The sequence below is a fragment of the Haliotis cracherodii genome, unplaced genomic scaffold, assembly GCF_022045235.1.
Source record: "Haliotis cracherodii isolate W230 unplaced genomic scaffold, xgHalCrac1.p SCAF_14, whole genome shotgun sequence".
Classification (NCBI taxonomy): domain Eukaryota; kingdom Metazoa; phylum Mollusca; class Gastropoda; order Lepetellida; family Haliotidae; genus Haliotis; species Haliotis cracherodii.
The window spans coordinates 36,106,925-36,228,446 of record NW_027266269.1 but is presented as its reverse complement, the minus strand read 5'-3'; the positions used below and the strand labels follow the sequence as shown (position 1 = coordinate 36,228,446).

The 121,522-nt window shown below is 43.4% G+C and overlaps 2 protein-coding genes across 2 annotated transcripts; both read right to left on the bottom strand.

Annotated features, from left to right (window-relative positions):
* Window positions 1–480: 480 nt before the first annotated feature.
* Window positions 481–74,522, bottom strand: LOC139461220 (selenocysteine insertion sequence-binding protein 2-like). Its single transcript, XM_071242828.1, has 17 exons — window positions 74,373–74,522; window positions 67,589–67,764; window positions 63,223–63,287; window positions 62,389–62,708; window positions 59,478–59,631; window positions 57,438–58,186; window positions 32,321–32,420; window positions 23,293–23,609; window positions 21,132–21,197; window positions 19,070–19,168; window positions 18,011–18,093; window positions 16,875–16,927; window positions 16,540–16,744; window positions 15,728–15,833; window positions 13,979–14,093; window positions 8,206–8,360; window positions 481–3,094 (listed from the first exon to the last, which is right to left on the bottom strand). The coding sequence occupies exons 1-17, from the start codon at window positions 74,394–74,396 to the stop codon at window positions 2,072–2,074; spliced, it is 3,810 nt and encodes a 1,269-aa protein (XP_071098929.1). The 5' UTR covers window positions 74,397–74,522; the 3' UTR covers window positions 481–2,071.
* Window positions 74,523–101,282: 26,760 nt separating this feature from the next.
* LOC139460789 (putative ankyrin repeat protein RF_0381) lies at window positions 101,283–117,096 on the bottom strand. The gene is made up of 22 exons (XM_071242263.1): window positions 116,946–117,096; window positions 116,655–116,680; window positions 114,659–114,707; window positions 114,010–114,044; window positions 113,595–113,643; window positions 113,421–113,455; window positions 112,615–112,663; window positions 112,368–112,405; window positions 112,155–112,203; window positions 111,528–111,562; window positions 110,822–110,870; window positions 110,595–110,629; window positions 110,201–110,228; window positions 109,828–109,862; window positions 108,061–108,115; window positions 107,816–107,856; window positions 107,219–107,279; window positions 106,645–106,670; window positions 106,322–106,394; window positions 103,270–103,353; window positions 101,890–102,515; window positions 101,283–101,688 (listed from the first exon to the last, which is right to left on the bottom strand). The coding sequence occupies exons 1-22, from the start codon at window positions 117,094–117,096 to the stop codon at window positions 101,314–101,316; spliced, it is 2,004 nt and encodes a 667-aa protein (XP_071098364.1). The 3' UTR covers window positions 101,283–101,313.
* Window positions 117,097–121,522: the final 4,426 nt, after the last annotated feature.

The window sequence follows — 121,522 nt, the reverse complement described above, 5'->3', positions numbered from 1 at the left end:
CAATTTCAATTTTATCTTTTGTAAACTTTGATACAGCCGTAAAGTCATACAGCCGTAAAGTCATACAGCCGTAAAGTCATACAGCATGGCACTACAGTCGTAAAGTCATACAGCCGTAAAGTCATAAAGCATGGCACTACAGTCGTAAAGTCATACAGTCATAAAGTCATACATCATGGCCATACAGCCGTAAAGTCATACAGCATGGCACTACAGTCGTAAAGTCATACAGCCGTAAAGTCATACAGCATGGCACTACAGTCGTCAAGTTATACAGTCGTAAAGTCATACAGTCGTAAAGTCATACAGCATGGCACTACAGCCGTAAAGTCATACAGTCGTAAAGTCATACAGCATGGCACTACAGTCGTAAAGTCATACAGCCATAAAGTCATACAGCATGGCACTACAGTCGTAAAGTCATACAGCCATAAAGTCATACATCATGGCCATACAGCCGTAAAGTCATACAGCATGGCACTACAGTCGTAAAGTCATACAGCCGTAAAGTCATACAGCATGGCACTACAGTCGTAAAGTCATACAGCAATAAGGTCACACAGCCTGAAAAGTTATACAACCATAAAGTCATACAACCATAAAGTCATACAGCATGGCACTACAGTCGTAAAGTCACACAGTCGTAAAGTCACACAGCCATAAAGTCAAAAAGTCGTAAAGTAATACAGCATGGCACTACAGTCGTAAAGTCATACAGTTGTAAAGTCATACAGCAATAAGGTCATACAGCCGTAAAGTCATACAACCATAAAGTCATACAGCATGGCACTACAGTCGTAAAGTCACACAGTCGTAAAGTCACACAGCCATAAAGTCAAAAAGTCGTAAAGTAATACAGCATGGCACTACAGTCGTAAAGTCATACAGTTGTAAAGTCATACAGCAATAAGGTCATACAGCCGTAAAGTCATACAACCATAAAGTCATACAGCATGGCACTACAGTCGTAAAGTCATACAACCATAAAGTCACACAGCCATAAAGTCACAAAGTCGTAAAGTCATACAGCATGGCACTACAGTCGTAAAGTCACAGTCGTAAAGTCATACAGTTGTAAAGTCATACAGCCGTAAAGTCATACATCCGTAAAGCCATACAGCCGTAAAATCATACAGCCATAATGCCATACAGAGGTAAAGTCATACAGCCGTAAAGTCATACAGCCGTAAAGTCGTACAGCCGTAAAGCCTTACAGCCGTAAAGTCATACAGTCGTAAAGTCATACAGCCGTAAAGTCATACATCTGTTAAGTCATACATCTGTTAAGCCATACAGCCGTAAATTCATACAGCCGTAAAGTCATACATCCGTAAAGCCATACAGCCGTAAAGTCATACAGCCGTAAAGCCATACAGCAGGGCCATACGTGGATGATGCGAGGATCTCAATGATGCCTTCAAATAGATTCCAACAATAAATACGCAGCCCTTCCCACCACAACAAAACTACAGGTTGCCAGGTAACACCAACAATGAACAGTGAACAAACTCCAAGATTGTCGATATGATCATGATTATTATAACCATGGTGATATGATGATTGTTGTTATAAAATTAAGAAGTGCCATTGGCTTCAGGAAGCAGCACACAGACAAATCACACACGCAATTCAATATAAAACACACTGGGGAGTGTCCGCATGGCAGGCAACGTTCAAACAATGACCCCAGTCGTGAGGGCGACACTACACCACATATGAGGGATGAGGAGGGAACCCACTTCATCAGCCTCAGAAACAATTTGTCAGAATTATATGACAGAAGACAATGTGACACAGATTGTTCATATTTAGGATTTGAGACCACTATCATCAGATCCAGGAAAGGCAAAGGGACACAACTCTGCAAGACAAGTTGCCTCACATGTCAAGGTTATAATATTAATTCCAATGACTGCTCTTCTGAATTTATCCCCAACTATGAAATTTAAGAATCATGACAAATTCTCTCCAAAAAAATCAAAATCAACAAGGTGTGTTTGTTTGAGTGTTGTATGCCGACAAAGACACTCTATGGTATATACAAGGGTTATTGCATGGGCAGCATTGCCTCCTAGAGGTCAACTTCACCAGACTCACTGATTGGTTTTAGAGGTTGACCTTTGACATAACCTTGACTCTCAGATTCATTTTCTGACTCGGTGACACTCCCACTGTGGACGGTGTCGATATCTGAGTTCTCCTCCATGCCGGAGAGGTTTGTGTTGGATTCATCCACCCAGTTCTGTATTCGGTCATTGTCACTGAGCTTCATGCGGGTCTGGCCGGGCACGGGACTCTCGCACGGCTTCGTCACGTCGGACTTGCATCTGTCCATCCCTATCATGTCTGTCATGATCGTTGAGCTACCGTCTCCGAGCGTCCGTGACGAGTGGGTTGACATCACCTCGCTTCTATCCAATGTGCGCCCAGAATGTTGAGAGAGAATTTCAGCACTGAGATCAAAGTTTCCTGTGTGGATTGAGTCGATGTGTGGCAGCTCTTCCACCGTGTCTGATGCATGCTGGGAACTTGCTGTGTCATCACTTTCTGAATATTCGTCCTCTTCCTCTTCCTCATCATCATCCTCGGAATCATCCCCATCCTCAGTTTCATTTTCAGCCTCGCTTTCACCCGGACCAGCCTCTCTATCATCCTGAACTGGACTCTTCTCCTCATTGGCTGATGAGGGAACCTTGACCGGGACCTCCGAACAGTCTTCAGTGTCAGCCTCGTTCCCGTCATCGATCTCATCCACCGGCGACTGAAAACTTGGGGAAACTTTCACTTCATTATGAAGGCCATTTCCTACAATAAGATAACTGCTTTTAGGGACGTCCTTAACAATTTCATAACCCTTGCTGTCTGTCTCGGGCTCAGAGTGGGGGTAGTTCTCGGAGATTGGTTCGGAAAGGATGCTGCTGGTGAAGGACATGACGCTGCATCCGGACGGGGTCCGAGAGTGTCCCATGTGGGCGTAGATGTGGGTGGTGCCCCGGTGGGGGTTGTCCTCCATCTCCTTCTCAATGCACAGGACCATCTCATTGTACGCCTGCCGCGCCTTCTCCGTGTAGTCCATCAGCTTGTTGAACGTCTCCTGAAACACCAGGGAAGAAAAGAGTGAGTGAGTGAGTGAGTGAGTAAGTGAGTTTGGTTTTACGCCGCTTTTTGCAATATTCCAGCAATATCACGGTGGGGGACACCAGAAATGGGCTTTACACATTGTACCCATGTCGGGAATCGAACCCAAGTCTCCAGCGTGACGAGCGAACGCTTTAACCACTCTACACTCTACACAGCAAATGCCTGTGCCTTAGATGACTTGGCAGCCAGCGATAGAAACTGGCACTAGTCCTATAGGCCTTGCCATCCTGACCAATAGTTAAGGTATGATAAGGACGAGTAGAATTTTGCCATTTTTAAGGGTTTAGCTATATGTTATCATTATAGTGAGTGAGTGGGTGAGTTGGGTTTAACGCCACTTTTAACAGTATTCCAGTTATATCGTGGCGTGTCTGCTTAATGAGGGAGGAAAGCCCCAAGTGATGCAGTTCTCAGACGTTTACCACTTCGGTGAAACCCACGAGCAGGGGTATGGTGCTGACAAACCTAGACACATAATCGGGGGGTGGGGGGAACCAGGATTCGAACCCACAATCATAGGTTTCTGGCGTGCCCAAGAGACTGAACTCTGCACAGCGAATCGCGGCACCTTAGACAACAGGGCCACCTGGGCCACCCGTGCCCCCTTGTTATCATTATAAGCACTAGAGGACGAGAACAGTTATTATCCCCAGCAGCCTGTGCCGTGAGTGAGTTACGTGATGCTATACATCATGGAATTAATGATAAATAACTAATAAATAGTGTCGACCCCTGACCTAAAATGCATCATAAAATTAATGCGAGTAACCATGGTAACCCTATCTTTGAAACATAAAATCTAATCAGCAAATGATAACATCAAGACTGCAGACTGCCATCAGTTGGAATCTGTGGCAACGACTGGATGAACTTGTGTCAACAGACTGACCACACTGGATGAACTTGTGTCAACAGACTGACCGCACTGGATGAACTTGTGTCAACAGACTGACCTCACTGGATAAACTTGTGTCAACAGACTGACCACACTGGATGAACTTGTGTCAACAGACTGACCACACCGGACGTGGTGCAGGGTAAGAGACACTATCTATATCTGGTGCTCAGTTACATTGTTTATATCTAAACTCAAATAGCCAAATCAAAAAAGTGCTCAGCAAACCACTAACCAAACCAAAAATTCTCCATCCATCAAAAAAAATCAAAAGAATAATCACTAAACTCCAAACAGGACACACCAACCTAAATAACCACCTAAAAAAAATAAAAAAAGACACTACACGTAACTGCCCACACTGCAAACAACCAGAAACCCCAGAACACGCACTCATGCACTGCACACACTACCTAACACATCGAACCGCATTACAAACCACCCTTAATCTAAACAAGGCTCTCACTCTAGAAGCAATACTAAACCCACAATATATACTAGAAAACTTCAAGGCCTTAGGCGTATTCTTAATAAAAACGGAACTAATAAAACGCATCTAAAAACACAATAACCTACCAAATCAAAATCAAATAAACAAACAAACATCCACCATACCCAGGTCCCTTAGTTCTCCTCCCCAACCCCATCGGCATCTATTCCAAATCTCAAAATTCCCAAATTCTATATAAGCAACCCCTAAAGTCCCCTCTTGGGTTGCACAGACCACTTTTGCCCCTTTCGGAAACACATTAAATGGCCTGGCCGGGCCCGTGTGCGAAATACGCATCAGTCGGAAAGCGCAAGTTAAATCTCCAAAGTAAGTTAGTAAGTAAGTATTGTTTAGTGTTTTCTTTGTTCCTGTGAACCAGACAAATCCAATACGTTGAGATGAAAATACATAACTATATTAATGAGTGCGAGGGACACTTGCAAGTTTCACATTAATTTCATGCTCGCAATAATTTCCTGATTTAAAGTTCGTGCATTTACAGGTTGTATTCACATGGAACTGGGTGTTTGTTTGTTTAATATTTAATCAATATGAGGACAGCCGGTAAATAGCAGAACTTGTACCAGACAATCCAGTGATTGGTATTGTCAGCAATGATCCACACTTTCGGGGTGCGATGCAGACAATCCAGTGATTGATATTGTCATCCTTGTTAAAAAGGGCTAGGTCACTTGATGTGAAACACTTGCTATTTGATGAGGAAAGGCAAATAATCTCTGTATTTTCATTGATCAAAAGGGTATTTGAAATAATCTTCAACACCAAGGCTCTTTCCATTGCTACGTTCAATGATGAAGGGGAGGTAACTCCTATATAAGGTGTTCAGTTTAGGTTCCAACAAGATTACCTCCTTCTTTGATAGGCATTTAGACGTTGGAGTACTAAGTAAGGATAAGAATTTATGCATGAACAACTTCTTTATTACAATTAAGAGCGACGTTTCGGTGTAGGTGCTAACACCTTTATCAGGCAAGTGATAGATATAGTGTGGTAGACAAGCATATATACAAGTAGGAGGCAATGTTTACACAGTAGAGTAGATATTGTTATACTGGAGTGGAGAGGCCTGTTTTGTACACACAAGGGTAGCGATAGACAGATAGACAGATAGACAGTACAGTAGAGTAGATATTGTTGTACTGGAGTGGAGAGGCCTGTTTTGTAGACACAAGGGTAGTGATAGACAGATAGACAGTACAGTAGAGTAGATATTGTTGTACTGGAGTGGAGAGGCCTGTTTTGTAGACACAAGGGTAGTGATAGACAGATAGACAGATAGACAGTACAGTAGAGTAGATGTTGTTATACTGGAGTGGAGAGGCCTGTTTTGTAGACACAAGGGTAGTGATAGACAGATAGACAGTACAGTAGAGTAGAGATTGTTGTACTGGAGTGGAGAGGCCCGTTTTGTACACACAAGGGTAGTGATAGACAGATAGACAGATAGACAGTACAGTAGAGTAGATATTGTTGTACTGGAGTGGAGAGGCCTGTTTTGTAGACACAAGGGTAGTGATAGACAGATAGACAGATAGACAGTACAGTAGAGTAGATATTGTTGTACTGGAGTGGAGAGGCCTGTTTTGTAGACACAAGGGTAGTGATAGACAGATAGACAGATAGACAGTACAGTAGAGTAGATATTGTTGTACTGGAGTGGAGAGGCCTGTTTTGTAGACACAAGGGTAGTGATAGACAGATAGACAGATAGACAGTACAGTAGATATTGTTATACTGGAGTGGAGAGGCCTGTTTTGTAGACACAAGGGTAGTGATAGACAGATAGACAGATAGACAGTACAGTAGAGTAGATATTGTTATACTGGAGTGGAGAGGCCTGTTTTGTAGACACAAGGGTAGTGATAGACAGATAGACAGATAGACAGTACAGTAGAGTAGATATTGTTATACTGGAGTGGAGAGGCCTGTTTTGTAGACACAAGGGTAGTGATAGACAGATAGACAGATAGACAGTACAGTAGAGTAGATGTTGTTATACTGGAGTGGAGAGGCCTGTTTTGTAGACACAAGGGTAGTGATAGACAGATAGACAGTACAGTAGAGTAGAGATTGTTGTACTGGAGTGGAGAGGCCTGTTTTGTAGACACAAGGGTAGTGATAGACAGATAGACAGTACAGTAGAGTAGAGATTGTTGTACTGGAGTGGAGAGGCCTGTTTTGTTTACACAAGGGTAGTGATAGACAGATAGACAGATAGACAGTACAGTAGAGCAGATATTGTTGTACTGGAGTGGAGAGGCCTGTTTTGTATACACAAGGGTAATGATAGACAGATAGACAGATAGACAGATAGACAGTACAGTAGAGTAGATATTGTTATACTGGAGGGAAGAGGCCTGTTTTGTAGACACAAGGGTAGTGATAGACAGATAGACAGATAGACAGTACAGTAGAGTAGATATTGTTGTACTGGAGTGGAGAGGCCTGTTTTGTAGACACAAGGGTAGTGATAGACAGATAGACAGATAGACAGTACAGTAGAGTAGATATTGTTGTACTGGAGTGGAGAGGCCTGTTTTGTAGACACAAGGGTAGTGATAGACAGATAGACAGTACAGTAGAGTAGATATTGTTGTACTGGAGTGGAGAGGCCTGTTTTGTAGACACAAGGGTAGTGATAGACAGATAGACAGATAGACAGTACAGTAGAGCAGATATTGTTGTACTGGAGTGGAGAGGCCTGTTTTGTATACACAAGGGTAGTGATAGACAGATAGACAGATAGACAGTACAGTAGAGCAGATATTGTTATACTGGAGTGGAGAGGCCTGTTTTGTACACACAAGGGTAGTGATAGACAGATAGACAGTACAGTAGAGTAGATATTGTTGTTCTGGAGTGGAGAGGCCTGTTTTGTAGACACAAGGGTAGTGATAGACAGATAGACAGATAGACAGTACAGTAGAGCAGATATTGTTGTACTGGAGTGGAGAGGCCTGTTTTGTATACACAAGGGTAGTGATAGACAAATAGACAGATAGACAGTACAGTAGAGTAGATATTGTTATACTGGAGTGGAGAGGCCTGTTTTGTAGACACAAGGGTAGTGATAGACAGATAGACAGTACAGTAGAGTAGATATTGTTGTACTGGAGTGGAGAGGCCTGTTTTGTAGACACAAGGGTAGTGATGACAATCATCTTAATTGTGATAAAGGAGTTGTTCATCCATGAATTGTTATCCTTACTAAGATTACCTCCCTTCACTTGGATACCTCAACCCAATACATATGGTGTTTTAAACAATCGGTTTCCCCAGCAACTATTGTCTTTTCTCTTCTCCCTATCCCAATATTGTATTTTTAGCTGAACATACGATTTTCGCAAGATTGTTGCTGATGTCCTATATTTCCTCCATTTCTTGAAGTGTTAGTCTGTCTACAGACCCAGATACAAATATACCAAATACAGCCCTTGCAAGTCTATAATGTTTGGCAAAATGACAATTTGTTTCAGAGACTAGATGTTAGTCTAATGAAGTGTAGAAGTTATGGACTAATAACATTTATAGGACAAGTAAAGATCTTAGACAGCGTGGTTACACTTAGATGGAATTTTCATCTCAACCCATCATCGAGAATATATATATACTGTTGCCCAATCTAACTCTGCAGTAGAAGACAAGGGAGGTAACTCACCTCACAGCCGTCATAGTTGAACACTCCCGCACAGCTGACGGGGACCAGCTTGGCACAGGCGCGGCCCAGGGCGCGGCGACCCAGGGCGAACACGAAGGGGATGTTCTGATCCTGACACATGTTGAGGATGTTGTTGAGGGCATCGTCCAGACCTCCTGCAGCACGGACAGTTCAACGTCATTTACAGTGTCACACACATATATATATTGTGTATGTGTTGTATAACGTGAGTCAGATGTGTATATGTGTGTTATACTCCTCGTCAGATGTGTATATGTGTAATACGTGTGTCATATGTGTTATATCATGTGTGTCATATGGGTATATAGGTAAATGTTAGATTGCGTCTGTCAGATGTGTATATATGTAATGAAACCTGTGTCAGATGTGTATATATGTAATGAAACGTATGTCAGATGTGTATATATGTAATGAAACCTGTGTCAGATGTGTATATATGTAATGAAACATGTGTCAGATGTATATAATGACACATGTGTCAGATGTGTATATATGTAATGAAACGTGTGTCAGATGTGTATATATGTAATGAAACCTGTGTCAGATGTGTATATATGTAATGAAACATGTGTCAGATGTGTATATATGTAATGAAACATGTGTCAGATGTGTATATGGGTCATTCTCAAAAAATGTCAGAATTTCAACTAAGCAAAAACATCAAAATTGTCTTTTGTAAAATTCCTTTTTTATTGACTCAGTACACAAAGTAACTTCTGAATAATAATGTTAAGCAAAATGACACCTTAATAATCAATGATGTCCTAATTATGATAATTAATTAACACTGAATAGGAAAAATATGTCTGTCCTGTTACCATTTTAACAATTATATTTTCTGTAACAATATTTTTCAAAGTTCAACACAAATCATGTCAGTTCTTGTTTTTAAATGTATTGTTTAATATTTCAATGAGTACAATTAAAAAGAGATTGGATACATTATTTTATGGACAGATTTGTCCAGCATTTGAGTCAAATGAAAACATTTGAATTCATTCAAATCCAATATGACAAACATACCCTGATTATTGCATCTTATATTTGACACATATACTTCATTAGATGATATATGTTTGAATTCAAATATGTTCTTCTGAAAAATAAAAATAAATAATCAGTATATTTCTATTTTAAGTGCTGGTAACAGGACAGACAACGTAGTAACAGGACAGACAACTGGCTTTGATTACAGATAACTATAATATTCAGGAGTTTCAAGATTTTGAAATATCTGACAAATACGAAAAAAGTATGTGCAATTGATTACACCTGAACATATAAGGTGTAATTAACTGAATATTCTTGTATGTAATCTGAACTATAGAAACCGGTCGGTAACAGGACGGACAATTGAAAGTAACAGGACGGACAAACTTATGTTTGCAGTCAACTATCCTGTTCAGAAGTTCAAAGTTTAGAACTCTGACAAATAAGAAAATGTTTTGCTTAATTCATGTGTTTAACAGTATCTGATCATATGGATGTTATTAACTGAATGTTCTTCTATGTAATCTGAATGTAGGATACTGGTAGGTAACAGCACAGACGGAAGTAACGCCAAAGACAATAACTTTTGCATTTTGGGTTAATCCCTAGAATTACAAAGAATTTAAATTGATTTAAACTTACACAAAATAGTCATGTGACAGTTTTTGTCATGAAGCAGCAACACAATAACCAACTTTATATATGTCAAACATCAACATAATCTGGAGAAAAAAAACTTGTCAGAAGATTTCCTTTTGAAGCTGTATTCTTTTGCAATTGTATTCGCAAATACTCAAATAAACGGTCTGAAAAGGTGAATTATAGTTTCCTTAAAAGTACAATTCACTTGTATCTATGATTATTTGATTAGTGCCAGAATTAAATGGTGCCTTTCATTCACCCAGAAACCACAGGTTGTTTATTGTTTCTGTTTTATCATATCTGTAATAGCTTCCCAGTAAATGTTTTCAACACTGAAGTGGGAAGCAGTGCCTTCAATCTCCTTTCGTTCAGGAATGATGGTAATAATGTCCTCGTGCTTGTACCAGCATTTGTCCAGCAGGAGTCTTGGCCAAAAGAATCATTTTTGATCCTATTTTTTTGCCAGGCTTGTGCATGCATTCCACATATATATCATAGGTAGAAACATCTATGTATCCAGGATATGGAAAACCATCATATAACACAACCACACATTTTCCAAGACACTCTTCTGTATCATCTGGAACGGATAGTAAAATGTCACTCTCACTTTTCTCAACCTCACCCTTCTCCACCACACCACCTGTCTTCTCCACACTTTTCTCAACCTCACCCTTCTCCACCACACCACCTGTCCTCTCCACACTTTTCTCAACCTCACCCTTCTCCACCACACCACCTGTCCTCTCCACACTTTTCACAACCTCACCCTTCTCCACCACACCACCTGTCCTCTCCACACTTTTCTCAACCTCACCCTTCTCCACCACACCACCTGTCCTCTCCACACTTTTCACAACCTCACCCTTCTCCACCACACCACCTGTCCTCTCCACCTTTTTCTCAACCTCACCCTTCTCCACCACACCACCTGTCTTCTCCACCCTTCTGTTGTTTTTTCATCAGATAACTATCTTCAACAAAGTAGTCTATTTTTTTATGTATATATGTTTTCTTCTAAACTGTGATAAATTTGAAAACATATCTCTTAATGTTTCATAAAATTAGAATATTTAGTGATTGGATAAGAAACGTTAGATAAAGATGACCAAATGTCTGTGCTGTTACTTTTAAGTCTTAACCAATTTTTTTTATTTAGCTTAGAAGATTTGTTCAGCCATAGCCTCTTGAATGCCTGTGTTATTTCAAAAGAATTATTTGTGTTAATATGGTAATTATATTATTGATTGGTTATACTAGGAAAGACAGTTTAAGGTGATGATAAGTCTGTGCTGTTACCACGGAATGTCTGGGCTGTTACTTTTTCATCAGATAACTATCTTCAACAAAGTAGTCTATTTTTTATGTATATGTTTTCTTCTAAACTGCGATAAATTTCAAAACATATGTCTTAATGTTTCATAAAATTTGAATATTGAGTGATTGGACAAGAATAGTTAGATAAAGCTGACCAAATGTCTGTGCTGTTACCAATATTTGTCTCTGCTGTTACTTTTAAGTCTTGAGCAACTTGTTTTTATTCAGCTTGAAAGATTTGTACAACTATAGCCTTTTGAATGTCTGTGTTATTTCAAAAGGAATTATTTGAGTTATTATGGTAATTATATTATTGATTGGTTAAACAAGGAAAGACAGTTTAAGATGATGATAAGTCTGTGCTGTTACCACGGAATGTCTGTCCTGTTACATGTTTGAAGGTAACAGCACAGACAGTAACAGCATAGACAAATTGACATTAATTACAGGCTTTTTTAATGAGACCTCCCATGAAATGTTGAGACCACATGGCATTGTGAACAGTTCATATTTTCTAATATTCTGAAAAAATGGTTTTAGAAAAAAATATTTGTTTTGGCAAAAATGAGCAGTAACAGCACAGACATAAGAAAAGAGTATTCATGATAGGAATAAACTTCCCTGTCAAGCAGAATTATCCAAGGTCTTCTCTCACTTGAAGGACACTGCTGCCATGATAGTACAGGAAGTAAGCTGTATTTCTGTTATTTTGAATTATGGGAATCTTGAAGGATTATTTATTTTTCAGTTTTGATCCATCTTGGTAACAGGACAGACACTTTTTTATGTACAAGTGTTTCTTACCAAAAACCAATATAAATAAAAGAGTGTATCTTCAAAAGATAATTTTATATCATGAGTTAGAAAGGTATTGTACAATATATAAACATTATTTACATAATATTTTTTATTTTTAGCAACATTAAACAATGTTGATGTGCAAACATAGGGTTACGGACACACCCTTCAGCTCAATTTAACCGCAATTAAGCAGTTTTAAATAAAATAAAATACCTAATGAGAAATACTAAAACTTAACTTTCAGACACCATGGTATGTTCTACAAAAAACACTTGTGTTTAAACATATCTAAAATAAATATTTTAATTGTTATTCAACTCGGACTAAAAAACTCACTTTTTTTGAGAATGACCCATATATGTAATGACACATGTGTCAGATGTATATATATGTAATGAAACATGTGTCAGATGTATATATATGTAATGACACATGTGTCAGATGTATATATATATGTAATGACACGTGTCAGATGTGTATATATGTAAGGAAACGTGTGTCAGATGTGTATATATGTAATGAAACCTGTGTCAGATGTGTATATATGTAATGAAACGTGTCAGATGTATATATATGTAATGAAACATGTGTCAGATGTATATATATATGTAATGACACATGTGTCAGATGTGTATATATGTAATGAAACGTGTGTCAGATGTATATATATGTAATGACACGTGTCAGATGTATATATATGTAATGACACATGTGTCAGATGTATATATATATGTAATGACACATGTGTCAGATGTGTATATATGTAATGAAACGTGTGTCAGATGTGTATATATGTAATGAAACATGTGTCAGATGTATACATATGTAATGACACATGTGTCAGATGTATATATATGTAATGACACATGTGTCAGATGTGTATATAAGTAATGACACATGTGTCAGATGTGTATATATGTAAAAAAATGGGTCAGATGTGTTAATGTTATACAACGTGTCATATATGTGTATTTATGTATTGTTCAACATGAATATATGTAATATAACATGTCCGATGTGTATATATGTGTTATGTCATATGTATATATGTAATACATGGTGTGAGATGTGAATGTGCTTGTATAGGGGACGGACATGCATGAAAGGATGCCACTTGGTGAGACTGGGGCACTGGCTTCCCGAGACACTGAGGACAAATAACCTGAGGCTGGTTCAACAACTTGTCTGCTGGTGTGAAACCAGTGAAAAGTCAGACACCCAATATGTACAGAAATATAGGATCCCATTTGACAGATACATCACAATGCCGTTGATCTGCATCCGAGAACTCGGACTTGTGGACTGTGGACTTGTGTTTAAACTAGACTGATGTGATGATGCTACCTTTAGATCTGCATCCGAGAACTCCATCACGGAACCCTAACATGGAACAAAACGGTGGACTTGTGTTTAAACTAGACTGATGTGATGACGCTACCTTTAGATCTGCATCCGAGAACTCCATCACGGAACCCTAACATGGAACAAAACGGTGGACTTGTGTTTAAACTAGACTGATGTGATGACGCTACCTTTAGATCTGCATCCGAGAACTCCATCACGGAACCCTAACATGGAACAAAACGGTGGACTTGTGTTTAAACTAGACTGATGTGATGACGCTACCTTTAGATCTGCATCCGAGAACTCCATCACGGAACCCTAACATGGAACAAAACGGTGGACTTGTGTTTAAACTAGACTGATGTGATGACGCTACCTTTAGATCTGCATCCGAGAACTCCATCACGGAACCCTAACATGGAACAAAACGGTGGACTTGTGTTTAAACTAGACTGATGTGATGATGCTACCTTTAGATCTGCATCCGAGAACTCCATCACGGAACCCTAACATGGAACAAAACGGTGGACTTGTGTTTAAACTAGACTGATGTGATGACGCTACCTTTAGATCTGCATCCGAGAACTCCATCACGGAACCCTAACATGGAACAAAACGGTGGACTTGTGTTTAAACTAGACTGATGTGATGACGCTACCTTTAGACTGGATCTTCTCCAAGTTGGGCGAGATGATGACGCACTTGATCTTCTTTAGCTTCAGGTGCTTCGTCACCTCTCGCAGCCCCAGCACCAGCCTCCGCCGCACCTTCGCCTACAACATCAACACCAACGTTAAACTAAACATATATAATTACAAAACAAGAAACCAGTGGTTACTGTTTTTACCAAAACGAGAATATTTCAAAACTTGGAAATATGATGAAGCTGCAAGGACCCCTGGTGGTGATGGTAACCGTGGTTACGCCTGGGATCATTTGCATGCCAGGATCCAACGAGAAGGATGAAATGTATAGTGTGAGAGAGGAAATTTCTTAAAAATATATTTTATGAGCAAAAGCAAGATACTTTATGAAATAGGCTGCAATAAAAACTGTAACTGTGACGACAGTATTTATTACCAAATTAAATTTCTGGTATAAGGGTGTGAACGAATACAACATTCAAGCTGTTTATTGACTATAGACTGTTCTCGCAAGGAAAAAATCTAGCAATACTACTGCTGTCTACTGCTGTACCCCAGGTCAGTCTACTGATGTTCCCCAGGTCTGTCTACTGCTGTACCCCAGGTCTGTCTACTGCTGTACCCCAGGTCTGTCTACTGCTGTTCCCCAGGTCTGTCTACTGCTGTACCCCAGGTCTGTCTACTGCTGTACCCCAGGTCTGTCTACTGCTGTCTACTGCTGTTCCCCAGGTCAGTCTACTGCTGTACCCCAGGTCTGTCTACTGATGTTCCCCAGATCAGTCTACTGATGTTCCCCAGGTCTGTCTACTGATGTTCCCCAGGTCAGTCTACTGCTGTACCCCAGGTCTGTCTACTGATGTTCCCCAGGTCTGTCTACTGCTGTACCCCAGGTCAGTCTACTGCTGTACCCCAGGTCAGTCTACTGCTGTACCCCAGGTCTGTCTACTTACCCCAGGTCTGTCTACTGCTGTCTACTGCTGTACCCAAGGTCAGTCTACTGCTGTCTACTGCTGTACCCCAGGTCAGTCTACTGCTGTACCCCAGGTCTGTCTACTGCTGTTCCCCAGGTCAGTCTACTGCTGTTCCCCAGGTCTGTCTACTGCTGTCTACTGCTGTACCCCAGGTCAGTCTACTGATGTACCCCAGGTCTGTCTACTGCTGTACCCCAGGTCTGTCTACTGCTGTACCCCAGGTCAGTCTACTGCTGTACCCCAGGTCTGTCTACTGCTGTACCCCAGGTCTGTCTACTGCTGTACCCCAGGTCAGTCTACTGCTGTACCCCAGGTCTGTCTACTGCTGTACCCCAGGTCTGTCTACTGATGTTCCCCAGGTCTGTCTACTGCTGTACCCCAGGTCTGTCTACTGCTGTACCCCAGGTCAGTCTACTGCTGTACCCCAGGTCAGTCTACTATTGTACCCCAGGTCTGTCTACTACTGTACCCCAGGTCTGTCTACTGCTGTACCCCAGGTCTGTCTACTGCTGTACCCCAGGTCTGTCTACTGCTGTACCCCAGGTCTGTCTACTGATGTTCCCCAGGTCTGTCTACTGCTGTACCCCAGGTCTGTCTACTGCTGTACCCCAGGTCAGTCTACTACTGTACCCCAGGTCTGTCTACTGCTGTACCCCAGGTCTGTCTACTGCTGTACCCCAGGTCTGTCTACTGCTGATCCCCAGGTCTGTCTACTGATGTTTCCCAGGTCTGTCTACTGCTGTACCCCAGGTCAGTCTACTGCTGTACCCCAGGTCTGTCTACTGCTCTTGCCTTGACAGGGTCCTTGTGGAACATGCGGTCCTGGAATCGGACCAGGTCCTGGAGGAACTCTGTGCAGCACATGTCGATGTCCTTGTCCAGGACCTGGTTGCAGTATCTACAACAGGAGGCCATGGTCAGCAAGTAGTATCTCCTTATGCTCTGTACCTGTGATTTGGTTAAAGAGTTATTTCCCTTTGGGATTAAACAGATTTACTCTGAACCTGCAAGTGCGACACTTCACTCTCGATCTGCAACTGTGTTATAGAGTTATCTCCCCTTGGACAGTGTGGCGACTTACTCTCTGAACCTGCGACTGTGTTATAGAGTTATCTCCCCCTGGACAGTGTGGCAACTTACTCTCTCAACCTGCGACTGTGTTACAGAGTTATCTGCCCTTGGACAGTGTGGCAACTTACTCTCTCAACCTGTGACTGTGTTATAGAGTTATCTCCCCCTGGACAGTGTGGCGACTGACTCTCCGAACCTGTGACTGTGTTATCTCCCCTTGGACAGTTTGGCAACTTACTCTCTGAACCTGCGACTGTGTTATAGAGTTATCTCCCCTTGGACAGTGTGGCGACTTACTCTCTGAACCTGCGACTGTGTTATAGAGTTATCTCCCCTTGGACAGTGTGGCGACTTACTTTCTGAACCTGCGACTGTGTTATAGAGTTATCTCCCCTTGGACAGTGTGGTGACTTACTCTCTGAACCTGCGACTGTGTTATAGAGTTATCTCCCCTTGGACAGTGTGACGACTTACTCTCTGAACCTGCGACTGTGTTATAGAGTTATCTGCCCTTGGACAGTGTGGCAACTTACTCTCTGAACCTGCGACTGTGTATTTTCATCATGGCCTTGAGGTCCTTGCTGTGTCCGGTGATAGGGCTGTTGACGCCAGAGCTGAGGGGGCTGGCCCCGGGGGACAGGGGGCTCATGGAGATCGGTGACGTTTGGCTGATGGGGGACAGGTCGGCACTGGTTGATGCACCGTTCCCCAGCTCCATCGAACTCTTGGAACTCAAACCTGTTAAATGAAGTGGAATAAGACACTACCAGCACAGGCTGCTGACACCCGAGTCCACCCCGAGAACCAACAGCGGACTCTCTCTCACTCTCACTCACTCTCTCACTCTACAGTTCCTGGCCCCACTTACCGTCTTGAGACAGGTCACTCTCCGCATTGACGACACCGATACCAACGGGAGGCCTGGTGAGGGAACAAAGAGAAGCATATAGTCTATACCAAACATATAATATCAAACACACTCAAACACAACATAAGAAACACACACACACACAAAACAGCAAACACACAACAACAACACAATACAGCGGACACACAACAGCAAACACAGACACAACATCAAACACAGACACAACATCAAACACACACAAAACAGCAAACACAACAGCAAACACACACACAACAGCAAACACAGACACAACAGCAAACATACAAGAGCGGATACACACACAACAGCAAACACAGACACAACAGCAGACACACACAAAACAGCAAACACACAACAGCAAACACAGGCACAACAGCAAACACAGACCTAACAGCAAACATACAACAGCGGATACACACAAAACAGCAAACAAAGACACAACAGCAAACACAGACACACACAAAACAGCAAACACAACAGCAAACACAGACACAACAGCAAACACAGACACAACAGCAAACACAGACAAAGCAGCAAACATACAACAGCGGATACACACAAAACAGCAAACAGACACAACAGCAAACACACAAAACAGCAAACACACAACAGCAAACACAGACACAACAGCAAACACAGACACAGCAGCAAACATACAACAGCGGATACACACAAAACAGCAAACACAGACACAACAGCAAACACAGACACACACAAAACAGCAAACACACAAACAACAGCAAACACACAGACAACAGCAAACACACAGACAACAGCAAACACACAGACAACAGCAAACAGCAAACACACAGACAACAGCAAACACACAGACAACAGCAAACACACAGACAACAGCAAACATACAACAGCAAACACACAACAGCGGACACACAACAGTTGACACAACAGTTGACACAACAGCGGACACACAACAGCAAACACAACAGCGGACACACAACAGCGGATTTACACCATCACACATACAACAGTACACACACAAAAACAGTACACATTATTATAAAGCTACATATTAGGCTCAACAATAACCAAAATGTAACAAATTGTTTGTACAAATTGTTTGCATCGTGTGAGCCGTCCATCCATCTACCCCATCTTACTCTGCTATATGGAGCCCTGTGGGGTCGTTGTCATCGTCCAGCAGACGCATCTTCTTCTTCTGCTCCCGTTCCTTCAGGATAACCTATGGCACAAAGGTCAACACCAACATAGAGTAAGGACAAAGTTGGAAGAATGCCAACATTGAGTAAGGACAAAATTTGAAGAACGCCAACATTGAGTAAAGACAAAGTTGAAAGAACGCCAACATTGAGTAAGGTCAAGGCTGAAAAAATGCCAACATTGAGTAAGGTCAAAGTTACAAGAACCAACATTAAATAAGGCCAATGTTACAAGAACGCCAACATTGAGTTTGGTCAACTTTACAAGAATGATAACATTGAGTAAGGTCAAGGCTGGAAGAACGCCAACATTAAGAAAAGTCAAAGTTACACAAATGCCAACATTGAGTAAGGTCAACTTTACATGAACACCAACATTGTGTAAGGTCAAGGTTACAAGAATACCAACGGTGTGTTGGTGAAGTAAAAGGAAAGTCAACTTGGATGGAAGCCAGAAACATAAGTGGTCATCTGGCTTCATCACATTATTTCACGGTGTTTCAAGTCACATTCAGCGATATTCCAGCTATATCATCAAGACTGGACCAGACTATCTAGTGATTGAAATTGACAAAACAATTCATGTCTTTTGGGTACCCAATAAACCAATTCACTGAGTCGAACCACACGATTCAACCGGTTACCTCTTGCGACCAGCACAGGTTGTTGGGGACCGAGCCTAACTACATGATTCAACTGGTTGACTCTTGGGACCAACATGGATTGTTGGGGACCGGGCCTAACTACATTATTCAACTGGTTGACTCTTGGGACCAACATGGGTTGTTGGGGACTGGGCCTAACTACACGATTCAACTGGTTGCCTCTTGGGACCAGCACAGGTTGTTGGGGACCGGGCCTAACTACACGATTCAACTGGTTGCCTCTTGGGACCAGCACAGGTTGTTGGGGTCCGAGCCTAACTACACGATTCAACTGGTTGCCTCTTGCAACTGACCGGGAACCTCAAGGGGGTTTCACTGTGAATACAATCCATACCTTCTTCAAGGGACTTGGTTTCTTGGGCTTTGCATTTTCTCTCTCTTTTCCTCGTTTGGCCGGTGCTGATGAATCCAGTAAATTGGCTGACACTTTGGTCTGACAGGAAGCAGAAAATTTACACTGAAAACATAGTTTGATTTTTTCTTGTTTCTTCAACCTGCAGGTTTTCATTTTTTGAAGTATTCTACTGTCATAAATAAAAGTATGGCAGTAACGATCCTCAAGGTGCTAAAACAGTCAGAAATAAAAGTATGGCAGTAACAATCCTCAAGGTGCTAAAACAGTCATAAATGAAAGTATAGCAGTAATGATTGCTTGGTGCTAAAACAGTCATAAATAAAAGTATAGCAGTAACAATCCTCAAGGTGCTAAAACAGTCATGAATAAAAGTATGGCAGTAACGATCCTCAAGGTGCTAAAACAGTCAGAAATAAAAGTATGGCAGTAACAATCCTCAAGGTGCTAAAACAGTCAGAAATAAAAGTATGGCAGTAACGATCCTCAAGGTGCTAAAACTGTCATAAATAAAAGTATGGCAGTAACAATCCTCAAGGTGCTAAAACAGTCAGAAATAAAAGTATGGCAGTAACAATCCTCAAGGTGCTAAAACTGTCATGAATAAAAGTATGGCAGTAACAATCCTCCAGATGCTAAAACTGTCATAAATAAAAGTATGGCAGTAACGATCCTCAAGGTGCTAAAACTGTCATGAATAAAAGTATGGCAGTAACAATCCTCCAGATGCTAAAACTGTCATAAATAAAAGTATGGCAGTAACGATCCTCAAGGTGCTAAAACTGTCATGAATAAAAGTATGGCAGTAACAATCCTCAAGGTGCTAAAACTGTCAGAAATAAAAGTATAGCAGTAACAATCCTCAAGGCGCTAAAACTGTCAGAAATAAAAGTATGGCAGTAACAATCCTCAAGGTGCTAAAACTGTCATAAATAAAAGTATGGCAGTAACAATCCTCAAGGTGCTAAAACTGTCATAAATAAAAGTATGGCAGTAACGGTTGTCTTGGTGCTAGCACTGTCATAAATAAAAGTATGGCAGTAACGGTTGTCTTGGTGCTAGCACTGTCATAAACAAAAGTGTGGCAGTAACGGTCTTCTTAGTGCTACGCATGTCGGAAGTCAATGTTAAAGTAGGGCAGCAATGATGGTCTTGGCTATGACTGATGCAAATCATTGCTAAAGTATGGAGTACAGTGCCATGAATGTCATAGATATAAGTATAGCAGTAACGATTGTCTTGGTGATAAAACTGTCATAAATAAAAGTATGGCAGTAACGGTTGTCTTGGTGCTAGCACTGTCATAAATAAAAGTATGGCAGTAATGGTTGTCTTGGTGCTAAAACTGTCATAAATAAAAGTGTGTCAGTAACGGTTGTCTTGGTGCTAAAACTGTCATAAATAAAAGTATGGCAGTAACGGTTGTCTTGGTGCTAGCACTGTCATAAATAAAAGTATGGCAGTAACGGTTGTCTTGGTGCTAGCACTGTCATAAATAAAAGTATGGCAGTAACGGTTGTCTTGGTGCTAAAACTGTCATAAATAAAAGTATGGCAGTAACGGTTGTCTTGGTGCTAAAACTGTCATAAATAAAAGTATGGCAGTAACGGTTGTCTTGGTGCTAAAACTGTCATAAATAAAAGTATGGCAGTAACGGTTGTCTTGGTGCTAGCACTGTCATAAATAAAAGTGTGGCAGTAACGGTTGTCTTGGTGCTAGCACTGTCATAAATAAAAGTATGGCAGTAACGGTTGTCTTGGTGCTAAAACTGTCATAAATAAAAGTGTGGCAGTAACGGTTGTCTTGGTGCTAAAACTGTCATAAATAAAAGTATGGCAGCAACGGTTGTCTTGGTGCTAGCACTGTCATAAATAAAAGTATGGCAGTAACGGTTGTCTTGGTGCTAGCACTGTCATAAATAAAAGTATGACAGTAACGGTTGTCTTGGTGCTAGCACTGTCATTAATTAAAGTATGCCAGTAACGGTTGTCTTGGTGCTAAGATCACTTTGTGGAAGGGCCCTGGACTCTCCACCTCTTCTCACCAATTTCTCCTCTTTCCTCCGCGCGGGGCTCTTCCTCCCGTCCTCCTGAGACACCTCCTTCTTCTTCTGAAACGTACAACATCAGAAGTTAGCGCCGTGCTCTAAGCTGTGGCCACTATTGTTTTAGTTGCTGGGTAACAGATTGTTGTTGAACACGGCAGTATTCCAGCTGGTCCACAACCATCTCCGGACATACACAAACTAGTGCTTCATATTGGAGTGAGTGAGTACGGTTTTACGCCGCTTTTAGCAATATCCAGCAACATCACGGCGGGGGGGACCAGAAATAGGCTTCACACATTGTACCCATGTTGGGAATCGAACCCAGGTCTTTGGCGTGACTAGCGAACGCTTTAACCACTAGGTTTCCCGACCGCCCGTCTTCATATTGGAAGAGTGGTGGGACGATACAGTGATGCATGACTGGATCGTGATATTTTACTTCCCGATACAAGTATTGATCGCAGACGCACACTCAGTAGAAAATATCGATTCACATCTTAAATGTTTACCTTATAACTGTTACATGACAAATATGGCTTACACACCACAGATAAGAGCACATACAAGAATCGTGATACGAGTGAGCGCTTTAACCACTAGGTTACCCCACTGGCCCTCATCAACACGAGGTACACACAGCATGTCAGTAGGAACTCTGAATCACAACATGATATGAATAGAATCTCGTAACAGCGACCAAAGCACCAGCTACAAGCATGGCTGAACACAAGGACATGGCCAATAATGGATGCACCCTCTGCATTTAAATTTTCAGTTTGCTATCAAAGAAATGGTATGCAAATTGTGTTGATCAGTTATGTTTTGCAGCGGAAATGTATCAAACACTCATCATGTTGCATCAGTGATCAGGAAACACTGTTACACATGCTACTTGGCAGAAACTCACATGTCCCCATCTTGATCAGGAGGGTTAGTGTACAAAACACATCCTGCTTTGCAGAAACCATGTGCTTTCCATGAGTGAGTGAGTGAGTGAGTGAGTGAGTGAGTGAGTGAGTGAGCGAGCGAGCGAGCGAGTGGGTGGGTGGGTTTAACATCTCTTTTAACAGTATTCAGACACGGCGTGTCAGGTTAATGTAGGAGGAATGCCCGAAGTGATGCAGGTCTAAGACGGTTACCACTTCGGTGAAACCCACGAGCACGGGTATGGTGCTGACAAACCTAGAAACATAATCGGGGCGAACCAGGAATTAAACCCACAATCATAGGTTTCTGGCGTGCCCAAGGGACGCAACTCTGCACAGCAAATCACGGCGCCTTAGACGACTGGGGCCACCCGTGAAGACCTTGTTAATGATTGGGACATGGGAGTTTCTGATAGTTAGTTAGACATTTCAGTTTGGACAGTTAAAGATGTGTCTCGGGATTCCCTCACATCAAGAGTACTCCTTACAACACAGTGCCACTACAGGGCATTATTCAAAATTATAGACATATTATATTGCCATAACAGGGTGATACTATAGCATACAATAACTGAATGTAAGCATTGTTGCAGTTTATTGTGCAACATGCACTGCCAAATGTAAGGGAACAGTAGTGTGTGCATATTATACATATACACATGTACATTTATGGGCTGAATTTTCATTATTATTTTTTTGTCATAATTTTGGATATTCCTCAATCATGTCAATATCAGTCAGTACCGTATTCGACGTTATAAGCGCCCCGCTCTAATAAGCGCCCACAGCGATATTTGCTAACATATTGGATAGTGAACAATCCCAATGAGCACCCCTTCCGATTCATCAATGTTCACCAGACTTATTCATTCGTGTATAATACGCACTTGTGTGATACATGCAACCTTAATCATGGGCAATTAAATTCTAGAAAAATATATCTGTCGTCCATAAACATTTCAGGCTGTCATAATAAACCACGAAATTTATCTTTCAACTCTGTTTTTTTTCACCAAAATAACATTCTAATAAGAGACCCCTATTTCTAATTTTGAGAGCGCCCTGGGCTCTTATTAAGTCGAATATGGTATGTATCATGATATCACGAGACCTTTGGGGAAACCCGGCTCTACACGAGCCATCAAACAGAGGCAGCCTGTGATCCAGGTCAGAAATAATTAGAAATGAAAAGCTCGTGTGATTAATCTTGCGTAGTGTGCCACGCCCCTCACCTCCAGAGCCGTGATCATGGCTCCGATATCAAATGCAATTGGCTGCTTCGACTTCTTCCCGCCTCCTCCTCCGCCATCTTTCTTGGCCTCCTGGACCACAGCTGACTCTGAGATTATTCCCCCTTGTTTGGAACTCTTCTGTGACTTGCCGGAGCTCCCCTCCTGACTTCCAGCAAGGCCCTGTTTGGGTTTGAGACTCAACTCTTTCAGCATCTGCTGCTCCAGGCTGATCTCGGCCAACTCCACCTCCGCCGCCTTGTTGGCAAGCTCTCGCCGTTTCCGCCGTTTCCGGGCACTTTTTGATTCCTGTTTTGAGTCTGAAAGAATAATTGACACATTGAGTGAGGTTGGTTGGTTGGTTGGTTGGTTTGTTGTTTAATGCCACACTCATCAATATTTCAGCGGTCTGTAAATTATCGGGTCTGGACCAGACAATCCAGAGATTGATATCATGAGCATCGATCTCTGCCATTGGGATACGATGACATGCATCAAGCAGGGACACAGAGAGGATGAGGGTGGACTTGTGTACTGGTCACCACTCTGAGTAGCCATCATTTCGGTGGCCAAGTGCGACTTAAATCTATGACAATCTTGGCAACCTAAATGTAATGATGATTGGTGACAATATCTGTTTGAGATATCTGTTGCTCCCTAAAGACGAAGGTTCCTAAATATTTATTTCAGGAGCTTCTTGGCTGAGCGAAACGGTTCAGGATCATTAAAAATTCGGTGTTTTTTTCTGTAGTGAGGCTAGGCACACAATTTCATAAAAACATCCCAAAAAGATTCCTAACTTTTTTTGTTCAGTAGATACTAAACCAATGAGTAGATATAACATCAGAAACATAGTTTCACATCTTTGGTTATTTTCAAACTTGTAAGGAAGTATACCCAAGGCAACATCGTCATGAATTGGAGCCTTATTACAGTGAGTTGGGTTGGGCACCGCACTGATCGGCATTTCAGTTGTCTCATGGTATGTCGTCATGAGGAGGGAGTGAGTGAGTGAGTGAGTTGGGTTTAACGTGGCTTTTAACATTATTCCAGTTATATCACGGCGTGTCAGTTTAATGTGGGAGGAAAGCCCGAAGTGATGCAGGTCTCAGACGTTTACCCAAGAGCACGGGCATTGTGCTGACAAACCTAGAAACATAACCGGGGCGAGCTGGGATTCAAACCCACAATCATAGGTTTCTTGGACGACTGGGCCACTCATGCCCCCCCATGAGGAGGGAAGAGAACGACTGTCGTGATGCTAAATACACTGCTAAATTACTTGAAATTCTGTTTCATTAAAACTATCATGTTGTTGATATAGTAAGAATCTAAGGGAGAAGTTGGTTGATTTTCCGTTAGTTTGCAATCTAGAACCAATCTGATTATTAAAACAACAAAGTAAATTCCTCTGGAAAACATGGTCAGTTGTAAACCTTTTCAAAATGAAATATGATGGTATTCCCAAAGACATAAACAAAGGTATAAACGGTGCTACATTTGGGGTTTCAAAATTTCAAGATTCTTGTAATGGCTGCGTCCACATTGGTGGCAGCGACGTTACCGAGAGTGAAACGAAGGTGTCACACGCTGGGGGGAGCTGAGGCATGCAGGTGCATCTGTCAAGTGGGTTTTTGATAACTTAGGGTTTATCTAGACTTGCTCAGAGGCTGCTATTCGGCCCCTAGTTTGCAGCAAATGTTTGTGATTTATAATCCTAAATCATTTGTTTTAAATTTCAGAGAGATATTGTAGGACAGGAACCACAGTTCTCTAGGCAAGAGGACACTGTGAACATGATGCTATTAACCTCCAGGGGTTGTAAATCAATGTATTGTTTTGTTCCTTTTTTAGTTGTTTAACACCGCACTCAGCAATATTCCAGCTGTATGACGGTAGTCGGTAAGAAAATCGAGACTGGACCAGACATCCAGTGACTGACAACATGAGCATCGATCTACGCAATTGAGATACGATAACATGCATCAACCAAGTCAGCGAGTCTGACCACCTGATCCAGTTAGTTGCTTCTAAAAATGAGTTGCTGAAGACGTATTCTACCCCAGTTCTTCACGGGTCAGTTGTGTTGTGGGCCTCGTATCGGGATACAATACTGTATCAGCATGTTGTTACACCACTAATAATGTTATAAAAATGGACAAAATCAAATATTAGCTTTTTCATCAAAATTATTTTTAAAATGTGAAGCAGTAAGCATCTCACATTTTATATTTCCCATCTGCTGTTACAGGATTCACATGAATAGTTGTTAGAACTAGAATGGCCTGTACCCTCATCTAAACATAGCAATGACTTTAACTGTCATGAACTTATGGTCAATGAGAGCCGGGCTGCTAGTGAAATAGCTGGACATGGAAATGTAATAAGTAGTTGATTGTGCGTACAATGAGTCACAGACCAGGTAGACTAGCCTTGCTCCAAGGCTGTACTGAAAGAAAAGTCCATGGATGTGTAGTAATTCTATGCTCCTGATAGGCAAGTGTAGACATGTGGACAGTACAGGGGAATCCAGTCTCTTATAGGGAAAACTTGTGCTTATTTACATCATCTAAAAAATTATGATTTAAACTAATAATTATTGCTGAGAGACCTGAGCAAGTCTACAGGCAGACGTGTGTCGCTATGACAGCCACCCTCTGCTTCTCACAGCAGTTGCCATCACAAAGAGACTCGGTGTTCATGGCTGTGGTGAAATATTAATGCTGAGCCTGGTGACAGTCAGCTCCCTCACCTGTGTGTCACAATATCCATCATGGAACAGTGTTACGAAACAAAAAATCACAGTTGCAGTTTAATGGTCGACTTATTTGTAAAACAAGTAGCTAGTCTAACTCACATCACTGTAACAACCAACAAGGGAAGAAATACCCACAGACAAGGCGCTGTACCTCTAACTCTGAGCACATTCTCGGAAGGGCTGTCAATTAGGGATTCTCAGAACTGCTTCTAACTGGGGGTATATTCTGTTCTAATCAAACCAATCTCTTCTTGTGGAAGTAATGTGACATTCTGACCTAGAAGCATGTAAAGCCTGGCCTCTCCATGGGAACCTCTCGGTTCATTCATGTCGACTCCTACTGGGGCAGCCACACCTCCCAGGCCAACCTTCTTGTGTATCAGCTAGCATACCCACCATAGCAGCATATATATACACACCATAGCAGCATATATATACACACCATAGCAGCATATATACACACCATAACAGCATATATACACACCATAACGACATGCATGGATCGGTTGCCTGTGATATGTAACAATGGGGTGGACTTCCAAACACAAGGGTGCTATACAACGTGTAATACTTAAACACACTGGTGTTATATATGTTGAAAAGACCTGTGTTGATATTACACGTTGCCAGGTCAGTGTCTGATACAGTGCAATAGTGTTACAACGGACTGGTCTTCCGTTTGTCCTAACCCAACATAACCCTGGCCAGGTCAGTGTCTGCTACAGTGCTACAGTCTTACAGTGTTGTTCATGGCCCCTCATTACCCTGGCGGCCTAGTGCGAACATCCCAACACACCTAGCTCCACACACAGTATTGATTGTCTAGGACACAGATGTATACCCCAACACACCTAGCTCCACACACAGTATTGATTGTCTAGGGCATGGATGTATACCCCAACACACCTAGCTCCACACACAGTATTGATTGTCTAGGACATAGATGTATACCCCAACACACCTAGCTCCACACACAGTATTGTCTAGGACATAGATGTATACCCCAAAACACCTGGCTCCACACACAGTAAAGATTGTCTAGGAAATAGATGTATACCCCAACATACCTGGCTCCACACACAGTATTGATTGTCTAGGACATAGATGTATACCCCAACACACCTAGCTCCACACACAGTATTGTCTAGGACATAGATGTATACCCCAAAACACCTGGCTCCACACACAGTAAAGATTGTCTAGGAAATAGATGTATACCCCAACACACCTGGCTCCACACACAGTATTGATTGTCTAGGACATAGATGTATACCCCAACACATCTAGCTCCACACACAGTATTGATTGTCTAGGACATAGATGTATACCCCAACACATCTAGCTCCACACACAGTATTGATTGTCTAGGACATAGATGTATACCCCAACACACCTAGCTCCACACACAGTATTGATTGTCTAGGACATAGATGTATACCCCAACACATCTAGCTCCACACACAGTATTGATTGTCTAGGACATAGATGTATACCTTTATCAGCTGTAGATCACAGCAGTATTAATTCAACTGATCAATAAATCTTAGCAGGTGAGATGTGCTAGTCTGCCAAAGTCTCCCTGATTCTGAGCAAGGCTTGTTTGTGTATAAATGACACGTCAGGGATCAGTGTAGACCAACATTTAGTCTTTGAAATCTTATATTACACAATACCCTTCTCGACTCGAAGATTAAACAAATAATTTTCCCCGATGCTGATTTAATAGAGCTAGCTAGAACTGGCTAGACTTGCTTTTGTATACAAATGGAGATTGTTTTTTTTCATAAAATGAATATATTCAACTGTCATGGTGCAGGACTGGGATGAGAGAGACAGACACCAGGAAGCGATGTCTGCACGGAGAACAGATCACAAAGTCACATGACCCATAAAAGCAATAAACTATTTAGGCCGTGTGTCCCTGCATGCATGGTGGCTTGTACAAGTCCGGGGTGTAAGGCCAGCCCACTGCATCGTGGATGCTCTCAGCCAGGCCTCTCTAACTCTTTCAACACTAGTCAGTTACTGCTGTGACACTGAGTTCCCAGAGACTCTTGTGTGTTAGATGAAGTCTACATTTATCAAGGAAATTATCTGCTTGTAAAACATCATGGCTGCTACGTTATACATCATTCGAAAGGTCTAATCCTACTGTTTATACATATGAAAGCTATGTTCAACAAATTATCTAAATAATATATTTTGACAATTTTTAGCAAAAAAAGATTTCAGAAAATTCACGTATCTATTTATTTTTATTTTTTATTGTATATGTAATTTAAAAAATATTTTATAAAGAAAATAAAATATGCTGACTCCGAGACCACCAGTCCTTCAGGAACAGAACACAACCTCCAGGTTAGTCCACAACACAACCTCCAGACTAGTCCACAACACAATCCTCCAGGCTAGTCCACAACACAACCTCCAGGCTAGTCAACAACAAAACCGCCGAGCTAGACCAGAACACAACCTCAAGGCTAGCCCACAACACAACCTCCAGGCTAGCCAACAACACAACCTCCAGGCTAGACCACATCACTACCACCAGGCTAGTCCACAACACAACCTCCAGGCTAGACCACAACACAATCCTCCAGGCTAGTCCACAAAACAACCTCCAGGCTAGCCTACAACACAACCTCCAGGCTAGCCCACAACACAACCTCCAGGCTAGACCACATCACTACCTCCAGGCTAGACCACATCACTACCTCCAGGCTAGTCCACAACACAACCTCCAGGCGAGACCACAACACAATCCTCCAGGATAGTCCACAAAACAACCTCCAGGCTAGCCTACAACACAACCTCCAGGCTAGCCCACAACACAACCTCCAGGCTAGCCCACAACACAACCTCCAGGCTAGTCCACAACACAACCTCCAGGCTATTCCACAACACAACCTCCAGGCTAGTCAACAACAAAACCGCCGAGCTAGACCACATCAAAACGTCCAGGCTATTCCACAACACAACCTCCAGGCTAGTCCACAACACAACCTCCAGGCTATTCAACAACACAACCTCCAGGCTAGTCAACAACAAACAACCTCCAGGCTAGACCACAACACAATCCTAAAGGCTAGTCCACAAAACAACCTCTAGGCTAGTCAACAACAAAACCGCCGAGCTAGACCAGAACACAACCTCAAGGCTAGCCCACAACACAACCTCCAGGCTAGCCAACAACACAACCTCCAGGCTAGACCACATCACTACCTCCAGGCTAGTCCACAACACAACCTCCAGGCTAGACCACAACACAATCCTCCAGGCTAGTCCACAAAACAACCTCCAGGCTAGCCTACAACACAACCTCCAGGCTAGCCCACAACACAACCTCCAGGCTAGTCCACAACACAACCTCCAGGCCATTCCACAACACAACCTCCAGGCTAGTCCACAACACAACCTCCAGGCTAGTCAACAACAAAACCTCCAGGCTAGACCACAACACAACGTCCAGGCTATTCCACAACCTAACCTCCAGGCTAGTCCACAATACAACCTCCAGGCTAGTCCACAACACAACCTCCATGCTAGTCAACAACACAACCTCCAGGCTAGTCCACAACACAACCTCCAGGCTAGCCTACAACACAACCTCCAGGCTAGACCACAACACAACCTCCAGGCTAGTCCACAACACAACCTCCAGGCTAGCCCACAACACAACCTCCAGGCTAGCCCACAACACAACCTCCAGGCTAGTCCACAACACAACCTCCAGGCTAGTCCACAACACAACCTCCAGGCTAGTCCACAACAAAACCTCCAGGCTAGACCACAACACTACCTCCAGGCTAGTCCACAACACAACCTCAAGGCTAGCCCACAACACAACCTCCAGGCTAGTCCACAACACAACCTGCAGGCTAGCCCACAACACAACCTCCAGGCTAGCCCACAACACAACCTCCAGGCTAGTCCACAACACAACCTCCACACAACCTCCAGGCTAGTCCACAACACAACCTCCAGGCTAGTCCACAATACAACCTCCAGGCTAGTCCACAACACAACATTCAGGCTAGTCCACAACACAACCTCCACACAACCTCCAGGCTAGTCAACAACACAACCTCCAGGCTAGTCCACAACACAACCTCCAGGCTTTTCCACAACACAACATCCATGCTAGTCAACAACACAACATTCAGGCTAGTCCACAACACAACCTCCAGGCTAGTCCACAACACAACCTCCAGGCTAGCCTACAACACAACCTCCAGGCTAGACCACAACACAACCTCCAGGCTAGTCCACAACACAACCTCCAGGCTAGCCCACAACACAACCTCCAGGCTAGCCCACAACACAACCTCCAGGCTAGCCCACAACACAACACAAATACAAACAACATTGTGAGTTCAGAGGGTGCACAGGACACAATACACACTGAGACCGGCCGGCGGCTGCCACCAGTGTCAATAAATCAATGCCTTTGTCACCGATACCGATTCCAAGAATAGCAGCTCTCTAACAACAATCTCCAACACAGCAAGCTCCACAAAAGTCAATACTTTTAGTATGTCACTTCACATGTAAACAGTCCAGAGATTAACTAGACTTAGTTGAAAATTCACATCACGGCCATATCAAGATTTTTCTTTTTCGCAGATAAACCATTGTGAATTTTACAACAAAGGCTAAAAATGGCCCACGTCCCTTATGAAAAGACATTTCGTAAATTTCTCTTGCCATGTGTTTTTCAAGAAACTAGACATAAAGAACATATATCCCTGTGTGTGTGTCTGTGTGCACAGTGCAGCATGTTTGCCTGTAAGTGTGTGTCTGTGTGTGTGTCTGTGTGTGTGTGCTCAGTGCAGCATGTTTGCCTGTGTGTGTGTGTGTGTGTCTGTGTGTGTGTGTGCTCAGTGCAGCATGTTTGCCTGTGTGTGTGTGTGTGTGTGTGTGTGTGTGTGTGTGTGTGTGTGTGTGTGTGTGCTCAGTGCAGCATGTTTGCCTGTGTGTGTGTGTGTGCGTGTGTGTGTGTGATTGAGTGTCTGTGTGTGTGTGCTCAGTGCAGCATGTTTGCCTCTCTGTGTGTGTGTGTGTGTGTGTGTGTGTGTGTGTGTGTGTGTGTGTGTGTGTGCTCCCATAATGTCAGTTGTGAAGCCATTCGTAAGGTTGCACACTCACAAAGCAAGATCCGACGTAAAGTACACAATTTCTAATCTCCGTGAAAAATAATGCTATTCTCCAAATTTCAAGCTGGAAATCACTTGTTTGTCAAGTTTCAAGCAAGAAGTGTGAAGTAGTTCCTCCGGTTGGCACCTCGTGGCGCTGCCCCAATACACAGCGCAAAAATTTAACCAATCAGCTTGACATCATTTGTTCGTAAAATATTAAGACGTGTGAAGTAGTTCCTCCGGCTGGCACCACGTGGCGCTGACACAATACACAGCGGAAAGGGCATACCTTCAATGTACAGAGTCCGTAATCTATTTGGTGAGTTGCATTATCAAAGAATTTGAAGGAATTTCCTCAAGACATGTCTTTCCTCACACAGTTGTTTGGTCTTAAAAATAGGGGACGACACATAAAAAGAGTCACAGTTGTTTTTTTCAGCAACATCAGTTGGAGATACTGTACATAACTTGCAAGAAGATAAAACTCAGCTTTGTTACATTAAAAATGTAAAAACACAACAGTCAAACATGTAATTACAGATATCAAGATAGGACAGTGTACACAGGCCTCCACAGAGTGATAAGTGTTGAGTGGAGATATGTTTAAACAAGTAATGCCTGCTTTCAAACGTCTCCCGTGACAACAGATACCCCAATACAGTGGGTGGGGGGTGGGCGACGGGTGGTTTAGGCTGGTTTGGGGCTTGGAGTTAGGGGAGGGGTTGGAGTTAGGGCAATATTTCTAAAAAAACCTGCAACTCAAAATCAAACTTTGCACGAGAAGGACGCCATGACATAGCTGTTAAGATACAGGGCTCACAAACGTATCAGTTACAAAAGTGAAAAAAAACCGTGTTTTCAGAAAATCCAAATATTGATATCAGACTTCACACTGCACCTCTTCTACGGGTATAAAAAGTGTTCACCAAGTTTGAAAAGATTCTAGGGAGTAGTTTTAAAGTTACAGGTCATACACAAAAATTTCCTCGGGATGACTGACAGAAGAAAGGATGGACTGAATTCCTTGGTATACCGATAACCCTTTCAGATCGGGGGTATAAACAGCCTCAGAAAAGTGACCTCGAGCCAAGGCCTCAGAACCGTGACCTTGGACCAAAGGGACATAGAAGAAGCTCACCTTGCCAGTTGTCTGTGTTTTCATCGCCAGTCTGTTCACGACTCAGATCGAAATCATCTGACTGACGCGATGAACATCGTGATACGTGTGAACTTGGACTCTGAAAAATACAAATGAAAAATGGATCAAGTCTGGTGTTGTAACTTAAACTAATGTTTTGCTGAGATAATAAGTTACTAAGTTACTAAGTGAACGACCAGCCGCCATCCTGATGTAATCGCCCAGTTGAGCACTGAATGAGTGTCGTCCTTCACATGTCAGTTACATCCTGGGCCCTGGGAGGGGGACCTCCTCAGCCTTCATGACAGGCATCTACACAGGTGTAGAGGAACCCAGCATCAAAATAGAGTTGAACCAGGATTCGAACCATGAACAAAATATTCAGGTGCAGAATTGTCCTCTGCTCTATGTAAAAGGGGACATAACTCTGTAAGCTGAAACACACCTCCTCTGCTCTATGTTTAAGGGGACATAACTCTGCGAGCTGCAACACACCTCTGCTCTATGTAAAAGGGGACATAACTCTGTGAGCGGCAACACACCTCCTCTGCTCTATGTTTAAGGGGACATAACTCTGCGAGCTGCAACACACCTCCTCTTCTCTATAGAAAAGGGGACATAACCCTGCGAGCTGCAACACACCTCCTCTGCTCTACGTTTAAGGGGACATAACTCTGTGAGCTACAACACTCCTCCTCTGTTCCATGTAAAAAGGGGATATAACTCTGTGAGCTACAACACTCCTCCTCTGTTCTAGTCCCAGCAAGTTGCACCTTGTGAATAGTTTGGAAATTTTCAACAGATATTTTATACTTTGTCAACATTGGCAAAATAGGAATTCCTTTTGGTCGATGTGTTTGTTTGTTTGTTTGTTTGTTTGTTTGTTAGTTGTTTAACACCACACATAGCAATATTCACGAGTCTTCACAGGTCTATTGGTCGATGTGAAGAAGAGACCTCAATCCTAAAATTTCACAAACCAGACATAACCTCTTAACACTAGAACAAGATAATATTTCACTTATACCACAACGTGCAAGTGCACAGATATGGCAGCTTGAACTAGTCCAGACTATGGCTGGATTTGTAATGATAGCCCACTGAGATACTACGGCACAGTTTAACATGGATACTCTACGCAGACACATTCCACAGACTGAGCTGACCAGTTTTACCCTCATAATGCAGACCACCAAGCAGGGTAACACGTACCATCTTCAATGTCTTTTGGTAAGATGCAGAAAGGGAATAAAAAAGCAGACACTCAATCCACTAGACCGAGACAGAGGTGGTCTCGGGATAGACTCTCTTTCGACTAGACCAGGACAGAGGAGGTCTTTAACAGTATTCCAGTTATATCACGGCATGTCAGCTTAACTGCTTAATGTGGGAGGAAAGCCCGAAGTGATGCAGGTCTTAGACATTTACCACTTCAGTGAAACCTACGAGCACGGGTATGGTGCTGACAAACCTAGAAACGTTAGAAACATTATCTTGGGGGAACCGGGATTCGAACCCACAATCAATGGCTTCAGTCGTGCCCAAGGGATGCAACTCGCGGCGCCTCAGACAACCGGGCCACCTGAGCCCCTGTAAGTCGTTGTTATGTAACACTCGATATACAGTGAGTGAGTGAGTGAGAGAGAGAGAGAGAGAGAGAGAGAGAGAGGGAGGGAGGGAGGGTGGGTGGGTGAGTGAGTGAGAGTGAGTGAGTGAGTGAGCGAGTGAAAGAATGGGAATTGGGCCTATGGTACAGTACTTCAATTATTTCTTGTCAGTTTAATGTGAGACAAAAGCACAACCCGATGCATGTTCAGGTGTGTTAAGGGCTGACAATCCGAGTGCAGGGCACTGGATTGGAAACACACTTATATACACAAAGAAAAAAGTTGAGCACACCCTAATATATACTCAACAACAAAAGTTCATATAATCATAATCTACAGGGTGCGAATTTCCCTGAATCATGGACGGTTGGCATAATTGTCCCCATCCATAAACATGGTGATATTAACAATACCAATAACAACCGAGGTATAACACTTTTAACATTGTTTAAGCGTCTTTAGTAAATTGTTCATATACATTATAAATAAAAGATTACAGAATTGGGCAGATGTAATGGAAAAATCAGTGAAGCACAAGCTGGTTTTTGACAGGAATATTCTACCATATTTTTACACTACAGAGTCTAATAGAGAAATGTCTTAGTAAAAGAGGTGGAAAATGTTTTATGCACTTTTCGTTGATTTTTCAAAGGTGTTTGACAGAGTACATAGAACAAAACTATGGACACTGTTAAAATCGCACGGAATTAGCTTGAAAATGAGTAATCTTTTGAGAAGTATATACACCAATGTCAAAGCCTGCGTGAGACTAATAACGAACTGTCAGAAAGTTTTACTATTGATTTAGGTGTTTGACAAGGCTGTATAATGATTACGTTTCTATTTTCCTTTTTCATTAATGAATTAGCTACTCAAATACAAGAAAATTGCTCCCATGGTATACAGTTACATCCAGATCTTACAGAATTATTTCTGTTGCCCTATGCAGATGATGTCATACATTTCTCCTCGACAGTGATTGGTTTGCAAAGGCAAATTAATGAACTTGAAAAATTCTGTAAAGAATCAAACTAAGTTGTAAATAGAGAAAAAACATGAGTTTGCCACTAACGTGGCTATATCCCTCGCTCCTGTTGCAGAATTTATGACATAATTAAATCTAAACAAGCCATAACCTTTTTTAACTGAGGTGGAACTGTCATGGAAATTGTCAAAAAAAGAAGAGAAGACCAGGACAGAGAAGGTCTCTGGGGAGACTCTCTATCCACTAGACTGAGACAGAGGTGGTCTTGGGGAGACTCTCTATCCACTAGACCGAGACAGAGGTGGTCTTGGGGAGACTCTCTATCCACAAGACCGAGACAGAGGTGATCTTGGGGAGACTCTCTATCCACTAGACCGAGACAGAGGTGGTCTTGGGGAGACTCTCAATCCACTAGACCGAGAGAGAGGTGATCTTGGGGAGACTCTCTATCCACTAGACCGAGACAGAGGTGGTCTTGGGGAGACTCTCTATCCACTAGACCGAGACAGAGGTGGTCTTCGGGAGACTCTCTATCCACTAGACCGAGACAGAGGAAGTCTCCCCAAGACCGAGACAGAGGTGGTCTTGAGGAGATTCTCTATCCACTAGACTGAGACAGAGGTGGTCTTGGGAGACTCTCTATCCACTAGACTGAGACAGAGGTCGTCTTGTGGAGACTCTCTATCCACTAGACTGAGACAGAAGTTGTCTCAGGGTAGACTCTGTATCCACTAGACCGAGACAGAGGTGGTCTTGGGGAGACTCTCTACCCACTGGACGGGGACAGAGGTTGTCTCCAGGCAGACTCCCTGCCCACTGGACGGGGACAGAGGTTGTCTCCAGGCAGACTCTCTACCCACTAGACCGAGACGGAGGTGGTCTTGGGGAGACTCTCTATCCACTAGACCGAGACAAAGGTGGTCTTGGGGAGACTCTCTATCCACTAGACCGAGACAGAGGTGGTCTTGGGGAGACTCTCTATCCACAAGACCGAGACAGAGGTGGTCTTGGGGAGACTCTCTATCCACTAGACCAAGACAGAGGTGATCTTGGGGAGACTCTCTATCCACTAGACCGAGACAGAGGTGGTCTTGGGGAGACTCTCTATCCACTAGACCGAGACAGAGGTGGTCTTCGGGAGACTCTCTATCCACTAGACCGAGACAGAGGAAGTCTCCCCAAGACCGAGATAGAGGTGGTCTTGGGGAGACTCTCTATCCAGTAGACTGAGACAGAGGTGGTCTTGGGAGACTCTCTATCCACTAGACTGAGACAGAGGTGGTCTTGTGGAGACTCTCTATCCGCTAGACTGAGACAGAGGTGGTCTCAGGGTAGACTCTGTATCCACTAGACCGAGACAGAGGTGGTCTTGGGGAGACTCTCTATCCACTGGACGGGGACAGTGGTTGTCTCCAGGCAGACTCCCTGCCCACTGGACGGGGACAGAGGTTGTCTCCAGGCAGACTCTCTACCCACTGGACGGGGACAGAGGTTGTCTCCAGGCAGACTCTCTACCCACTGGATGGGGACAGAGGTGGTCTCCAGGCAGACTCTCTACCCACTGGACGGGGACAGAGGTTGTCTCCAGGCAGACTCTTTACCCACTGGACGGGGACAGAGGTGGTCTCCAGGCAGACTCTCTACCCACTGGACGGGGACAGAGGTTGTCTCCAGGCAGACTCTCTACCCACTGGATGGGGACAGAGGTTATCTTCAGGCAGACTCTCTACCCACTGGATGGAGACAGAGGTGGTCTCCAGGCAGACTCTACCCACTGGACGGAGACAGAGGTGGTCTCCAGGCAGACTCTCTACCCACTGGACGGAGACAGAGGTGGTCTCCAGGCAGACTCTCTACCCACTGGACGGGGACAGAGGTTGTCTCCAGGCAGACTCTCTACCCACTGGACGGGGACAGAGGTGGTCTCCAGGCAGACTCTACCCACTGGACGGAGACAGAGTTTGTCTTCAGGCAGACTCTCTACCCACTGGACGGAGACAGAGGTGGTCTCCAGGCAGACTCTCTATCCACTGGACGGGGACAGAGGTTGTCTCCAGGCAGACTCTCTACCCACTGGACGGAGCCAGAGGTGGTCTCCAGGCAGACTCTACACACTGGACGGAGATAGAGGTGGTCTCCAGGCAGACTGTCTACCCACTGGACGGAGACACAAAGAGAATCCCCATCATGTCTATTTACAAACAACGCAACAACAACGACAACAAAAACAACAATGTATCATCAACCACTACAGAATCAGGGTGACCTAACAGCCATGACTCAACTCAACATACACGTGTTGACAGCCGGCACTATTGTTGTGCCACCATACCTCTACAGTCAGTGAAAAAAACAAAGACAAATATTTCAGATAAACATATCCCCGACAAAGATTTAAATAAAAACTCACTGCATTTCACATAGATAACCTTTTTGACTTACTTCGAGAAACTGTTCCAAGTGGTGGGGTGACATGTAGTTCACTGATAAGGACCACTATCAAGGAAGAGGCTTTAAGGCAGAGTTTTAACATTAGGGCACCTGCATCACTTCAGCCTTTCCTCCCACATTAAGCTAACTCTGCCATATAACTGTAATACTGTTAAAACTAATAAAAGAGGCGGTTAACCCTTCTCACTCACTCACTCAATACAAGGGCACAGAATCAGCCAGTGATTCATCTACATGGAGGCAGAGCTAAACAAATACATACCATACGCAAAATAATCATCATTACGCAAATATCTTAGGTTGTTTTGCGTGCAAATATGAATGAAATTATGACAGCGCTCCATATTAATATTCCAGCTGGATTACCCAATGAGGATGTTTCATGTATTTACCAGTGCAGGTATCAACATGATCAAATACACAAGACAGGAACTGAGTCCAAAAGCATAAATTGTCACCAGAAACAACATTTTCTGCAGAAATATTTTTGTGGTTGGTTATTATTGGTTCAAAAATACTCAACAGATCTAACATGCAACATACCATATTCGACGTTACAAGCGCCCCGCTCTAATAAGCGCCCAAGGCGATTTTCGCTAATAAATTATCTAGTAAACAATCCCAATTAGCACCCCTTTGGATTGATCAGTGCACACAAGACTTATTTATTCGTTTATAATATGCACTCATATGTTATATGCACCCTTAATTATGTGCAATTAAATTCTGGAAAAATATATCTGTTGTATATCAACATTTCAGGCTGTCAGAATAAACCAGGAAATTTACGATCTTCCAACTGTGTTTTTTTTTTTCCACCAAAATAAAATTCTAATAAGAGCTCCCTATTTCTAATTTTGAGAGCGCCCTCGGCACTTAATAAGTCGAATACGGTAAGTCCAATAATCTTGAATCCCCATTTCAGGGTTATCCCAGCAGAGTGAGGAACCGAAAAGCCAAGAACATGACCAAGGCGAAGTGGGACTCGAACATGCGATCATGGGTTGAAATCGTGTCAAAGGGAGGCAACTCTACCCAGCAAATTGTAAACCTTAGACAACTGGGCCACCCGTGCCCCTGAACCACACAGCACCAGCACTGAGTGTGTCTACTGTCACCTATAGCACCAGCACTGAGTGTGTCTACTGTCACCAATAGCACCAGCACTGAGTGTGTCTACTGTCACCTATAGCACCAGCACTGAGTGTGTCTACTGTCACCTATAGCACCAGCACTGAGTGTGTCTACTGTCACCAATAGCACCAGCACTGAGTGTGTCTACTGTCACCTACAGCACCAGCACTGAGTGTGTCTACTATCACCTACAGCACCAGCACTGAGTGTGTCTACTGTCACCAATAGCACCAGCACTGAGTGTGTCTACTATCACCTATAGCACCAGCACTGAGTGTGTCTACTATCACCTATAGCACCAGCACTGAGTGTGTCTACTATCACCTACAGCACCAGCACTGAGTGTGTCTACTGTCACCTACAGCACCAGCACTGAGTGTGTCTACTATCACCTATAGCACCAGCACTGAGTGTGTCTACTGTCACCTATAGCACCAGCACTGAGTGTGTCTACTATCACCTATAGCACCAGCACTGAGTGTGTCTACTATCACCTACAGCACCAGCACTGAGTGTGTCTACTGTCACCTACAGCACCAGCACTGAGTGTGTCTACTATCACCTATAGCACCAGCACTGAGTGTGTCTACTATCACCTATAGCACCAGCACTGAGTGTGTCTACTATCACCTACAGCACCAGCACTGAGTGTGTCTACTGTCACCTACAGCACCAGCACTGACTGTGTCTACTGTCACCTACAGCACCAGCACTGAGTGTGTCTACTGTCACCTATATTTCACAAACTGGTATCAGACCCACTACTTTAGCTGGCTCCCAGCTTTGTTTGACAACAATAGGACCCTGGGTCATTTCAATGCCCTACAAGCATGACAAGCACCTGCTGGAGTGAGGCATACAATGACACTCTATTGCTTGTGGGTTATTGATAGTTGCCCTAGTGGGCTTGATTTAAATATCTTCCACCCTGAGTTCATCATGTCATTGTGACTGACAGACTTATTATGGCAACAGGCGGCGGTCGCCCTGTAAATACTGCAGTCAACAGGCGGTGGTCGCCCTGTAAATACTGCAGTCAACAGGCAGCAGGTGCTCAGGCATAAACACACCTACATTTGGGAGGTTTTTTACACTCATTATTTGTCTTCGAACTCAACCAGGGACAGAAGAAAGAAGGTTATGAAATTTCAATTTCATTTCAAAGTAATTTTGACAGGAAAATGATTTTGGATATGAGAATAAAATTTTATGCATTTATACAGAATAATGATCTCCACTGCTGGTGAATACAGAATAATGATCTCCACTGCTGGTGATTACAGAATAATGATCTCCACCACTGCTAGTGAATACAGAATAATGATCTCCACTGCTAGTGAATACAGAATAATGATCTCCACTGCTTCTGAATACAGAATAATGATCTCCACTGCTAGGGAATACAGACTAATGATCTTCACTGCTGGGGAATACAGAATAATGATCTCCACTGCTGGGGAATACAGAATAATTATCTCCACTGCTCACGAATACAGAATAAATTACCTCCACTGCTGGGGAATACAGAATAATGATCTCCACTGCTGGGGAATACAGAATGATTATCTCCACTGCTCACGAATACAGAATAAATTACCTCCACTGCTGGGGAATACAGAATAATGATCTCCACTGCTGGGGAATACATTATAATTATCTCCAATGCTGGTGAATACAGAATAATTATCTCCACTGCTGGGGAATACAGAATAATTATCTCCAATGCTGGTGAATACAGAATAATTATCTCCACTGCTGGGGAATACAGAATAATTGGTTGCCTTGACGTAAGGAAGAATGTAATAGCAGAGGCTCGATGATGAGCTGATGAAATTTATGACTACTTTGAAGATGTGGAGCAGACTGAGGATGATGGGGTGTCAGCTGCCTTTCCACATTTCCTCGTTGATCCAGTCAAGAATTTCTTGTTCCGCTGTCAAAGTCACCCGATATTTTGGTTTGAGAACGAAATGACCTGAGCCAGCGATTATTTCGCTTGCAAGCGGCTGAAAGTTAGCGCAGTTGATTCAGTTGAAATAATGCTAACATTAAATCGAGAATCCACCGGGAGGCATAACAAAACTGAATACATAAGTAGTCTAAATAATAAGTAGTCTAAATACTATCTGCCAGACAGTCGGACAAGTGGAGGTCACTTTCATGAAGGCCGCTAGAAAAGTTACCAGTCTTGGGCCTGAGGGCAGGTAGGTATTTCAGACACTGCTTCACAGTAGCGCGATCTCCGAGGGGACTGAGGAGAATACTTTTGTCCAGCAACCTCATGCAGTGAGCCCTGCAACCTCATGCAGTGTGTACAGCAACCTCATGCAGTGTGCCCTGCAACCTAATGCAGTGAGTCCTGCAACCTCATGCAGTGAGTCCTGCAACCTAATGCAGGTAGTCCTGCAACCTAATGCAGGTAGTCCTGCAACCTCATGCAGTGAGTCCTGCAACCTAATGCAGGTAGTCCTGCAACCTCATGCAGTGAGTCCTGCAACCTAATGCAGGTAGTCCTGCAACCTAATGCAGGAAGTCCTGCAACCTCATGCAGAGAACCCTGCAACCTCATGCAGTGTGTACAGCAACCTCATGCAGTGTGCCCTGCAACCTCATGCAGGTAGTCCTGCAACCTCATGCAGTGAGTCCTGCAACCTAATGCAGTGAGTCCTGCAACCTCATGCAGGTAGTCCTGCAACCTAATGCAGGTAGTCCTGCAACCTCATGCAGTGAGTCCTGCAACCTAATGCAGGTAGTCCTGCAACCTAATGCAGGTAGTCCTGCAACCTCATGCAGTGACTCCTGCAACCTCATGCAGGTAGTCCTGCAACCTCATGCAGTGAGCCCTGCAACCTCATGCAGTGAGTCCTGCAACCTCATGCAGTGAGTACAGCAACCTCATGCAGTGAGTCCTGCAACCTCATGCAGTGAGTCCTGCAACCTCATGCAGTGAGTCCTGCAACCTAATGCAGGTAGTCCTGCAACCTCATGCAGGTAGTCCTGCAACCTCATGCAGGTAGTCCTGCAACCTCATGCAGTGAGCCCTGCAACATCATGCAGTGAGTCCTGCAACCTCATGCAGGTAGTCCTGCAACCTCATGCAGTGAGCCCTGCAACATCATGCAGTGAGTCCTGCAACCTAATGCAGGTAGTCCTGCAACCTCATGCAGTGAGTCCTGCAACCTAATGCAGTGAGTCCTGCAATCTCATGCAGTGAGTACAGCAATCTCATGCAGTGAGCCCTGTAACCTCATGCAGTGAGTCCTGCAACCTCATGCAGTGAGTACAGCAATCTCATGCAGTGAGTCCTGCAACCTCATGCAGTGAATCCTGCAACCTAATGCAGTGAGTACAGCAACCTAATGCAGTGAGTCCTGCAATCTCATGCAGTGAGTCCTGCAACCTCATGCAGTGAATCCTGCAACCTAATGCAGTGAGTACAGCAACCTAATGCAGTGAGTACAGCAATCTCATGCAGTGAGTCCTGCAACCTCATGCAGTGAATCCTGCAACCTAATGCAGGTAGTCCTGCAACCTCATGCAGTGAATCCTGCAACCTAATGCAGTGAGTCCTGCAATCTCATGCAGTGAGTACAGCAATCTCAAGCAGTGAACCCTGCAACCTCATGCAGTGAGTACAGCAACCTCATGCAGTGAGTACAGCAACCTCATGCAGTGAGTCCTGCAACCTCATGCAGTGAGTACAGCAACCTCATGCAGAGAACCCTGCAACCTCATGCAGTGAGTCCTGCAATCTCATGCAGTGAGTCCTGCAACCTCATGCAGTGAGTACAGCAACCTCATGCAGAGAACCCTGCAACCTCATGCAGTGAGTCCTGCAATCTCATGCAGTGAGTACAGCAATCTCATGCAGTGAGTCCTGCAACCTCATGCAGTGAGTACAGCAACCTCATGCAGTGAGTACAGCAATCTCATGCAGTGAGTCCTGCAACCTCATGCAGTGAGTACAGCAACCTCATGCAGAGAACCCTGCAACCTCATGCAGTGAGTCCTGCAACCTCATGCAGTGAGTCCTGCAACCTCATGCAGTGAGTACAGCAACCTCATGCAGAGAACCCTGCAACCTCATGCAGTGAGTACAGCAACCTCATGCAGTGAGTACAGCAACCTCATGCAGTGAGTACAGCAACCTCATGCAGTGAGTCCTGCAATCTCATGCAGTGAGTACAGCAATCTCATGCAGTGAGTGCTGCAACCTCATGCAGTGAGTACAGCAACCTCATGCAGTGAGTACAGCAACCTCATGCAGTGAGTACAGCAACCTCATGCAGTGAGTACAGCAACCTCATGCAGTGAGTACAGCAACCTCATGCAGTGAGTCCTGCAACCTCATGCAGTGAGTACAGCAACCTCATGCAGAGAACCCTGCAACCTCATGCAGAGAACCCTGCAACCTCATGCAGTGAGTCCTGCAATCTCATGCAGTGAGTACAGCAATCTCATGCAGTGAGTCCTGCAACCTCATGCAGTGAGTACAGCAACCTCATGCAGTGAGTACAGCAACCTCATGCAGTGAGTCCTGCAACCTCATGCAGTGAGTACAGCAACCTCATGCAGAGAACCCTGCAACCTCATGCAGTGAGTCCTGCAACCTCATGCAGTGAGTACAGCAACCTCATGCAGAGAACCCTGCAACCTCATGCAGTGAGTCCTGCAACCTCATGCAGTGAGTCCTGCAACCTCATGCAGTGAGTCCTGCAACCTCATGCAGTGAGTCCTGCAACCTCATGCAGTGAGTACAGCAACCTCATGCAGTGAGTACAGCAACCTCATGCAGTGAGTCCTGCAACCTCATGCAGTGAGTACAGCAACCTCATGCAGTGAGTACAGCAATCTCATGCAGTGAGTGCTGCAACCTCATGCAGTGAGTACAGCAACCTCATGCAGTGAGTACAGCAACCTCATGCAGTGAGTACAGCAACCTCATGCAGTGAGTACAGCAACCTCATGCAGTGAGTCCTGCAACCTCATGCAGTGAGTCCTGCAACCTCATGCAGTGAGTACAGCAACCTCATGCAGAGAACCCTGCAACCTCATGCAGAGAACCCTGCAACCTCATGCAGTGAGTCCTGCAATCTCATGCAGTGAGTACAGCAATCTCATGCAGTGAGTCCTGCAACCTCATGCAGTGAGTACAGCAACCTCATGCAGTGAGTACAGCAACCTCATGCAGTGAGTCCTGCAACCTCATGCAGTGAGTACAGCAACCTCATGCAGAGAACCCTGCAACCTCATGCAGTGAGTCCTGCAACCTCATGCAGTGAGTACAGCAACCTCATGCAGAGAACCCTGCAACCTCATGCAGTGAGTCCTGCAACCTCATGCAGTGAGTCCTGCAACCTCATGCAGTGAGTCCTGCAACCTCATGCAGTGAGTCCTGCAACCTCATGCAGTGAGTACAGCAACCTCATGCAGTGAGTACAGCAACCTCATGCAGTGAGTCCTGCAACCTCATGCAGTGAGTACAGCAACCTCATGCAGTGAGTACAGCAACCTCATGCAGTGAGTACAGCAACCTCATGCAGTGAGTACAGCAACCTCATGCAGTGAGTCCTGCAACCTCATGCAGTGAGTACAGCAACCTCATGCAAGGAGTCCTGCAATCTCATGCAGTGAGTACAGCAATCTCATGCAGTGAGTCCTGCAACCTCATGCAGTGAGTACAGCAACCTCATGCAGTGAGTACAGCAATCTCATGCAGTGAGTCCTGCAACCTCATGCAGTGAGTACAGCAACCTCATGCAGAGAGTACAGCAACCTCATGCAGTGAGTACAGCAACCTCATGCAGTGAGTCCTGCAACCTCATGCAGTGAGTACAGCAACCTCAGGCAGTGAGCCCTGTAACCTCATGCAGTGAATCCTGCAACCTAATGCAGTGAGTCCTGCAACCTCATGCAGTGAGTACAGCAACCTCATGCAGTGAGTCCTGCAACCTCATGCAGTGAGTCCTGCAACCTCAGGCAGTGAGCCCTGTAACCTCATGCAGTGAATCCTGCAACCTAATGCAGTGAGTCCTGCAACCTCATGCAGTGAGTACAGCAACCTCATGCAGTGAGTACAGCAATCTCATGCAGTGAGTCCTGCAACCTCATGCAGTGAGTACAGCAACCTCATGCAGTGAGTACAGCAATCTCATGCAGTGAGTACAGCAATCTCATGCAGTGAGTCCTGCAACCTCATGCAGTGAATCCTGCAACCTAATGCAGTGAGTACAGCAACCTAATGCAGTGAGTCCTGCAATCTCATGCAGTGAGTCCTGCAACCTCATGCAGTGAATCCTGCAACCTAATGCAGTGAGTACAGCAACCTAATGCAGTGAGTACAGCAATCTCATGCAGTGAGTCCTGCAACCTCATGCAGTGAATCCTGCAACCTAATGCAGGTAGTCCTGCAACCTCATGCAGTGAATCCTGCAACCTAATGCAGTGAGTCCTGCAATCTCATGCAGTGAGTACAGCAATCTCATGCAGTGAACCCTGCAACCTCATGCAGTGAGTACAGCAACCTCATGCAGTGAGTACAGCAACCTCATGCAGTGAGTCCTGCAACCTCATGCAGTGAGTACAGCAACCTCATGCAGAGAACCCTGCAACCTCATGCAGTGAGTCCTGCAATCTCATGCAGTGAGTCCTGCAACCTCATGCAGTGAGTACAGCAACCTCATGCAGAGAACCCTGCAACCTCATGCAGTGAGTCCTGCAATCTCATGCAGTGAGTACAGCAATCTCATGCAGTGAGTCCTGCAACCTCATGCAGTGAGTACAGCAACCTCATGCAGTGAGTACAGCAATCTCATGCAGTGAGTCCTGCAACCTCATGCAGTGAGTACAGCAACCTCATGCAGAGAACCCTGCAACCTCATGCAGTGAGTCCTGCAACCTCATGCAGTGAGTCCTGCAACCTCATGCAGTGAGTACAGCAACCTCATGCAGAGAACCCTGCAACCTCATGCAGTGAGTACAGCAACCTCATGCAGTGAGTACAGCAACCTAATGCAGTGAGTACAGCAACCTCATGCAGTGAGTCCTGCAATCTCATGCAGTGAGTACAGCAATCTCATGCAGTGAGTCCTGCAACCTCATGCAGTGAGTACAGCAACCTCATGCAGTGAGTACAGCAACCTCATGCAGTGAGTACAGCAACCTCATGCAGTGAGTACAGCAACCTCATGCAGTGAGTACAGCAACCTCATGCAGTGAGTCCTGCAACCTCATGCAGTGAGTACAGCAACCTCATGCAGAGAACCCTGCAACCTCATGCAGAGAACCCTGCAACCTCATGCAGTGAGTCCTGCAATCTCATGCAGTGAGTACAGCAATCTCATGCAGTGAGTCCTGCAACCTCATGCAGTGAGTACAGCAACCTCATGCAGTGAGTACAGCAACCTCATGCAGTGAGTCCTGCAACCTCATGCAGTGAGTACAGCAACCTCATGCAGAGAACCCTGCAACCTCATGCAGTGAGTCCTGCAACCTCATGCAGTGAGTACAGCAACCTCATGCAGTGAGTCCTGCAACCTCATGCAGTGAGTACAGCAACCTCATGCAGTGAGTACAGCAACCTCATGCAGTGAGTACAGCAACCTCATGCAGTGAGTCCTGCAACCTCATTCAGTGAGTACAGCAATCTCATGCAGTGAGTCCTGCAACCTCATGCAGTGAGTACAGCAACCTCATGCAGTGAGTACAGCAATCTCATGCAGTGAGTCCTGCAACCTCATGCAGTGAGTACAGCAACCTCATGCAGAGAGTACAGCAACCTCATGCAGTGAGTACAGCAACCTCATGCAGTGAGTCCTGCAACCTCATGCAGTGAGTACAGCAACCTCAGGCAGTGAGCCCTGTAACCTCATGCAGTGAATCCTGCAACCTAATGCAGTGAGTCCTGCAACCTCATGCAGTGAGTACAGCAACCTCATGCAGTGAGTCCTGCAACCTCATGCAGTGAGTCCTGCAACCTCAGGCAGTGAGCCCTGTAACCTCATGCAGTGAATCCTGCAACCTAATGTAGTGAGTCCTGCAACCTCATGCAGTGAGTACAGCAACCTCATGCAGTGAGTCCTGCAACCTCATGCAGTGAGTACTGTAACCTCATGCAGTGAATCCTGCAACCTCATGCAGTGAGTACAGCAACCTCATGCAGTGAGTCCTGCAACCTCATGCAGTGAGTACAGCAATCTCATGCAGTGAGTCCTGCAACCTCATGCAGTGAGTACAGCAATCTCATGCAGTGAGTCCTGCAACCTCATGCAGTGAGTACAGCAACCTCATGCAGTGAGTACAGCAACCTCATGCAGTGAGTCCTGCAACCTCATGCAGTGAATCCTGCAACCTAATGCAGTGAGTCCTGCAATCTCATGCAGTGAGTACAGCAATCTCATGCAGTGAACCCTGCAACCTCATGCAGTGAGTACAGCAACCTCATGCAGTGAGTACAGCAACCTCATGCAGTGAGTCCTGCAACCTCATGCAGTGAGTACAGCAACCTCATGCAGAGAACCCTGCAACCTCATGCAGTGAGTCCTGCAATCTCATGCAGTGAGTCCTGCAACCTCATGCAGTGAGTACAGCAACCTCATGCAGAGAACCCTGCAACCTCATGCAGTGAGTCCTGCAATCTCATGCAGTGAGTACAGCAATCTCATGCAGTGAGTCCTGCAACCTCATGCAGTGAGTACAGCAACCTCATGCAGTGAGTACAGCAATCTCATGCAGTGAGTCCTGCAACCTCATGCAGTGAGTACAGCAACCTCATGCAGAGAACCCTGCAACCTCATGCAGTGAGTCCTGCAACCTCATGCAGTGAGTACAGCAACCTCATGCAGTGAGTACAGCAACCTCATGCAGAGAACCCTGCAACCTCATGCAGTGAGTACAGCAACCTCATGCAGTGAGTACAGCAACCTAATGCAGTGAGTACAGCAACCTCATGCAGTGAGTCCTGCAATCTCATGCAGTGAGTACAGCAATCTCATGCAGTGAGTCCTGCAACCTCATGCAGTGAGTACAGCAACCTCATGCAGTGAGTACAGCAACCTCATGCAGTGAGTACAGCAACCTCATGCAGTGAGTACAGCAACCTCATGCAGTGAGTACAGCAACCTCATGCAGTGAGTCCTGCAACCTCATGCAGTGAGTACAGCAACCTCATGCAGAGAACCCTGCAACCTCATGCAGAGAACCCTGCAACCTCATGCAGTGAGTCCTGCAATCTCATGCAGTGAGTACAGCAATCTCATGCAGTGAGTCCTGCAACCTCATGCAGTGAGTACAGCAACCTCATGCAGTGAGTACAGCAACCTCATGCAGTGAGTCCTGCAACCTCATGCAGTGAGTACAGCAACCTCATGCAGAGAACCCTGCAACCTCATGCAGTGAGTCCTGCAACCTCATGCAGTGAGTACAGCAACCTCATGCAGTGAGTCCTGCAACCTCATGCAGTGAGTACAGCAACCTCATGCAGTGAGTACAGCAACCTCATGCAGTGAGTACAGCAACCTCATGCAGTGAGTCCTGCAACCTCATTCAGTGAGTACAGCAATCTCAGGCAGTGAGTCCTGCAACCTAATGCAGTGAGTACAGCAACCTCATGCAGTGAGTACAGCAATCTCATGCAGTGAGTCCTGCAACCTCATGCAGTGAGTACAGCAACCTCATGCAGAGAGTACAGCAACCTCATGCAGTGAGTACAGCAACCTCATGCAGTGAGTCCTGCAACCTCATGCAGTGAGTACAGCAACCTCAGGCAGTGAGCCCTGTAACCTCATGCAGTGAATCCTGCAACCTAATGCAGTGAGTCCTGCAACCTAATGCAGTGAGTACAGCAACCTCATGCAGTGAGTCCTGCAATCTCATGCAGTGAGTACAGCAATCTCATGCAGTGAGTCCTGCAACCTCATGCAGTGAGTACAGCAACCTCATGCAGTGAGTACAGCAACCTCATGCAGTGAGTACAGCAACCTCATGCAGTGAGTACAGCAACCTCATGCAGTGAGTACAGCAACCTCATGCAGTGAGTCCTGCAACCTCATGCAGTGAGTACAGCAACCTCATGCAGAGAACCCTGCAACCTCATGCAGAGAACCCTGCAACCTCATGCAGTGAGTCCTGCAATCTCATGCAGTGAGTACAGCAATCTCATGCAGTGAGTCCTGCAACCTCATGCAGTGAGTACAGCAACCTCATGCAGTGAGTACAGCAACCTCATGCAGTGAGTCCTGCAACCTCATGCAGTGAGTACAGCAACCTCATGCAGAGAACCCTGCAACCTCATGCAGTGAGTCCTGCAACCTCATGCAGTGAGTACAGCAACCTCATGCAGTGAGTCCTGCAACCTCATGCAGTGAGTACAGCAACCTCATGCAGTGAGTACAGCAACCTCATGCAGTGAGTACAGCAACCTCATGCAGTGAGTCCTGCAACCTCATTCAGTGAGTACAGCAATCTCAGGCAGTGAGTCCTGCAACCTAATGCAGTGAGTACAGCAACCTCATGCAGTGAGTACAGCAATCTCATGCAGTGAGTCCTGCAACCTCATGCAGTGAGTACAGCAACCTCATGCAGAGAGTACAGCAACCTCATGCAGTGAGTACAGCAACCTCATGCAGTGAGTCCTGCAACCTCATGCAGTGAGTACAGCAACCTCAGGCAGTGAGCCCTGTAACCTCATGCAGTGAATCCTGCAACCTAATGCAGTGAGTCCTGCAACCTCATGCAGTGAGTACAGCAACCTCATGCAGTGAGTCCTGCAACCTCATGCAGTGAGTCCTGCAACCTCAGGCAGTGAGCCCTGTAACCTCATGCAGTGAATCCTGCAACCTAATGCAGTGAGTCCTGCAACCTCATGCAGTTAGTACAGCAACCTCATGCAGTGAGTCCTGCAACCTCATGCAGTGAGTACTGTAACCTCATGCAGTGAATCCTGCAACCTCATGCAGTGAGTACAGCAACCTCATGCAGTGAGTCCTGCAACCTCATGCAGTGAGTACAGCAATCTCATGCAGTGAGTCCTGCAACCTCATGCAGTGAGTACAGCAATCTCATGCAGTGAGTCCTGCAACCTCATGCAGTGAGTACAGCAACCTCATGCAGTGAGTACAGCAACCTCATGCAGTGAGTCCTGCAACCTCATGCAGTGAGTACAGCAATCTCATGCAGTGAGTCCTGCAACCTCATGCAGTGAGTACAGCAACCTCAGGCAGAGAGTACAGCAAGCTAGGCATCGATTTTCCACGTTTACACCACCAACAACCACTCTGTCTGACACATTAAGTTGGGCATACCTTTGGTCTATAAATCTCTGTGATTATAAATAATCCTACATGAGATGAAGCGATTTGTTTCCAGGTAATATCCCCTGCTTACCTACGAGGGACTTACGATACAAATCTCCCTATCAAGTGTTACTAATCTAGCATGAGTTGGTAAGGTGCAATGGGGTTTAACGTCGCGTCCAAGGTTACGGCACTTATATAGTGACGTGGGTGCGTGCGCGCGTGCGCGCGTGCGTGCGTGCGATATGACAATTCTATAGTGCAAGCTCACCGTCCCACAATTTAACATGAATACTCAACTCAGTCACAGTATACTAACTCCAAGCCTACCAATCCTTGTTTTAGCCCCTTAATGCCGAGCACCAGATGTGGCAACAACAAGTACCACTTTAACGTCTTTTGGTAACGCGACTAACGGGATCGGGTGGTCAGGCTCGTTGACTTGCTTCATACATGTCACGGTATCCCAATAGCGTCTGGTCATGACTCAATTATTTACAGACCACGGTCATATAGATGGAATATTGCTAAGTGTAGCGTTAAACAACAAAACAAACCACTGAGCCACAAGATCCTATCAGTTGTATAAACATTGAAACAAACTGTGAAGGTAACTTTGGAATCCAATTATTACATGTCCTAGAAACTGAACCAGCGTTAGAAATTGGCACTAGTCCTATCGTCCCTGCCAAACTTCCCAGTGGTAAAGGTATCATAAGGACTAGTAGAAATTGGCCCTTTTTAAGGGTTTTGCTACATGTTATCATTATAAGGACTAGTGAAGGAAAACTGTTAGTTTCTAACCCTGTGAACCGATCTGAAACCCAGTGTCTCATATTGGCTTTGTTTCACATAACTTCCTTTCATAGGGTGCAACCTGGTTTTGTTTGGTGCAACTTGGTTTTGTGTTGTGCAACTTGGTTTAGTGTTGTGAAACTTGGTTTTGTTTGGTGCAACTTGGTTTTGTGTTGTGCAACTTGGTTTAGTGTTGTGCAACTTGGTTTAGTGTTGTGCAACTTGGTTTTGTTTGGTGCAACTTGGTTTTGTGTTGTGCAACTTGGTTTTGCGTTGTGCAACTTGGTTTTGTGTTGATCAACTTAGTTTTGTTTGGCGCAACTTGGTTTTGTGTTGCGCAACTTGGTTTTGTGTTGTGCAACTTGGTTTTGTATGATGCAACTTGGTTTTCATGTCAACGTGCACCTGGTGTAGGTTAAATCAAGTTGCACTAAACAAAACCAGGTTGCACCCAGGGCCCACTTGCACAAAGCGATCTTAGCGCTACGATTATTGTAAGCCTATGTTACACAGCGATCTTATTGCTATGACTAGGGCTGGGACGATACACAAGGTCACGATACGATATGTATCACGATACGATACAAAAAAAATAACGTCACAAGCTGGTGGAAGATGATGAAAGTTTAATGTAAAATAGTTCTCATCAAATAACTCAAATTTTCCATCAGAACATGTGTCAAACACAGCACATGTCACTCAATAGCAAGACTCAAAACACCTCAGTTAAGGAGCCTGACTAAATTTCTGCAATAAAAATGTATTCTAAATGTCATTTTAACAGCAGAACTATTTGGTAAAAACAACCACTGGTTTGTGATCTTCTCACAATGATCAGTGAAAGGCAAATTGTCTGAAAGAAACTCTGAACTTGAATGATCAACATCACACTAATTAGTAAATCACAAAGTCAGACACGTTTAACTGATGTCTGAACATTAACTATTTCAAACAATGGAAGTTTTGGCCTTTCACCAACTTCAGCTGCTGCAGCTAGCTACTGATCTCAAACAAACTGAAGTATGCTCAGTTTTATGCTGTAATGTAACCTAAACCTGATACTGTTGCCTAGGTTACAGACACACTAATATCACAGTTCACAGTACTCCCTTAAAGGGGCACTGATCTAACGCCATTCCCCGGACTGGTTGTTGCCTTTGTTATTGTTTTTTCCCCCGTGAGTACCCGGATGATACGCAACGCAACTGAGCGTGACCAGAGAATGGGCTACCGTCTGCAAGGACAGCTAAATAAACTTGGAGGCTGGAGGCAATATTTGTTTTACGCATTTTTGCATAAACACTGATTGGTTAACTGTGATCTATAAAGATTCGACAAAGGGCGCATGTTAAATAATTTCTTCAGCCTAAACAAACAGACAAAAAGAACGGCGGAGCTCATCGGATGTCGTCATTTGGAAATACCCCAGATGGTTATAGTTTAATACTAAAAAAAGTATCCATGCAGTGAAAGCATTTTCGGATTTCGGATTGCGTAATACGATTACTACTCCCTTGTTGTCATCCACGTTTTCTCGTATAACCCTACACTTGTGTATTTGTCGTCATTCACTTGATGCTCAGTTAATGAATTTATTACAGGTACAATTAGTGGTAGCACCACTTAGATTACCTGACAAAGGTTCTCATTTGGCATTTATCATGTTTATTGTGTCTGGGGTAATTATTCAATCTAAATCCAGGTTTGAAGTGAGGTTATGTAATATGGACGTGGCAGCCCAGCAAGAGATAAATGATCAGTTGATTTACTTTTTTTCGTTCCTAGTCATCAAAGGATTAACAGAAAATACGTTGATTGATTAATCACTGTTATCTTGCACAGTGGATATGTCAAAAGTGAGTGTTTACATGTCTAGGTTTACTAAAACAAAGGGAATACACTCATATCATGGCGTGAAGTGCCGATGTAAAAACAACATACAATATGTTCAAAGGGTTAACTGATAATACGTTGATTGGTTGCTCATTGTTATCAAACTCAATGGATTTTTTAGGAACCGTCGACGTAATGAAAATAGTTGTCACGTGGCCTTTCTCAGCCGACCCTTGAGACTTGACACCCGAAACGATATATATCTTTTAGAATATTTGATAGTTACAGAGACACGTGACATCGAATAAGTTATTTTGTATAGCTGCAGACGAGTGGGATATTATTCCTTTGTGTGGATATTCACGGATACATTCCTCGAATAAGGAAGCTGCCTATTTATACACATAAATTTGGTAAGTTGTAATTATGGTATTTGCATTTTGTTTTCCTTCATTTGAACCGATTCGTTCTTGTTTTTCTACGTCTTGGTTGGGAAATTCTTCAATGCTTGATAGACGTTGTTTTCACAGGTCTTTTCCTTTGTAAGAGTGTATAGATTACCGTCAATTTGTAAAATGTGATTCTCTCGGGCAATTTATAAAATGTGTTGATATTTCAGTCATTTTGACTAAAAAATCTGTCCAGATTGATTAAGACGATCAAAAGGGCCTACAAACATCACAACAGATTATTATGTAGGATTAGAAGCCAAACAACATAGAAATGTACTTTTCAACGTAACATTTTCAGTCTCTTGGTGATGACATAAAACATCAAAATGTTTGGAATTCGTTATCATAATAATACAGATGGAAATGTTTTTCAGTCACTTTGTAAAATAACTGAATATTTAGACGTTTAATAAATATGTTACACATTTTGACAGTAAAAAAATATACACACTATAAAAAAGGCAATGCTCAGGTGAAATATTTACTTTGTGTTGCAAGTCAAAATAGTGTAAACGAAAATCGCAAAATTACCAAGCAAGTGACTTATCAAAACTTCGTCACCATTACCGATGCTACCCACAAAGATGCCTACATTTCCTTATTATCTCGAAAACTGTATTTCATTTTGTTGATCAATGTGACCATAGGCCCTTATTACTACCGGTATCCATAAAAGTGACCCATGCGCTTACGAATGGCGCAACAGAGGTCGCGAACTAGTCTAGATTTCTGCTCTACATCCGGGTACTCACTGGGGAAAAAACAATAACAAAGGCAACAACCAGTCCCGGGGAATTGCGTTAGATCAGTGCCCCTTTAACTCTTTCAACATCAGCCAACCAGAAGTGTTTACTGCTGGGACACAGAGTTCCCAGAGACTCTTGTGTGACAGATGAAGCCAACATTTATCAAAGAAAATATCTGCTTGTAAAATATATTTGCTACTACATGTTATACACCATTTGAGTGAGTGAGTGAGTGAGTGAGTGAGTGAGTGAGTGAGTGAGTGAGTAAAGATGTAAAGTCACATCGGCAATATTTCAGCCATATAGTGACTAAATCAAGTTATACAGTATTAATACATTCACAGAGATATTAAAATCTGTCAAGAAAGGACAGTAAAAGCACTAGTCTATCCCAGATATAGATTTAAAACCAGCATGTTATCATAAAAATGTGACTACTCTGAACAATACATTATAAAAGATGGCTAGAGATCACCAGCGACCAAAGTTAGGACACCATACTAGGGACCATGGGGACTTACGGTACCTCTGCTTCCTGCATGGTACCCCAGCAGGATTTACACCATCCATCTGGCTACTGGTGATTGTTAAACATTTGAAGCCAAAGTATTTAAAAACAACAAGCATACTACGATTAAAATCCAGGAAAATGAAACATACTTTGAAGGGAGTGGGACTTACGCACCCTCTCAGGGGGGCTATATACCATTTGAAAGGTCTGACCTTATGGTTTCTAAATATGAAAGTTATGTTTTTCCCATTATTTGAAATAATGCATTTGCAACTTAATTAAGTTTGTTGTAAATAAAAAATGTAAGCTAACACGTTAACATCCAGATTAAGGACGAAGAAAGAGATAACTTGACGATTTTCGGCAAATATAATATTTCATAAAATCCACTTACCTATTTCTGTTTTATTTTCATTGTTTACGTAATTGGAAAATCATTTTTAAAAGAATCATAAATAGTTTCTGTCATCACCCATTTCCCGATAACGGCGGATGTCCGCTCAGTAACATGAAGCAATACCCCCGTTTTCGAGGTTTCGTATGAATAACACGTTCGTCGAAGAATGGCATATGACACATCGCTGGAAAGCTTATTCCTTCATCTACACGCTCGTAACATCGCCTGGTTTTTTGGGTTTTTTTTCTGTTTTTAGTTATAACGAGCGATTTCATTGAATTAAAATTGGTTTCTAATGACGCTTTCTTGCCGAAATCTGCTACAAGTTTCGTGATTGGTCAATTTTGAGCACGTGACCTAAGGCAGTCAATCAAATTACAGCTGTGATACCAAGCTCGTGTTTGATAAATTTCAGAAGTTGGTGAAAGATTTTTGTTAAATCATGTTATTCTGAACGTTTTAAGCAGGAAATCACGATTATATATTAAAAATGTGGAACTTCGTGAATGTATCGTGCTAGGTTACGAGCTGTGACAAAGATTTTTCATGCATATATTTTTACATTAAACATCGTGTCCGAGCCGAGAATTCAAGGCGACGAAAGCCGAGATGTCATTTGACTTACATTACACGTGATTGCACGAAAAGATGGAAATAATAACTTAGATGTAAGTTTGAAAACTTTTAGATATATTTTTGTTGACTTTATTTATTACTTTGTATAATATATTTAAAGATTTGTTAAAAACGTCTTTATTTGTATCATCGCTTGATTTTCTTTACTGACTGCGTTGGAACAAAACGGATGATGTAAACAGCGGCAAATACGTTTTGTCACTTGTAGTGAGTATCGTTTTGTATCGATGCATAGACCCATGAATCGATAGTCGTATCGAAATGTAATGTATCACGATACATTGATGTATCGTGATACATCGATGTATCGGTGAATCGTCCCAGCCCTAGCTACGACAATTGTAAGCCTATGTTAAAATATGGGAGTTACGATCATCTTATCGCTAAGATTGCTTTGTGCAAGCAAGCCCTGGTGCCAGCCATGTATCAAAGTTGAAACATTAGCCAGTCTGCTGTCAGTCTGCTATCAGTCTGCTGCCAGTCTACTGCCAGTCTGCTGTCAGTCTCCTGCGAGTCTGCTGTCAGTCTGCTGTCAGTCTGCTGCCAGTCTGCTGCCAGTGCCACATAAATTAATGACACAGGAACACGTGCACGTAAACTTGAAGTGCCCACATTTTGATGATGTCACACCATAGAAAGCAGCACAAATTACACATAACACAGGGAGGGATCAGTGATGTTGTATGTTAAATAAACTTAAGAGGTATTGAATGTGTTCAAGCCCGGATGTTGGGTGGACATGTCAGGGTAGTCAGACACAAATTTGAATATTAGACATAAATATAGGGTTGTATTTGTATTTGCAGTGTATTTGTACTTGTGCACGTTTCATGCAGGTTAATCAAGCCCTGTCTTACATAAGGAACATGCTCCCTGCTCACTCGCTGTTTCAATGAAAACAACATACGAGTCAAATAACAAACATCACTCTTCATAGTATAGTCATAGTATAGCATTCTGGTAAATGGCAATACGGTTTTCAGCAATACATGTGTCAAAGTACTACCCTCGAGTATCAATATTTTCAGATATTTCTTGTAAATAGCGAGTGAGTGAGTGAGTGAGTGAGTGAGTGAGTGAGTGAGTGAGTGAGAGTGAGTGCATAACTCTGCACAGTTCCTTTAACGTCTGTGCCATCATGCATCTGTATACTGGCATTCAAAGTGCTGATATATTGGCAATAAAGTCTTATATTGGCTGCACCCCTAATGGTTTAGTCTCCTGCTCGTCGTTTATTTCTAACATTAGAAAATGGCAGCTAGTTGTCACTCTCCCTATGATGATAGACATATATCTTTGTTTGAGTAGGGGGATGAGTTGTTCACAAGACCTCATCCCCCCTGAATATTTTATTATTAAATCATCATGACACAGCCATGGAAATTCATAATAGAATGTAAATGTAGCATATATATTTGTATTAATTAATCTGATATTGTGAGAAATGTTAGCATCAAAGTGATTGTACAAATATCGATACACCCATGGCGAGGCTGGCTATTTGGAGCAAAATGTAAATCTGTATATTCCAATGTGATTGCTAATTATTATGTCATTTCAAAATAGCATGACATGTCGTGACGTCAGTTCAGTTGGTAAGACACAGCCAGGGGAGTCCTCCCTTCAAGAAAAGTTTGTGTCTATAGTCTGTACAGACAGACAGCACGGTCAGTAGTGCTTGAACTGAAACATGAAACTCAAGCGACAGTGTTTGAAATTAACCATGACAGTCCATCAAGAAGCCCACGCCAAAGTTAATGATTTAGATCCTCTAGTTTCCAATACCACGGGAGCGGGTCTCAGTGCCTTGTCATAAGCCAAACGCTAAAGTTAATGATTTAGATCCTCTAGTTTCCAATACCAAGGGAGCGGGTCTCAGTGCCTTGTCATAAGCCAAACGCTAAAGTTAATGATTTAGATCCTCTAGTTTCCAATACCAAGGGAGCGGGTCTCAGTGCCTTGTCATAAGCCAAACGCTAAAGTTAATGATTTAGATCCTCTAGTTCCAATACCATGGGAGCGGGTCTCAGTGCCTTGTCATGAGCCTAATCATAAACCTCACAGGTGGTCACTTGTACGCGAGACGGGAGAGCCGTCTCTCGTACACGTTACGTCCTCTACTGCTAATGTTACAGTTATATATATCGGGGTTCCTGGAATCGAAAAACACCAGAGAAGACTTCAATGACCCCAGAGACGCCTTAATTTCAAACACTGGTTGAGGGAAAAATTGACATAATCTTCCTGGAAAAAATAGATGTAATGAAAATTGCTCTTACCGACTTGAGTATCTGACTGTAGGATATGGAGCTCTGGCGTGAGATAATATCCACATCCCGCTCCTGACCAGATTCCACGTTGCTAGGATACAGATCCGGGAACTCACTATCATCCTCGAAATGTAACGTAACATCAGAAGTACGCGACACATTTGAGCTTGAGAATGTCCTCCCCGTAGCAGACAATCCATCGCTTTGTCCCCCATCCTCTTGCGTCCTCTTCTTCCTCTTTCTGTTTCTCCGTCTTCGACGTTTCTTCCCCCCCTCCGCCTTCTGCGCGCCCTCATTAACATCCGATTCATTATTTACAGTTATCACAGTAACTGGGCTTTGAGAAGGTAGATTTGTGTTATCACAGGTTGCGATGAGCTCTGACGCAGCAACATCGCTGTAACTTAACGTTCTCCGCGTACCAGGTTTTTGTTGAGCAATTGTTGCGTAAGTCAGTTGCTGCCCACTTTGAGGTGACAGGTTGCTATGGTTACGTCCAAACAGGTTGCGGCCATGTTCCGGCTCTGGTTGCGCAGGAAGTAACAAGGGACCGACTGGGTCGGTTCCGTTGGAGCGAACATTTCTCCGATGTAAGGGACTACTGTATCCACTGTCGGAATCCACTTCCGAGTCCGACGTATAAGACACAAGATTGGAATCGTAACTGTTTTTATCCTTTCTCTTCCATGAATGAGAAACAGTGTACAAGGCATTTGGTCTTTGGGACAGGGTCAAGGCAGCCAGTTCGTCTGAGAAATCTGAAACAGTCCGAAGGCAATCGTGGAGTCAGCAAGGGAGTTTCCAGTGGGAGTATTCCTCATTGACTAGGTATGTGAGGTGAAATGGGGTTTAACGTCGCGTCCTAGATTATTGCACTTATACAGCGACGTGCATGTACGTGTGTGTGTGGCTGCTTGTACTAGTCCGGACTGATGCCAATTTATAGTGCCAGCTCACTGAGATACCATGCCGCAGTTTAACATGAATATCCCACCAAGACACAGTATACTGACTCCAAGCCGACCAGTCCTTGTTTTAGACCCTAAATGCCGAGCGCCAGACAGGGTAACAAGGAGTACCATCTTTTAACGTCTTTTGGTATGACGCGGTCGGGGATCGAACCCCGGACCTTCTGCTCTATGAGCGGTCCTCATTGACTAGCAGCAGGTGAGGGCTATGAAGTAGAATTCTGAACCAGTTTTTAACAATTAATTTTGTTCCAATAATTGGAACAGAATAAAACTGATAGAAACGAAAATTTAGAAAATGTAAAATTAGTAGGGCTGCGAATAGAATCGTATCACGAATATAGGGTAACGAGTACGAATATTAATACATGAATACAATAACAAGTCAACAGTCGATGTATCATTTGTTACATTCAGTGAAACATTAACAACATAAATTACTTGACATGGTTTGTTAATTATTAATATATTATACATTTATATACTGCACTTATCCAAGTACTAGTATCTGCTCAAAGGCGACATTGAACAGTGACAACAATACTGTCAAATTAAATGTTATAAGAGTGTTGTCTTCGATGAAATCTATGCATATACTTCTGGATATTTTAAGGTACAGGGTATGTAAATGCACAAGATTGCATATTTATAAATATTCGATTCTAGTGGTCATGAATAACAAATTCTATTCATGAATGGATACGGTTCAATTCACTGAATACGCGAGTTCATCATAACAGCCCTAAAAATTCGTCAACATTTTTGTCCTGAGGACCCATGGGTGAGTGAGTAATGTTTTACGCCGCTTTTAGCAATATTCCAGCAATATCACGGCGGGGGACACCAGAAATGGGCTTCACACATTGTACCCATGTCGGGAATCAAACCCGGGTCTTCGGCGTGACGAGCGAACACTTCAACCACTAGGCTACCCGACCGCCCTTGAGGACCCGTGGAATACGGTCCCACTAGTGCTTTCACATACATGTAGTACTAAGGCTGTACAAGTGGTTCTACTCAAAGGACCACTTTCCTTGCATTCTGCAGGACATAACTGAAATTATTATAAATAAAAGATCACCTGTTTGAACGGAAATATCTTTACAAATGATTGTCCGAGGTCTTGATCTTGATTTACTGTCGTCATGACAACCAACAAATGAGTTGTTCGGCCATGTTTTCCCATGATTCTGTGCTGAGGTGGTGTATGTCATGGAGTCGACCTGATTGCTTTTCTGAAAGATGGCACGGGGTCTCAAGATAAACATTCAGCAAGTGGGATAATAAACATGACTTGGATTACATTACAGCCATGTTATTACTCAATGGGTGCACTACGATCCTCCATCTCCACCATCCCCTCATACAGCGGTAAGAGGATCGCAACGCCCATACTTTAACATAGGATAATGATAGTCACAGCTCTAAGATGATCGTAACTCCCATACTTTAACATAGGATAATGATAGTCACAGCTCTAAGATGATCGTTACGCCCATACTTTAACATAGGATAATGATAGTCACAGCTCTAAGATGATCGTAACTTCCATACTTTAACATAGGATAATGATAGTCACAGCTCTAAGATGATCGTTACGCCCATACTTTAACATAGGATAATGATAGTCACAGCTCTAAGATGATCGTAACTTCCATACTTTAACATAGGATAATGATAGTCACAGCTCTAAGATGATCGTTACGCCCATACTTTAACATAGGATAATGATAGTCACAGCTCTAAGATGATCGTAACTTCCATACTTTAACATAGGATAATGATAGTCACAGCTCTAAGATGATCGTACTGCCCATACTTTAACATAGGACAATGATAGTCACAGCGGTAAGAGGATCACAACGCCCATACTTTAACATAGGATAATGATAGTCACAGCTCTAAGATGATCGCAACGCCCATACTTTAACATAGGACAATGATAGTCACAGCTCTAAGATGATCGTAACTCCCATACTTTAACATAGGACAATGATAGTCACAGCTCTAAGATGATCGTAACACCCATACTTTAACATAGGACAATGATAGTCACAGCTCTAAGATGATCGTAACTCCCATACTTTAACATAGGATAATGATAGTCACAGCTCTAAGATGATCGTAACACCCATACTTTAACATAGGATAATGATAGTCACAGATCTAAGATGATCGTAACTCCCATACTTTAACATAGGATAATGATAGTCACAGCGGTAAGAGGATCGTAACTCCCATACTTTAACATAGGATAATGATAGTCACAGCTCTAAGATGATCGTAACTCCCATACTTTAACATTGGATAATGATAGTCACAGCTCTAAGATGATCGTACCGTATATCGCTGTGTATAAGGCGACCCCACGTATAAGACGACCCCCCTGTACACGCCTTAAAAATCAACCCAAAATCCTATACTCCGTGTATAAGGCGACCGGGAATGAAACACATCACAAGTCTGACTGATATAGAACATTTAACGTGCGCTTTCCGACTGTAGCGTATTTCGCACACGGACATCACAAGTTAGTTACTTTGGAGATTTAACGTGCGCTTTCCGACTGATGAGTATTTCGCACACATCACAAGTGCGCACACAAACCTTATATATGCAATAAAAATATGTTTATCTTGCGTTGTTTTTTTTCTACAATGATAGGTCGCGTGTGTAACTCCAGCACACGTCGCCATTTTGTGTTTACACGGTACGACACCAAATTGGTGCGCGTAAAATAAAATTCATTTATGAAGTATTAACATATAAGAGACAATGGTGAGTAATTCAATCGCCAATTAACTATGTTGTAACTAACTAGGCTTAAGTTTGCTTCACATTCAGCGTGTTTATTCCACAATCACTTGTACACACCGTCTCCAACACTTGTTAATACAACTGTAAAAACAGCGGGAATTGATTTCAGCTTCACCGGTTATCACATGTTAGGTCACATGTGCAATATGCAAATGCTTACCGGTACTTCCGGCTCTCTGCTCACGGATGTTGATTGTTTTACCGTGTCAGCTGGTTTGACAATCTGCATCGAGGCGAGGGTCATTTCAACTTTATTTGCAGAAATTATTAAACTTTATTCAAGGAAAAGAGATACAAATCATGTTTATGTATGGAAATAGTTATTGGAACAGTTATTTAGGACGAAATGCGAAGTTTTATTGTCAAATGCTGGGCTGGCTATCGGACGCCGTTTGACATCGCCAGTGGAAAAAAATGTGAGATCTTCGACTCCGTGTATAAGACGACCCCCCTTCTTAGCCCCCTCATTTTAGGTACGAAAAACTCGCCTTATACACAGCGATATACGGTAACTCCCATACTCATAGGATAATGATAGTCACAGCTCTAAGATGATCGTAACTCCCATACTTTAACATAGGATAATGATAGTCACAGCTCTAAGATGATCGTAACTCCCATACTTTAACATTGGTTGTTGGTTTGTTGTTTTACGCCGCACTCAGCAATATTCCAGCCATATGACAGCGGACTGTAAATAATCGAGCCTGGACCAGGCAATCCAGTGATTGATATCATGCGTATCAATCCACGCAATTGGGATACGATGACATGCATCAACCAAGTCTGCGAGCCTGACCATCCGAACCTGTAAGTCGCCTCTTACGACAAGCATAGTCACCTTTTGCAACAAGCATGAGTTGCTGAAGATCTATTCTACCCCGGATCTTCCATACTTTAACATAGGATCATGTTTGTCACAGCTCTAAGATGATCGCAACTCCCATACTTTAACATTGGATTATGATAGTCACAGCTCTGAGATAATCGTAACTCCCATACATTAACATAGGATTATAAAAGTCACAGCTCTAAAATGATCGTAACTCCCAGAGTTCAGCACAGGCATACGACAGGCGTAGCACTAAGATGATCGTCACTTCCATAGTTCAACACAGGCATACCCCGGGCGTAGCGCTAAGATTGCTCTGTAGAGTCTTACCCTAGTAACTTACCAAACTTGATGAGAACTTGTTTCCTGGTGAATTATGAAAGTTATTCCACGCAGATGGTGAAGATATCTGTTGATGTATTGAGCTCATACCAAACATTCCATAGCTAGTACTGTATCCATTCATTCCTGGCTGCCCAAAGTTGGGGGGGAACACGGGTGTAGGTAGTAAGCCATCCCCCATGCCCGTCACTGTACCCCCATCAAACGTCCTCCCCGGCATGGCCTGGACGGGCGGCACGTAGCCCTGTACATTGGTGGACCACTGCTGACTAGGGAAGGAGGCACCGCCCACCCCACGGCCCCGTGACTTGCCTCCTCGACCTTCACAATACAACAGGGAGTGACTTAGTAAAACAACACGAGACTTAGTGAAAACAGGACCTGACTTAGTAGAAACAGCATGTGACAACAGTAAAACAACATGTGACACAGCAAAACAACATGTGACACAGTAAAACAGCATGTGACAACAGTAAAACAACATGTGACACAGTAAAACAACATGTGACACAGTAAAACAACATGTGACAGTAAAACAAGGTGTGACACAGTAAAACAGCATGTGACAGTAAAACAACATGTGACACAGTAAAACAAGGTGTGACAGAGTAAAACATGTGACAACAGTAAAACAACATATGGCTTAGCAAACCACATGTGACACAGTAAAACAACATGTGACACAGTAAAACAACATGTGACACAGTAAAACAACATGTGACACAGTAAAACAGCATGTGACACAGTAAAACATGCGACACACAGTATATTTTACACACAAAAATATTAAAGAGAAAATGAAAGCATTTGACTGTTAAGTAAATTAGACTGTCACCTGTAAATGCCCTTCCGGTGCCACGCCCACGTCCCACGCCAGGCGCCCCCCACTTGGTGGTCCCCCTGAAACATGAAACAATTCCAGGCTACTGGTTAGCATCTGTCCGACAACAGGCACAGGGAGGCGGAGGCGGAGGAGGTGGATTGGTTGGTTTGTTGTTTAACGCTGCACTCAGCAATATTCCAGCTATATGACGGCGGTCTGTAAATAATCGAGTCTGGACAATCCAGTGACAATCCAGTGATTAATATCATGAGCATCGATCCACACAATTGGGATCGATGACGTGCATCAACCAAGTCAGCGAGCCTGACCACCCGATCCCGTTAGTCGCCTCTTACGACAAGCATAGTCACCTTTTGCGACAAGCATGGGTTGCTGAAGACCAATTCTACCTGGGATCTTCACGGGTCAGGCGGAGGATAAGGAAGAGGAGGAGGAGGAAGAGGAGGAGGACAAGTTCTCCCCATTGTTTCTGTTTGCCGCTCATTGCCAGAAATGTACCGGTAAAATAGGCCAGGGACGGTAAAACAAAACAGGATCGGCAGTAAATATGACATTATTATCTTGAAATCAAACTCTTGACCAAATCTTTCTTGGACTAAATGCTCTCTTAAAACTGAAATATGTCTCAGTATGCTGTTACTACAACCGCACAGGAAATTCCAAGTTTATATTTAGCCAAGCTCACCCATTGGTCGACATGTATAACATGCTGTCTCGTTGCCAACAGGTTAACATTGACACAGCATTGTTTTGAGGCTAACATTGCGGTAAAGTAGACAATTTTTTTAAGTTTGATTCATTGATAAAAGAAAAACAAGATTCAGAAGAGGCGTGGTGATACAAACACAATGAGTAATGATACACGGCCTAATGAGACGAGCTCAACGTCGGCCAAGGCCAAAACTAAGTTGGTTGGTTGGTTTGTTGTTTAACGCCGCATTCAGCAATATTCCAGCTATATGATGGCGGTGTGTAAATAATCGAGTCTGGACCAGACAATCCAGTGATTGACATCATGAGCACTAGATGACATGCATCATCAACCAAGTCAGCGAGCCTGACCACCCGATCCTGTTAGTCGTCTTTTACGGCAAGCGTGGGTTGCTGAAGACCCATTCTACCCCGGAATCTTCACGGGTCCGAAAACTAAGTCCTCAACACAAATGATTTAAGGAATTCCAATGGTTGTGAAAATGCAAGTTAAGAAAATGACAGTATGAGTGGGGTGATATTTGCACATGTAATTTTCAAGGACAGAAACAATAATGTATGGACAATAATAAAGCTTGATGTGCTGTCGGTCCATTGGCCTGGTTAATCTAACACTGTATGGGTACACCCCCTCGTCAATCCATGGTTAGGATCAATTGTTCAAACCCATCAACTCTTCTGGTCAAACAAACCTAGAAACATAATCGGGGCGAACCAGGATTCGAACCCATAATCATAGGTATCTGGCGTGCGGAAAGGAACACAACTCTGCACAGCGAATGGCAGCGTCTTAGACGACTGGACCACCCAGTGTGGTTAGACAACCCCCCAGTGTTACCGCCCTCCCTCTACCCAGTGTGGTTAGACACCCACCCAGTGTTACCGCCCTCCCTCCACCCAGTGTGGTTAGACACACCCCAAGTGTTACCGCCCTCCCCCCCACCCAGTGTGGTTAGACGCACCCCCAGTGTTACCGCCCTCCCTCCATCCAGTGTGGTTAGACACCCCCCCCCAGTGTTACCGCCCTCCCTCCATCCAGTGTGGTTAGACACCCCCCCCCAGTGTTACCGCCCTCCCTCCACCCAGTGTGGTTAGACACCCCCCCCCCCAGCGTTACCCGCCCTCCCTCCATCCAGTGTGGTTAGACACCCCCCCCCCCAGCGTTACCGCCCTCCCTCCACCCAGTGCGGTAAGACACCCCCCCAGCGTTACCACCCTCCCTGAACCAGACAAGGGTAGTTAACGGACAGCCATTCTCGTCATTCACCACAATTTGAAAACAGTTGAGATGTGCAGGATCTGTTTGTAGCCATACTGCCAGCCGACAGTTTCATCATGTATCGTCTCTGTCAATCTAAAGTCAATGTTCACACTGCCTTACCTGTCCATGTCAGACCAACACCGCCGATTCTAAGGACTTGACTCCACAGAGGCAGGTTCTAACGACTTCACTCCACAGAGGCAGGTTCTAACGACTTCACTCCACAGAGGAAGGGTCTAACGACTTCACTCCACAGAGGAAGGGTCTAACGACTTTACTCCACAGAGGAAGGGTCTAACGACTTGACTCCACAGAGGAAGGGTCTAACGACTTGACTCCACAGAGGCAGGGTCTAACGACTTCACTCCACAGAGGAAGGGTCTAACGACTTCACTCCACAGAAGAAGGGTCTAACGACTTGACTCCACAGAGGCAGGTTCTAACGACTTCACTCCACAGAGGAAGGGTCTAACGACTTCACTCCACAGAGGCAGGTTCTAACGACTTCACTCCACAGAGGCAGGTTCTAACGACTTCACTCCACAGAGGCAGGTTCTAACGACTTCACTCCACAGAGGAAGGTTCTAACAACTTGACTCAACAGAGGAAGGTTCTAACGACTTGACTCAACAGAGGAAGGTTCTAACGACTTGACTCAACAGAGGAAGGTTCTAACGACTTGACTCAACAGAGGAAGGTTCTAACGACTTGACTTGACTCAACAGAGGTGAAATAAGTAAGCTGAACAGTATCTTATCAGTTAACCTTAACTTATCAGTGGCCGACTAAACTACTGGCATCTGTGGGCAGAACAAGCAACAAGAATCTGTGGACTGACGATACAACTAGTATCACGATGCAGAACAATACTAAGAGTATGGTGATACAGACTGACGATACTACTAGTGTCATGATACAGACTGAAGATACTACTAGTATCACGATGCAGAACGATACTACTAGTATCATGAAACATATGATGGTGTGTATTTATAATGTGCACCCCTCTCCAGACAGCTGTGTACTTTTTTTTAAAAAGTGCACAGGTTAGAAACAAAATACCAGAGCTCCAGATAACTTTTTTAGTAATTGAGTTTTTACTCGAAGGTTTCTATTTTAACTGGGTTATTACATTTTCCATTGGCTAACCAAAATTTGTTCACTCATCTATTCATCACTCTATTGGGTTTTTCCCAAAATGAGTAAGCTTTTTGAGAGCTTCTAAATGTAGGCTTGATTTGGAAAGTAAATTAGCGTGTAATTGTGTTTCGGAAATTAGCTCCGTTGTACGCATGCTGAGAAAGCATCATTGGGTATCATTGTGCTGTTTTCAAACAATTGAGTTTTTTATTTAATGCATGCGTTTCTGTACGCAAGTTAATTGAAAGTAATGGGGTTTTGAATAGTGTTGGGGGGTATTTTACGCAAATATGCAGTAATCTGTAGCTCTGAAATACAGTATACAAGGTAATTTCAAACCTAAAATAGGTTTTATCTCTCAGACGTTCTTGGCAATAGTAACAGGTGATGTACAGGTCACTCATATCGTAAATAGACGGCATACTTGGCAATTATCTTGTAAAGAAATAAACAGAAGTTTTAGGGGAATGTCATTATATATATTATGTCTGTTGTAAGCGAATTGGCGAAGAGGAATGTGGATGGCAGGGACTATGAATTACTTGGTACTGTCTGCCTGAACTATCCACAACTATCAGATCCGAAATCGTGACTGGTGGTTGGGTTAAAAAATAAGTTCAGAAATGAAAAATTAAATGTCAAAGGAAAAGGAGGAAATATGTTCACTGCTGTGAAAAGGAACGAACTTCAGTCAGCACAATATCATGAAAAATCACTGACTATATTTCTGAATTTTTCTTTCATTAAGGGTCAGGGTCAGGGTCAGGGTTAGGGTTAGGGGTTAGGGTTAGGGTTAGGGTCAGGGTTAGGGTCAGGGTTAGGGTCAGGGTTAGGGTCAGGGTCAGGGTCAGGGTCAGGGTTAATAAGGTTAATTGCAGAACATGGTAATAAGCGAGAACATGAAACTTTATATAATTTCTAAGGGCAAGTGAAAACATTGCAGGACCAGTAAAAAATAATATCTACTTGACCTGGCTGTATTATATAAAGGGGAACTCACCTTCATCCCTGATTGGGCTGTATAAAGGGGAACTCACCTTCATCCCTGATCGGGCTGTATAAAGGGTAACTCATCTTGATTGGGCTGTATAGAGGGGAACACACCTTGGTCCCTGATCGGGCTGTATAAAGGGTAACTCATCTTGATAGGGCTGTATAAAGAGGAACATACCTTGGTCCCTGATCGGGCTGTATAAAGGGGAACTCACCTTGGTCCCTGATCAGGCTGTATAAAGGGGAACTCACCTTGGTCCCTGATCGGGCTGTATAAAGGGGAAGCAGCTTGTGATGTAGCCTGGGACCTCTGTGAGGGGAACACCTCCCGGCTGTCCGTCAATGTGACTGACAGGTGAAGCCACGCCCACGTTGGTGGTGTAGCTGCCAGGGGTGAAGACAGGGGCGTCCACAGACAGGGACGACGACTGAAACAAGCAATGCAGGGAGTGCCGTCACTGATGGAACAGTTCAGTCACAATATATCCACTCACTAGTATCACAATTAATCTATTAACATTAGATATTCTGTATGTGTATACAAACAAAATATTCTATCTTGACCTGCACTTGATCAATATGCTAAATGAACCAAGCTGGTCCATTCAATGTCCAGAATTGAATTTTCTGCCGACTTATTGCCCATGAAAACCATGAAAATATCAACCAATAAAATTATGCTGTGGCAGTGACACAAAATTTAGCATCAATATTCATAAATTTGTGTTGATTTAGTATCGATAATATTCACCGATATCGTGATATACGATGACATTTATACATGAAGCCCATCTCAACAGAGTGCCAGAAATTTGGTGAGAGTGAATATGGTTTTACGCCACTTTTAGCAATATACCAGCAATATCATAGCGGGGGACACCAGAAATAGGCTTCACACACTGTACCCATGTCAGGAATTGAACCCGGGTCTTCGGCGGGATGAGCAAAAGCTTTAACATCTAGGCTACCCGACCACCCCCTATGAATTTGGAACTTACTTGATTCTGATTTTTGAGATTTCAAATCACAAAAAAACACATCTGATTGAAACAGATGAGTGAAACAGCTGTATCATAATAAGTTGATATCATTGAAAAGAACTTCTTTCTCAATCAACCCAAATATAGATGGGGACATGAAATAAGAAACAATCAGTTGTGCCCAAGGGCACTGGACCTGTTGTTCATGCGACCATTTTCAGTTTAGGCGTGCCCCTCGTCCATACCACCCACACCTCTGAGCATCCTGGTTAACATGTGAACACCGTGGTTAACATGTGAACATCCTGGTTAACATGTGAGCAACCTGGTTAACATGTGAACATCATGGTTAACATGTGAACATCCTGGTTAACATGTGAGCATCCTGGGTAACATGTGAACATCCTGGTTAACATGTGAACATCCTGGTTAACATGTGAACATCCTGGTTAACATCCTGGTTTACATGTGAACATCCTGGTTAACATCCTGGTTAACACGTGAACACCCTGGTTAACATGTGAACATCCTGGTTAACATGTGAACATCCTGGTTAACATGTGAGCATCCTGGTTAACATGTGAACATCCCGGTAAACATGTGAGCATCCTGGTTAACATGTGAACACCCTGGTTAACATGTGAACATCCTGGTTAACACGTGAACACCCTGGTTAACATGTGAACACCCTGGTTAACATGTGAGCATCCTGGTTAACATGTGAACATCCTGGTTAACATGTGAACACCCTGGTTAACATGTGAACATCCTGGTTAACATGTGAGCATCCTGGTTAACATGTGAACACCCTTCCCCAACCCATGCTTGTCGTAACAGGCGATTGACGGGATTGGGTGGTCAAACTCGCTGACTTAGTTGAAACTAATTGCGTAGATCGATGCTTATGATGTCAATCACTGGATTGTCTGGTCGGGACTTGATTCTTTAGACAGATGTCATTTAGCTGGCATATTGCTAAGTGTGGTCGAAAACAACAAACAAAACAAACTAAATTCTGTAATAATTAATCACTGGATTGTCTGGCAGCTAATCCTTTAGATCCAAACTTTAAATGTTTCAAGACAGTACAGACAGAATAGTAAAGATTGTTTTCACATGAGTTTAGATGCTGACACAGACACAACAATAGGAGTGAAAAGGGACATACGGTTATATATTACTGGGATTGAAGTTGTAAGAAATCAGAAGCTGTTTAAAAACAAGGCCTAAAAACTTAAAAATATTCAACTGACCCACAAGTACAGCATATTATTGACATATGAACTGGAACTGTATGAACATAAGCGCTGTGTTCTGCGGTTTACTCAATGTTGGTAGACATCATTTATGCGAGAGTAGTATTTTGTATGGTACATTCATGACAATCAATTGGGATTGTTGTTTATTGTTTGCGTATTGATAAATAGCCCCACGTGTATCGTACCGTGGGTCAAATATCGTGCTGCATTGGAATATCAGTGTATCGTTTCCCCCTTAGTATCATGTATACAGAGTTCACACTGTCACCAGTCTCCACCCCAACCTCCTTGTTGTCAGTCCCATTAATTAAAGTACATCTGACAATTTAGTCTGAGTTCAGTCGCAATGTTCTCCTCTTTGGGGAATATTCTACTTTGGTTTGAGATTAAGTTGCTCCAAATAGATATTTAACCTCAAAGTAAGGCAAACAGTTATTCCCCTCCACGAAATATAGACAACGAGAAACCCTGATTAAAAAAAGACAAGTTGACTTCATTTGAAGAATATACTCCATTGATTGTCGCTGATGCTTGTTCGAGATCAAACACTTCTCTGGTGCTTTATCTGCAACTCTACTGGGACTAGCAGTCACATGAGTTACTGGTTCAAGACTAATTTTACCCGTACACAGGAACACGTGTATATTATCAGCAATGGCCGATCACATGTTGGGGTTAAGTGAGCCCCAAGGGATGATCCAGCATTTCTTTTGTTCGTTTGTTTGTTTGTTTGATGTTAAGGCCACACTCAGCAATATTCCAGCTATATGACGGCGGTCTGTAAGTAATCAAGTCTGGACCATACAATCCAGTGATTGACATCATGATCATCGATCTATGTAATTGGGATCGATGCCATGCATCAAACATGTCAGCGAGCCTGACCACCTGATCCCATTAGTCGCTTCTTACGGCAAACATAGGTTGCTGAATTTCTAAAAGGGAGGGGTCCAAAATATCAAAACCATCTCTCAGTCAATTGTACTGCCAACAACATACTAAGATGGTGTGTGTGTGGTTTAGTTTTCAGACAGAAGTATCCTCATAGGTTGTCGCTATTCAGGAAGTACAAACCATTCTTAATCATGAGGAAAATTCTGTACTCACAGAGACGAAGGTGTTTCAACAGAAAAGCATCCACAAAGTGTCAGTAAGTAAACACTGGGCACCTTTCCCCGTCTGCTTCACACTCTTCACGGCATGAGGAACTAGCTTCCTGGTAGAAGTTGTACTAGCAGATCTGCAGGCGACGTCCACATGGGTTCTAGTGGGCAGGCGACCTCCACTTGGGTTCTAGTGGGCAGGCGACCTCCACATGGGTCCTTGTAGCAGGCGACCTCCACTTGGGTTCTAGAAGCAGGCGACCTCCACATGGGTTCTAGTAGCAGGTGACCTCTACATGGGTTATAGTGGCAGGTGACCTCCACATGGGTTCTAGTAGCAGGCGACCTCCACATGGGTTCTAGTAGCAGGTGACCTCCACTTGGGTTCTAGTAGCAGGTGACCTCTACATGGGTTCTAGTGGCAGGTGACCTCCACATGGGTTCTAGTAGCAGGTGACCTCCACTTGGGTTCTAGTAGCAGGTGACCTCTACATGGGTTCTAGTGGCAGGTGACCTCCACATGGGTTCTAGTAGCAGGTGACCTCCACATGGGTTCTAGTAGCAGGTGACCTCCACATGGGTTCAAGTAGCAGGTGACCTCCACATGGGTTCTAGTAGCAGGCGACCTCCACATGGGTTCTAGTGGCAGGTGACCTCCGCTTGGGTTCTTGTAGCATTCGACCTCCACATGGGTTCCATTAGTGGTCAACAATATATATAAAGGGCTGATCGCCTACAGTTAAGCTGGTGTTTAGTGCACTTTGCCTACACTATGGAAAATGCACCCCTAGCATTAATTGTGGACTAGTCCAAAGTGTTTTGTATGTTATTATTACTTTAATCTCTGTTGACAAACCTGTGAGTTGCTTAGAAACATGCTGTTTATATACACCAAGAAGATGAAAGAGAAACTATGTATTTTCATAAGCTATTAATCCTTTTTAAACCATGGCTCTTCTGTCTTTGACTGTGGTCTAACTAACTGAATTGTTAGTTAAACACTTGACAATGACGGAACTTCTTTTTCCTTCCACCATTTGTCTTGATGATAGAACAATTTCATGAAAAATGTTTGTCGCCAGCGAGATTCGATAGAAAAGAAATTACTATTATCTGGATCAGGGCTATATTTGCTCATAATAGGCCCATCAACATGGGCAAGTAATATTAAGTCGATTGATAAATGTGCTCGAATTGGTCTAAAATGAATGGCATACTTGCCCCGGGACATGCATTTCACAACCCAAATCGGCAAAATACCTTTAACAAAACATTGTTTTTTAAGCATTTTAGGTGCCATCAATGTTGGACATGGTTTAAGTATGTTAGACCACTCGGACCCTAGTGTCTAATAGTTGAAATGGTTGATTAAACCACTCGGTGCTGCGTGCCTCATGGTTTAATTAACCATTTTAACAATTAGCCACTGGGTCCTTGTGTTCTAACCTGTAAATAGAAAGAAACATAGTTGTGTTCACAGTCAAGCTATTGGTATCTAAACAACGTACTCCAAACATAGTAAGAGATCAAAATATTTAGGAGATATTGTAATTTGATAAGATTAAAGTTTTGACGAAGTAAAAGTGTGGGATCAGCTCTGTATCATTAATGGCCCTGTGGGTTCCAAGATTACACAACTTGTGTTTTGGTCACTTCCTGACTGCAGACAGGCTACACAGGTCCGACTATTCCAGACTCTGAAGGAAGCTGTCATGGCTAATAGTAGTCTTGCCCTCCATCCCGAATTAATCCAGACAGCATTGAAGTTGTCTGATGTACACAGATACCTCTCCTTCTATTCCCAGGCCACATGGAGGACGGTCCAGACAGACATTGAAGTTGTCTGATGTACATAGATAAATCTCCCACTATTCCCAGGCCACATGGAGGACGGTCTAGACAGACATTGAAGTTGTCTGATGTACATAGATAAATCTCCCACTATTCCCAGGCCACATGGAGGACGGTCTAGACAGACATTGAAGTTGTCTGATGTACATGGATACCTCTCCCACTATTCCCAGGCCACATGGAGGACGGTCCAGACAGACATTGAAGTTGTCTGACGTACACAGACACCTCTACCACTATTCCTAGGCTACATGGAGGAAGGTTCGAACACCAGGCATAACACAGCAGGATGCAGAAATGAACCGCTGGGTGGGACGTGCTGCCGCTGGGTCTTCACCAAGTCATCCCCTTCAATGATGACATGGTCACCAAATGGCTGGATGATGAAGCACGATTCCTCCTTGGCATATAAAATCACCATGACAACGTCAGACAGTGCACCAACTAGCAGCTGGAAGGATGGCATGCTCATCGTAACAGAACTTTCCAAGGTGTCATCCCATCATCTTTTCCTTGATCAACGACTGGAGAAAACAGAACGAAACAAGCTCGCTCAGCACCTCTATGGTGTCCGACCCTCACAACAAAAGAAGATCTACCGTGAACCGGAGCAAAGTATCGCCAGATTCAAGGAACATCTTCAGATCGGTGTTGTGAGCCTGCTCCAGTTCCTTGATGCTGCTGGGTTACAGCTAAAACTGGACTAAATATGCTAAATGAGAATTGTAAAATCTAAGAGTGTGATCAATATCTGCGAACAGTGTCTAATATTTATCAGCATTGGTGATCAGTAAGTATTGTAAGGGTTTTATAATGTTAAATACTTTCAGTGTAAAAATGTATTTTATATTTTCATTGTAAGGGTTTTCAAAAGTCAACGTTTTTCATTATCATATATATATATTTAATATATATATGTAATAACATTACAGTGTTTTAAGTGTTAGATCTTGTCATTCTGATCAAATTTCAATTATAATGATTTAACATTGTGAGATTTGTCAGATATGTATAATCAGTTTTTACTTTGTTTGTTGACAATAGCATTTCATTTATAAGTGCATTATGGGATGAAGGCTTTGCTAATGAGTTCCCTGAAACATGAAGTTGTTTTATACACTGTAGGCAAAATGCATGGTAGGCAATAGAAGTTACCCAAGAGGATTTCCCACTCGCTGTCAAACAAAGTCCCCCAACGTTGGCCCCTTGCTGATCTGAAGCCCAGTTTTGGGTCCTTAACGCTAATTTGTATAAGATGATTACGCAATGTAATTAAAAGACGACTGAGAGTTGAAGTATTGTTTCCCTAACTACAGGTCCAATGTGTCACACTTGGTTTTGTATGTAGGTACAAATATTTGAAGGTTCATACCATTCCTGAAATTAAACAACAGATCAAAATAGTCCTCCTTGTTTACCTTTCCTCTTTCCTTTTTTCTCATTTGTTAGACGCTCTTAGACATCAGACATAGTTAACTCAAACTCTCACAGTCGCAACAATTTACAAATCGTGTTGTCAATATGTGATCACTTTTCGTGAGAAATGCCTCCATGTCCTACTGTGCCAAGTCATGTTCCGTGGACGAGGCCTCTCGCCAGGTGAAAACATTCCCGTCAGAAACGCGGCAAATCATGTTACCTGGTGAATTGATCATGGGATGTCCAAAGGACACACTACAGTTATTTACACTTAACCGCGCGATGTACAGTTTTACGAGTTTTACTATGGAAAAAACATGTGTACAAGATGTGTCGATGGCCCCGCCCATACCGGCAATGTTATTCGGAAAGCCATTACGCATTGGAATGTAGGTTACCTTTGATTATTGAACGCATATCTCACCTGGACGTTTGATGATTCCGTCATTTCAGAATATGTCCTTTCTACGTTATGAAATACCAATAATATATCGGCATCATCTTGGAAACTATCCTTGTTTTGGAAATTTTATCGAATACATTCACGATATTTACCGGAAGTACATTGCCAAGTCACGTGATCTTTCTTGATTAGGGGAGATAATTCATGTCTGTCACAAAGGATACGTTTTGCCTAACAACATATAACTTCATATGGCTCGAGATGTTTAAATTTATTTATATATTTATATTATTTGTTTGTCCGATTGTTTGTATTTTTTGTGAAAGGCGCATGAGGTCGTACAAGTACCTGTGCATGATGTACAGTCTTACAAATACACTACACGGTGACTGGTGATAACGTTGCGTTCAAGACCATTGCACTTCTCCAGAGCGACGTGGAAACACACGTGTGTGGATGCTTGCACTAGTCCGGATCTACACCGCATTTATAGTGCTAGCCCACTGAGACACAATGCACCAGTTTTACATGGATACCTCCAGTATCGACATACTGACCCCGAGCCGACCAGTCCTTGTAATATCCACATAGTGCCGAGCACCACACACAGCAATATTCCAGCTATTTGATGGCGGGAAAATTATATGAAAGGACAATTGAAAATCAGTGATGACACCAGGTGTTCGTGAAAAGGATGAGCATGTCCTGCCCTACCCGTCGAACCCGCCACTCATATAATTTGCATTTACAAAAATATGTGTTTGTTGAATTCGAATTGCTGGCCTGGAATTCAGCGGTTCTCATTTCTGTATGGCAAAAACGAAGTTAACCGGCCTGTTCCGAATGTAAATAATAAGGACCGCGCCTTAAATTGTCATGGGTATTTGAAACTTCCTGTTGTTTCCGAGCGCCATAATATTTACATCAGAGCAGGAGTTTCAGCGGAGGGACATTTGCTTTCTGATTGACATTTGATTGGCTCAAGAACTCACGCTTCCTTTATTTCAACACCAGGCTACACACAGGGTTACACACGGGCTACACAGGCTACACACGGGCTACACACGGGCTACACACGGGCTACACACAGGGTTACACACGGGCTACACACAGGGTTACACACGGGCTACACACGGGGTTACACACGGGGCTACACACGGGGTTACACACAGGCTACACACAGGGTTACACACGGGCTACACACGGGGTTACACACGGGGCTACACACGGGGTTACACACAGGGTTACACACGGGGCTACACACGGGGTTACACACAGGCTACACACGGGGTTACACACGGGCTACACACGGGGTTACACAAGGGGCTACACACGGGGTTACACACAGGCTACACACGGCGCTACACACGGGGTTACACACGGGCTACACACGGGGTACACACGGGGTTACACTCGGGCTACACACGGGCTACACACGGGCTACACACGGGCTACACACGGGGCTACACACGGGGTTACACCCGGGCTACACACAGGCTACACACGGGGTTACACACGGGCTACACACGGGGTTACACTCGGGCTACACACGGACTACACACGGGGTTACACACGGGCTACACACGGGGCTACACACGGGGTTACACCCGGGCTACACACAGGCTACACACGGGGCTACACACGGGGTTACACACGGGCTACACACGGGGTTACACACGGGCTACACACGGGGTTACACACGGGCTACACACAGGGTTACACACGGGGCTACACACGGGGTTACACACGGGCTACACTCGGGCTACACACAGGGTTACACACAGGCTACACACGCGGTCATACACGGGCTACACACGGGGTTACACACGGGGCTACACACAGGGTTACACACGGGCTACACACGGGGCTACACACGGGGTTACACTCGGGCTACACACAGGCTACACACGGGGCTACACACGGGGTTACACACGGGCTACAGACGGGGCTACACACGGGCTACACACGGGGTTACACACGGGCTACACACGGGGTTACACACGGGCTACACATGGGGTTACACACAGGCTACACACGGGGATACACACGGGGCTACACACAGGGTTACACACGGGCTACACACGGGGCTACACACAGTGTTACACACGGGCTACACACGGGGCTACACACGGGGTTACACACGGGGCTACACACAGGGTTACACATAGGCTACACACAGTTTTACACACGGGCTACACACGGGGCTACACACGGGGTTACACACGGGGCTACACACGGGGTTACACACAGGGTTACACACGGGGCTACACACGGGGTTACACACAGGCTACACACAGGGTTACACACGGGCTACACACGGGGTTACACAAGGGGCTACACACGGGGTTACACACAGGCTACACACGGCGCTACACACGGGGTTACACACGGGCTACACACGGGGTACACACGGGGTTACACTCGGGCTACACACGGGCTACACACGGGCTACACACGGGCTACACACGGGGCTACACACGGGGTTACACCCGGGCTACACACAGGCTACACACGGGGTTACACACGGGCTACACACGGGGTTACACTCGGGCTACACACGGACTACACACGGGGTTACACACGGGCTACACACGGGGCTACACACGGGGTTACACCCGGGCTACACACAGGCTACACACGGGGCTACACACGGGGTTACACACGGGCTACACACGGGGTTACACACGGGCTACACACGGGGTTACACACGGGCTACACACAGGGTTACACACGGGGCTACACACGGGGTTACACACGGGCTACACTCGGGCTACACACAGGGTTACACACAGGCTACACACGCGGTCATACACGGGCTACACACGGGGTTACACACGGGGTACACACAGGGTTACACACGGGCTACACACGGGGCTACACACGGGGTTACACTCGGGCTACACACAGGCTACACACGGGGCTACACACGGGGTTACACACGGGCTACAGACGGGGCTACACACGGGCTACACACGGGGTTACACACGGGCTACACACGGGGTTACACACGGGCTACACATGGGGTTACACACAGGCTACACACGGGGATACACACGGGGCTACACACAGGGTTACACACGGGCTACACACGGGGCTACACACATTGTTACACACGGGCTACACACGGGGCTACACACGGGGTTACACACGGGGCTACACACAGGGTTACACATAGGCTACACACAGTGTTACACACGGGCTACACACGGGGCTACACACGGGGTTACACACGGGGCTACACACAGGGTTACACATAGGCTACACACAGGGTTACACACGGGCTACACACGGGGCTACACACGGGCTACACACGGGCTACACACAGGCTACACACGGGCTACACATGGGGCTACACACGGGTTACACACGGGGCTACACACGGTGCAACACACGGGGCTACACACGGGGCTACACACGGGTTACACACGGGGCTACACACGGGGCTACACACGGGGTTACACACGGGCTACACACGGGGTTACACACGGGCTACACACGGGGCTACACACGGGGTTACACACGGGGCTACACACGGGCTACACACGGGGCTACACACGGGTTACACACGGGGCTACACACGGGTTACACACGGGGTTACACACAGGCTACACACGGGGTTACACACGGGCTACACACGGGGCTACACACGGGCTACACACGGGCTACACACGGGGTTACACACAGGCTACACACGGGTTACACACGGGGTTACACACGGGGTTACACACGGGTTACACACGGGGTTACACACGGGCTACACACGGGGCTACACACGGGTTACACACGGGGCTACACACGGGGTTACACACGGGGCTACACACGGGCTACACACGGGGTTACACACGGGCTACACACGGGGCTACACACGGGGTTACACACGGGCTACACACGGGGTTACACACAGGCTACACACAGGGTTACACACGGGCTACACACGGGGTTACACAAGGGGCTACACACGGGGTTACACACAGGCTACACACGGCGCTACACACGGGGTTACACTTGGGCTACACACGGGGTACACACGGGGTTACACTCGGGCTACACACGGGCTACACACGGGCTACACACGGGCTACACACGGGGCTACACACGGGGTTACACCCGGGCTACACACAGGCTACACACGGGGTTACACACGGGCTACACACGGGGTTACACTCGGGCTACACACGGACTACACACGGGGTTAAACACGGGCTACACACGGGGCTACACACGGGGTTACACCCGGGCTACACACAGGCTACACACGGGGCTACACACGGGGTTACACACGGGCTACACACGGGGTTACACACGGGCTACACACGGGGTTACACACGGGCTACACACAGGGTTACACACGGGGCTACACACGGGGTTACACACGGGCTACACTCGGGCTACACACAGTGTTACACACAGGCTACACACGCGGTCATACACGGGCTACACACGGGGTTACACACGGGGCTACACACAGGGTTACACACGGGCTACACACGGGGCTACACACGGGGTTACACTCTGGCTACACACAGGCTACACACGGGGCTACACACGGGGTTACACACGGGCTACAGACGGGGCTACACACGGGCTACACACGGGGTTACACACGGGCTACACACGGGGTTACACACGGGCTACACATGGGGTTACACACAGGCTACACACAGGGATACACACGGGGCTACACACAGGGTTACACACGGGCTACACACGGGGCTACACACAGTGTTACACACGGGCTACACACGGGGCTACACACGGGGTTACACACGGGGCTACACACAGGGTTACACATAGGCTACACACAGTGTTACACACGGGCTACACACGGGGCTACACACGGGGTTACACACGGGGCTACACACGGGGTTACACACAGGGTTACACACGGGGCTACACACGGGGTTACACACAGGCTACACACAGGGTTACACACGGGCTACACACGGGGTTACACAAGGGGCTACACACGGGGTTACACACAGGCTACACACGGCGCTACACACGGGGTTACACACGGGCTACACACGGGGTACACACGGGGTTACACTCGGGCTACACACGGGCTACACACGGGCTACACACGGGCTACACACGGGGCTACACACGGGGTTACACCCGGGCTACACACAGGCTACACACGGGGTTACACACGGGCTACACACGGGGTTACACTCGGGCTACACACGGACTACACACGGGGTTACACACGGGCTACACACGGGGCTACACACGGGGTTACACCCGGGCTACACACAGGCTACACACGGGGCTACACACGGGGTTACACACGGGCTACACACGGGGTTACACACGGGCTACACACGGGGTTACACACGGGCTACACACAGGGTTACACACGGGGCTACACACGGGGTTACACACGGGCTACACTCGGGCTACACACAGGGTTACACACAGGCTACACACGCGGTCATACACGGGCTACACACGGGGTTACACACGGGGCTACACACAGGGTTACACACGGGCTACACACGGGGCTACACACGGGGTTACACTCGGGCTACACACAGGCTACACACGGGGCTACACACGGGGTTACACACGGGCTACAGACGGGGCTACACACGGGCTACACACGGGGTTACACACGGGCTACACACGGGGTTACACACGGGCTACACATGGGGTTACACACAGGCTACACACGGGGATACACACGGGGCTACACACAGGGTTACACACGGGCTACACACGGGGCTACACACAGTGTTACACACGGGCTACACACGGGGCTACACACGGGGTTACACACGGGGCTACACACAGGGTTACACATAGGCTACACACAGTGTTACACACGGGCTACACACGGGGCTACACACGGGGTTACACACGGGGCTACACACAGGGTTACACATAGGCTACACACAGGGTTACACACGGGCTACACACGGGGCTACACACGGGGTTACACACGGGCTACACACAGGCTACACACGGGCTACACACGGGGCTACACACGGGTTACACACGGGGCTACACACGGTGCAACACACGGGGCTACACACGGGGCTACACACGGGTTACACACGGGGCTACACACGGGGCTACACACGGGGTTACACACGGGCTACACACGGGGTTACACACGGGCTACACACGGGGCTACACACGGGGTTACACACGGGGCTACACACGGGCTACACACGGGGCTACACACGGGTTACACACGGGGCTACACACGGGTTACACACGGGGTTACACACAGGCTACACACGGGGTTACACACGGGCTACACACGGGGCTACACACGGGTTACACACGGGGCTACACACGGGCTACACACGGGGTTACACACAGGCTACACACGGGTTACACACGGGGTTACACACGGGGTTACACACGGGTTACACACGGGGTTACACACGGGCTACACACGGGGCTACACACGGGTTACACACGGGGCTACACACGGGGTTACACACGGGGCTACACACGGGCTACACACGGGGTTACACACGGGCTAGACACGGGGCTACACACGGGGTTACACACGGGCTACACACGGGGTTACACACAGGCTACACACAGGGTTACACACAGGCTACACACGGGGTTACACACGGGGTTACACTCGGGCTACACACGGGGTCACACACGGGCTACACACAGGCTACACACGGGGTTACACACAGGCTACACACAATCAGCCAGTCACACTGTGACCACACAATCCTCACTTTACTCGGCTCTTACTTTGCACTTCTTGATGCTTGATGTATTATATATTGGGAATCTTCTGTTAATCTGTAACAGCGCCATGCATGTACCTGAAAATACCGGCAACTGTAACAACATCATGTGTGTGTCAACACCGGCAACTGTAAAAATGTTTTACCGAATGGTCGCCCATAGACCCCATTGCTCAGAATATTTTGATCCAGAATTTGATTGTTCGATTGAAGACGTTGAAAGTAGTCTAAAATAGCTAACAGGAAACTAGTATCTCTCAATATCGCGCACGGGCCGGTAGCTATAGATGCAATGGTAACACGCATTGTGATCGATGGAGTGTGTCACACTGCGTATTGCCACACCGCGCTGGCTGCAGATACGACAAGGGAGCTGCAGATCTTGAGCATGTGACGATCATTCAGCCAAGTCTGTCGAAGATATTTTAAGTCAAAGAAGGGCCGGACTATCTCCAAATTGCCCCCGTGAACTGGACCGTTATGTATTGGCGGTCCCAAAATAGGCAAATGTTACAACTAAAGTATTGAATGTTGCTTTGTCCTATATTTCAACTTTGTATATGTTTTACCTAATGGCCGCCCATAGTTACATTTAGTGTCATCCGTTCGGGAATATAGGGCGGTACAGTGAGACTGGTGGTACAGTGACAAGAGTGGTGCAGTGACGAGTGGTACATGTGGTACAGTGACAGGTGGTACAGTGACAAGGGTGGTACAGTGACATAGGTGGTGCAGTGACACAAGTGGTACAGTGACACAGGTGGTACAGTGACAAGGGTGGTGCAGTGACACAGGTGGTACAGTGACAAGGGTGGTACAGTGACAAGGGTGGTATAGTGACAAGGGTGGTACAGTGATCGCAAGGGTGGTACAGTGACACAGGTGGTACAGTGACACAGGTGGTACAGTGACAAGGGTGGTGCAGTGACACAGGTGGTACAGTGACACAGGTGGTACAGTGACACAGGTGGTACAGTGACATGGGTGGTACAGTGACATAGGTGGTACAGTGACGAGTGGTGCAGTGACAAAGGTGGTACAGTGACACAGTTGGTACAGTGACACAGGTGGTGCAGCGACACAGGTGGTGCAGTGACACGGGTGGTACAGATACAAGGGTGGTACCGTGACATAGGTGGTACAGTGACAAGGGTGGTACAGTGACAAGGGTGGTACCGTGACATAGGTGGTACAGTGACACAGGTGGTACATTTACAAGGGTGGTACCGTGACATAGGTGGTACAGTGACACAGGTGGTACAGTGACACAGGTGGTACATTTGACAAGGGTGGTACCGTGACATAGGTGGTACAGTGACAAGGATGGTACAGTGACACAGGTGGTACATTGACAAGGGTGGTACTGTGACACAGGTGGTACAGTGACAAGGGTGATGCAGTGACAAGGGTGGTGCAGTGACAAGGATGGTACAGTGACACAGGTGGTACATTTACAAGGGTGGTACCGTGACATAGGTGGTACAGTGACAAGGGTGGTACAGTGACACGGGTGGTACAGTGACATAGGTGGTACAGTGACACAGGTGGTACAGTGACACAGGTGGTACAGTGATACAGGCGGTGCAGTGACAAGGGTGGTGCAGTGACACAAGTGGTACAGTGACAAGGATGGTACAGTGACGAGTAGTACAGTCACAAGGGTGGTACAGTGACAGGTGGTACATTGACAAGGGTGGTACAGTGACACAGGTGGTACAGTGACAAGAGTGGTGCAGTGACGAGTGGTACAGTGACAAGGGTGTCGCACTGACAGGTGGTACAGTGACAAGGGTGGTACAGTGATACAGGCGGTGCAGTGACAAGGGTGGTGCAGTGACACAGGTGGTACAGTGACAAGGATGGTACAGTGACACAGGTGGTACAGTGACACAGGTGGTACAGTGACAAGGGTGGTGCAGTGACATAGGTGGTACAGTGACACAGGTGGTACAGTGACACAGGTGGTACAGTGATACAGGCGGTGCAGTGACAAGGGTGGTGCAGTGACACAGGTGGTACAGTGACAAGGATGGTACAGTGACGAGTGGTACAGTGACAAGGGTGGTACAGTGACAGGTGGTACATTGACAAGGGTGGTACATTGACACAGGCGGTGCAGTGACAACGGTGGTGCAGTGACACAGGTGGTACAGTGACACAGGTGGTACAGTGACACGGGTGGTACAGTGACAAGAGTGGTGCAGTGACAAGGGTGGTGCAGTGACAGGTGGTAAATTGACACAGGTGGTACAGTGACACAGGTGGTACAGTGACAAGGGTGGTACAGTGACAAGGGTGGTACAGTGACGAGTAGTACAGTCACAAGGGTGGTACAGTGACAGGTGGTACAGTGACAAGGGTGGTGCAGTGACACAGGTGGTACAGTGACACAGGTGGTACAGTGACACGGCTGTTACAGTGACACTGGTGGTACAGTGACACGGGTGGTACAGTGACAAGGGTGGTACCGTGACACGGATGGTGCAGTGACAAGGGTGGTACAGTGACACGGGTGGTACAGTGACACGGGTGGTACAGTGACACGGGTGTTTCAGTGACACGGGTGGTACAGTGACACGGGTGTTACAGTGACACGGGTGGTACAGTGACACTGGTGGTACAGTGACACGTGTGGTACAGTGACACGGGTGGTACAGTGGTACAGTGACAAGGGTTGTACACTAGTACAATGACACGGGTGGTACAGTGGTACAGTGACACGGGTGGTACAGTGACAAGGGTGGTACAGTGACAAGGGTGGTACAGTGACACGGGTGGTACAGTGACAAGGGTGGTACAGTGGTACAGTGACACGGGTGGAACAATGACACGGGTGGTACAGTGACACTGGTGGTTCAGTGACATTCAAATCTTGACATAGTGGAGTTCAATGTAATAAAAAGTGGGATACGCCTTCATTTGCATCTCAGACACGTTTGCCAGGCATTGTGCATCCGTGCCTTTACACATAATTGGAGAAGAAATAACGTACAGAATAGAACAACTGATTTTAAATGTTACTTTTATGTCAAATTTAAAGTTACATCTGAATTCTTTTTCTATTCTGACATTACTTTTAGATAATTAATATGGTAAATGAAAATCTACCATGCATCTATCAAGCAATCAGTTACTCAGTTGCAATATACACACCAGTCGTCATACTTTGAAATAAAAGATTTACCCATATTATTCTGCCCCTTATAAAATGTATACACTGATCCATCATTTCTTACAGAATTCTGAAACTCGTGCCTTTAAAATAGTACATTACAGAGATTTGTCCAAACAAACAACAAATCATACTGACCCTCCCAAAAAATGTAAATCATCGTTATGTCTTCTTCTTTCAGTAACATAATATTAATTATAATTTTGACAAGTTATTTCCCTTACGACCCCGTACGCTGTCCTGCTGTAGCTATATATGTAAACAGGCGGTCGGGTAGCCTAGTGGTTAAAGCGTTCGCTCGTCACGCCTAAGACCCGGGTTCGATTCCCGACATGGGTACAATGTGTGAAGCCCATTTCTGGTGTCCCCCGCCGTGATATTGATGGAACATTGCTAAAAGTCTATTAATTAGACTCTTAGTAAAAGATATTCTATAACAAATGTGATTTTCGAAAGTTTATGATCAAATATTCTGATGATGACACCTATGCAAATTGAACCCCACAATCCCTCCATGTAGATACATGACTTTATTTATGTTATTTGTTTTATGCATATAAAAAATAACACTTATAAATGTTACAGTCAGTGTCTATAATCAGTCAATTTGTATATTGACTGAAAATTTACACTCAGTATGTATGTTGGCTAAATCACTCGGGCAATGTATATATACGGACTTAAATTTCCAGTCAATATACATATTTCCTGAAAAATGAGACTGGATTTTAGAGAGTGACTGAAATGAATTAGACTCCTTAATTTAATCCTCCCATTTTGATTTGGATCTATTTTGATCTTAGGAAGTTACTAGAATGTGTCCATGAAAGTATGCCTGCCTTGTGTCCCATGAGTCTCACGAGTTCAGTAGGAGTTGCCTCCCTTGGGCACGCCAGAAACCTATGATAGTTGGTTCGAATTCGTGTACGCCCCGATTATGTTTCTAGGTTTGTGCTCGTGGGTTTCACCGAAGTGGTTAACGTCTGAGACATGCATCACTTCAAGCTTTCCTCCCAAATTAAGCTGACACGCTGTGATATAACTGGAATACTGTTAAAAGCGGCGCTAAAATCCCAACTCACTACGTGTTGAGTAATAGATTATGGTGCGGTGAGGTGTAATTGGGTTTAACGTCGCGTCCAAGACTATTGCACTTATATAGCGACGTGGATGCACGTGTGTGTGTGTGTATGGCTGCTTGTACTAGGCAGGACTGATACCGATTTATAGTGCTAGCCCACTGAGATACCATGCCGTAGTTTAACATGAATACCCCACTCAGACACAGTATACTGACTCCGAGCCGACCAGTCCTTGCTTTAGCCCCTTAATTCCAGGGTAACAACAAGTACCATCTTTTAACGTCTTTTTGTATGACGCGGCCGGGGATCAAACCCCGGACCTTCCGCTCTACCACTAGACCACGGAGGCGGTCAATGGATTATGGCTGCTAAAGAGTCGTACATGTGTAATCTGATACTAGTACACATGCACAAGTATTCCAAGACACCAAATAAAATAATAACAGTCATTGTGCAATGCAGATATCTGTTGGTATAAAGCGAAAAAAATAACATTAACAATTTGTTTATATGGGAATTTGAAACATCAGTTTAAGGAATAAGGAAATATAATTATATCTACTAAAGCCTAATGAAATTTAGAATGCGGCCTGTCTGTATTACAATCATGTGATGGTTGTCAAAGCAAACTGGATGTAGAGAGTGCCATGTTAACACAATCATCATTATAGAGATTGGAAATTAGCATGAATATATGGTTATATTTTTATAAGTCGAAAAATTGTAGTTGGTATAAGAACCTTGAATATGTATTTAAACCAATAATGTTGTGTCTTCTGTGTCTGAAAAGAATATGATTTTCTAATTTTTAAAATAAAAAAGGCCACAATAAAATATATCTTTTATTTATCATGATGAAATAAAATCTTGGCAGCATCTGGCAAAAACATCCACAGTATACATAATCTTTCTTTATACAACATGCACCAACTAACCCTTTAAATATCAAAATAGATTTCAGTGATTTTCCATTTTTTATTGAACATTGTGTTATGATATCTAGTTGATGACAATTTGTCAGTGCCTGTTTCTTTTACGATTCCCTTCTCTCAGTTATATACCGGATAAATACTTACATGTGTTGCGACCCGACCCGTGAAGATCCGGGATAGAATAGGTCTTTAGCAACCCATGCGTGCTGTAAAAGGCGACTATGCTTGTGTAACAGGCGACTAACGGGATCGGGTTGTCAGACTCGCTGACTTGGTTGATGCATGTCATCAATCCCAATTGCGTGGATCGATTCTCATGATGTCAATCACTGGATTGTCTGGTCTAGACTCGATTATTTACAGACCGCCGTCATATAGCTGGACTATTGCTAAGTGTGGCGTTAAACAACAAACAAACCACATGTTGCTGTCAAAATTCACAATATGTAAGCTCCTGTCATTGCATTGCGTTGCATAAGATCTTCACATTTCGCGTACCGCATCGCATAACCTCTGTACTGAAATGCATGCATACAATCTCAATGAAATCAGATATAAGTTCTCGCTACTTCTAAAGTTTGTTTGAATTGAGATTGTGCAGGCCTATGATGTAGCCTGCTTGGCGATACTACAACATAGATATGGGTACGTGTACAATGAAAGTCTACTTCATTGTTAAAAGTGTGCTATTCCAACATCGAGGGCACCACTTTCAGAACTGATTACAAAACGCCAACAAAGCGACCTGGAATGAACGATCAGCTGATCGCACCGCCTCACTTTGAACGAGTGTCTGGTCGTTAACAATACAATACATACAGCCGTGGTCTTCCCTGATGTCACACTGAATCACGGAATATCTGTTTCCGGACATGACAATGGATAGATCATGTTTTGACGGAAAGATATACTGTCCATACACCAGCGTGGCCGTTGCCGATAGAGGTGAATGCTCTACTGGTTAACGGTCTATTAGGTGCCAGAGTCACATGTACCGCTCGTATCGCGCATACCACATGAGTAGTTAAGTACCTCGGTATAGAACCACCTCAGGATTATGGAACCACTCAGGATTATGGAACCAAGATGGCGGCACATCCTCTGTGACGTCACTTCCGGTCACGTGACCTGCGCAGTGCATGATGGGACTCTGCGCGTGCGCATCCAAGATGGCGTCGCTTCCGTTTCCGGTGGCGTGCGCCTCCAAGAGGGCGGCACTTCCGTTTCCGGTGGCGTGCGCCTCCAAGATGGCGGCACTTCCGTTTCCGGTGGCGAGCGCCTCCAAGATGGCGGCACGTCCGTGTCCGGTGTCGTGCGCCTCCAAGATGGCGTCGCCTCCGTTTCCGGGGAGGAGGGGAAAACCCGGAGAAGCGCACGTCAAAGGTGAACGGGATCGACATGGAAAGAAGCGCGTCAAACATCTTTTGTTGTAGTTGTTGTTGTTCTAAACATAGACGTGGTGAAGGCAGGGAGGAGGTGGGAGGGGAGTCAGGTTCTTTGTTTTGTTTTGTTTTGTGGGTGTGTGGCGATTTCATGTGGAGATGATAGCTCACTGAGACGAGCTTATCATACACAGTCGACGACTCTGCCACTTTGTTGCTAGGTTGACGTCATATCGGCGAAGGATCTTGCAACAACATTTCACAAATCATGTCATCGGGTATGGTGATGTGTTTGTCAACTTTGAGGTGTAAGGTTTCGTTCCACAAGGCGACCGTGTATTGTAGCCACTATGAAAGCCGTTCGTCCAAGTTAAAAGTCGGTGAGTGGCGAATTTAAAGGTGCTAAAGGTGTTGGCTGAATTCTAAAGGTGAAATGACAGGCACAGACATGAACGTGATGTAAGTATATGCCTACGTACTGTCATTCGTGTCTCCATGCAAACAGGGTGCCACGCGTGACGACAAAAAGACGTTGACGTTGATCCATGGGGTGATTATTACTATGAATTATACCGAGGAGTTGGCTCTCGTGTAGGTTGACATGTGTACTGTTACGCGTGTCTTCATGTACACGTCATGTACTTCGTGTTGCCATGCAAACGCGGTGACACGCGTGACTACAAACACATGTTTATCCTTAGGTTGATGACGTTGTCATTCGTTCATTTATGCCGAGGTGCTGGCACCCGTGTAGGTTGGCATGCGTACTGTCACGCGTGTCTTCATGTACGCGTACTGTCATTCGTGTCTCCATGCAAGCATGGTGCCACGCGTGACGACAAACACACGTTTATCCATAGGATGATGACGTTGTCACTCGATCGTTCATTTATACCGAGGTGCTAGCACTCGTGTATGTAGACATGCGTACTCTCACGCGTGTCTCCATGCACACGTGATGTACTTCATGTCTTCAAACACACATGGTGTACTACGTCTCTCCATGTAAACGTGATGTACTTCATGTCTTCATGCAGAACGTAGTGTCATGTGTGTGTCTTCAAACAGACGTTGATCCATAGGATTATGACGTTGTCACCCGTTTATTTATACCGAGGATCGAGTTGGCTCTCGTGTAGGTCTACATACGTTCTGTCACGTGTGTCTCCATGCAAACGTCATGAACTTCCTGTTACCATGCAAACGTGGTGTCACGCGTGACTACAAACATACGTTTATCCTTATGATGATGACGTTGCCATTCGTTCATCCATGCCGAGGAGTTGGCACTCGTGTATGTCTACATATCTGTTACCATTTGTGTTTCCATGCAAACGTCATGTACTACGTGTTTCCATGCAAACGTGGTGTCATGCGTGACTACAAACAGACGTTTATCCATAGGATTATTATTTATACCGAGGAGTTGGCACTTGTGTATGTTTGCATGTGTACTGTCACGCGTGTCTGCAAACAGACGTGGTGTACTTCGTGTCTTCAAACACACATACTGTACTACGTTACCTCCATGTAAACGTGATGTACTTTATGTCTTCATGCAAAACGTAGTGTCATGTGTGTGTCTTCAAACAGACGTTGATCCATAGGATTATGACGTTGTCACTCGTTTATTTATACCGAGGAGTTGGCTCTCGTGTAGGTCTACATACGTACTGTCACGTGTGTCTCCATGCAAACGTCATGTACTTCATGTTACCATGCAAACGTGATGCCATGCGTGACTACAAACAGACGTTTATCCATAGGATTATTATTTATACCGAGGAGTTGGCACTTGTGTATGTTTGCATGTGTACTGTCACGCGTGTCTGCATACATACTGTACTACGTGCCTCCATGCAAACGTGATGTACCAAGTCTCTCCATGTAAACGTGGTGCCACGCGTGTCTTCAAACATTTATCCATAGGATGATGACGTTGTCACTCGCTCATCCCTGCTGAGGAGTTGGTACTCGTGTATGTCTACATATGTACTGTCACGCGTGTCTCCATTAAACGTAATGTACGTACTTCGTGTCTCCATGCAAACTTGGTGTCATGCGTGTCTCCATGCAAAACGTTGTGCCACGCGTGACTACAAACACGTTACTAGAAGTGTAGATCGATACACATGCGTGACGTTTGCTAACGTGATGTACTTCGTGTCGCGATGGGAAAGTAGCGTCACGCGTGTCTCCATGCAAACGTGGTGTCAACCATGTCTTCAAACAGACGTTAGTGATCGATAGACATACGTGGTGTTTGATTCCTGTCGCCAGGCAAACGTGATGCCACTCGTGTACACCACCATACATACATATATACATATTTATTTTATTTTATTTTGAGACGTACCATGGTGGTGTCACGCATAGACGTGTACCTCCTAGAGGACTGGGGAGGGTGTGGGTTCTTTGTTTCGAGTTGTTGTTTGGGTTGACAAAGCAAAGGATGAAAAGCGTTCTTTTGGGTGAGATGGGTGGCCCTGAAAAGGGCCGTTGGAAACAGACTGGAAACAAGCTGGACAAGGATTGTCTCCTTGATTACATTTCTTTCCTTGATCTCGATACTAGATAATAATACGGACCACCCTAACAGTCGGGTACGTCAATTCCGTGTTGAATAGTTCGTTGTAATGCTGCCATAGCCTCAGACTTGGTCTTAAACCAGTGTGGGCTCTGCGATAGGATCGTCTCCGATTCACCCCGTGGGTAGGCCACTATTGTCCACGAATAGACTTTCCTCCTTCGTTGGCATTGTTGACTGTTGGTCTGACACGTCAGACAGTTGCATCGAGGCGACATGGTTGATCTCTCCAGTGCTCGGACTGTGACGGTGTGCGTGGCTTCGCTCGTTTTGTAGGAGAGGCACTGAAACCCTGCTTCCTGATTGGTCGAAAACGCAGCATGCTGATTGGTTCGTTCCGGCGCCTGGTCTCGGATCTTTTTTTCCAAACCGGAAATACCCTTGTGATGGATGTACAGTCAGTTTGTCTTACAGTGGTGTACATTCAGTCTTACAGGGTTGCATGGTCAATATTACATGGGGTGTACACTCTGCCTTACAGGGGTGTACACTCAGTCTTACAGTGGTGTACACTCAGTCATACATGGGTAGACAGTCAATCTTACAGGGGTGTACAGTCACTCTAAAGGGTTGTACAGTTAGTCTTACAGGGTTGTACAATCAGTCTTACAGGGTTGTACAGTCAATATTACAGTGGTGTACACTTAGTCTTACAGGGATGTACACTCAGTCTTACAGTGGTGTACATTCAGTCTTACAGGGTTGTACACTTAGCCTGACAGGGTTGTGCACTCAGTCTTACAGGGTTGTACAGTCAGTCTTACGGGGTTGCATGGTCAATATTACATGGGGTGAACAGTCAGTCTTAAGGGTTGTACAGTCAATCTAAAGGAGTTGTACAGTCAGCCTTACTGTGGTGTACAGTTAGTCTTACAGTGATGTACACTCAGCCTTAAAGGGTGTACAGTCAGTCTTACAGGGTTGTAAAGTCAATCTTACAGTGGTGTACACTTAGTCTTACAGGGATGTACACTCAGTCTTACAGGGTTGTACAGTCAATCTTACAGTGGTGTACAGTCAGTCTTACAGGGTTGTACACTTAGCCTGACAGTGGTGTACACTCACTCTTACAGAGTTGTACAGTCAGTTTTACGGGGTTGTACGGCCAGTCTTACGGGGTTGTAAAATCATTCTTAAGGAAAGTACAGTCAGTCTTACAGAGTTTTACAGTCTGTCTTACAGGGCTGTACAGTCAATCTTAAGAACTTGTATAGTCAGTCTTACAGTGGTGTACAATCAGTGTTACAGTGGTGTACATTTAGTCTTACAGGGTTGTACACTCAGTCTTGCACATGAGTGTACATTCAGTCTTACAGAGTTGTGCAGTGAGTCTTAAGGGGTGTACAGTCAGTTGATGTAAGTTAATTCAATCGTACAAGGTTACCGACAGTATTACCCGAGCGTACTGTCAGTCGTACATCAGTGATCAATCAGTTTTATAATTATGTTGAAATCAATATGGATGTACAGTCAGCCTTACATGGGTGTACAGTCAGCCTTACAGGGATGTACAGTCAGTCTAACATGAGTGTACAGTCAGTCTTACAGAGTTGCACAGACAGTCTTGCATGGGTGTACAGTCAGTCTTACATGGATGTACAGTCAACCTTGTATGGTGTAAGTCAGTCTTAAGGGGTGTACAGTCAGTCTTACAGAGTTGTACAGTCAGCCATAAGGGATATACGTCTGTCTTACAGGGGTGTACAGTCAGTCTTACAGGGGTGTACACTCAGTCTTACCGACGTTCCGATTGGTCGGGTGAAAGGTCGTTCTGACGTGGCCGTAACTGGGATGTCCAGAGAGTTTTACCAATCAGTAGCGAAAACTAAGATTTGATTTAATGAGAGAGGGGTGCCCTCATTCGACATTGCCATACGTACTTCCTAACTGATAATATTCCTTACTGTTACATTATCAGTTAGGAAGTACGTATGGCAATGTCGAATGAGGGCACCCCTCTCTCATTAAATCAAATCTTAGTTTTCGCTACTGATTGGTAAAACTCTCTGGACATCCCAGTTACGGCCACGTCAGAACGACCTTTCACCCGACCAATCGGAACGTCGGTAAGACTGAGTGTACACCCCTGTAAGACTGACTGTACACCCCTGTAAGACAGACGTATATCCCTTATGGCTGACTGTACAACTCTGTAAGACTGACTGTACACCCCTTAAGACTGACTTACACCATACAAGGTTGACTGTACATCCATGTAAGACTGACTGTACACCCATGCAAGACTGTCTGTGCAACTCTGTAAGACTGACTGTACACTCATGTTAGACTGACTGTACATCCCTGTAAGGCTGACTGTACACCCATGTAAGGCTGACTGTACATCCATATTGATTTCAACATAATTATAAAACTGATTGATCACTGATGTACGACTGACAGTACGCTCGGGTAATACTGTCGGTAACCTTGTACGATTGAATTAACTTACATCAACTGACTGTACACCCCTTAAGACTCACTGCACAACTCTGTAAGACTGAATGTACACTCATGTGCAAGACTGAGTGTACAACCCTGTAAGACTAAATGTACACCACTGTAACACTGATTGTACACCACTGTAAGACTGACTATACAAGTTCTTAAGATTGACTGTACAGCCCTGTAAGACAGACTGTAAAACTCTGTAAGACTGACTGTACTTTCCTTAAGAATGATTTTACAACCCCGTAAGACTGGCCGTACAACCCCGTAAAACTGACTGTACAACTCTGTAAGAGTGAGTGTACACCACTGTCAGGCTAAGTGTACAACCCTGTAAGACTGACTGTACACCACTGTAAGATTGACTGTACAACCCTGTAAGACTGAGTGTACATCCCTGTAAGACTAAGTGTACACCACTGTAAGATTGACTTTACAACCCTGTAAGACTGACTGTACACCCTTTAAGGCTGAGTGTACATCACTGTAAGACTAACTGTACACCACAGTAAGGCTGACTGTACAACTCCTTTAGATTGACTGTACAACCCTTAAGACTGACTGTTCACCCCATGTAATATTGACCATGCAACCCCGTAAGACTGACTGTACAACCCTGTAAGACTGAGTGCACAACCCTGTCAGGCTAAGTGTACAACCCTGTAAGACTGAATGTACACCACTGTAAGACTGAGTGTACATCCCTGTAAGACTAAGTGTACACCACTGTAATATTGACTGTACAACCCTGTAAGACTGATTGTACAACCCTGTAAGACTAACTGTACAACCCTTTAGAGTGACTGTACACCCCTGTAAGATTGACTGTCTACCCATGTAAGACTGAGTGTACACCACTGTAAGACTGAGTGTACACCCCTGTAAGGCAGAGTGTACACCCCATGTAATATTGACCATGCAACCCTGTAAGACTGAATGTACACCACTGTAAGACAAACTGACTGTACATCCATCACAAGGGTATTTCCGGTTTGGAAAAAAAGATCCGAGACCAGGCGCCGGAACGAACCAATCAGCATGCTGCGTTTTCGACCAATCAGGAAGCAGGGTTTCAGTGCCTCTCCTACAAAACGAGCGAAGCCACGCACACCGTCACAGTCCGAGCACTGGAGAGATCAACCATGTCGCCTCGATGCAACTGTCTGACGTGTCAGACCAACAGTCAACAATGCCAACGAAGGAGGAAAGTCTATTCGTGGACAATAGTGGCCTACCCACGGGGTGAATCGGAGACGATCCTATCGCAGAGCCCACACTGGTTTAAGACCAAGTCTGAGGCTATGGCAGCATTACAACGAACTATTCAACACGGAATTGACGTACCCGACTGTTGGGGTGGTCCGTATTATTATCTAGTATCGAGATCAAGGAAAGAAATGTAATCAAGGAGACAATCCTTGTCCAGCTTGTTTCCAGTCTGTTTCCAACGGCCCTTTTCAGGGCCACCCATCTCACCCAAAAGAACGCTTTTCATCCTTTGCTTTGTCAACCCAAACAACAACTCGAAACAAAGAACCCACACCCTCCCCAGTCCTCTAGGAGGTACACGTCTATGCGTGACACCACCATGGTACGTCTCAAAATAAAATAAAATAAATATGTATGTATGTATGGTGGTGTACACGAGTGGCATCACGTTTGCCTGGCGACAGGAATCAAACACCACGTATGTCTATCGATCACTAACGTATGTTTGTAGTCACGCGTGACACCACGTTTGCATGGTAACAGGAAGTTCATGACGTTTGCATGGAGACACACGTGACAGAACGTATGTAGACCTACACGAGAGCCAACTCGATCCTCGGTATAAATAAACGGGTGACAACGTCATAATCCTATGGATCAACGTCTGTTTGAAGACACACACATGACACTACGTTCTGCATGAAGACATGAAGTACATCACGTTTACATGGAGAGACGTAGTACACCATGTGTGTTTGAAGACATGAAGTACATCACGTGTGCATGGAGACACGCGTGAGAGTACGCATGTCTACATACACGAGTGCTAGCACCTCGGTATAAATGAACGATCGAGTGACAACGTCATCATCCTATGGATAAACGTGTGTTTGTCGTCACGCGTGGCACCATGCTTGCATGGAGACACGAATGACAGTACGCGTACATGAAGACACGCGTGACAGTACGCATGCCAACCTACACGGGTGCCAGCACCTCGGCATAAATGAACGAATGACAACGTCATCAACCTAAGGATAAACATGTGTTTGTAGTCACGCGTGTCACCGCGTTTGCATGGCAACACGAAGTACATGACGTGTACATGAAGACACGCGTAACAGTACACATGTCAACCTACACGAGAGCCAACTCCTCGGTATAATTCATAGTAATAATCACCCCATGGATCAACGTCAACGTCTTTTTGTCGTCACGCGTGGCACCCTGTTTGCATGGAGACACGAATGACAGTACGTAGGCATATACTTACATCACGTTCATGTCTGTGCCTGTCATTTCACCTTTAGAATTCAGCCAACACCTTTAGCACCTTTAAATTCGCCACTCACCGACTTTTAACTTGGACGAACGGCTTTCATAGTGGCTACAATACACGGTCGCCTTGTGGAACGAAACCTTACACCTCAAAGTTGACAAACACATCACCATACCCGATGACATGATTTGTGAAATGTTGTTGCAAGATCCTTCGCCGATATGACGTCAACCTAGCAACAAAGTGGCAGAGTCGTCGACTGTGTATGATAAGCTCGTCTCAGTGAGCTATCATCTCCACATGAAATCGCCACACACCCACAAAACAAAACAAAACAAAGAACCTGACTCCCCTCCCACCTCCTCCCTGCCTTCACCACGTCTATGTTTAGAACAACAACAACTACAACAAAAGATGTTTGACGCGCTTCTTTCCATGTCGATCCCGTTCACCTTTGACGTGCGCTTCTCCGGGTTTTCCCCTCCTCCCCGGAAACGGAGGCGACGCCATCTTGGAGGCGCACGACACCGGACACGGACGTGCCGCCATCTTGGAGGCGCTCGCCACCGGAAACGGAAGTGCCGCCATCTTGGAGGCGCACGCCACCGGAAACGGAAGTGCCGCCCTCTTGGAGGCGCACGCCACCGGAAACAGAAGCGACGCCATCTTGGATGCGCACGCGCAGAGTCCCATCATGCACTGCGCAGGTCACGTGACCGGAAGTGACGTCACAGAGGATGTGCCGCCATCTTGGTTCCATAATCCTGAGTGGTTCCATAATCCTGAGGTGGTTCTATACCGAGGTACTTAACTACTCACATGCGCCGTCAGTTTAAGGCTCTACTTGTTAACTGTCTATTGGTGCCAGAGTCACATGTACCGCTCGTATCGCGCATACCACATACGCCGTCAGTTTAAGGCTCTACTGGTTAACTGTCTATAGGTGCCAGAGTCACATGTACCGCTAGTATCGTGCATACCACAGGCGCCGTCAGTTTAAGGCTGTACTGGTTAACTGTCTATTGGTGCCAGAGTCACATGTACCGCTCGTATCGCGCATACCACATGCGCCGTCACTTTAAGGTTGGACCGTCCGGGTTAGTGATGGAAAGATAAATTGAAAAAGATCGCCCATTGCCGATATATAGCGGAATAATTGCTGATATTGTGGGATAATTGCTGATATAGCATGATAATTGCTGATATAGCGAGATAATTGCTGATATAGCGGTATGATTGCAGATATATATATGTATGCATAATGACCGATAGAGTGAGTGATAGTAGGTGATAAAGCGGGATTACTACTGATATTTAGCTGGATAATTGCCGATATGTAGCGTAATAATTGCTGATATAGCGTAATAATTGCTGAAATAGCGGAATGATTGCTGATATATATCTGGATGATGACCGATATAGTGAGTGATAATAGGTGATACAGCGGGATTACTACTGATATATAGTTGGATAATTAACGATATATAGCGGAATAATTGCTGATATTGTGGGATAATTGCTGATATAGCATGATAATTGCTGATATAGCGTAATGATTGCCGATATAGCGTAATAATTGCTGATATGGCGGAATGATTGCTGATATATATCTGGATAATGACCGATATAGTGAGTGATAATAGGTGATACAGCGGGATTACTACTGATATATAGCGGAATAATTGCCGATATATAGCGGAATAATTGCCGATATATAGCGTAATAATTGCTGATATATTGAGGTTATTGCTCATTTATAGTGGAGTGATTGCCAATAGGAATCGGTATAATTGTCTTTGTAACAGGATAGTGGCTGATGTTTTGGAATAACTTCTGATAGACCTGTAAAGAAAAGGACTTCAGCAACCCATGCTTGCCGTAAATGAGGCGTCTAACGGGTGGTCAGGCTCACTGACTTGGTTGATGCATGTCATCGTATTCCAATTGCGTTGATCGATGCTCAAGATGTCAATCACTGCATTGTCTGGTCCACACTCAATTGTATACAGACCGCCGTCTGGATATATATAGCTGGAATATTGCTGAGTGTGGCGTTAAACAACAAACAAACAAAGTGCTGATATGGAGGTATGATTACTGATAATATATTTTATTTCATACTCAGATGAATAGATGAAACCTAAAGAGTAAGATTATTGCTGATATAGTGAGATTATCTCTGATATAGCGGGATTATTGCTGATATAGTGAGATTATCTCTGATATAGTGGGATTATTGCCGATATAGTTGGGTTATTGCTGATATAGTGGGATTAATCCCGCTACATATCAGCAATAATTCCACTATATAAGCAATAATGCCGCTACATTAATGGGATATAATGGAATTCAAAACTGTGAAGTGTATTTATTTGTCAGCGTGATATATGCTGAACTCTATTCTACTTCAAAGTGAGGGCTGAAGAGGAGGGACATATATGTCCCTCTAGGTTAACCCGCTGGATGCCGAGTTTTTTGTCTGATGCACATTTTCAAGATCTGAAAAGTGAACGTTGTGCGAGCATTGCGCTCACAAGGCCCTGTTTCTACCTCCGTCTATGAACTTATGCAGATATGTAGAATATTAAATTTCCAATCTGATGGTTTAAATGTACTTGTAAATATTAAACAGGTTTTGAAAAAAGACACTGCTAAGTGTTGTCCACGAATTTATTCTGCGTTGAAAAACAGCTAATTTCGCCGCTTTTTATCGTACACCGATAAAAGTACTGTGCGACGATTTATTTTATTTAGCAGCTTTACCGAAACTGCTTGGCAAACACAATTCTGCTTTATGCCTGAACGACTTAAATATATATCAAGTGAATGTATATGCTTATGTATAAGGTTATACAATCATTACATAACGTAGACTGCCGTAAATGTCGAAAACTGACGTCAAAAGTCGACAGAGAGGTTACACACGTACAAAGAAAGGGGGCATAACTCCGCTATGCTTAGCACCAGTTTATTGTAACTTAGATCACTTGCTGAGAATTGGCTGTGGATAAGGACAATATATTTTCGTGGTGTTTTGTTCACGAGAAAACAAACTGTTCCGACGAAAATCTATCGGCCCTATCTAACCTATAAATTAGTCCTTAGATTCCAACATTCTCCTGATTGTGTAAGTGTAATTTGACTAATATTGCATCATTATTAATGGAGCACTACCCTTTTCATCAAATGTAAAGAATTACTAAAAAATGACCCCATTTTATTAGACGTCATGGCTGGTTTTATTTCTTGGACAACGTCTGAAAGACGACATTGGTATGTTGATTAATATATATCTCCCCTAATTTTCGTTCATAGTATGGTAGATCTCGCTGTGTAAAACGGAATAAGACGCTTTCGACACAACATAAAATGACTGTTTTTACCATGTAAAGGCTGTTTTAAATAGATAAACAATTTGATAGTTTACCGTGTATCTTTACTGGACAAAACACGCACCGGTTTGCCTTCATAATTATGAAGTGAAATGCCAAAAGAATATTTCAAAACAAACAAAATTATTCAATATTGGACATGTTATTATTATTATTATTATTATCATTATTATTATTATTATTATTATTATTATTATTATTATTATTATTTCTCTTTATCTCGTTACAGATTTTTTTTTTCTTATTATACAGTAAAATTGGTATTGAGTTGTCTGGATAATTGTATCAGGTCCGACCAAGGGGGTACATGTCACGGTCTATATGTTTTATACTTTTCAGTTCTTGGAGAAATAAAGTAAACAGTTTAATATCCTATTTAAAAAAAGATGAACCCATTGATTATGTAATACAAAACGACAGGAATAATTCGTAAATAGTTGAAACACTTACCTTCTTCTACAAATGTGTGCATATATTTCACAAAAATAGTATCCAATTTCTTAAAGTAATATATTCGTTTTTGAAATAAAATAAAAAGAGACGGCTGTTCGTTAACCTGATCATATGAAATTACAATATGGATTATTTACACTCCAAAGACGTATGTAGATGTTACATTTCATCTTCTAACACCTGTCTGAAGGTAAGACAAGTCAAATACGACAATGTTTATGTAATAAACTTATCAATTTCTATGTAAACAATGTTCAAACAAACATTACATTATCCAAGGTTCATATATTTGTGCCCTGTTTCTACGTATATCATAGTGAACATTGATACGATCCATAGTAAAATTCATTGTGTGAATAAAATGTGTAAAATATATGCAAAATCTACATCATAATTGACACTGTGAGCAGCAGGGTACATTATAATCGTGTGTACTCAATCGTGACCTTCACCTCAAAGACATGATCAAATATGTACAACAATGTTGACGTATGACATCACTACCGGTAACCGACTTTTTCAAACTGACGTGTTCACTGACAACAGTACACGGGACTTTAAGAGTGGACTTTCGTTGATTCGGGGATCGTATGTACATAAATGGGACATGTAAGTAATTAGAAACAGTCGATGTGCGTGACTTTGCGTCAGTCATGGCGTCACGGAGGACGGAAACTAAGACAACTTTTGTTCAATTTACCAAATCATTGCAATGATGTATCTTTTTGTAATTCCCTAATTCTTCCTACCTCTACCCATGTGTATTCTGAAAATGTTGAGCCAATGTATGCAGCGAATAGATGAATGGATAGCTCAAAATATGAGAAAAACTCTACAATGTGTAAAATCTGTATTTTGCTTTGTTTACATCTCAAACAAGTGCAGTTTTCCAAGTACAGAGTTCGTTTTCACACCACATTTTATTGCTTGATTTAATCTCGAGACTTTGTATTGGTGACAAAAACCATTTCTCACTTGATTCTAAAATGCATGAGGAATTCAAGGATGTATGTATCGCAGCTGAGTTTGAACTATTCATGATGTTATTGGCGTCTCATTACCGGCATACGTGAAACGTGATTTTGTAAACACTATCCAATATGGCGGGAAATTTACTTCAGCACTCGTGTTTGTGTATTTTTCTGAACGATTCTAGTGTTATCGTCGACGTTTTGGAATGATCATTGGTGATTTAATAAAAGACAGATACCCGTGATCACTTATATGGCATTATCAAAAATCATTTTTCTGAGTAAATATCCGAAATTTAGATTTAAAAAATGTTGTATAAAACGCTTTGAGTGGTGATTTATCATTAGGCGACATTGACGATGTACCTAATTTTCAGTTATTGTGGTTTGCCTGAAATGACAGTGGTTGATACTACAGAATAGGGAATTTCCCACAGAATTCAAAACTGTTAAGTGTATTTGTGAGCGTGATTTATTTATTTTAAATAATATTCTACTTCAAAGTTAAGGGTTGAAGAACAGAGACTTTAAAACGTGCAGTCCTGGTACTTTTCTTACGGTTTGTGTTTGTTTTTTACCTTTGTAGCGTTCAAAGAATTGCTGCCGTATTTTATGTTGAAACATTAATGTCAGGCAGAATTGAAGCCAGTATTTTTTAATTGAAATGGTGAAAAGTGTGATCTATCAAGATCTATCTCGCTGATCAGAAAAAAAAATCTTTTTAAATTTCAGCAGCAATAATTTGCATCACAATTTTTACCTGTGTTGTACTTGCGTGTGCGTATATCATGAAGCCAGCATTGCGCCGCCCTGTGAGTTACCAATATGGTATTTAGCAGAGAAAACAGCCGGCAGCTACAGTGTTTAGACCTAAGCCGGAATGCCGTGACGTCATCGACAGTGTGACGTCACTGTCATTGTACATTTGGCGCCACGTCAGCAGGGCGAACCTCGGCTCGGCCTCAGGTCACCGAGTGCAGCGAAATGTAAACAAACATTTTTGTGTGTGCTTTTCACGACAAATCAATAAACATTTGACGTAATATCAAGACAGAAATATAAAACGATATGCATAAATGCATAACGAGGTGCGGTGCTTACATACCAATGACACATCATCTCTATTTACACTCGGTTAACGATTTTCTTACCTGATCATGAGAAGTTCCAAACCCATCAAATGACAAAATGTCTAAAAAAAGTTTTTACAAGTTTTATTTATCTCCAAAAACAACAAACAGTTTCACCTAAATCATGACATATTTACACACGACGACGTGAACGACACACCACGTCTCTGTCAGCGTCCTCCTACACCGTCTACACAAACATGACCCTGACGTCACTGAGCGCTGCTGGACACAAACAGATCCGCCACTAGATGACGTCCCCCGCGTCTCGCCAGGTCGGCCGCCGTCTGCCCCGAGTTGTCTCTCGCGTCGATGTCCACCACGTTCAGTGACAGCACAAACTTCACCGTCTCCATGTGTCCCTCACTACTGGCGAGGTGAAGGATGTTGTCACCGTCCTCGTCGACCAGTGACACATTTGCCCCTTCACTGACCAGGAGCTCCACCACGTCTCTGTGTCCCCCCAATGCTGCCCACATCACCGGTGTCTTGCTCCTCTCTTCTCTACTGTTGATGTCCAACAAGTTCAGAGACAGCACAAACTCCACCGTCTCTAAGTCTCCTCCCACACAGGCGAGGTGAAGGATGTTGTCACCGTCCTCGTCGACCAGTGACACATTTGCCCCTTCACTGACCAGGAGCTCCACCACGTCTCTGTATCCCCAAACTGCTGCCACCATCACCGGTGTCCTGCTCCTCTCTCCTCTACTGTCGATGTCCACCACGTTCAGTGACAGCACAAATTTCACCGTCTCCATGTGTCCCTCACTACTGGCGAGGTGAAGGATGTTGTCACCGTCCTCGTCCACCAGTGACACATTTGCCCCTTCACTGACCAGGAGCTCCACCACGTCTCTGTGTCCCCAAACTGCTGCCCACATCACCGGTGTCCTGCTCCCCAGTCCTCTCCTGTTGATGTCCACCACGTTCAGAACCAGCACAAACTTCACCGTCTCTAAGTCTCCTCCCACACAGGCGAGGTGAACGATGTTGTCACCGTCCTCGTCGACCAGTGACACATTTGCCCCTTCACTGACCAGGAGCTCCACCACGTCTCTGTGTCCCCCCAATGCTGCCCTCATCACCGGTGTCCTGCTCCTCTCTCCTCTACTGTTGATGTCCACCAAGTTCAGAGACAGCACAAACTCTACCGTCTCTAAGTCTCCTCCCACACAGGCGAGGTGAAGGATGTCGTTATCGACCTCGTCCACCAGTGACACATCAGCCCCTTGACTCACCAGGAGCTCAACCACGTCTCTGTGTCCGCTGTATGCTGCCACCATCACCGGTGTCCTGCCCCTCAATCCCTTACAATTGACGTCGACGCCCAGAGACAGGAGCCGCTTCACCTCCTCCAGGTGCCCGGCCTCGCTGGCGTCATAGAGGTCCCCGCAGTCTGCTGGTGATGAAGTCGCTGTAACACAAAGTAAACTCTGTACACTTCCAGACATCTTCGTCATACATCTACACGATTCACCCCTCACCCTGATGACACGTGACACGACACGTCATCAAACACGTCCAACATGGCTGACAATACAACGATCAAGGGGAAGGACGACAGCTGGTTCATGTAATCAAGGATTATGTAGTCAATGTTTAAAATCTTTCAGTTACATGCAGTAGTTGTAACATTATTCTGTGTATGGGTTGGTGACCTGAGTTGGTTAATGTCAGTCTGTTTGTTGTTTTACGCCGTACTCAGCAATATTCCAGCTATATGACGGTTAGTTGTAGAAACTGTGTGAATGAAAGTTTCAGGAGTGAGCTACCACCTGCTGGTTTCTTCCATCTAGGCTGTTGAATAAACCTAGGGGTCACTCGACTCTGGTCACTCGATGCTCAAACACAGAATATGATGTTCAGAAAACTATATATAGCACATAAACATTATAAATACTGTCGGCAGACACGTTATTGCCATTCGATAAATTGAGATTGCTATTCATCGACGCCGCGTGCTTATACACGTTTGTTAGATGGAGTTTTATAGTAGAACTTTGACTGCAATTGTTGACTTGTTAGAAATTAAGAAGATAATAATATATTTAATGTATCTATCATCCTGTTGATTGAAGAGAAGGGTTGTGGAGTGGGCTCTCTGGCTGATATGTGTTACACAGTTTGACAGTGACAGTATCTACCACCTGCTGGGATCTTCAACCTACCGTGTAGATCAGTCTCTTGTTGCGTCAGTTGGATAGGTGAAACCCCCTCGATCTGTCCTGGATTTTTACTCGGGTCACTTGAGGCTGAAACAAAGAATATGTTGTTCAGAAATACTGACCACTGACATTTGCGTTTGCACAAACATGGTTAGAAACTAACAGTTTTCGTCTACTAGTCCTTATAATGGTAACATATAGCAAAACCCTTAAAAAGGGCAAATCTCTACTAGTCCTTATAATACCTTTACCATTGGGCAGTTTGGCAAGGACTATAGGACTAGTCCCAGTTTCTAACTCTGACAAATGTGTTGCCTTTTAAAATATTCACTGAAGAATTAGATTAAAAAACATTTGTTATAGCAGAGGTAAAAATAGGCGGAGATAAATCCCTCAAATTAGATTTAGATTGTTCTTCATCTGCCTCGCGTGTCTATATAGAAAAAAACACTTCCTTAGTCCAATTTCTTAAGTTTGAATCTAAGTATCTATAAACACCTTTCCGACCTATATGCCTAGCAACTTTTTCAGTCCAGTGATCCTTATACTGATAACATGTAGCAAAACCCTTGATTACGGCAGTTTGGACTGTAAGACTGGGTTCTTTTTCTAACTCATTATTTCAATTGATGGAATTATTAGTATGTTAGTTTGAATTCATTAATTGTGGGTGAATTTGTTATAACATGGTTGATTCGTTATTTCGTTGCATCAAAATGTCTGCTTATGAATATCAATAGCAAACCTACATGGTACATACAGGTCAAATGCGAATCAAAATCTTACAGATAAATATATGCATACATAAATGTCCACTGTGATTATTAAGTCCAGACAGTAAAAAAAAATGTTCTTAAAATTAACTTAAGAGCAAAACACTTGACCATTAACCGATCAAGACGGATGCCACACTGGTTTAGAAATAACCTGATTGAATTCTTAAATTAAAATATCACAGGGAATAATAATTAAGGGAAACTGACTCGGTAATATTCATAAATGTATTATGTATGCATTATAGGTACGTCATTGCTGACAGTTGAATGGAAAACGACCTTGGTGACAAACATTGTATCGTTTCACGTTTAAATTATCTGTGCAAAGGTTAGTTAATTGTAATTCATAATATCTGTGGCGGTGACATTTGGGTGAAAGATTAAATGAATTATGTGTAAAGAAATAATATTAACGTGGACATTGATAGGGGGAGATGGAATCAATCATAGGCAACCTGCTTAAAGATGGGCCAGTTGAGTACTCATTTTGGGTTTATAAAGGCATATTGTCCTATATTCGATATACCCTTATATTTAAGGTGGTTGGACAGAGCTAAGGGATATTGGCGGAGTTAAATACGTAAACAAAACACTTTAAAAATTAGAAAATGATATGGTTTACAAAATAACCACATCAGTTTCTATTTTTCAAAGTGTATTTGAGTATCCCAGATTATATTTCCATGTCTAGTCAAAGCACAATATCAGTTGAGATCGTTCTATAATACTGACGTCATATAATTTTAGCTTGACCAAAGAGGTGTGTTTCAGTGACCACAGCACTTATGGATGTCTAAAAATATTTGCCTGTCATCGCCTACCATGCGTTTTGAGATAGTTTGACAGGAGGCAATTAACAACAAGTGACATGCATCTTTTTAACGTTTTTTTTTTTTGGTATGCTTAGATGTAAGTTGGATTACCGTTATTCAGACAGACGTGTGACGTATTATAAGCGAAAGAAATGTCACTATAGCGCCATTGTCTGAGTATTCCTTTTACCAGTCGACACGCACATTGTATTCCACCATCGCTGTCGCTCAGATACAACGGGTATACATCTACACATTTTTCAATTACGTGGCTCTAGTGACGCATGCAAAAATGTCACACTTACTTATCTTTTCGAAATTCAGTCACGTGATGTGTGTGATGGTCACGAGACCGTCACGTTGTCTGCTGTCGTTAGGAAATCTTTTTCTGTACGATGGGCAAATCTGATGATCTTACTGTTTGGGATATTACCTTCTATCAGAATGTGGAACATTGTTCAAAGGGATGCGTGGAAAAAACTCCCCGAACTGGTCGTGTGAGGAAACAGACCTGCCGCCATACATGGAAACGTTTGCTGTCAGTGAAATGTAACAGTCTCGCATTCTCAGGACATAATGGGGTCTAAGACAACTCTAGGACGCGAACTATATGTTAAAATAATTTCCATCCACGTGTTGTAAGGAAGAACATCAGAATCAGTGGTTATATCAGAAATTGCTAGGCACGGACAACAGGGCAGCGTCCTCAAAGTGAAGACAATCACTGTAACAAATCGGGTTGCATACGCGGGCAGGTCCGCAATTGGAAATCTGTTAGTCAGGGTCACACTCAGAAAAATGACAGTAAACCTAATCCTATGTTTGTCACTTTAATTTGGTCATTGTTTATTGATTTTGTGCGGATATTTACTGATTTCCCAATATAGTTCTGCGTGTTCAGATTTCTGGGTTAACCTTCGCGTCTCAACTCAGGAATCTCAGGCAGGGGCAACCGTCCTGTGAAGTTGATGACGATGATGACTTTCGAATGATATATTTTGAAGATTGTGACAACTGCGGGCTTATGTTTCAAGACAATAGCGATTAACAACGCCACACTCATCTCAAACAATGCACTGATAATGACGACGTCACTATGAAGTGTTCCAAAACAACACATTTGTGGAAGCCTCGATCTCTTGGTGGTAAGATGGCTGGCTTTGTGTGCTGGCGATAAAGGTGACTCACTCTGAGAGTGTGGGTTCGAATCCTTGATGGGACGCAACCCAAAAAGAACTGGAACTTGGAGGCCAATGCCTCGTTATTTGTAACAACATTCAAGATGAACAGAACATGTGGAGTGTTATTTATATATTCTGTATTAATTGTATCCTGTCATTTGTTTAGAGAGGTAATGATGTGTCCATGGAATATGTGTGATTAATATATTGCCAGATTATTTGTATAGAAGAAAACAAATTCTCATGTTTATAGCTAACAGATTTCAATATATTATAGAAAACCTACCTTGCTGTGTCTGTTCCATCAAGTCTTGGATGCGTTTCACCTGCATCGCGTCACGTTTATTAAGTTCCTGTATCTGTAATGAAAGGGGAATTATCTGGTTGGCCATTGTTGCAACAAACTCACAACAGTGATAAAAAAAATACAGCGTACGATTATGACGAAGTCAACAAAATGGGAACAACACAATGGCGACTGAAACTTGTTCTCAGTGTCTGTAAAGTTTAGAAAATTTAGGAAGTTTTTAGGAATAACAACTCAGAAACAGATGGGAAATCAAGGAATATTCTCCCACAAAACGAGGCAGTAATTAAAGTTGTATTTACCTTTCCTTCTGCTGCTTCCCTTTCATCTAAAACAACATAATTGTGTTTGTCAATATGTAGCACTGAATTGAAAGTGTATTTGGTGGTCGTATATTGTTCATTTATGTTAAAGAAATGTTTTTTTTAAACTTTACTGTTTTATAGTTTTATTATAATTTGTACACTATGCACGCACGATAGATGTACCTTCGGACGTTTGTCCATTACCAAGAATACATGAGAGGCATGCATATTTGAAACCATGGATAAAGGGCCAACTTGCATGTGTTTATCAAATGTCCACAGTTTTACTGACGTATCTTTGACTACGTGTGTGTGTGTGTGTGTGTGTGTGTGTGTGTGTGTATGTATGTATGTTTGTATGCACAAGTATGTATGTATGTATGTATGTATGTATGTATGTATGTATGAGTGTATGTATGTATGTATGTATGTATGTATGTATGTATGTATGTTCGTACGTACGTGTGTGTGTGTGTGTGTGTGTGTATGTATGCATGCAAGTGTGTGTGAGTGTGCGTGCGTGCATGCATGTATTTATATGCATGTACGAATATTATTACATATTACATACCGTTGAGTTGTTGTTCCAGTTTGGCTTTCATTTCCGTCATCTCTTCGTGTTGTTTTTGTGTCTGTAACAAGTATTGAAGACAGTAGGTGTCACTCAAGGAGTTATTTTTTGCTGGAAAATGGAACAGACACACTACTCTGTCTCAATCACACTTTAAGCATATATAGTGTAACGCCTCTAGTCCGGACTCTATTTCTAGCCATTGACATCGTCCGGATTAATCTAAGGGAACTGTAATGCATTTAAATATATATATGGGATGTGTCATAAAATTAACATATTCGATATTTTCATCTGAGCAGTACAATGTGTCATAATGGAAAAGTTAGTCTACCCTCAAATGAGTGCATCCATGCATACATACCGTCCTGAGCATAAGCATGCATGGAAACAATGCTTTAATATATGACGTTTTATGACGTTAGTTTTGAAAAGCAATAAGCTGCTTTAAAGTCGAAGCTACATTGCGTCACCTCGTCACGTGACTAGAGATGATGAGATGACATAATGATGGAGAGATACAGTTGCTGCCACCTGATTGCTGTCATCTGATTAACACACGAGTGTTCCTGGTTAAGTAAATGGAGCAGTACTTGCCTGTCTTTGTAATTCCTCTCTTTCTCTCCGTTCATCTGAAGATAGTTATCAAATCTTTTAAATGGTATCATGTCAACAACCTTCGAAAAATATCTTGACAGCGGAGCATGAATTTCATAAGACTTCATTCAGTGAAAATAATAAGCTTGATGGTTGTAGGCATTTAGGTAGTATAACCACTATACATGTCTAATTGCCTGATACTATGTATGTATTGTATCATGCATACCTTCAAGTTGTTTTTTTCTGTTTTGCCATTTCTGCTTTGATATGCAGTTCATCTGTTTCAATTTTCTGTACCTGAAAATAATTTTGTTTATATATCATACTTTGAGTGAGTGAGTGAGTTTGGTTTTACGCCGCTTTTAGCAATATTCCAGCTTCACAGGCTTCACACATTCACACATTGTACCCATGTCGGGAATCGAACCCGGATCTTCGGCGTGATGAGAGAACACTTTAACCACGAGGCTACCTGACCGCGGAACATAGATATCTTATAGAGTGAACACATGAAAAAAAGCTCTGCCCCTCTATGGCTAGAGTCTTAACAACATGGAGTCGATTGTTTGATATGTACCTATGGAAATACAGTTGTTGTACACAGGGGGATATCCAGGGGTTTCTACACGAAAGAGAAATAAGTTCAGAACTGACAATGTTATATCCAGAATTCATCCTCCTGAAAAAAGTGCGAACTTTGGGCCTTTCCTATGATTTGAGTGTCAGGTACATGGTCATACACTACACGTCCTCCTGGAAAAGGTGTAGTTACATGAGATAGTTCTCAAATGCAAGTTCATATGCTGTCCTAACTTAACACAGGCTGATCCACACACAACAGAAAGTAACACCAGTATGGCATTTACAGTATAACGGAAATAATACCAGTCATAGAAGCTATGTATTATTTGTACAAAATACACAAACCAATACATGAACTATAGAAACGTCGATGGTGATGGTGACTGCATGACCACAGAAACCACATGTTATAAGATGAGAGCGGGTTATTCAGGTATGTCGTAGGACATAACGTAGATATTTGTCTTTTTCTTTTGTTTGTTTGTTTGTATGATTGTTTGTTTCTTAACGCCACACTCAGCAATATTCCAGCTAATGACGGCGGTCTGTAAATAATCGAGTCTGGACCAGACAATCCAGTGATTGACACCATGAGCATCGATGCACACAATTAGCATACGAAGACATGCATCAACCAAGTCAGCGAGCGTGACCACCCGATCCGGTTAGTCGTTTCTTACGACAGGCATAGTCGCCTTTTACGGCAAGCATGGGTTGCTGAAGGCCTATTCTACCCCGGATCTTCACGGGTCTACTTCTGTAAGACCCACGAGCACGGGTATGGTGGTGACACACCAGATAAATCAGGGCGACTCTTGGACAGGAACACACATTCTGCACAGAGGCATACACAGATCCCCTTTACCAGAACAGAAACAAGTAAACAGTAAACCTCAGAAAGATGCCTGTGAAACCTCGAACATGCATTCAGGGACAGCAATGTGACAAGAACCTTTTATACGATGCGTGCGTGAGTGAGTGAGTGAGTAAGTACGTGTGTACATCGAACTCAAACGAGTTGACTACCCCGCCGCCTTCAGGTGAGCGATGCAGGTCAAAGAAGAGAAACAGCCGCACGTCTGTTCACATCATATGCAGGAGACAAGAGACAATGATCCATTTCCCAGACGAGTGTGACTGCAGCATCCATCCATCCAGAGATAGAGCCAGTTACAAATAGTCGGACATCGAACATATACGCAATGAAAACTATGGAAGCGTCTTAGTTCCTTAATCCCACAGTCTAAACGTTATTCTCCCTCTATGTCGATGTCATGAGTAGTATCATCTACGTAGAAGATATTTTTTTTCAGAATGTGTTTGTTCACTTATAAAAAAAAGTTTCGAAACAATCTGTTGGAATACTTGGATTACATAAAACGCTTGTGCCATTAGTTCGAAATCTTTGCATTTATAAAAGAACTTGCCCTTGCAGCCATTGTTTCCTGTTCTTTCTTCTGATCTGAAAAAAGAAGATTTGAAGTTTTGTGTGAATAATTTGTTGATATTTTGTCATTGTACACAGTTTACTTATAGAAGGCATGAGCAAAGCATTGACATTGAACATTATTTAAAAGTATTATGTATCTTCTGAATGATTTCAATGATTTCGAATACTAAACATGCCCTTTAAGATTTAGATCATATGAATAGTATTGGCACAATTTATGATTACAACATAAGCGCTTTTATGTATTTTCGATGAATCACGAAATTACAAACCAGCAGAGTTGTCTTATCATTTGACACTCGATTACTTTAAGGACAGTTCACATTCACCTTGAAGGAAATAAAACATACCTAATATGTCTTTTTTCAAGTGTTCAATCTGTGAAACAATAAATATTAATGAAGTATGAATGTTCATAAAAAAATAAACTGCGGTACTCCTGCCATATGACAGCTGCCTGTAAACAATCGAGTCTGGACCAGACTGTTTAGTGACTGATATCACGAGCAATGGTCCAAGTACAGACAAGTAGTAGGGATACGATGACAATCAGGTCACCGAATCTGACCAGCTGATCCATGTAAAGGTATAGCAAAGTGTCATGGGCCTTATTAGTAAACCCTTCTGTATGAATCCCACAAAGTTTACTGAATGACGTAAGCAGACCTTTGATGATGAAACTCAAAATCTTAGTTAAGTTGTAAAACATTTGTATAACCCTGATTTTGTTAAATGACATCTTACCAATATGCACAGCTCTGCAACGCTCTCCCTCTCAGCTGTAAGAAAATGAAATTATTTTAAGCAAATACGTATAAATAAGGCAATATGTTTTGCCTTTTATAAAGAATCTTATTAACTCATAAAACTCTCTTGTGTGGCTGTGCTAACATTACTTATGTTTCATAGTTGTGTTACCCACTCAGTCTGTAGAGCCTTAAATGCTAGAATTGTAAGATGAAATGTCTTACATTTTATCTCACCGCCATACTTTTCCAGATCCATTTTCAGGCCCTCCATCTGCAATTGAAACTAAGAAATATCATAATGGCAATGTTGTCTAAATCGTTAATCCTGAATACGTACGTACACATTACCCTATATTTATGTATGAACAATTAATTTCAGAAAGTGGTGAAATGTCTTAAATGTCACACGTGGGATAAGCATTTTCTTAGTGAAGTAAAACTTCTAGAGCTTTTATGATTTGGGGCCCATCTGGGATTCGAACCCACACTCAGATTGAATCTTCTTATCGACAACACAAAAAATCAATTTACAATTATCATATACCAAGTGAGGATTGGATTCCTGCCCGCTTCCGGGTTCAAGAACAGTGACAGGGCTGTTTCCAGACACTGGAGAGTGACGTAATTCGTGAGTGGACCTACATTAAATCTAGTGCCTGTTACTTCTTGCTTCTGCCACTTACCTGTCCCATTGTATTGCCTCTTTGATTGTAAACCTTAAACTGTGTGTTTTAATATAGTTTGTTTATTATTCTTTAAACGTGTCTTTTCGTTTACTGATTTCACAATTTTGTTCTGTACTTATTGATGTCCGGGTTAATGTTTGTGATTCAATTTGTAACCCCCCGCACCCCCCCCCCCCCCCCCCCCCCCCCCCACACACACACACACACAAATAACAATACACAGCTGTTGAAATACGGCATACCCTTTTTTCGAGATCTGGGATGGCATTCGTTGTGTCTGCAAATTAAAATATTAGACATAAGATTTACATAAAACGACACATTTATAACTCTTTCTCAGTTAATTTACAAGATTCGACTACTTGGTGGATAGTGTGTTCGTGTGTGCGTGCCTGCATGTGTGTGTGTGTGTGCGTGTGCGTGCGCGAGTGTGTGTGTGCGCACCTAACTCTATACATGATAATTTATTACTTTTGAGCAGGGTCTTATTCTAAGTTAAATGGAAAAGACTTACTGATGTCAAAGATTGCACGAGATCTGTGTGAAATACACATATTGCTTTCAAATCAAGGCAGCTCATTGAAGTCCGCGATAAAAAGTATTCAAATGATCAATGTAAATAAACTGTGGACGTGACTGTTAAATACCGACTATCCTAAACATTGCATAAACTGGGTGGAGTTGTTGATGTATCAGTTGCAAAGAAAGGACTCTACATGTGTTCGTTTTGAGCCAAGATGTACTGGCATTAAGCTGAACATAACATTTCATATTGCATCAGCTATTGTCAGGACTGCTAACTGCTGATGTTTGACCTGACACTATAAGCCTTATCATTCACTGTTCAGTGCATTAGAAATTCAACCCACCTTCGACAGTTTCTCTAAGCAGTACAAGCCTGATTTCAACTGTTCGTATCTGTAAAAACATGACACAGTCTATTTTGTAGCATTTATAAAAGTATATGATCCGCATATTAGTGCCTTTCACAGAAAGCATAACATGCATGCTGTATATGAAGAAATTGGATACTTTTATAATTTCAAAATCCAGTTTTGTTTAAGTTAGAAAGCATTGGTTACCTGTTTCTTTAAATCTGGAATAATGTTGTTCTCCAAATCTGTAAATGATCAAAAGTTGTAAGATCGGCATCTTCCAAATATACATGTCATTTGAGAGAGTATATCAAGTGGCTATATCAAGCCTAATTGTGAATGTATACAGAGAGAAAATAGATCACACGATGAACCAGTAAAGGTTATAGTGCATAATGATTATTCTAATGCTAGTTCCATTTGACGTAATTGAAGAATTAACTTTGCTACTCACTTTCTATTTCGTCTGTGTGGGGTTTAACATCTTCCATCAGCTTTCCTATCTAGAAAAGCAATAGCTATTTTCGTCATATTGTAGGACGTTATTTTTGTCATATTTTAGGACGTTATTCTGGTCATATTTTAGGACGGTTTTTTTGTCATATTGTAGGACGTTTGAGTAAGCTATGCTAAGGTACATAAACACTTTCAGCTCTAAACCACAAGTACAGTTGAAGTGACGCCGGATTTGATGTTGCTAAAAAGATGAATTGTGCAGGCTACAAAGTACGCTATTTCGGAATATTTGCATATTTGCAAATATGTTCAAATCATCCAGTATCGATCCTGTGATCTAAAATATGATGTTGTCTCTCATGATCTGACATAGTTGACTTGATTTTTGATTTTTGATTTTTAGTTAGGCATGTTTTTTATTGATAAGTCCAATATTCAAATTAGTGCATACTATGCTCTTATCATAATGCAACTTCTGTGTCTTTAAGATTCTGACACCGAAGTACTGAATGATCTTCTGTACAGATAACTAATTATCATGACAAGACGTTCTGTGTGGGATTTTAATTGTAACATCAAACACATTACATGAGCTCTGTTCACAATGGGATGTACATAGAGTAACGTAAGCTGAAATGTCGCATGAATCTGCAGATTGCATATAAATTAGCACCATATATATAACCGCACTGTAAATTTAAGTAACAGTGTAGAAATGTGTGACATTTGACAATATATTTAGACAGGTGTAAACATCTTCTATTCATTATAGAGTGTATGCCTGTCAGTGAAAGTTTACATTACCTTCTTCTCCATGTTTTGTATGTCCACGGCTTTAGCTGGAAGTACAATAAATTCCATAAGCCATGTACTTTTAAGCAATATTTTAATGCAAATAGCTTCCGCTGCAATTTTCTGATAAAAGGAAATATAAGCAACCAAACCTTTTCCATATTCATAAGAAAGAGTGATCCATACCACATGCTTGTTGTTTGAGCTGTTGCACCTCCTTTTCCAGATTATTCGTCTGAAATTCAATAAATGAATTCGTATGTATTTAGTGAGGAAATATATCTATAGGCAGATTAAAACAATGATACTTTCCACTACTTTCAGTCTGTTTGGATGACAGGGTTTCCAGAGTAATATCAGTAAGAAAATACATCATTAATAGAACACTCTTTCAGGTCACTCAATACAATAAGCATAGTGAAAGAAGTAGCACTGTCTGTATATCTATACAGACTAAACACCCACGATCAAAAGCACACGATACAATAATCTCCCACAGTCCCCTTCCTTTCCTTTCCCCCTACCAATATGTTCATAAACTTGACAAAGCCTTACCTATATTCTATCATGTTTGCAGATACAGAATGTGACCTTTACTCACCTTTGATTTCAGATCTTGAACAACTGCTTGTTTGTCTGTCAGTAGAATATACATGCACATGTTAAATGGTTAACACTTTTTGAATAGTTCATATACTCTAATGTCAGTACCATTAAGTAACTCTTTAATAAATTTATAATGCAATATAACTGTTGATGTTGATAACATTTTTACGTTTATAATCGCACAAAAGATTGGTCTGGGAATGGTCCTACTTTGGTTCATAATGTAATTGAGAATGTTATCCGAATACACAAAAGTGTCAAAATCAATAAGATTTATTGTATTTGGTTCATTTATGAATATTTGTAAATTTTGTGTATGTAAGCCAAGTCAGGATAGACATGGTAACACATTCAGTGCGTGTCACAGGGAAGCTTGTAGTTTTGCAAGTGTTAGAGAAACAATTTCAGCCTTAATTCTCAATTAAAATGTGACTGGGCAACTATATTATCACCTCTAATTACTATCATAACAATGTTGGAATAATATTAATATTAAAAATTAGGCAGCTCTTGTTCATTCCAATTGACTTTTCTACACATCACATTCTGAAGGCCGTCCTCGTTGATATACATAAAATTCTCAGACATAAGAACATAAGCTGAAATTGTATTCAAATGTGGGATACGGTTAAATTGATACATACCACATTTCTCACGCTCCCAAACGGTCAGCTTACTGCGCAACTTCCGGAGCTGAAACATCAAATGTTATTGCATTGACACTGGACTCTGTTTGTCGTAAAAGGCACTTACGGGATCGGGTGGTCAGGCTCGCTGACTTGGTTGTTGCATCGATCCCAAATGCGTGGATTGATGCTCAGTCACTGGATTGTCTGGTCCAGACTCGATTATTTACAGACCGCCGTCACATAGCTGGAATATTGCTGAGTGCGGCGTTAAACAACACACCAACCAACAAACTGAACAATGGAAGTAAACACTATTGCCAGTACAAGTTTCAGTCGCTGATTTAACATACTAAATTATTGAAATGTTCTGTTGGCAGTCAATCTCATGTCGCTAGACTGTCATATAAGATTGCTTCACATATGGAGGATACAAGTCTGTGTGTTGTATCTGCAGAGGATTCGCGTAATACAACATTCAACCAGTTATCATGACTACTGTGTTTCTCAAACTTTGATCAGTATCTCTGTTAAAAAAATGTATCCAAACAATTTCAGAACCTGTCACATCAGCTGGAAGCCAGACATCAGATAATGAAATTCTATTCAAGCTGACAAACCAACATTGACCTTTGAGGATATCAGGTGCTCAAATGAAAGTGTTACTTTCTGCCCTGGAGTGCTAGATTCATCAACATTGGAGCCTTTGTTTGATGAAATGCACGGTGATGAGCAGATATATTCTGACACATGTGATGGTGGGAGGCCATATGTTATGAGGCAGACTGATGATTTTGTCATGATTCTAATGAGCCTGAGATGAGGTCTGTTACAAGATGATTTAGCATACAGATTTATAATTCCACGTGAAACTTGTAGCAGACACTGCAACAAGTGGTTTGACTATTTGTATGTTCAGCTCTCATTTTTGTGCATTGGCCAAGTTTGGAAAATGTAAATGCAACTATGCCAGAGTCAATTAGTAGAAATTATCCTACCGCTAGAGTGGTTCTGGACTGCGCAGAGAGACCCCGAGTTTACGTCAGCTACAGTCACTTGTATACAGTGACTACAAGTCGCATATGACCTACAAGGCGTGAACGGATAAGTCCAGCTGGCGTGTAACATACTCTTCAGATTACCAGACGTAGTGTTCTTGATGAACTGTGTGAGCAAGGTGGCAGGTGAAGGTGCCTTTATCACTTATGTAACTACAACTAGAGATATTGAGCTCATTAATTCCCCATCTAAAACTATGATGGTGAGGAACAACGTATGTTCAGATCATTTGAAATCTGCGTATCAGGAGAACAGCCTACAACCGATAATAATGGATCCATACACAGCTTCAGAAGATGAGGCGTGGTTTTGGACCCACACAGCTTCAGAAGATCAGACGTGGTTTTGGACCCCCACAGCTTCAGAAGATCAGACGTGGTTTTGGACCCACACAGCTTCAGAAGATCAGACGTGGTTTTGGACCCACGCAGCTTCAGAAGATCAGACGTGGTTTTGGACCCACGCAGCTTCAGAAGATCAGACGTGGTTTTGGACCCACACAGCTTCAGAAGATCAGACGTGGTTTTGGACCCACACACAGCTTCAGAAGATCAGACGCGGTTTTGGACAGCTTCAGAATATGAGTCAGCGATGACCGAGTGATGCACCAAAAAGATCGCATGTTTAAGAAGGGTGTGTTGGTTGTGAAGTGAGAACACTACACCTTGTTTAACCGTATGCGGGGCTTTAGTGGTGTGATTACTTGTTGTGTAATCTCATTGGCTCGGGGCGTTTAAACATCGGTCCTGGTTTGCTCACACTTGTAGCAGGACTCCGGGGTGAGTTCAATAGACACTCAATCAGATCCTAATCCCAATACGTCTAGTGAGTAGTTTGGCAGTCAACGCACACACATGTACATACTGAGTTTTAAATTATCTATGATATAATTGTGATTAATAACACATCCTTGTATGAAAGTGTTATTTTCGGAAGAGAAAATGCATCTACTTACATCATCTCGTAGTCTTTCATCATCACCTGTAAACAACGATAACAATCAAACTTAAAGTTGTCCTTACAATTGTTTTAGCAGTTACGACCTTTGTCAGTTCTGTTTAATTCAATTTATCCCATTATTAATGTGTGCTATTTTAACAAGGTGACATGCTGCCAATCTCGTTACTACTCTATTTAAACAAAGTACAGGAGGACAGCAAGAAATTACCATTCAAAAGTTGCTTCTGGTGAAACTCGGGGACTTCAGAAGCAGAATCGATGGGACACATTAAACAGATATATTTACCTTGTTGGTTGACAGTTTGTTTTACTCCGCCATACACAACTCCTACATTGAACACCTCCTTGGCGCATGCGTTTTGTCCCATCTTTGGTGCAACGTGAATATTCCGGGCACCGGATTCAGGGGGAGTGTTGTCATCATCCTGCTCACTCATGGTGGCGGTAAATCTAGAATGGGAAAAAGGTGTGTCATGTCATCACGTCATTTGTACAGCTGGATCTGAATAGGTCGTGCCTCATGGACAATAAAACACGACTTCTTAGAGCAGGAGACCAGCCTGGCCATCAGACCTCAACCCTATCGAACACATGCTGAACGAGCTTCTGATCACCCTCTCACGATGCGCTGTCCTTCCGAAAATGTACAGGAACTCGGCAATGTACAAATCCTTTGGATATAAGTCGTTGGGTATGGTTGCATTTGGTATTGCTCGCCATTCTGCCTGACGAGCTGTCCCAAGCTGAGACACGATGGCGGGTGTTGGGTCTCTGGCGTACATTCCAGAAAATCCCACACATGCTCTTTTTGGGACAAGTCAGTAACTTTCCGTCACAGTCTAATGTCGGTGACGACCTGGGCACGGTGTGGTTTTGCATTGCCGTTTGCCAATTCGTCAGTATATCGCTTGCTTGTCAAATGTGATACCGCCCCACACCACCCTATACTGACCATGGTCAATAATTGTTGCTCTGACATGACGCTCGCGGCGTCCCACAAACTAGACGTAACAATGTTAGATTGTTAGATTTGCCAAACATTCGGGGATATGGGCTGTTGACGTTATCTAATCTATGCTACACTCAGTTCGCCATTTTGTCTGTTCATTGAGGTACTGTCTCGAATGCATTTCTAAGCACAATTACAACCAACCTCAAAGACCAGTAAATGCTTGCCAAATATAATCTGTACATCACTTGCTTGACAACGGTGTTAGAACCTACACCGAAAGTTGATGAGCAATATATCTAACCGTATTTAGTCTGAATGCCTAATGCAATTATGTCACAAGAGGATAATACACCCACTGCCTGCTCGACATTTCCATATGATGTTGAAGACCAACCATGGAATACTGGTATTAAACATTTTGCTTTGTGGAATAAGGTACAGGGTATATGTATGAGGTGTAAAGTACAAGGTATAAGATATAAGGTATGAGGTATATATATGAGGTATAAGATATGAGGTTTTAGGTATAAGGTGTAAAGTATACGGTTTTAGGTATAAGATATAAGGTATGAGGTATGAGGTATGAGGTATTAGGTATGAAGTAAAAGGTATAAAGGTATAAGTTACTAGGTATAAGGTATAAGGTATGAGGTATAAGGTATGATGTATAATGTATAATGTATAAGGTATAAGGTATGAGGTATGAGATATAAGGTGTGAGGTATAAAGTACAAGGTACTAGGTAGAGGTATGAGGTGTAATGTATTATGTATAATGTATAATGTATGTTTTTTTTATTGATTTTTTTATTCATCTCAGCAGGCAGGTACAGTATTTATATATACATGTCTTGTCAAAATAATTGTGGTACATGGTTTTCAAAGAAATTTACATCTTTCCATACAATACATTCGTGACTGTACAGTCCACGTACTGTATCAGTGTATCACTGTTCAGTTTTCAAACAAAAAAACTAAAAAAGTTTGCATAATTACAATTTGTGAATTACATTACCTTTGTAGCATTGTAATAACGTTTTATCTCATGCTGTATGTGTTCACAATATAGCCTTAATCCTTTCCTACATTGTCTGTATATTACTTGTTTTGTTATTAAAGTACAATATTCAGTGGGTTGTTGTGTTTGCCTTGAAATCCAAATAAAACATTTTCTCTGTTTAAATCAATGGTTCCTTCCACAACAGATTTTTAACCAGATATACAATCTCTCCCAAACATTTCTTACATGTTCACAATCATACAACATATGGATTAAAGTTTCAGGTGATTTGTACAGAAGGTACACATAGGAGAATCAACATATCCAATTTTATAAAAAATATTTGTTAGATGTAAGAATGTAGTGAATAATCTTAAACTGAAACCATCTAATATCCTCACTTTGAGTGCACCTTTTTGCCATCAATATATGTTCTTGCCAATTTGTTTCACTAAATGTCTTATTTAGTATACTTTCCCATTTTTCAATGCCAAGGAATTTAACAAACTCTTGTGCTGATAAAGTCTTGAAAAATTCTTTTCTACCCATATTTTGGTTTAGAAGATGTGATATGTTGAGTGGCATGGTTGGTCGAGGAGATATAGAACTGAAAATATTGTATTTCTTTGCCTTACAAAATTGTTTGACTGCATTTACAACTTCATAATATTCTATATTATTTTTTTGGATTCCATACATATGCACAAAAGCATCAAATACATAAAATTTACCATTGTCATCCACTAAATCCCCAATGAAGGCTACACCTCTGCTTGACTAATGTCCATAAAAGATTGGACTACTTCCTATTTGTATTCCATTATTAAACCATATAGACTGTCTCATAATATCTTGACCATTTTTCAGTTTCTTTTTGGACAGGTATGTTGCCAAAGCTTCTGAAACATCCTTCCAAAATACATTCATGGTATTTGGAGCAATAAATACATCAACATAGGAGGCATCTGCCAACCATAATCTCTCTCTATTTGGAATACAGCAAGCAACTAACTCAGTCCATTTTGAGTGATAACAATATAATCTTCTGATCAATGAAAGTTTTTGTGCTGCAAACACATCCTTTATAATTGGCATGTTAATTCCGCCAAGTTTAGGGGGTTGAGACATTATTTGTCTTTTCACTTTATCCAGTTTTCCCTTCCATACAAATTTAAAACATCTTTTCTGAAACGTATCAATCACATCCTTTGGAGGGTTGGGAATGGTGGAAAAAACATGATTCAATTTTGACAGTAAGAGGCTTTTTAGGACTATATTTCTATCTACTTGGGTCAAATTTCTTACCGTCCATAGGTCCATTTCTCTCTCAATTTGTTCAAGCTTAATTTTATAATTATCCTCCACAATATTCTCTTAATCGACATCAAATTTTATTCCTAATAGTTTAAACTTTGTATTAGTCCTTACATAGTTTATATCTTGATCTCTTTTTTGAACCAATCCATTAGTTTAGTTTTCTCTGCATGAACCTGAAGTCCAGAAAATCTAGCAAAAAACTGCAATGTGTGCGATACAACATAAAGGCCTTTTTCTGTTCCATCCAAACTTAATGATGTGTCATCTGCAAATTGAGACAGCAAGTGTTCAATTTTTCCTATCTTAATTACTTTTATTTTAGGATTATCTCTTATCATATTTGCCAAAATCTCCGCACAAATTATAAAAATATATGGCGACACTGGGTCACCTTGGCGACAGCCTCTTAATATCTTAAAAAAGGGACTCGCAAAACCATTAACTACTACACTGGACTGTAAAATGTATGATGTATAAGGTATGAGGTATGAGGTATAATGTATAATGTATAATATATAAGGTATGATGTATAAGGTATAAGGTATGAGATATAAGGTGTGAGGTATAAGGTATAATGTACTAGGTAGAGGTATGAGGTATACTGTATACTGTATAATGTAAAATGTATAATGTATAATGTATAATGTATAATGTATCATGTATCATGTATCCTGTATCATGTATCATGTATAATGTATAATGTATGATGTATAAGGTATGATGTATAAGGTATAAGATCTGAGATATAAGGTGTGAAGTATCAGGTATAATGTATAATGTATAATGTATAGTGTATAAGGTATTTCCTCTATTACACGCCGGGTCTCTAATACAAGCAAAGTCTCTAATACATGCCGTCTCAACGTCTCTCGCGAAATTAATAGACCGCCTTTTCGTGTAATAGAGGAAATACGGTAGTTTGAATTCCGATATTTTTATGATGTTCTAAGATAAGAAAAAGAAATAAGATAAAACTGATCATATAATATTCTAATATTTGTTAATAAATTGTAATATTATGTTTTATTTGCATGTGTTGGTATTGTGCATATTTTAACTCACAGAGTTTTTCACAGTGCCTCTGTTTATTAATTCAAATAATTAAACAACTGTCATCAACAAATCAACCTGCTTTTAGTGATTCGTTCACCCAAACCACTCCGGTTACAGTCGGACGGATGCTGGGCCGATAATTATTTCCGACGTCGGGTCGACGTCGGTGCGATGAGCAAAACGTCATCGGGCAGCCGATATTCGCCGACGCTTGGCCGATGTTGGCCCGATGTAGGTGTGCTAGCTTGGGAACCACTGTCACTGTTATACCGACGCCTGGTGGGATACTGGATATTACAAACCTTATCTTACACAAGGCAGGTAACTCCTGTCTCTGCTATACTGCTGTTGCATTCAACTACCTGGGTTTTCAACTCTGATCAATAACGTCCTGAAGACCACCACCAGGCAATGTGTTATTGTGCTCCCATCAGTGCATGACTGTTGCCAGGGGAGATTATCTCGCGAATGTCATCAGAGCGTCAGATCAACCCGAAAGTAGAACAACATGATACAATGGCTCACTAAGTACCTTTACATGA

What these genes read in the sequence shown, in the direction of transcription:
- LOC139461220 (XM_071242828.1), bottom strand. Translation starts at nt 74,396, where the DNA reads ATGACGGAATCATCAAACGTCCAG. An exon ending in AAACACAGACAACTGGCAAG is followed by an intron (nt 23,610 to 32,320) that starts GTGAGCTTCTTC and finishes TTATTCTTTCAG; the next exon opens with ACTCAAAACAGGAATCAAAA. An exon ending in GGAGAAGATCCAGTCTAAAG is followed by an intron (nt 8,361 to 13,978) that starts GTAGCGTCATCA and finishes TCCGTGCTGCAG; the next exon opens with GAGGTCTGGACGATGCCCTC.
- LOC139460789 (XM_071242263.1), bottom strand. Translation starts at nt 117,096, where the DNA reads ATGAGTGAGCAGGATGATGACAACACTCCCCCTGAATCCGGTGCCCGG. An exon ending in GAGAGGAATTACAAAGACAG is followed by an intron (nt 107,280 to 107,815) that starts GCAAGTACTGCT and finishes TACTTGTTACAG; the next exon opens with ACACAAAAACAACACGAAGA. An exon ending in GGGAAGCAGCAGAAGGAAAG is followed by an intron (nt 106,395 to 106,644) that starts GTAAATACAACT and finishes CTTTCATTACAG; the next exon opens with ATACAGGAACTTAATAAACG.